The sequence below is a fragment of the Mobula hypostoma genome, chromosome 6 (assembly GCF_963921235.1).
Source record: "Mobula hypostoma chromosome 6, sMobHyp1.1, whole genome shotgun sequence".
Taxonomy (NCBI): Eukaryota; Metazoa; Chordata; class Chondrichthyes; order Myliobatiformes; family Myliobatidae; genus Mobula; species Mobula hypostoma.
In genome coordinates this window covers 86,557,075-86,678,970 of record NC_086102.1, presented here as the reverse complement: position 1 = coordinate 86,678,970, position 121,896 = coordinate 86,557,075, and the positions used below count along the sequence as shown (strand labels likewise).

At 42.3% G+C, this 121,896-nt stretch overlaps 1 protein-coding gene across 8 annotated transcripts; it reads right to left on the bottom strand.

Annotated features, from left to right (window-relative positions):
* Positions 1 to 1,682: 1,682 nt before the first annotated feature.
* On the bottom strand, positions 1,683 to 112,697 carry rubcnl (rubicon like autophagy enhancer). 8 transcript variants are annotated; one of them, XM_063051141.1, is made up of 17 exons: positions 112,660 to 112,697; positions 105,025 to 105,108; positions 50,126 to 50,169; positions 44,281 to 44,398; positions 32,415 to 32,870; positions 30,922 to 31,019; positions 27,174 to 27,366; positions 26,035 to 26,148; positions 24,320 to 24,368; positions 21,359 to 21,476; positions 19,609 to 19,754; positions 18,389 to 18,453; positions 16,602 to 16,840; positions 10,867 to 10,928; positions 8,042 to 8,195; positions 6,586 to 6,676; positions 1,683 to 3,571 (listed from the first exon to the last, which is right to left on the bottom strand). In XM_063051141.1, exons 2-17 carry the CDS (start codon positions 105,038 to 105,040, stop codon positions 3,462 to 3,464), a joined length of 2,073 nt encoding a protein of 690 aa, XP_062907211.1. In that variant the 5' UTR covers positions 105,041 to 105,108; positions 112,660 to 112,697; the 3' UTR covers positions 1,683 to 3,461. The 8 variants fall into 8 exon arrangements, with proteins under 8 accessions (XP_062907211.1, XP_062907214.1, XP_062907213.1 ...); XM_063051144.1 differs by having other exon boundaries at positions 26,089 to 26,148; XM_063051143.1 differs by lacking the exons at positions 105,025 to 105,108; positions 112,660 to 112,697 and adding an exon at positions 103,726 to 103,900.
* Positions 112,698 to 121,896: the final 9,199 nt, after the last annotated feature.

The following is a 121,896-nucleotide window of genomic DNA, read 5'->3' as shown; positions in this document are numbered from 1 at the left end:
TTTGTGGAACAATCTATGTTCCGTGCCTATTCTGGTATCTGTCCCCCACTTTTCCTTCGCTACATCGACGACTGCATTGGCGCTGCAGAGCTCGTTGACTTTATTAACTTTGCCTTCAACTTTCACCCTGCCCTCAAGTTTACCTGGTCCATTTCCGACACCTCCCTCCCCTTTCTACATCTTTCTGTCTCTGTCTCTGGAGCCAGCTTATCCACTGATGTCTACTATAAGCCTACTGACTCTCTCAACTATCTGGACTATTCCTCTTCTCACCCTGTCTCTTACAAAAACGCCATCCCCTTCTCGCAATTCCTCTGACTTCGCCGCATCTGCTCTCAGGATGAGGCTTTTCATTCTAGGACGAGGGAGATGTCCTCCTTTTTTAAAGAAAGGGGCTTCCCTTCCTCCACTATCAACTCTATTCTCAAACGCATCTCCCCCATTTCACATACATCTGCTCTCACTCCATCCTCCCGCCACCCCACTAGGAATAGGTTCCCCTGGTCCTCACCTACCACCCCACCAGCCTCCGGGTCCAACATATTATTCTCCATAACTTCCGCCACCTCCAACAGGATCCCAACACTAAGCACATCTTTCCCTCCCCCCCCCCCGCTTTCCGCAGGGATCGCTCCCTACGCAACTCCCTTGTCCATTCGTCCCCCCCATCCCTCCCCACCGATCTCCCTCCTGGCACTTATCCGTGTAAGCGGAACAAGTGCTACACATGCCCTTACACTTCCTCCCTTATCACCATTCAGGGCCCCAAACAGTCCTTCCAGGTGAGGCAACACTTCACCTGTGAGTCGGCTGGGGTGATATACTGCGTCCAGTGCTCCCGATGTGACCTTCTATATATTGGTGAGACCTGACGCAGACTGGGAGACTGCTTTGCTGAACACCTACGCTCCGTCTGCCAGGAGAAAGCAGGATCTCCCAGTGGCCACACATTTTAATTCCACATCCCATTCCGATATGTCTATCCACGGCCTCCTCTACTGTAAAGATGAAGCCACACTCAGGTTGGAGGAACAACACCTTATATTCCGTCTGGGTAGCCTCCAACCTGATGGCATGAACATCGACTTCTCTAACTTCCACTAATGCCCCACCTCCCCCTCGTACCCCATCTGTTATTTATTTTTATATACACATTCTTTCTCTCTCTCCTTTTTCTCCCTCTGAATATACCCCTTGCCCATCCTCTGGGTCCCCCCCACCCCGCCGTCTTTCTTCCCAGACCTCCTGTCCCATGATCCTCTCGTATCCCTTTTGCCAATCACCTGTCCAGCTCTTGGCTCCATCCCTCCCCCTCCTGTCTTCTCCTATCATTTTGGATCTCCCCCTCCAACTTTAAAATCTCTTACTCACTCTTTCTTCAGTTAGTCCTGACGAAGGGTCTCGGCCTGAAATGTCGACTGTACCTCTTCCTACAGATGCTGCCTGGCCTGCTGCGTTCACCAGCAACTTTGTGTTGCTTGAATTTCCAGCATCTGCAGAATTCCTGTTGTTTACACAGGCAACAGCTTCCTCTCCATACCACACTGCCCTGGCTTGTAGGATACAACATTCACAGTCAACCCCAACCAAAGGAGGGCCTCAGTAACTCTACATTTTCTCTGAACAAACATTTTTCAAACTGTTCGATGGATAAAGGAGGACAACAATTTGTAGAATGCGTAAGGAAGATTTAATATTCATCGGAAGAATAACAATATAGATTTTTCACTTACTTGGGCCATCATAACAGACACGAACCAGGGTGAAATTATGGCGTGGCACAGTCAAACTATACCGAAAACTCAATTATAAAATATATCCTTGAAATTATGCTGTGAGAATATTAATTTACAAACATTTAACATGGTTAAATAAAATTTCTCTATTCTGCCATTTTAAATTGGTTTAAGTCTATTTTAAATTATTTTCCCTCATTAAAATGGAGGACAAAGCGATTTCATAAATGTTTGTAGTTAAAGTTTACAAAGCAGAACATCAAGGTTGCTTTAAAAAGAATGGAGGGGATATTGTTCTTACAAGAGGTTCTCAGAATTACATGTCTTTAAATAAGGAAGCATTCAAGTAAGTAGTTGGCAAAACACATTCTTTACAACAATGCTGTTAAATAAGGCTGATCCTATACAACTTTCTCCAAAATTTAAGTGTACTAAACAACTTCACAAAATGACAAGCTTTTAAGAAAAATTAAAAGCCTTGGTCAGGCCCATGCAAGTGTCAAATCAATTAGCGCTTTTTTTTTAAACATTACCTGCTTTAAAAATTCTTGTAGACAATTGCACAAGCTCTTAGAACTATAAAATGCAATTGCATTTTATAGCATTTATGTAGGAGCTTCCTTAAAATAGTTTAAAAGGTTTAGTACACTTTTGAAAAAAATTAAATTTAAACAAGAATACAGAATAATACACATTTGCAAATGTAAGAGGCTGAAATTGTAGCTCCTTCACTAAATCTTTCTATAGTCCAAACAGAAAGAAAAGAATACATCCAATTGGAATTGAGGCCCATTCTGTTGAATGGAATAGGAAAAGCTTTGTGTTTTAACAATAGCTAGATGGCCCTGTCTTTTGAGGATAGTGCCAGATTTTGTTTGGCAAAATTACAGGGGGGAAAAAAAAGAGCATATCTAAGCTTCACATTTTTAAATCAATATGCCTAAAGACAAATTATGCAACAGAAATCATGCCCAAAACAATTTGGATAATTAACAAAATAGTGAAGTTACTAACCAATTTCTTTTCACATTAGTGTGGGAGAATTTAAGTGCTACTAATGTCTTTGGTACTGCTGGTGCCCAAGTAACACCTACTATATTTCAAATTCTGATGCCCAAGGTATGGACCAGACAAGTAAATAATGCAAAAAGGTGAAAAGCCAGCAATGTTGACAAAATGCCAACATTAGCATCCAGCAAAATCAAGGACAAACAAGTGTGAGAAGTTGGTTTGTGATATTTACCTTCTTCCCCCCAACTAAATACAGATGTTTTGTACATGACTGTTTTACTTTGCTGCAAACTGCCATACTAGTTGTTACATCCAAATTATACAAGTACTCCTATTCATAACCTGCATAAAAATGTGCTACACATGTCCCAAAGCTTCAGCACAAAGTAAAAGATATAAGATTAAGTCCTAATATTTGTAAGTTAGAAGGGCAAGTTCTTCAAATTGGGGTGGGGGGGGTGGTGAAAGAAAAATTTCAAGTTAATTCACATAGTCACTTAAAATGTCAAAGTAACCTCTCTTACTGAAGAATAACATGTATAGGAATTACCAAGTACAGTGAAAGTGCATCTGTTGGACAATTCAAAAATTTACAGCGGCGTTCCAGACGTCGTCACCTTATTCATTTTTTTTTTAAAAAGCATGGAGGTGGCAGCACAGAGTTTTTCTTTTAAACTGAAGTCCACACACTCCCTCAGGATTTCACTTCAATGCTCAGTCTGTCGTCTGTTGGAGAGCAAGCAGCTTCTTCCGTGCATTGATCCTTGTGCATTTGAGACATGGTTCTGTTCTGAAGCACTCTTTATGAAAGCAGGCCTTACATACTGGTGTTTGGGAAGAAAACAAAGGAGAGTCTATCATTTTAAAAGGACACTATTTACACGAGATCCAAATTTAATATTACAAGAGGCTTGGAAGAGGGAATTCAATTTGCTTCAAAGCACAAGTACATTAAATATCAGACAAAAATAATAAACGCATTGTAATGCAGATTTTTTTGCAGGTCTTTCAAGTGATGGGAAGAGACAAAAAAATTTACAGCTTAGTAAGGAGAAGGAGGGTCCAAGTTGGAAGACTTTGAGGAATACAAATTGTTTAAAAACAATTTTGCAAGAAGTCAGCTAAAAAGTGAATGGAAGAAGAAATAGTGGAGTAAAGGGAATTAGAGGCACAAAAGGAGCTGGCCAAAATTGAGGGAGAGAAAACACAGGCAGGGATGACAACAGAGCAGCAATGCCTGGAATTTCTGGAAGGAATTTGGAAGGCGCAGGATATATACATCTCACAGCAGAAGTATTCTAAAGGCAAGGTGACAACTGTGACTGATAAGAGAAGCAAACAACAGGAATTCTGCAGATGCTGGAAATTCAAGCAACACACATCAAAGTTGCTGGTGAACGCAGCAGGCCAGGCAGCATCTCTAGGAAGAGGTACAGTCGACGTTTCAGGCCGAGACCCTTTGTCAGGACTGGTGTGTATGCAGTAGGTTATGTCTAACCAATGTTGACCATCCCTAATCAGTCCTTGTCTATACAAACAGTTATTCTAAGGGACCAGATATACATCTTCCAATAACTTGCCCAATACGATACTCACCGGCTTATAATCTTCCGGTCTATTCTTGGAGCCCTTCTTAAACAGGGGAACAACATTAACTATCCTCCAGTCCTCCGGCTTCTCACCCTTGGCCAAGGACATTTTAAATGTCTCTGCAAGGGATTTAAATATCTCCTTGCAATTTCTGCACTGGCCCCCACAGGGTCCATGGGAACACCTCATCAGGCCCTGGAGATTTAACCATCCCAAGTTGCCTCAAGCCAGCAAATACCTCCTCTGTGGTCTGTATAGGATCATGACCTCACTGCCACTTGCCTCACTTCTATGAACTGTGTCCATGTCCCAAGTAAATAAAAATGCAAAGAAGGAAAAAATATCTATTTAAGACTCCTTCATCTCTTTTGGCTCCATGCATAGATGATACTGATCTTCCAGAGGAAGAATTTTGTCTCTTGCTATTCTCTTGCTCTTAATATTTATCTTTAAAAGCCCTCGAAATTCTCCTATCCTTATCTGCCAGAGCAACATCATACTTTCTTTTTAGCCCCCCTGATTTCTTTAAGTGTTCTCTTGCATTTCTTGTACTCGAGTAACTCATTTGCTCCTTCCTGCCTATACCTGCTATGCACCTCCTTTTTCTTAACCAAAACCTCAATATCCTGCAAAAATCAAGTTTCCTAGAACTATAATCTTTGCCTTTTGTTCTGCCAGGAACATACAAACTCTACACTCTCAAAACCTGAAGGCCTCCCACTTACCAAGCTCACCTTTGCCAGAGAACAACCTGTCCCAATCCACACTTGCCAGATTCTTTCTGATATCATCAAAATTGGCCTTTCTCCAATTTAGAATCTTAACCCAAGGACCGCTAGATGTAAAGTGTTGCCCTTCACAACTTCTGTCTGCTGTCCCATCACATTCCCCAATAGGAGATCTCATATCACACTCTTTAGTTGGGGCCTCTATGTATTAAGGAAACTTTCTTGAACATTTAACAAGCTCTTCCCCATACAGCTCTTCTACAGTGAGAGAGTCCCAGTCAGTATGTGGAAAGTTAAAATCATTTATCACAACTGTTTCTTGCCACAGTCTGATCCTCTCTACAAATTTACTCCTCTAAATCACAGACTGTTGGTGGTCTATAATATGGTCATCCATGTGGTCATCCCTTTCTTATTCCTCATTTCCACCCATATAGCCTCAGACAAGCTCTCCAGTCTGTCCTAGTCTGAACACAAGTGTGACATGGTCCCTGACTAGTAATGCCACTCCTCCCCTTTAATCCTTCCTGCTCTATCATGCCTAAAACAGGACTCTGAACAATTAAGCTGCCAGTCCTGCCCCTCCTGCAGCCAAGACTCTAATGGCTGCATTGAAATAGTTCTATGTGTTGCATCATGCCTTAAGGTCATCCATCTTTTCTACAATGATGCTTGCACTGAAATACACAATTCAGAACATCAGTCTCAGCCTTTTGATCCCGTGACTTTGTATGATGGCTTGACATCTTTCCCCAAAAACCACTCCACTACCTGTTCTTGCTCTCTGGTTCCCATCCCCCTGCAACACTAGTTTACCCCACCTCCTTCCACCATGCAGCACAGGCTAACCTTCCCAGAAGGATATTAGTACCCATCTAGTTAAGATGCAAACCATCTCATGTGTACAGCTCCCACCTTCCCTGGATGGAAGCCCAGTGAAGCCCTCTCTCCTGCAGTACAGGTGATATGATCTCCCCATTTCTGGCCTCACTAGCATGTAGCAATCCTGAGATCACAACCCTGGAGGTCCTGTCCTTTAACTTCGCACCCAAATCCCTGAACTCACTTTGCAGGTCCTCGTCACCCTTCCTATCCATGTGGACCACAACCACTCCCATGTAGGAATGCTGTGGACTTGATCAGAGATGTCCCTGACTTTGGCACCAAGGAGGCAACGTGCCATTTGGGTATTGCTGGAAGGACAACATGGATCAACATTTGATCCTTATCATTTTTCCAGCAAATGCAACTCCATAAGTAGTTTTCATCTGCTAGGAATCCACCATCAATACCTGTTACTACACTTTTTTTAACTCTCAGTCACATTAATATCAGTAAGCAGAGTAAAATATCAAAATGAAAACAGTCCCAACATCAATTACTGGAGAGGCATAATCAGTCTTTCAGCATTCCAGTGAGGAAAGCAATTTATTAGAACTTTGACTGCAAGCCAAGATCACATGAAAGTTTACTTATGATATGTTGTACATCAAAGCCAATAAATGCAAAACAGCACTCACCACAACATCGTTTGCATCGCTCGGCTTGAAAAGGGAAGAGAATTTCTCTACTCTTGCAAAACTCACAGATGAAGCCTTTGGCCATGCATATCTGGAGCAAAACAAACATGTCAAAGAAAGCAAACAGTTTATTAAGGAAGTCCGTGTTAAATTTACTTCATCTATTGATGAACAGCAGTAAGATTAGGAGGCAAATGACACATTTAAAATTTAGGAATGCTTACAATTCATTCTATAAATAGGTTGGCAAGTTTAATAACAGTTCCACTCTTTGCATTTAGCACTGGCATTATACGTCTCAAACTCGAGATCCAAAACACGTCACGAAAGATAGTGTGATGTCATTCAAGAACCCAAGAGTGAGCATTGGAATAATTCACTTCAGTCACTTCAAAATTATGTTTGTTAAAAAGCTTACATTCTTGTGGGGTAGCAATAATACGCCAAATCTTATGTTTAAGATCAAATGCTCACTGATTTGTCTCTGCACATTTTGAATGTTCAATGTTGATGCATAAACACTTTCAAACAAATGAACGGAAATGCTTTCCAATTCTTCGGCTGAAGTTTGTTGTTCCTCTCTCTGCTTATGGCACATCGGGCAGCAACCTTGCCGTTTCTTTGGCACTTGTATTTATTTATTTATTTTTTTAAAAAACACAAGGCCAAGTTGCTAGCTTGATGCTCAACCCAACAGAGATGGGAAGTGTGCAAGGAGCCAGCCGGATTTGAACCCTAGACCACTCGCCGAAGTCCAGTGCAGATGCCTCTACACCTGTGGCCAGCTTTCTGCAAAAGTATTCAAGCCAAATTATGGGGCATTTCCCTTATTTTAATTACTCCAAATAAAAGGCTTTCATTTATACAAACACCTCAGTTAATCTGAGGAAAAATCCAGTACTCATCATTCTTCTGTCTGTTTCTCCGATAGATGAAGTAAATTTGGTATGAACTTCCAAACAAGCAGAGCAACCAAATGACAGAATACAGATTTTCAAATAAGTGCAAGGGATCTTTACCATTTATTTAATCACCATACCTACCACCTTGATTCTGTAGAGCAGTTTTCACACAATTTAATTACTTCTCTGGAGCAGAGTTGGCAATAAATAAACTAGTAAACACAAAATAATCTGTAGATGCTGGGATCCAAGCAACACTCACGATACGCTGGAGGAACTCAGCAGGTCGGGCAGCATCTGTGAAAATGATGAGTCAACGTTTCAGGCCGGAACCCTTCGTCAGGTTCCGGCCTTCTGACAAAGGGTTCCAGCCCGAAACGTTGACTCATCATTTCCACGGATGCTGCCCGACCTGCTGAGTTCCTCCAGCATGTTGTGAGTGTTGAATAAATAAACTAGACTCAGTGATACCAACAAACAAGAGCTGGATAAGACTCAAAATTAAAATTTTTTTAAAAATCAAACTGATGAGATGACAGACCAGACAGGCTTACCTCACAACTTTCTACGTGAGAAAGGACAATTCTCAGAATATCTTTTAGGCCTGGAACCAGCAGGCCCCGTTTCACCATTACCAGATCATTCAACGAGTACAAATGCAGCTCCTCAGATAAATGGGACTGTAATTGCCAGAATTCAACCATCGCACTGTCAGAAAGGTCAAGACCAGGTGTCATCAGAATAGTGATAAAATGCAGAAAATTAATTAGTAATGGCAAGACATTGATAGATTACAGACAGGAAGCTATTCTGGAAATCAATGCATTTACACAAGCTGTAGGACCACTGGAAAGTTAACTTCACAAATTCTGTCCTTGACATCCTTCGTATTGTAGGTAAACTATTTTTTTTAAAGCCTTTGATTTAGAAACAGCTTTATCCTCTTGAGCTTTTAGTGATTTACTGTGATGAGATGGAGACAAAAGACCTTTCGGCCTTTTACATTACGCAGTCATGCAGATCTACCTGCCTTGGTTCCATAACGCACCCTTACAATCAGGAACTAGGTGGGAGAGAGAAAAAGGGAGATCCACATTAAGAACACAATAGACAGCTTGATAGTAGTAATAATCTTGGAACTATAGTCAATAGCCGTAACAAAGAAAGGGAGAGATTAAGCAACAAGGTTTTCAGCAAGATGGACTGGCTAATGTGAAACAGACCACAAGGCCATAAGATATAGGAGCAGAATTAGGCCATTTGGCCCATCGAGTCTGTTCTGCCATTTTGTCATGGCTGATCCAATTTTCCTCTCGGCCCCAATCTCCTACTTTCTCTCTGTATCCCTTCATGTCCCGACCAATCAAGAATCTATCAACCTCCACCTTAAATATACATAAAGACTTGGCCTCCACAGCTGCCTGTGGCAATACATTCCACAGTTTCACCACTGCTGAAAGAAATTTCTCCTTAACTCTGTTCTAAAGGACACCACTCTATTCTGAGTGTTCCCTGGTCTTAAGACTCCCCCATCATAGGAAACATCCTCTCCACATCCACTCTATCAAGGCCTTTCACCATTCGATAGTTTCAGTAAGGTCACCCCTCATTCTTCTGAATTCTAGTGAATACAGGCCCAGTGACATCAAACGCTTTGTATATGACAAGGTATTCAATTGTGGAATTATTTTTGTGAGCTTCCTTTGAACCCTCTCCAATTTTAGTACATCTTATCCAAGATGAGAGGCCCCAAACTTGTTCTAAGCCTCACCAGTGCTTTATAAAGTCTCAACATTAGTCTTGCTTTCATAGTCTAGTACTTTTGAAATGAATGCTAACATTGCATTTGCCTTCCTCACTAAAGACTCGGCCTGCAAATTGACCTTTAGGGAATCCTGCACAAGGATTCCCAAGTCCCTTTTTTGTATTTTCTCTCCATTTTGAAAATAGTCAACTCTTTCATTCCTTCTACCAGAGTGCATAACCATACACTTCCCAACACTGTATTCCATCTGCTATTTCATTGGCCATTCTCCTAATCTGTCCAAGTCCTCTGTAGCCTCTCTACTTCCTCAACACTACCTACCCCTCCACCCATCTTCATATCATCTGCAAACTTTGCATAACAGCCATCAATTCCATCATCTAAATCATTGATTTATAATGCAAAAAGAACTGGTCCCAACACAGACCCCTGTGAAACACTAGTCACCAGCAGCCAGCCAGAAAAGGCTCCTTCATTCCTGTTCTTTGCCTCCTGCCAATCAGCCACTGCTTTAACCCTGTTAGAATCTTCCCTGTATGTACCATGGCTCATAGCTTGTTAAGCAGTCTCATGTGTGGCATCTCAAAGGCCTTCTGAAAATCCCATGTACACAACATTAAGCAATTTTCCTTTCTCTCTCCTGCTTGTTATTTCTTCAAAGAATTACAACAGATTTGTCAGGCAAGATTTTCCCTTGAGGAAACCATGCTGACTACGGCCTATTTTATCATGTGCCTCCAAGTACCCTGAGACCTCATCCTTGATAATCGATTCTAACATCTTCCCAACCACTAAGGTCAGACTAACTGCCTTATAGTTTCCTTTCTTCTATCGCTCTCCCTTCTTGAAGGGTGGAGTGATATCTGAAAACAAAATTTCAAAACTCATCAACATTATTATGATTCTTGCACGAGAAGTCCCTAAAGTTGCAAGTTATGAGAAGGCTTTCACTAGCATGCCTTCATGCTTGAAATTTCATTTTGTCAATAGTTTTGCATGGCAATAGCACAACAAAATTAGGTGTATTTATTTGTAGAGAAGTGCATAGGGGTTGAGGGATTGTAGGATAATGTAACGCGTGGGCACATGGATAATTCACAGCCACTAACATCAATTTCTGGGGTTCTGATGTAACGACGAAGTTTTTTTTAAACCGCCCAGCTGTTCTGTTTTTGGAAGACAATAAAGGAGTTGTTACAGATTCCGTTAAACTTAAAACACCTCTGCCATTTTATTTGTGAAAACCTAAAGGGTCCTTTAGAAACGTAGACAAATATTGGCTTCTTGCAGAAACAAAAACTTGTTTTAAAATCTACTCTGAATTTAGTCACTTGCCAATTTGCTGACCGCTTAAAATGAATACATGTCCAAAATGAGTACACAAATCTCCCATAAACAGGTCGCGATAACTATTGTTAATGACCGCATCTAGTACTTTGTATGCTGGGTTTCAGTGTTTAACTAAAGCAAAACTCAATGCAGATTACTACTTCAGTGTTTAACTTAATCCAACATCCTGCTTTTAGATTTAACAGGACGGGAGTTCTGATAGCATCTGATGGTACTATTTTACATGGGGGAGTGTCATTTAAAACATTCAAGATAAACAGGTACCTTTTGGCCAGTCTACAGTTTCTCAGTAGAGTCTTGATACCAATCAACTGCTCTCGAAGTTCCTGATTAAAAAGAAGTGGTTTGTTTTACTGCACTGCCACCTAGTGATACAAATCATTCTCTGCAATTGAATCATTTCTATACAGTTACAATAGCAACCGAGAGTTCGACCCAGTTTCACCTCCCTAGTTCAATTCCTTCCTACCTACATCCGTGCCGCCATATGCTCTTGATCTTTTCAATGATTTCCCTGACCCGACATTTTTATTTTTCACTATGGATGTCCATCCCTATCCCCCACCAGGAAGGCCTCGAAGTTCTTTTTCTTTCTGAGCACCAGACCCAACTAACACCCCTCTAGTCCATCTGGTGGAAATTGTACTCTCTCAATAATTTCTCCTTTGGCTCCTCCCACTTCATCCCAAACAAAAAAGCGAAGCCATGGGCACTCACACGTGACCCAACTATGCCTGCCTTTTTGTCAGCTACGTGGAACAGTCTATATTCCAAGCCTACACTGGTGTTGCTCCCCAACTTTTCCTGCACTACAGCGGTTGCATTGGTCATGCTTCCCGCGCCCATGTTGAGCTCTTTGACTTCATCAACTTTGCCTCCAACTTCCACCCTGCCCTCAAATTTACCCGACTCCTCACTCCCCTTTCTCAATCTCTGTCTCCTTCTCTGGATGGAGTTTATTTGCTGATATCTATTATAAACCCACTGACTCTCTCAGCTACCTGGACTATACCTCTTCACACCCTGTTACTTGTATTTTTTAAAAAAATGCCACCCCCTTCTCTCAATTCCTCCATCTCCACCGCATCTGCTCCCAGGATGAGGTTTTTCATTCCTTAGTTAATGGGATGTCCTTCTTCAAAGAAAGGGGCTTCCTTTCCTCCACCAACGCTGCCCTCATCCGCATCGCTTCCATTTCGCGTACACCTGCCGCCACCCCACCAGGGGATAGGGCTCTTCTCGTCCTCACCAACACCCCACCAGCCTCCACGTCCAGCACACAATTCTCCATAACTTCCACCATCTCTGTGCTGATATGATGTGTAAAAACGTGATTGGAGAGAGTTCTGAGCATATGCGGGAATGATAGAAAGATCGAGAAACATGGTATTGTAAAAACGTTGTGGTTGTGGTTAAATAAACGTTCTATTTCTTCCAGAACATGGTTCTTTATTTGTAACCCACAAGTAAATGTTCTTGCAGAATCTGAGTTTAATGCATTAAAGCCAAGACCAGAGTTACATAAAACAAGTATAAAAGTGACTGGGTATTCAGGTGCAGACGTTCCAGTTAAAGGAACATGTGTGGCAAAAGTATCACACAAAAATATTGTGCACACGCTTTCATTTGTGAGGGTGCCAAAGAATGTACAGTCAATACTGGGTCTATCTGCCTGTGAGAGACTGAATTTGGTGAAAAGAGTCTTAGTGACAGTGACAGAGTCAGAATGCAGTGACTTGAAAGAGTGTGAAGACTTGTTCAAAGGGCTTGGTTGTCTTCCAGGAGAGGACACGATTAAAATTGACAACACAGTGCCACCTGTAGTACATCCATGTAGAAAAGTGCCTTTTGCATTACATCATCAACTGAAAACAGAGCTTAACAGAATGGAACGGCTGGGAGTCATAAAAATTTGATGAACCAACTGAATGGGTCAATTTGCTTGTCATTGTTGATAAGAAAAATGGAAAACTGAGGATTCATTTAGATCCAAGAGACTTGAATCGAGCCGTTAAAAGAGAGCATCGCAAATTGCCTACTCATGAAGAAATTATGTCACAGTTTGCTAATGCAAAGTACTTTAGTTAATTAGATGCATCCTCTCGATTCTGGCAACTTAAACTAGATGAAGCGAGTTCAAAGTTGTGTACCTTTAACACTCCTTTTGCCAGCTACCGTTTTCTTAGGCTTCCATTTGGAATTACATCAGCTCCTGAAGTGTACCATAAAACTATTCACATGCTATATGAGCACATTGAGGGCGTGGATACTTTCGTGGACGATATTATTGTTTGGGGATCATCTAAACAAGAGCATGATGCCAGACTTAGTCAAGTCTTAGAGGCAACACGCAAGGAAAACCTGAATTTGAAGAAAGACAAATGTCAGCCAGGAGTGACTGAACTTACCTCCGTGGGTGATATCATCAGCAAAGAGGGTGTGCGTTCTGATCCACTGAAGGTTTCTGCTATTGAGAACGTGCCAAGACCGCAATGTAAAAAGGATGTTCAAAGGTTTATGGGAATGGTCAACTACATGGGAAAGTTCATACCCAATCTTTTGGAACAGTTTGCTCCACTGGGGCAGCTAACAGAAAAGAAAAATGAATGGAGCTGGGACCATGAACAGGAGAAGGCATGGCAAAACCTCAAGAAAGTGCCCACCAAAGAACCTATGAAATTCTATGATGCTGAGAGACCCATCAAAATCTCATGTGATGCATCTCAAGCAGGCTTAGGGGCAGTATCACTCCAGAAACATGATCAGGAATGGCTACCAGTAGCACTTGCATCTCGTTCATTATCTGATCCAGAAACAATGTATGACCAAACCGAAAAAGGATTGCTCAGCATTATGTTTGCTTGTGAGAGATTTCATCAGTTTGTGTCAGGGCAATCTATTGATGTTGAAAGTGATCATAAGCCTTTGATTGCATCATTTAACAAACCTTCAAGCAACTGTCCTTTGCGAATTCAGCGACTGATGATCAGATTGCAAAGGTATGCATTGAATGTGTCATACACACCTGGAAAATTCATGTACACGGCTGACAGACTTTCCAGAGCTGTGGATTCAACAACAAAAGACGTTCACAGGGCTGCTGTTGATGTTCAGGCATTTGTTGATATGATCATAGAGACTGTACCTGTTGTTCCCGAAAAGTTGGAAATGCTGCGTCTTGAGACAGAGAAGAATAAAATTCTCAGTCAGGTAATACAAGTGGTGATGGACGGAGGGCCAGATAATAAGCATGATTGTACTTTAGAAGTACAAGAATATTGGAACCACAGATCAGAACTTTCTGTTGTGGATGGGATATTGTACAAAGGTAGCAGGATTGTGATTCCTAAAAGTCTCCAAAAAGAAATGCTTGGGAAAATTCATGAAGGCCACCTAGGTATTGAAAAGTGTAAGAGAAGGACGCGGGAAAATTTTGGCCCAGGATGAATCAAGAAATTGCAGAATTGGTGTTTTCTTGTCAAATATGCCTTAAATACCAACCTAGCAATGCTAAGGAACCACTGCATCCACATCATAGTCCTCAGAGACCTTATCAGAAGGTAGGCATTGATCTTTTTGTAACTGACAACAAGGATTATCTATTAATAACAGATTACTACTCATTGTATCCGGAAGTGTGTGGTCTGAGCAGAACAACTGCAGAGAATGTAATTACATGCATGAAATCAGTTTTTTTCCCAGACATGGTGTACCTGATGAAGTTTTCACAATGGTCCACAATTCAACGGTGAATGCATGAGACATTTTGCTCATGAATGGGGCTTTGTTCATACAACACCTAGTCCATTTTCCCCCCTCAGTCCAATGGATTCATTGAGAAGTCGGTGGGAATTATCAAGAAACTGATGCACAAAGCAGAAGATAGTGGATGTGATTTTTATAACACTTTGTTAGCCTATCGCAGTACTCCACTTGAATGTAGATTTTCACCTGCTCAGTTCTTGATGGGATACTGTTTGAGATCCAATCTGCCAATAGATGAGAGGGAGGTGAACAAGTGAAAAGATGGAAAGATGAACACAAAGCAAAGCAGAAAACAAACTTTGACAGATGTTCTTGTCCATTACCTGAACTTCACCAAGAAGATGAAGTAAGGATACAAGATAAAAGGAACACATGTACACAGAAAGCTACAGTACTTGAAGAAATACAACCCAGATCATACATGGTCCAAACAGAAGAAGGAGCAGTGTTAAGAAGAAATCGCAAAGACCTTAAGAAAGAGCCAACTTCAGAGTTTCAGTTAACTGATGCAGACCAGACAAAACATGGAAATAACAACGAAACACAAGAACTGTATGAACCACTTAAAAGGTCTACTCGTGTTGGTAAACCCACAGAGAGACTGATAGAGACATGTTAAATTATGCATTTGCTCTGGTCAGTGTTGCTGATTGTTAAGGAAAGAAAGATGTGGTGATATGACATGTAAGAATGTGATTGGAGAGAGTTCTGAGCATGCGCAGGAATGATAGAAAGATCGAGAAACATGGTATTGTAAAAACATTGTGGTTGTTGTTAAATAAAAGTTCTATCTCTTCCAGAACATGGTTCTTTATTAGTAACCCACAGCACATATGAATATAAAGAACACAACAACCTCCAGGTGGACCCCAACACCAAGCACATTTTTCACTCCCTCCCAGCACTTATCCTTGCAAGTGGAGCAAGTACTACCCTTGTCCCTACACCACCCCCCTCACTATCATTCAGGGCTCCAAACAGTTCCTTCAGCTTAGTAACACTTCATCTGTGAGTCTGTTGGGGTCACCTTCCGTGTCCGGTGCTCCTAGTGTGGCCTTCTGTATAATCGGAGAGAACCAACACAGATTGGGAGACCGCTTCACCGAGCACCTACGCTCCGTCCGCCAGAAAAAGCAGGATCTTCCAGTGGCCACCCATTTTATTTCCACTTCCCGTTCCCATTCAGCCATGTCAGTCCATGGCCTCCTCTACTGTCATGAGGCGGCCACACTCAGGTTGGAGGAGCAACACCTCATTTCATCCGGGCAGCCTCCAACCTGATGGCATGAACATCAATTTCTTGAATTTCTGGTAAGGCCCCCCACCCATCTCCTTCACCATTCACGCTTCCTTCCCTCACTTTACCTCCCATCACCTCCCTCTGATACCCCTCCTCACCTTTTCTTTCTTCCGTCTGTCCTCTCCTATCAGATTCCCCCTTCTCCAGCCCTGTATCTCTTTCAATCAACTTCCCAGCTCTCTACTTCACCACCCGCCCCCCTTGGTTTCACCTATCACCTTGTGTTTCTTCCTCCCTTCCCCCCCATTTTCTTACTGACAGCCTTCTTTCCTCCAGTCCTGATGAAGGGTCTCGGCCCGAAATGTCAACTGTTTACTCTTTTCCATAGATGGTGCCTGGCCTGCTGAGTTCCTCCAGAACTTTGTGTGTTACAGAAGCAACTTCCTTGTTGGAGACGCACAAACAAAATGTTTTGCTCATTTAAAGGTTAAGGTGCACAATTACAAATTTTGTGAACTGTTTATATTAGTAATGGAGCAGTGTATCCAAATGTGGTATCGGTACCCTAATCTGCAAAAGGATGGATAGTCTCCGAGATCACAAATCAGCCTACTTTGGAAGAGCATCCTTTCCGGAACATCCAACCACACTTCAGAAGTACCATCACACAGACTGAAGCAATGCAAACTATTTCTAACTGCAGTAAGAAATGGGCATCAAATGCTGGCCTTGCTGGTGAAACACAAACAATGCTGGTGAACGCAGCAGACCAGGCAGCATCTATCGGAAGAGGGACTGCACCTCTTCCTATAGATGCTGCCTGGCCTGCTGCGTTCACCAGCACTTTTTTTTTAAAATATGTGTGTTGCTTGAATTTCCAGCATCTGCAGATTTCCTCTTGCTTGGTGGTGATGCCCGCATCGCAAGAATGAAAATTAAGTGACAAACAGTGCAAATTAACCCAATCACTCCCCCTTCTGTGCTCTATTCCTACCTTCACTTTACTCAGCTCCTTGACTTTGCTGTAAAGTGAGTTGTTGATATACAATATGTTGAACAGTGGATCATTGCATATGCTTTCCAACAGCTGCTTGGAGAAGTGACTGACAGGATGTTTGCTGAAATCCCACTTCATTAGGATTCGGCCAGGGATCATAGATTCTTCACTGTGGTGGCAGCATTCACAGAAATATTTCCCCAAGTACTCACAGTAATGCAGCTTTTTGATGTATTCTACAGGGAAATAAAATATTTAGAAGAATTGTTCTGTTCCAGTCTCCAAAATGTTCCTTTTTGCAATGTTATAATGGAACACCTGTTTAATGTCAAGCTGCAGTGAGAGACTGCTCGTCACTCCCTTGTGTGGAATGCTTTGGATGGAGTCATGGTTTTATCACAGGATTCATTGTACACAAGGTGTAAAGCAGAGATAATGCCCCCGCAAATATCATCAAGAACAGAATGGACACCAAGAGGAGCAGCTTTTGGCTCTACGAAGATGTGCGAACAGACACTAATTCAAAATACTGCCACCTGGGGGGGGGGAGAATGGCAAATTATTAACAATGATTTAGCTACTATCTTTTAATACCCATTAAACTGCAGATTTCCCTTCTCCTTTCTACCTTTTCAACCAAGATTAACTTGGTTAATAATCAATTCAGTAAGTAGTTAATATCCAAGTAACTCATGGAAGTTTGATAAAAATGAGCAATAATATGTGTTATTGTAAATAAGGTGAATAATGATTTCACAACTTCCTTTGATTAGCCTAGTTTTGGAACATGCTGTTGCCCAAGGCAGTGACTGTTTAATCTGTTTGATCGTAGTTTTTGTTTCCATGCCATTTCATTATTCCTCCCCACTCCCAAGACCCTTCCATTTGATACTGCATTTCCAAACTGCACGGCTGGCAGGATATTTCCGCAAGGAAAATTGTATGTGTGTGTGCGTGTCTGTGTCTCTCCCCCTCCCTCTCTCCCTCCCTCTCCCCTTCATAAAATAGGAACACAAGGGGGGAGGGGAGGGTGGAAATAAATTGGAAGCCGCTTTGGCCAGTCCTAAAAAGTTGATCTCTAGATCCTGCCATCTGAAGCAATTTCAGCCCATTCCCTTGCACTTCTTTTCCAAATGGTCAAATCCTTCATGTCAGAAGCGAGAAGGAATACACCAATCAACTTCCCTTTCCCTTCCTCAAACGAATGAAGAATTTGGCGTAATTGCTATAAACCATTTGAGAGAGCAGAATGAGTGCATTACCACTTCACTCCCGGAATTGGTTCCTTATGTTTAAAAGGGGGAAGTTTAAATGAAGAGGGGAACCATTTCATATTGTAGACAACTTTAAAACAACACAAGTGAAAAGTGCCTTTTGCAATGATATAAAAATCTGATGTTTGCAGCTCAAATTTGAGAATATGGAAGCATATGAACCATAGGTTACAAATCTTAATTTCGTAGAAGGATGGCAGATGCCTCATCATTAAGCATTTTCAAGTGGAGTGTGCAATTTAGTGACAGTGAGGAAGGGGAAGGAAAGGAAGCTGGGACACAGACCCATGACTGGAACAAATTTGATTTTATAGAATCAGGCTCAGATCTTGCTAACTCTGAAGTTATTATTGCACTACCACCTGCATTAGTGTTGCACCGTACACCAATTCTAACAAATTTAGCAAGTCATTAGAAGAATGCAAGTGACATATTTCTATGACAAAATAAATATTCAGGAAGGCAGGCATGACAAAGTTGAGCTGCAAGGGGTCACGTTTTGCTACGTACTGGATTCAATTCGTGTCCCACAGCCAGCACACAGAAAATTCTGAGCAGCTACGACAACTTCTCTCCTGCAGGTGAAGAACAAGAATTGAAAGCACAACTCAGTTTAATAGAATTAAAGATTAACTTGATTTGAAAACACATTAAATGTCATCTCTCAGCTGTTCTCTGCTTAGCTAGTCTCACACTTCCATGCATACTCCAAGAATGAACAAAGCAACCATCTGGGCACATCAGCCTCCTGTGGGTGGGAAGAAGACACCATCACCCTCATCATCCGAAGTATGTCCGAGGACACAAAGGCTGGTGGGAGACAGGATAGAGGTGATCAAGATTGTGTGTCAGAAGGCGAACTGAAAGTTGAAAGGAGAGGGCTAGAGAGTTCTCGGGAAGAGCAAATATTATCAGCCTGGTGAGCCAGAAAATAAGGTCAGTTAGTAAAACAGAAAAGCTAGAGGTTCATCTTTGCATTCAAAGATGTCCTGGAATAAGCAGCAGCTTTGATAGAGGAGTTGGCAGTTCCAAATGGCCAAGACACTTGCAGCATCTTTTGACACCAGGATCGAAGGAGTGAAAGAGACCTGTGCTGGTTGTGGGGTTTGGGGGTTAGTGTCGGGACAGGAAGAGCAACCAGGGAATGACGTTTTTGCCTCAGGGATTAATAAAAATTGATTTCATGCTAAATGAGAGGTTAATAAAAGGGGATAGATGATGTGCACTCTACCCAAGCTCATAAATAAACACCTTTGGATCAGAAAGAAAGCATGGAAAAGATTCTTACTGTCATATGGATAAAGTCAAGGATTAAAATGAAGCAGGAACAGTACAAGTTAATCATTCTGAATGTTAGATATCAAAGAAATTTACAACCCAAAGCAGAAAAACTAAATAACAGCAAATTTCAACAAGTATATTTCAGAAAACTTGAATTCATTTGATACTTCCTCCACTACTTAGGGACAACTACTGTGGGTTCAGAATATTTCAATGAACAAGCAACTTAAGAGCTGATCACTTAAAGTGGAATTCAGAAGGTTAAAAAATAAAAATCACAAGTAATCAAGCATATAATAGTATTCTTCCCACATCCTCCCTCCCCCCCACCCCACACACACACAAATTACTAGCAAATCCAAGTTGACCAAACAATTTAAGAACGTTGCTTTATTTTAAAGTGTGCAAACAATGCTAGATTACTTCCGCTGGAAAGTGACTGTACATACTTCTGGGGCGGGTGGATGAAGAATAAAATCTGGAATCGAGGAGGAGCCCAGTCAGCTGTGCCCCTCAGTCGGGAGTTTACTTTGAAGTCTGCAGTCAGATCCACAGATTCTTCAGCACCAGGAAGAGTGTCCTTCAGAGGGAGAAACTGGATGGAAAGGGAAACATTAGGTCAGTGACTAAACAGAAAGATGGAATCTGGTAGGTCAGCGTAAAACACAGACCAGAGTGGAGACTGCCCGCAATATTAAACCACTTCCCAGCCATTCAGTGCCTATTCCAGATGCACTGCGCACCATCAGTATTTAGTCTACTCAATAACTGCGGCCTGCTGACATCAGCAATGATAAACAGCTGTTCATACATTTAAAAAAAATCAGCTACACGATCATGGTTTTGGTGCTACAGATAACTGGTCAATCTGCATCCAAATCTGGAGCAGGTTAGCCGAGGGGCCTGCTCGCATGATGTACCTTTTCTGTTCATTTCAAAAACGTGCCCCTGCAGGAAAGTTATCTGGACACTGCCACCAGCCATTCTTCCCAAGGTAGACTTGGCAAACCACATAGCAGAACAGTGGTGCTGGGAGAACTGATGAACATCCCAACAGAAGCTATACAAAATTTATTCCAACCAGTTACACGCTTATGTAGTTTATACGTTTCCTCCCAAGGCTGGACATTGAAAGGATCATTTTGGAGGAAGACCAAAGCTAGAGAAGGCCTTTTTGAAAAGGGGCATTATCCCTCATTCATTTCTATCCAGCCAGTCCAGTGATTATGTAACTGGTGACCTACTGCACTAAGCAGCTGGACATGTATGTACTGCACTGACTTGAGAATATCTCCACAAATTCTCTCTGGTTACACTTTCAGCAATAGTTTAATTAATAAAATCAGATCCCGCTCCCACATTGCCACTTGGGGATTTGCCCAGAAGAAATATTTACAGGCAGCAAAGGAACTTTGAGGCCTCTGATTCATTAGGGAAGCAATTTCAGTGTCTATTGGACCAAGGTAGGTAATTACTGTACCCGGTAGAGGGGAACAGACTGATGGTTAGGATTAGAGCCCAAAGGTTCTTCTGATATTTATCCACAGAGCTGCTCATATAAATGTAGGACTGAACAGATAAATGGACAAGGCCTTCAACATTAGAAGGAAAGGTGTTGACCCTGGTTACAACTTCAGAGTAACAAATGTGTTCAAATCTGGCTTCAATTAGCTAAAGAGAATTTAGCCCAGTGCGATACCATACATCAGAACGGCCACATTTCAAAAGAAAAAAAAATTATGAACCATTCTTTAGCCTCTGTTAGTCCTAAAGAGCTGCACATCTGTTCTGTCCTGTAGGCAGTGAAATTGCTGCAACTTTTCCAATGCATCAGAAGCCTCCAAGTTCCTTTCCTGCCTGTAAATATCTCCTCTCCGAGTAGACCCTCAAGTGTTGAACTAGCTCTCCCCTCAGATCAACATCATATAGCTCATCTGATGGAATTGCTTTCAGGAACCTTATTTTTGTACAAACCAACTTCTACATTTCCTCCTTCACAACAGCTATTGCAGAGTCACTCACGGCAGTGAAGTTAATTGGGCTTTTTCCAAATAGATGTTTCAAGTTAAAGGTTTTGTATTTTCACACAAAAAAAAGGTGCCAAACAGATGCTGTTCAGGTAAGGTAACTTAACCAATCCTGAATAGGGTGTTGCATTTCCTTCCCACCCCCCAACCAAGGAACATAGCAACTACACACTTTATGCAGCACCATTTCCACTGCTTCAAATTGATGTCTGTCAGTTTCCTGAGGTAACCACACAGTCCGAAATGATTTAAACAGCCGCCGAGCCAAATATTCAGCAGATAGACAGTGCCTGAAAAATAAAAGTTAAAGCAGATTATTCAGTCCCTGCAGAAAAGTTAGAGGGGGATAAAGAAACACTTTTACAAGCTATCTGCTTGGCTCACTCACTAAACAAATATAGATTGAAGGGCATTTTTGAAATATTTTCTGAAAAACACACAGACGGAGGACCTCAGCAGGTCCAGCAACGAGTTTTTTTTTTTGCAAGGTGAGCGGAAAAGTTAAGATGGCCGATTTGCATCACCGCTTGGAAGTAAAAGTTGCAAGAGGGCAAAATGCCCGAGGACCTCCAAGAAGCAGACATGTTGGAGCCTGCAACGAACATACTGTTGGAGGAGCTTGCCAGGTCTGGTGAGATTCGTGGAGGGGAAATGATCAGCTGACATTCCAGTTCATGACCCCCTTCACCTGGACTATTTCTTTTAAAAAAAAAGCGTGGGCGGAGGGAGTGCAGAAGTCTGAAGAAAGGGTCAACTCAATGTGTGAAATTAAATGGAGAATGAAGCCCCATTCAGAACAGGCACATTGCAAGATTTCCTCCTCCTCCACCAACAGCAGCCCTCCCCCCCCCAAACAACATCTACAAATCATTCATCCACCCCACTAACAGCTTTTGGACTCATTTTATTTGCACATTGGGTTTAAAATACAAACTAACTTTTTGATTTTTCTTTTGTAAGCAACTTTTTTTTGTTCCTGGGAGAAAAACACCACCAGCTGGACTTCACAAGACATAGACAATTTATAAAATTGTATGAGTGTGGGGTTTTGCTCACACTTCAGCAGATTTTTCCCCTTGCTCAACAAACTGGTGCAAATTAAATATTGCTCATTCATGAAAATCAAAAGTCCGCAGTCCTTCTTTCCTCTGCTGCATGGACTCATCCTGAAGGGAAAAAGATGGTGGAAGCCACTATTTTTCTTTTAAATAAACATTCACTCTCCCAGTCATTTCTTTATCCAGCATTTAAAGTTGCTGTGTCCCAAGGGAAAGCAAAATAAAACTAGACCACAAGTCAATAAGATATAGGAGCAGAATTAGGCCACTTGTCGCAGAGTCTGATCCACCATTTCATCATGGCTGATCCATTTTTCCTCAGCCCCAATCTCCTGCTTTCTACCCATATCCCTTCATGCCCTGACTAATCAAGAATCTATTAACCTCTGCCTTAAATATACCCAATGACAGCCTCCACAGCTGCCTGTGGCAATGAATTCTACAGATTCACCACTCCCTGGCTAAAAAAAATTACTCATCTCCATTCTAAAAGGTCACCCTCTATTCTGAGAAGGTGTCCTCTGGCCTTGGACTCTCCCACCACATCCTCCACATCCACTCTGTCAAGGCCTTTCAGCATTCAATAGGTTTCAATGAGGTCACCCCTCGTTCTTCTCAATTCCACTGATGTACAAGCCACCGCCTCCTCAAACTCTACTCACCACCCCCTACCTGCACCACTACTGATGGCTGGTGGAGGTGCGTAGGATTTGTGTTATCAGTCAAGACTGTCAACCAGAGTCAACATCAGCAGACCACAGTAGTGTGTGGGGGTCAGGGCACGAAGTGACTACATACAGACTGCATTATGCAGTGACTGCAGCCTGAAGGAGAGTGTGCAAATCTTTGGGGGTTCTATTGTGCAAGTCGTACGTGTGCTTTCACTTGGTTTTGGCAATGGAAGTTGTGGCCCTGTTCCACCCAAAAGGAAAACGTGGGTTCTAATTAACCGTGAACGGGATCTGGCTGCACAACTTTGGATTGTCTGTCACAGGTTAGGGAAACTTGGAATAAATTCAATCCTGACGAAGGCCCAAAACGTCGACTATGCTTCTTCCTATGGATGCTGTCCGGCCTGCTGCGTTCCATCAGCATTTTGTGTGTGTAGCTTGAATTTCCAGCATCTGCATATTTCCTCGTGTCTGGAGTCATTCAGATCAAAATTGTTCTGCCTTCCAGACAACTATCCCCAAATCTGAAGGGATTGTTATCCAGCAACAAATTTCAGTAATTTCCAAGAAACTGAAGAGGAAAAACCTGCCCTGCTCATATCCCTTAGGAATAGTGTAATGTCATGGATGACTCAGGAAGATACACAAATAACAACCCATTTCTTCAGCACCTCAAACCCAATCACAGTTCATTAATTCTTCACCTTTCATAATCTTATCCATTCAGTCTTCTGTAAACTACTTTCTGAAGAGCTCCAGGTTTCTTTTGTTGAAAAATGTGCTTTTCATCCCAATCTGCCAAGTCATTACTGCCTCGTTAGCTGCTCCATTATGGTCAAAAGTAGAATGGGACAAAGGCAGCAAAAATATGAACGTTTTAACTCAGTCAAAAGAACTGCTGAAGACGCCAGGATAATTGTATCAACAGCTAGAATTTTGGGTGAATAATGGATCAAACCTGTACTTCCTCAACCAACAATTAAAAAAAAACGGAAAAAAGTCAAATTAGATTCAAATATGATGCAGGGAACCAGGAAAACAAAGCAGGGAGAATAAAATAATTATTTGCAAAGTGTTTTTCTTCCCCTTTCATGTTAGTGAATTGTTAATACAAGCTTATAGTTGTTGCACAGCAATCTGATGACCAGAGTGCACAGCCAGATGGTCAAATTCAAACCCCACTGGACAACTGTGAGATTTAATTCTTTTAATAATCCATGTTTAAACCCTAATCTTTAGTGACCTTAAAACTACCAGGCTATTATAAAATATCATTGGCTCATGAGACCCCAATAACTCAAGTAACACTTTGCAGTCCCCATCACTGCACTTGTGTGAATGCAAAAATAAAAGGAGATGAGACAGGCCTGTGAATGAGATGGGAATGAATCAAGAAATCCTTACCTTTCTGACTTCAAGGGACCATCAGAACCAATAACAAGGTCATCAAATTCTGAAAGTGTAAAGAAAGTCCAAAGAATGAGAATGACAAAACAAAACAGCATTGATTTCTCTCTATCTCCAAGTAGAAGAGAAACTATCCTGTGGGAGCTTTTATGGAGTTTGTACATACATAGAGAGAAATTGTCCCACTGACGGACAGATCAAGGGCCGGAGGAAACTAGATTTAGTTTGGGAAAAAGACAAACAAAAGTGATGAAAGCTTCCTTGAAACCTTCTCCACCACTCTGGTACAAAGTAAAAAAGTAACACACAAAATGTTGGAAGAACTCAACAGGCCAGGCAGCATCTATGGAAAAGAGTAAATGGTCAATATTTTGGACCAAGATCCTTCATCAGGACCTGCAGAAGGGTCTCGGCCCAAAGCATCCACCGTTTACTCTTTTCTATAGATGCGGCCTGCTGAGTTCCTCTAGCATTTAGTGTGTATTACTTACATTTCCAGCATCTGCAGATTTTCTCTTGTTTGTGATTCAAAGGCAAAGTAGATAGGTACTTTGGATGCTGTTTTGCGGATTATTGGTCTAATGAGACTGACCATCTAGGAACTGGTACTGATATGAGGCATCAAATGTCTTCCTGTTCCATAGTTATAAATTATAAAACATGTCCTGTACTGTTAACACCCAGATTAGCAGAAAAATTCAAGTAAAAAGGGGAATTCCTCTGGGAACTTGACAAGTCTGCTTATATTTTATTCCATGGGTTTCGATGCTGTAATTGACAGAATTAGCAGTCTTCCACACAAAAAAAAACTCAATCCTCTGAAAACATTAACTACACTCCAGCATAAAGTCTCATCTGTGCATATGATTGAAGTCGAGATTTTCAAGACCAGTCTCATGAGGTTGCAATAAAAACCAGAAAGCCCCAAGGAACCAAAAGCAGGGCTAGTAATTATTCGACAAAGCCGCCAATGGTCACTTAAAAGATGTTTCCGGTGAAGTTAACTGAAAACTGAGACTGCCCTCAAACAACCAATCCCAGAAACTAGACTAATACCATTGTAACTTCATCATTATTTCAGCCTGATGTTACTGGTTATGCAAATGAAGGTATGGTAGCTGAGTTTGCTGATAAGAACTTGGGGCAGTTACAAAAGGGATAGCAGATAATTAGGACAGATAACAGTGTTATTGTTTATTATTGGGAGACTTGAATACAAGAGCACAGAGGTTATGCAGACCACCTGATGTACAGTAAATTGTTTCAATTCCTTCTTGAAGTTGTTAATACATAGGATGCCGTTTAGTTAAGGTTTACTAGCTTAATACCTAGAATGGATTTACTGCCTTAAAGTTGGACAGTGTGAAGGGGTGAGAAAGCTACATTCTCAGTAAATGGAAATCCAAAGAACTGCAGATGCTGAAAGTGGGAAATAAAAGAGAAAATACTTAAAAACTCAGTCAGTGAGCCAGTACTTATGAAAAGGGAAGCAGTCACTTTCAGGGTTGAACATACTCACTAGAGGTTGACCATGCAGCTGTGCATTTTCACTCAAGCTGAAGACCGCTTCGCAGACAAAGTGCACCACCCACAAAACCCTGGATATTTTGCAGGGATAAAAATCCACCACCAACCCCCCCCCCCCCCAGAGAAATGGGGACTGTCAGTAAAGAGTTTTTTTTAAAAAAACAATTCTATTCTGACACCTGTACCTATTATCACAAAATCATCATAATCATCGTCATCAGCACCAACAGCATCATCACCATTTTGACTGTCCTTGGAGTCAGCTTCAGATGAATCATCCAACCGTGTAGCAGAACTGCCTGTAAGATAAAGGCAGTACTAACAGAACCCAACCAACAAAGCAGCCATCAGGAAGCTAGACAAAATGATAATGTTACTTCAGGCATTAGCATCTAACATAATGAGAAGGACTCAGTAATACACTTGTCAACAAATACTTCTATTATACGGTGTTATCATTTTTTTAAAAAATGAATATATTCCAAGAATTCAAGACGCAGAAGCAGCTGACTATATAACAGGCTTCAAAGTAACTGGGAATCAAAGATGGAATTAAAGTCTCTGAGTAGAGTTCAAGATGGGCACAATTAGAGAAGCCCTGAAATATCAAGGCACACTGGCTCGATAGAAAGGTACAAGAATGAACTGTTTGTGCCAAGTGCTACAGTTTTCTCCACATCCAGGAGGTCTACCTGGTTGGCAAATAAGCTATTGCAAAGCATCCTTTAGCACAGCAAGCACCCAACGGAGAGGTGATGGGCACAGGAGAGAAATAATGCAGCAGGCCTGCGGGGAAACGACACGATTAGAATTGAACTCATTTATGAATCCCGTATCCTTCTTTGTAGGGAGACCCTTTCATAATCCCACAAAAGTAATAGTCAAATGTCTTATGGCTTTGTGAACTTCAGCTGTGAATGCTGTTTGCTTGCTTTTATTGTTTGCACGATGTGTTTTTCCCCCTCTCTCTACACACTGGGTGTTCAACAGTCTTTCGTTTCAATGGGTTCTATTGGTTTCTCTGTTGTCTCCTTGCAGGCAACCACAAATCTCACAGCTGTATAAAGTATACATACTTTAATAAATGTACTTTATTTTGCTCAGCCCAAGCTCCAAATTTATTCTGCAGTTCCTAATCTTGAAATATTGCAATGCCTTCCAAAAAGTACAATATTCTGACTTTATATTAAGTCAAAAAATAGCATTTGATTTCTTTATCCTGATCACTTAAGATGCTATGCATGTTACACACTGATTTTTACCAAGTTATAACCAAAATGTTTTGATATTTAATAAAGATCATGAAGACAGTTCAAATACTTACATTCAAACCCACTGTCCTCAGAGTTTACAGAGTCAGAATGTGATTCTTTCTTAATACAAGTCCTCAAAACTGATGTCTTAGTAACATTACTGTTATCCTCTTCTCCCAGTTTGGCTTGCTGATACAAGATGTTGCATTTCACATTCTCTAATGTGGCAATAACCAAGTCTGCAACAATGAAGTGTGTATCCTCCTACAAAACAGAATCATTGACATATTGAATTCATGCAAGCCCAAGCTGCAATGATAATAAAAGAACACACATGCTTCGAAGTGAAGAGTGCTGGAGAACAGAAGGGATTTCTGTTGCAGGGTGTGGGATGGAACAAGGTGCAATTGCTTTGCTACACTCCCAGCATGTCTGAACTTCAAACAAGCCAAAAGAGCTCCTTTAAACTCCTGGGTTCATTATGGCAAGGCCTATTCTACAAGGTGGTGATTCAGGAGTTATACAAGACCCCATCTGCTACTCTATAGAGTAAGATTTTGTTCTAGTGCAATTAGAAGTCTTAGCCAGAACCCTTATTCCAGAGAACAAAAGCCAAAAGGAAGCTTACACTTGTAATAGAGCTGAACCATGTTAGTACAGGACAAGGTGGTTGAAGTTTTCAAATAAATAAATAAATAAATAAATGTAGAATCAAAATCCTGGAACTCTTGCCAACAGTATTGTGGGTATACCTACACCGGAGGTCTTTGTCATTCAAAGCAGCAACTCACTGGGTAATTAAATGCTAGTAGAGCCTGCAAAACTCATTTCACATTCCTTGAATAAACAAAACAAAAAATGCTATTTAAAAGAATTTAGTAGCATTAATCGTTGCACAATATTAGATTCCATTCACCAATTCTCAGTAAGTGGAGTAGCCCTGCATGCAGTAAAAGCAGACAGCATTCAGTCATACAGTTGACAGATGGCAAGTAACCTTTGGGCCTCAAAAGTGCCGGACAATGATGATTTCCAACAAAAGAATCTAACTTTCCCAATGACATCGCTATCCATCGGTTTCCCTACCATCAATATCACTGTTGACCAGAGGCTCATCTGGACAAACCACAAGCTGTATATCGAGGCTACAGATACATTTCAGAGTTTGGGTGTCCTATGGCAGAGACTTGTCACCTAACACCAAGGTCTTTCTACCATGCACAAGTCAGAAGCAACACAGAGTTTGTCTCTTACTGGTGACAATATAGGCAGAACTCAGCATGGTTTCCTTAAAGGAAATTCGTGCCTGACAAACCTATTACAATTTTTTGAGGAAATTACAAGTAGGCTAGACAAGGGAGATGCAGTGGATGTGTGGCAGTGTGAAATGTGAGGAGGATGTTATGAGAATGCAGGGTGATTTGGACAGGCTGGGTGAGTGGGCAGATGCAGTTTAATGTGGATAAATGTGAGGTTATCCACTTTGGTGGCAAGAACGGGAAGGCAGATTATCTAAATTGAGTCAAGTTAGGAAAAGGGGAAGCACAACGAGATCTAGGTGTTGTTGTACATCAGTCACTGAAAGCAAGCATGCAGGTACAGCAGGCTGTGAAGAAAGCTAATGGCATGCTGGCCTTCATAACAAGGAGAATTGAGTACAAGAGCAAAGAGGTCCTTCTGCAGCTTTACAGGGCCCTGCTGAGACCACACCTGGAGTACTGTGTGCAGTTTTGGTCTCCAAATTTGAGGAAGAACATCCTTGCTATTGAGGGAATGCAGCGTAGGTTCACAAGGTTAATTCCCGGGATGGTGGGACTGTCACATGTCGAAAGATTGGAGCGACTGGGCATGTATATTCTGGAATTTAGAAGACTGAGAGGGGATCTTATTGAAACATAAGACTATTAAGGGATTGGACATGCTGGAGGCAGGAAGCATGTTCCCGCTGATGGGTGAATCCAGAACCAGAGGCCACAGTTTAAGAATAAGGGGTAGGCCATTTAGAACGGAGTTGAGGAAAACTTTTTCCACCCAGAGAGTGGTGGATATATGGAATGCTCTGCCCCAGAAGGCTGTGGAGGCCAAGTCTCTGGATGCTTTCAATGAAGTGATGGATAGAGCTCTTAAAGATAGCGGAATCAAAGGTTATGGGGATAAGGCAGGAACTGGATACTGATTGTGGATGATCAGCCATGATCACAGTGAATGGCGGTGCTGGCTCAAAGGGCCGAATGGCCTACTCCTGCACCTATTGTCTATTTGGATTTTCAGAAGGCCTTTGACAAGGTGCCACACATGAGGCTACTTAACAAGATAAGAGCCCATGGAATCACAGAAAAGTTACATACATGGATAGGGCATTGGCTGATTGGCAGGGAACAGAGAGTGGGAATAAAGGGATTCTATTCTGGTTGGCTGCCGGTTACCAGTGGTGTTCCACAGGGGTCCGCGTTGGGGCCGCTTCTTTTTACGTTGTACATCAACGATTTGGATTATGGAATAGAGGGCTTTGTGGCCAAGTTTGCTGACGATATGAAGATAGGTGGAGGGGCTGGTAGTGCTGAGGAAACAGAGAGTCTGCAGAAAGACTTGGATAGATTGGAAGAATGGGCAGAGAAGTGGCAAATGAAATACAATGTTGGAAAGTGTATGGTTATGCACTTTGGCAGAAGAAATAAACGGGCGGACTATTATTTAAATTGGGAGAGAATTCAAAGTTCTGAGATGCAACAGGACTTGGGAGTCCTCGTGCAGGATACCCTTAAGGTTAACCTCCAGGTTGAGTCGGTAGTGAAGAAGGCGAATGCAATGTTGGCATTCATTTCTAGAGGAATAGAGTACAGGAGTAGGGTATTGAGGCTCTATAATGCGCTGGTGAGACCTCACTTGGAGTACTGTGGGCAGTTTTGGTCTCCTTATTTAAGAAAGGATGTGCTGACGTTGGAGAGGGTGCAGAGAAGATTCACTAGAATGATTCCAGGAATGAGAGGGTTTACATATGAGGAACATTTGTCCGCTCTTGGACTGTATTCCTTGGAGTTTAGAAGAATGAGGGGAGACCTCATAGAAACATATTGAATGTTGAAAAGCATGGAATTGAAGTTGCCTGGTTCTGTAAAATAATGGAAACCCTGATGAACTACAAAACTTGTGATTCCATTTGCTTTGAGCTTTTCAATCCACTTTCAAAAGATCTAAATATCCATACACTTAATTTTCAGGTTAAATATCTGTTTTAAGGTGGAGTTACACTACATGTAATCAAGTTCTGGAACTAACCAAGTCCCCACTTTCCCTCCCCAGATAATAATCAGTTCTCTTCAGATCATACCATTCACCTACACTCTATATCAAAAAGAATGCAGAGCACCCAGAGGAGAATATACAAATTCCAGACAGCACCAGGGATCAGGATTGGGGCCATGAATATCATGAGGCAGCAGTTCCGCCAGCTGCAACACTGGCTGGAGTAATGCTTATGCTTCTTTTTATCAGTTTCTTCAAGTAATTTTCCACCCTCCTCCACAAAAAAAATCCCCAAACACTGGAGTACCAACTGATGGTTTACCACAGTTAATCTTCCTCAGCAGATGGCCGCATTTACAAATGGATCAAAAATATTGAATACACACATTCTATAGTCAGCTTTAAAACCATTTCATACTTCGGCAAAAAAAAATGTTAGGCATAGTTGGGGACAAAATTGACATTTTTCTTGCACTAATCCCAAATGTAACCAACCAAATTTCATCAAAAAGGTTTGAAAAGTGAAGAAGGGTGATTAGTAAGTGGAATCTTCATGAAGATGAAAGATCTTACCCTTTCCTGAGCTTTGCTGGCACTGAAGCTTGGATTAGAGAGATAACTTGTGTACATAATTGTCTCTGGTCTGTTTCTCTGACAATTCCGTGCTTTGTCTGTGGAAGACAAGGCTTCATATGAGACTACAAAGTAGGAATTAGGAAAATGTAAGAAGAAATTAAGCTGTTTGCTCCAAACAATGAGTACAGATTTTATCAATAGTATAATTTTAAACATTTGATTCCTGCTAAATTGCAAAAGTGAAATGTGGGAAGCACCCTCAGGTCAGGTCACATCTGCAAAATGAGAAACTGTTAGCATTTCTAATAACACAAACGAGGAAATCTGCAGATGCTGGAATTTCAAGCAACACACATAAAAGTTGCTGGTGAACGCAGCAGGCCAGACAGCAACTTTTATGTGTGTAGCATTTCTAAATGTGTTATTGATCTGTAATAACCTTAACTCTGTTTCCCTTCTTGCTGATGCTGCTAGACCTGATGAACATCTTCAATTTTTAATTTCAGACTTCCTGCATTTGCAACTTTTTTTTCTTTGCTTTCCAGTACATCAATTGACATTTTACAGATGGCCTCCCAACTGTGACTCACACTGCTAATAGCAAATCCATCACCCATTCATAAACTGCCAGCTTCTTGGTCTCTCCTGCCTCGTGTAGACTCTGAAAAGCTTCAATGACCACCCTCCTATTGTTGCTTGCAACAATAGGGACTTCAAACCTGGAGCTCAGATTGCAGTTGGTAACAATTCTCTCATTTCCTACTATAAACCTTTCCTAAAAGTTAGAGCTGCCTCAGGTTGCCTGAAAATTCAAGAAAGTGGCTTTGTTTAGCATCCCAGGAGTAACTAACTTCTGGGAATAAAAGACCGCACTGTGTTCCCTTGGTACTCAGCCGACAACAGGTGCCAGAAAGCCACCTAGAAACACAAGGCTTAGATGCAATAATTTGTTCAACGTTGGCAAGCCAGGATATTATTGCAACTGGTGCTCTAAAGAATTAACATTTTGCAGTTTGAATAGTAACACTGCCAGGACAACTGAAGACTTGACTTTCATAAATAGGCCCAGAATGTCAGGAAATCTTCAAGTGATTTATGAAGTCTGTGCTCATATTGACAACTACAATTGGGATACACAAAGATCAACAATCTATAGTCAGATAGTATCAAGTCACAATCTCCTGTGCAAAGCTAGGTTGGAACAAAATAACAATAGTTATTGGAAAATATACCACATACAATTATATTAAATCTACAGCACAGAAACTTAACTACTCTATGCCAGTCCTCACCATCCAACCTTAAGACACCCGTCTTCTTTCCGAACCACTTCTCCCCAAAATACATCAAGGAGCAGCCTAGTATGTGCGATTGGACACCATTTCCTATTCAGCCAGCCGATCTAGGGGCCTTTTAGATTGTCCAAGTTTTAGTGCCATCCCCATCAGCTCTAACCATCAACCTGATTCCATTCATACTCGTTACTTTACCCGGATAGTTGCTCCCATGAGGAGGTCGATTTCCAAGAGCAACCATCGATGGACTGCCATCAGTGAAGTCTGTGCAATTGGCAGCTGTTGACTGTACAGAAAGGAGGAGTTTATTGAAGGCGTTGGAAATTACATGACTTGAGGTCAGCTCAGGTGATGCTGACAATGAATTGTTACTACACGAATAATCTTTGGACGTTGTCATTGGAATCCCAACACTCTGCCGCTGTTCACCGTCTCTGCTCCAACTGTACCAAAGCTTTTTTGCACTTGTAGCCTGGAGTGAAGTCTGTGAAGAAAGCCTTGTATCAGGAGTACATTCTTCTGTAGATGGTTTGAAGCCATCATACGATTCCGACACAGATACCAGGATCTCTTTGATTGATGCTGCTTTGTTTGAGTATTGTCCTGAACTCAATGCAGACTGGCCCATGACCACTGGTCTGGAGTATTCATCTGAAACAAGAGACACAAGGGCAAGCTGAATACTGGTAGCACTTTAAATTAATAACCTGTCTTAAAAGGGATAGATAAGTGCCAAGATCATCTCAAATTTGTTCATTTGCTGTTTCCCAATACAAAAGCAATTTACAGATGTACAGTGGAGAGCGTTCTGACTGGCTGCATCACTGTCTAGTACAGGGGAGGGGATTACTGCACAGGATTGAAGTTACAGAGAGTTGTAAAGTTAGTCAGCTCCATCATGACTACTAGCCTCTGTAGTATCCAAGACTTCAAGGAGTGGTGCTAGAAAGGTGGCTTCCATCAAGGACCCCCACCACGCAGGACATTCCCTCTTCATATTGTTACCATCAGGAAGGCACACACTCAGCGATTCAGGAACAGCTTCTTCCCCTCGGCCATCCGATTCCTAAATAGACATTGAACCCATGAACACTACCTCACTACTTTTTTTTCCCACTATTTAATATATGCATGTATACTTAATACTGTAATTCAGTTTTTTCTATATTTATCATGTATTACATTGCACTGTTGCCACAAAATTAACAAATTTCATGACATATGCCAGTAATATTAAACCCAATTCTGATTTATAGGGGAAATCAGCTCTCTTGGATTCAAACCCACTATATTTGTTCATGCCTGGAACCTTAAAATTAGTATCTGCTACAGAAAAGATGCTGATGTTGGAATTAACACTGCCTTCTCAGCTTCCTACTCAGACCCCTGCTCCCCATTAAAAAGGAGGAACTGAAATTCAACATGAGCCCTCATGTTGGAGTGGAGTGATGGATCAATAGGGAAAATTAACATTCTTTTAAAAAAATCAGATAGAAGTTTATAAATCTGCATATAGTTCTATTGGGCAGTTCCAGACTTGCTATCTCCGCCATCTCACTGCTATCAGACCGCCTCTCACTCATTATAGTACCTCATCAAGATTTCAGTAGCACTGGGTCACATGAATTCTATAGCCACAGATTACCTCCAGATTAAGCCTAATTTTACCAGATTACTTGGTAAAATTAGGCTAAATGTGTTATCAAGTCAAGGAAAACGCAGTCTAATGGGTATAATGCAACTCACATTAAATTACCAGCTCAAGCAATATAGGTTCACACAATCCAGGGTCATACCAGAAAGCAATGGTCACCGAAAGCCCCTTCTCTCCATTAGCAACTTCTTTACCCGTTACTGATTCTGGGTGGACAACTATGCTACTCCAATGATTCAGCAAGGAATCAGCTCATTTGCTTTCCCCAGTGCCCACTGCTTCAGGTGGCTCAAAATCACCTTCTGAAGCTGGTCTTAAAGTACGTTTGTACTTCACGTCCTGTAGCAATGTCCTACAGTTTCACTTCATCCTTTTTTAAATCACCAACTGAAGAATTTGCACTCTTCCCTAAAACTGTAGCCCTCTCTTCCAGGATTCAAACCTACTGCACTTTTAAATACTTTCTCAAAGCCCACTTCACACCAAGCTCATAATAATTTCTAACATCTATATAGAGAAAATTTCTTTTCCTGCACCACCTTCACCCTCCACACCATAAAGTGGTTTTCCCAACATAGGAAACCACATACTGAGCACCAAATACAGTGAACTGGACTAGAAGAGTCAGGTTTAATATCACTAACACATGTGAAATTTATTGTCTTTGCAATTGCTGTACAATGCAATACATAAACAAAAAACAGAATTAAAGTATATATTAAATAGTTAAGTAAGTAGTGCAAAAATGAAGTTATGAGGTAGTGTTCATGGGTTCAATGTCCATTCAGGAATCAGGTAGCAGAGGGGAATAAGCTGTTCCTGAGTCATTACACGTGTGCCTTCAGGTTCCTGTACCTCCTTCCCGATGGAAGCAACAGAACAGAACATGCCCTGGGTAATGATGCTGCCTTTTTGAAGCATCCACAAGTCAATCACCACTTTATCTGAAAGGAGTGGTTGGGTTTGGGATGATGACAAGGGGTGAAAGGACAGTCATTGCACTCCCCACATTTGCAAGGCAAGTGGCTGATGAAGATGGAAGTGGAGATAATGGAGAAGCTGCTGAGGAAAGAATCCATTTAAAATACCGATAAGGAAAGACAAAGACATCTTTGGTAGCAGCAAGTTGAAGGTAGGAGATTCTGGAATATTGTGCATTAACCATATAATATAACCATATAACAATTACAGCCCAGAAACAGGCCATCTTGGCCCTTCTAGTCCATGCCGAACTCTTACTCTCACCTAGTCCCACCGACCTGCACTCAGCCCATAACCCTCCATTCTTTTCCTGTTCATTTATCTGTCCAGTTTTACTTTAAATGACATCAACCACTCAACCACTTCTGCTCAAAGCTCGTTCCACACATCTACCACTCTCTGAGTAAAGTTCCCCCTCATGTTACCCCTAAACTTTTGCCCTTTAACTCTCAACTTATGTCCTCTTGTTTGAATATCCCCTACTCTCAATGGAAAAAGCCTATCCACGTCAACTCTATCCATCCCCCTCATAATTTTAAATACCTCTATCAAGCCCCCCTCAACCTCTACACTCCAAAGAATAAAGATCCAATTTATTCAACCTTTCTCTGTAACTTAGGTGATGAAACCCAGGTAACATTCTAGTAAATCTTCTCTGTACTCTCTCTATTTTGTTGACATCTTTCCTATAATTCAGTAACCAAAACTGTACACAATACTCCAAATTTAGTCTTACCAATGCCTTGTACAATTTCAACATTACATCCCATGTCCTATACTCAATGCTCTGATTTATAAAGGCCAGCGTACCAAAACCTTTCTTCACCACCCTATCCACATGAGATTCCACCTTCAGGGAACTATGCACCATTATTCCTAGGTCCCTCTGTTCTACTGCATTCTTCAATGCCCTACCATTTACCATGCATGTCCTATTTTGGTTAGTCCTACCAAAATGTAGTACATCATATTTATCAGCATTAAACTCCATCTGCCATCTTTCAGCCCACTCTTCTAACTGGCCTAAATCTCTCTGCAAGCTTTGAAAACCTACTTCATTATCCACAACTCCACCTATCTTAGTATCATCTGCATACTTACTCATCCAATTTACCACCCCATCATCCAGATCATTAATGTATATAACAAACAACATTGGACCCAGTACAGATCCCTGAGGCAGACCACTAGTCACCGGCCTCCAATCTGACAAACAGTTATCCACCACTACTCACTGGCGTCTCCCATCCAGCCACTGCTGAATCCATTTTACTACTTCAATATTAATACCTAATGATTGAACCTTCCTAACTAACTTTCCATGTGGAATCTTGTCAAAGGCCTTACTGGTCCATATAGGCAATATCCACCACTTTACCCTCGTTAACTTTCCTAGTAACCTCTTCAAAAAATTCAATAAGATTTGTCAAACATGACTTTCCACGCACAAATCCATATTGACTGTTCCTAATCAGACCCTGTCTATCCAGATAATTATATATACCATCTCTAAGAATACTTTCCATTAATTTACCCACCACTGACATCAAACTCACAGGCCGACAATTGCTAGGTTTACTCTTAGAACCCTTTTTAAACATGAGCAAAACGCCAATCCTCCGGCACCATCCTTGTTTCTAATGGCATTTGAAATATTTCTGTCAGAGCCCCTGCTATTTCTACACTAACTTCCCTCAAGGTCCCAGGGAATATCCTGTCAGGACCCAGAGACTTATCCACTTTTATATTCCTTAAAAGCGCCAATACTTTCTCTTCTTTAATCATCATAGTTTCCATAACTTCCCTATCTGTTTCCCTTACCTTACACAATCCAATATCCTTCTCCTTAGTGAATACCGAAGAAAAAGAAATTGTTTTAAATCTCCCCAATCTCATTTGGCTCCACACATAGCTGTCCACTCTGATTCTCCTAGGGACCAATTTCATCCCTCACTATCCTTTTGCTATTTATATAACCTTTGGATTTATTTTCACCTTACTTGCCAAAGCAACCTCATATCTTCTTTTAGCTTTTCTAATTTCTTTCTTAAGATTCCTTTTACATGCTTTATATTCCTCGAGCACCTCATTTACTCCATGCTACCTATGTTTATTGTAGGTATCTCTCTTTTTCCGAACCAAGTTTCCAATATCCCTTGAAAACCATGGCTCTCTCAAACTTTTAACCTTTCCTTTCAACCTAACAGGAACATAAAGATTCTTTACCCTCAAAATTTCACCTTTAAATGACCTCCTTTTCTCTATTACATTCTTCCCATAAAACAAATTGTCCCAATCCACTCCTTCTAAATCCTTTCACATCTCCTTAAAGTTAGCCTTTGTCCAATCAAAAATCTCAACCCTGGGTCCAGACCTATCCTTCACCATAATTATACTGAAACTAATGGCATTGTGATCACTGGACCCAAAGTGCTCCCCAACACATACCTCCATCACCTGCCCTATCTCATTCCCTAACAGGAGATCCAACACTGCCCCTTCTCTAGTTGGTACCTCTATGTATTGCTGCAAAAAACTATCCTGCACACATTTTACAAACTCCAAACCATCCAGCCCTTTTACAGTATGGGCTTCCCAGTCTGTGTGTGGAAAATTAAAATCTCCCACAATCACAAGTTTGTGCTTACTACAAATATCTGCTATCTCCTTACAAATTTGCTCCTCCAATTCTCACTCCCATTAGGTGGTCTATGATACAACCCTAAGTGTTACTACACCTTTCCCATTCCTCAATTCCACCCAAATAGCCTCCCTAGACGAGCCCTCTAATCTATCCTGCCAGAGTACCGTTGTAATATTTTCTCGGACAATGCAACACCTCCCCCTCTTGTCCCTCTGATTTGATCACACCTGAAGCAATGAAATCCAGGAATATTTAGTTGCCAACCACACCCCTCCTGCAACCATGTTTCACTAATAGCTACAATATCATACTTCCAGGTATCAATCCATGCTCTAAGCTCATCCACCTTTCTTACAATGCTCCCAGCATTAAAATAAATGCATTTAAGAAATTTTCCACCTCTTACTCTCTGTTTATCACTAAAGGTGGGGGAGGGGAGAGAGAAACACAAGGTGACAGGTGAAACCTCATCTTACATTTCTCTTTCCTTTGCCACCTTTTTCAATCTACTCATCTTTTATCTTCAGTCCTGCCGAAGGGTCTCAGCCCGAAACATTGACTGTACTTCCCCCACCCTTATTGATGCTGCCTGGCCTTCCGAGTTCCTCCAGCATTTTGTGTGTGTCGCTTAGATCAATAGGTTAATGCATATGGGTTTGTAGGCAAATTCTCCTGTGATTAAGCTAGGGTTATAATCGGGGGCGGGGGGTGGGGTATTGCTGAGCAGCACAGCTCAGAGTCAGAAGGGCCAATTCCACACTGTTATCTCCTGGGTATGACTCTAAACTGCAACCAGTGATGAGGCTCTGATTGGGGACTTTCAGAGCTTTGGGAAAAGTGGAGTTACCCCTTAGTCATTCATTGCTCCCAGGGCTGCTCTGACTCAGAACAGTAGCACCTGCAAGGGTTCCTGCTCAGGATACAAGCAAAGGCCAACGGCAGATCCAGCTGGTTCAGTAACTGAACTTATGACGGAGAAGGCAGATGAGCTAGGACCTCAAATGTCAACAGCTATAATGCAGGCAGATGAACATTTGGGAAGAGAAATGGCGATTTCTTTAGTTCGCCCAATGGAAGGCAATAGCAAACCACCGTTGCTAGATACTAGGTTTCCTAGAATCTATTTGCTAAGAAAATCATGGCCAAACTCACAAAATGTATTGCACAACAACAGCGCCAAGAGGATCTTCAAGACAATTCAGAAGATGCTTCGCTCGGTAGGGTTGATTCTGGTCAGCAGGGGATTCCCGACCGTCATCAAGCTACTGCTCATAAAATTCAAGTAGCACAAAAGAAAATTATTGCCACTTGGAATGCAAGAACCCTATATCAAGCAGGAAGATTGGACAATGTGATAAATGAAATGGAAAGACTAAAGATTAACATCATAGGAATTAGTGAAGTTCATCGGATAGGTGCTGGAACAGGTCAGAATAGAAATAAAACACCAGTTTATTCTTGTGGAACATCCCATACTAATGGAGTAGGAACTCTTATGGATGAAAAGATGGCAAAAAGTGTTTTAGGACATTGGGCAATGTCAGAAAGAGTGCCCCTTGTTAGATTCAGAGGACAACCATATGATTTAGCAATTATACGGGTATATGCACCAACAACAGATGGAACAAATGAGGATATAGACAAATTCTATGAAGAGCTTGAACAAGCAAAGAATGGATGCAAATCTCAAGATACGGATATTGTTATTGTCATGGGAGATCCTAATGCTAAAGTAGGACAAGGTGCTGATGGAAATACCATAGGAAAATTTGGACTAGGGAAGAGAAATGAAAGAGGTGAGAAATGGGTAGAATGGTGCAAGATGAATAATCAGGTCATTATGAATACCTACTTTAAAACCATCCAAGACACTTGTGGACCTGGAAAAGTCCAGGTGGTAACACTAGAAATCAAATTGACTTTATTACTATGAACCAAAGATTTAGAAACCCAGTCACTCAATGCAAAAGATATCCAGATGCAGACTGTAATAGTGACCATAACCCAGTAGTATGTCATGTAAAAGTAAAACTTAAAAAACTAAAGCAAAAATCTGAACAATCCCTTGACTACTTGCGACTAATTAAAGAAGAAAACTGAAGACAAAAATTTACAATTGAAGTAAGAAATAGATTTCAAAGTCTAGAAATGGAATCTGTTGAAGATGATAGCAATCATGTAGAAATGAAATTTAACTCTCTAAAGGATGCCTTGGTAGAATCAAAGTCAGTGATTCCTAAAAAAGAAAAAAAGCGCAAAGAATAAATGGATGACAGATGAAATCAAAAATCTAATGGAAGAAAGGAGACAGAAGAAAGCAAATCCTATAGAATACAAGTCCTTAGATAAAGAAGTTAAAGGCTTATGTCAAAAAGCCAAAGAAGAATGGTTAAACCAGGAATGTGAGCAACAAGAAAGAATCCCTATTACTGATCCAAAAAGGTTACATCAACAAATCAAGAATACCACTGGTAAAAAGCTCCTCTGTTCTTCAGGTGGATGTTTGAAAGCAAAGGACGGTACCATTATCATGGAAAAAGATGAGATTATGAACAGATGGACTGAGTATATTCAGGAATTGTTTGAAGACGATTGAGGCAAAAAGAAACAGAAATTAAGAAAAACATTGAAGGTCCAAGTATTTTAAAATCTGAAGTTCGTAATGCAATAAATAAGATGAAGGAAAGGAAAGGAAGCAGGTCCTGATGAACTATTAATAGAACAAATTATCGCCCTTGAAGATTATGGAATTGAAAAACTTACTGATTTAATCAATGACATTTATGAGACTGGAATACCAGAAGAGATGAAAAAAAAAAGTATTTATCACTCTTCCTAAGGAACATGGAGCAATAGAATGTGAATTACATAGGACCATAAGTTTAATGAGTCATATCACCAAGATACTTCTAAGAATTTTGATGACAAGAGCTAAAAGTAAGATACAAGCTGAAATAGATAAAGAACAAAGTGGTTTTGTGAAAGACAAAGGTACAAGAAACACAATAATGATGTTAAGGATACTACCAGAATGAGCTATGCAAGTGCAAAAAGATTTGTTTGTTTGTTTTATCAACTACACAAAAGCACTGATAAAGTGAAGCAAAATAATTTATTTGAAATATTACAGGAAACTCTAGATCTAGATTCAAAAGACCTCCGCCTAATCAGAAATCTGTACTGGGAACAAACTGCCACTGTAAGAATAGATGGAGAAGTGAGTCAGTTTATGAAAATCAAGAGAGGCGTTAGACAAGGGTGTGTTTTCTCCCCTGATTTGTTTCATGTGTACAGTGAAACAATATTACAAAAAGTAAGAGACATCCTGGGAATCAAAGTTGGCGGTGAAAACATCAATAATTTTAGATATGCAGATGACACTGTGTTAATTGCAAGTACAGAGGAAGAACTACAAAACTTAATTGATATAATTGTTGAAGAAAGTGCAAAAATGGGTCTATCAATTGCAAAAAGACAAAATGTATGGTGATATCCAAAAAGGAGAATCCCCTACTTTAACTCATGTTTTGGTCTTGTATCAAGATAGATAATTTTTGGAAAGATGTCTTTAAAACTTTATCAAAGGTCTTTAATTTGGACTTACGAACTTATTTACAGCAATTTTTGGGATCATTCCAACAGAAGCAGGATATATTCCTGTTTCCGCTCAACGGATGATAGCTTTTACAACTTTATCAGCTAGGAGAGCCATTTTGCTTAAATGGAAGGATTCTAATCCACCTACTTTTTTTTAAAATTGGCTTTTCTCCATTATGTCCTGTCTAAGTTTAGAGAAAATAAGTCGGACATTTGATACATCCTTTAAATTTGAAGAAACCTGGCGACCTTTTATTCAATATTTTCATATTGTTTGATTTATTGCTCTTCCAGTTACTCTCTCGAAACTTTGAACTTGATCAGAAAGTTTCTCTTTCTTCTTGTTTTCAGTCTCAGTATGGGCTGCCCAGCCTCTTTTTATTTTCTACCTTTTGTTTTCATTTATAGAGAATAGTGGGGTTCTTTTTTAAAAAAATATTAAAAAATTATAAAAGTTTTTTTATCTTTTCTTTTTATGAAATGATAAGAGGAGAATTGATTATTTTATTTTTATTATATATTATTAGATTAATACTATGTATGATCTTGATAATGTTTATTTTACTTTTTTATGTATTGTTATCGATAATAGATATTTGAGATAATTCTCTTGTTTGTACTTTTTAAATTAATAAAAAGATTGATAAAGAAAGAAGAAAGGAGAATCCTTTCTGCAGGCTGAGAATAAATGGGGAAGACATAAAACAAGTACAGAACTTTTGCTACTTAGGAAGCTGGGTGACATCAGGTGGCAGGTGCGACATGGACATCAAAAGAAGAATAGGGATGGCAAAAGACACCTTTACGAGAATGAAGAGTATACTGACCAATACTAAACTAGGCATGACAACCCGCCTCAGAACACTGAAATGTTATGTTTATCCAATTATGTTATATGGCTCAGAATGTTGGACAATATCTAGTAACATGAGGAAATGAATTGTAGCAGCAGAGATGTGGCTTTTAAAGGAGGATTCAAAGAATGTCATGGATGAAATGAATATCTAACGAGGATGTCATGAACAGAGCAAACACAAAAACAGAAATAATGTGTGAGATCATGAAAAGGCAACGTAACTTCATTGGGCATGTGATTAGGAAAGAGGAGTTAGAATGCACTGTAATTATGGGAAAGATTGAAGGGAAGAAAGCAAGAGGAAGACAAAGACAAATGCTGATGGAGACAGCAGCCAGAGAACTGGAAATGAATACCAATGAATTGATCCACTTGACCCAAAACAGGAGTGTGTGGGCCATGGCAGTCAAAGCTCAAACTGGGCATGGCACCTGATGATGATGATGATGATGATGATGATCTCAATAAATGAACAAAGAAAACACCATAGAATCAGTGAAAAACTATACACAAAGACTGATAAGCAATGTGCAAAAAAATAATAAATAATATTGAGAACAGGTTGTAGAGTCCATAGATAGTGGATCAGTTCAGTGTGAGGGAGTGAAGTTATCCACACTGTTTCAGGAGCCTGAAGGGTTGAATGTTAATAACTGTTCCTGAACCTGGTGGTGTGGGACCCAAGGCTCTTGTACCCCTTTCCCACCTTCATTTTCTCTCAGCACACACACAAGATTCAACCATTTCGGATGAGGAACCTTACCAGTGTGATCAGAGCTGGCTAGTTCTGAAGAAAAAAATCAGCAGTTTGTAACATTCCTGTTTATTTCCTGCCTCTCCCCAGCCCTCAGCCTTCTGGGCACGGCCAACATTCTCTCATTTCATACTTATAATGGCCATGTTCTCCATTTTGGTTCCTGTATTTGGTTTTCTTGTCTCCTCAATCTTTAATTCACTCCAACCCCAACAGCTGCAATTAACATGCCACACTTCTTCAAACAGCACCAACACACTGTCAGTCAAGCTCTCAAAATCTCTACCCCATCACAGACTTCTCTTCTTCATCCCCCTCCTTTGCAATTTAAGACTTGTTCAAGCTCTAAACACTTTTCTTCATTTTCCCTTTCCACCTCCACAGCTGCAACTCCAATCTACTGAGCATTTCTGGCATCTATGCCTTTTCATGTAAAAGTTTTACCATTTTACCTGGAGAACGTCGAGATTTCCTTTCCCACAAATATCTAATGAAATACTCGAAAGATATCTCCACATACCAATTCTTGACACTTTTCACTTCGTAGCAAGACAGTCACTAGTCTCATAGGGCTCCTGCAGGTTATTATACACAGCACTGCAAACTCTAGACAATTAGGGGCGATTAGTCAAATGGTGAGCCTGATTCAGTCAACACCAAGTGAACCCATGTTTCTGCATTTGTTTAAGTAAGAGGAGTTCTGTGTGGAGCAGCCACACTCAATACAATGATCAATTAAACAAATAATACAGAAGATACCTATTTCCTAAAATAAAAACAACCTTCTGGCTAAGATCAAGTGTTAATACACACAAGAAGCCAAGTAGACTTAGTACTGAAGAGCATTGCCAATCAGTTACAAGAACTTTCAATCAGTTAAATACTCCACCCCAATATCACTCTGACATCCTACATGAGCAGAGATGCTGTAGAGAACAACAGCTGAATTTCTGACTAGCTATATTCCAGTCCTTCTAACATTAATATTTTGTCTGCTTATAGCCCTATCAGTACTTCTTTTTCAATGTATTCCCACTACAGTATAAGTTTTTAAAAACCTCAGCAATTTGGTTTGCACCCAATCACAGACACTCTCTTGCTCTCTCCTTCCTCCCACCCATCAGCTCTTTACAACTTCAGCCTCTAACTTCTCCAGTTCTAATGAAGGGTCTAATTCCATTTCTCTTTTTGCTGACTATCTCTGACAGACATGGTGCTTTTCAGCAACCTTGTTCAGGTTTAGTACATGTTTGACACCACAGTAACAGAATATAATAACTGGCTCATTAAAACAAGATCTAGACAGATTAGATAGGAAGTAGTCTCTACAAAATACAAACAAGAGAAAATCTGCAGATGCTGGAAATCTGAGCAACACACACAAAATGCTGGAGGAACTCAGCAGGTCAGGCAGCACCTACGAAAAAAGAGGGATTTCACCCAGAATAATTGACTGTACTCTTTTCCTAGATGCTGCCTAGCCTTCTGAGTTCCTGCCGCATTTTGTGTGTGTTTCTACAAAATACACTTCAATTTGTCATTCCACTAGATTGCTAAAAAGATTAAAACAATTACCTGCTAATACTGATGAGCCCAGCAACTGGGGCAAAGGACACAGGGTTTTCAGATGGAACCCTGAAATAGAGATATTCTCTGCCTCAGCTGCAGGAGATAGATTATTCTCTCTTCCCAGCTGTTAAAAATGCAGAGAATAAATTCAGATTTACACAAAGTGTGAATTATCCAGTAGTAATTAAATCAATGAAGCTCTAACGAGGTCTGGATTGGGGAAAGGAGAACTTCAACCAAACAATTTGATTGGTGTAAAACTGGGTGGAAAGAGGTTTCAATCAATCACATGATCATGACCAAACCTCCTTTAAAGGAACACCATTAACAGTCAATAACGATTTGATAAGTATTTTGTTCATTTAGTTCAGATTACCGAAATGTGTTTCTCCCAATCGCTTGGTTGAAGTAATTTTACAACTCTTATGGTTCTTCCCATTTCCAGATTTTCCAAACCTCATGTCAACAAAGACATTGCCCCTTTAAGATTGTTTAGGTTAGACATTTTAAATCAATTATCCTCTCCAATTTACTATTCCAATCAGCATTCTTCACTGAAAATTAAAGAGGTATGTTTAACTTTACTTCTGTATCTTTCTTTAAAGTTGTGAATAAACTATTTATATTAAATTCTAATTTCAAGATGGATATACTGCTGTGGCAGTAAAACATATCTGTTAACAATAACCAACTTTCAACTGAGGAAAAGTTAATGCAGTATTATATTAGTTTCAGTATTTCATTATCCATCAGAATGTATCTGCTCTATAGGATTTTCTGTTTTAATTTCAAAGTAATCCTTTGAGTTATTGTAATATGATCGCTAAAACTATTGCTTGCTTATATTTTTTTTCAGGCTTTTCACCCAGCATGTCCCCAAAGCTGAGCCATTTCTGTTCAAAAGGCTGGACAATGAAACAATTACCTACCCACTCATCACGAGAACAAATGGATTTTTATTATTTGTCAAAGCCACAGATAATCTCAACCAGCAAAACACCAACCCAGTCGATTCAGTGTTCAATCTCAATCTCAATCCATTTGAGACCAATTACTCACATTCAACAGGCTCTCACCACCAGTGGATTGCCACTGGTAAAATCTGTAACTTTTTCCAAATATGAATTTTGCACATAATCTCACAGACGAAGTAAGGAACTGGCATCCTCACCTTCAAATCAGAAACACACAACATCAAAACAGGCCCTTCCATCCATCAAGTCCGCCTTGATCATTAATGACCCATTTACACTATCTCTACATAAATCCGTATATTTTATTCTCCCCACATTTACATCAATTACCCCCAGAGGGCAATTGTCTACACATGAGAGGCAATTAAACTACCATCCTGCGAGTCTTTGGGAGGAAAGTGGAGCACCCAGAGGAAACCCATGTGTTTAGAGGGAGAATGCGTAAACACAGATAACAGGATTGAACCTGATACTGTGAGCCAGCAGGCTGTGCTGCCCTATGTTAGCCCCGCAGTAGCAGAAAGAAGAACTGGTAGCATAACAACTTCCGATTTTCCAGAGTGGTTGTTCAACACCTGATGACTTGGATAACTTTTAACCAAGAGACTGCCAGTGTAGAAATGAAATAGGCGCCATAACACCAGCCTCCCAAAGTATTCTAAAGATTGTCCTTTACTATGAACAAAGAACATTCTGCTTAACCAGAATTCTCCTCCCAGTCTATAAAAGGAAGACTTCAGCTGAAGTTCAGATTGGATAGAGAGTTTGGTGCAAATTACTTGGAAGTCCTTGTGCAGAACACCCTAAAAGTTAACTTGCAGGTTGAGTCAGTGGTGAGGAAGACAAATGTCATGTTAGCATTCATTTCAAGATGTCTTGAATACAGGAGCAAGGATGTGATGCTGAGGATTTATAAGACACTGGTGAGGCCTCACCTTGGGTATTGTGAACACCTTTGGGCCCCTCATCTTGGAAAAGATGTGCTGGCATTGGAGAGGGTCCAGAGGAGGTTCACAAGGATGATTTCAGGAATGAAAGGATTATCATACAAGGAACTTTTGATGGCTCTGGGTCTGTACTCGCTGGAATTTAGAAGGATGAAGGGTGACCTCATTGAAACCTTTCGAATGTTGAAAGGGCTAGAGAGAGTGGGTGTGGAAAGGATGCTTCCCAAGATGGGAGGGTCTAGGACAAGAGAGCACAGCCTCAGGATAGAGAGGCGTCCATTCAAAATAGAGATGCGGAGAAATTTCTTTAGCTAGAGGGTGGTGAATTTGTGGAATTTGTTGCCACGTGCAGCTGTGGAGGCCAGGTCGTTGGGTGTATTTAAGGCAGAGATTGATAGGTTCTTGATTGGACATGGCATCAATGGTTACGGGGAGAAGGCCGGGAACTGGGGGTGAGGAGGAGAAAAAATATCAGCCATGATGGAATGGTGGAGCAGACTCAATGGGCCAAATGACCTAATTCTGCTCCTACGTCTTGTGGTCTTATGGACGAGAGAACATCATCATTTCATAAAATAAACCTTTGTCAACCCATTCACAGACAAGAGAAAATCTGCAGATGCTGGAAATCCAAGCAACACACACAAAATGCTAGAGAAACTCAGCAGACCAGGGAGCATCAATGGAAAAAAAGTTCAGTCAATGTTTCAGGCTGAAACCCTTCAGAAGGACTGGAGAAAAAAAGATGAGTGGAGTTAAAAGGTGTGGGGAGGGTAGGGAGAAACACAAGGTGAGAGGTGAAACCGGGAGGGGTAGGGGTGAAGTAAAGAGTTGGGAAGTTGACTGGTGAAAGAGACACAGGGCTGGAGAAGGGGGAGTCTGATAGGAGAGGACAGAAGGCCATGGAAGAAAGAAAAGAGGGAGGTGATGGCCAGGCAAGGAGATAAGGCAAGAGAGGGAAAAGGGGATGGGGAATGGAGGGGGGTCATTACTGGAAGTTGAGAAATCGATGTTCATGTCATCAGGTTGGAGGCTACCCAGACAGAATATCAGGTGGATATTCATGGATAGACATATCTGAATGGGAATGGGAAGTGGAATTAAAACGGGGGGCCACTGGGAGATCTCACTTTTTCTGGTAGGTGCTCAGTGAAGTGGTCTCCCAATCTACGTCAGGTCTCACCGATATACAGGAGGCCACATTGGGAGCACAGGACCCAGTATATGACCCCCAACTGACTCACGGGTGGAGTGTCGTCTCACCTGGAAGGACTGTTTGGGTCCCTGAACGGTAGTGAGGGAGGAGGTGTAAGGGCAGGAGTGCCACTTGTTCTGCTTGCAAGAACCCATCACCACTCTTGACCTCTCCATAGAAAGCACTGTGTGCAGTTCTAATTGCCACACTCTAGAAAGCTTGTGATTACGCTGCTGTATGTGCAAAGGAGATTCACTGAGATGTTGCTTGGATTGGAGGACCTTAGCTATGACGGGAAGTTGGATAGGTTGGGCTTGTTTTACCTGAAGCAAAGGAGCTGAGGAATGATGTGATAGAAGCACAGTTAGGATAGACATCATTCCCAAATGTAATCATTCATTTGTCAAAGCCTCAGGTTCTGGTATCTTAAAACCAAAAATGCTCTTCAGTCCTCTCTCCACCTGTAAGGTACTTGTTAAAAGCTAACTCTTCATTCCTGTTTTTGTGCATTTCTTCATAATCACCTGAAGTTGTTTGATCCCTCGTGTGAAGCTCTGGATAAATGTTGCTATGCTACAGACGGTTTAAACTTGTTGTTTATCATTCACAACACTTATCAGTTAGACAGCTGGCTGAGAAAAGATTCGTTAAAGGAATAAATCTGATCACTAATTTTCTGAAATTTTTCTTCAAAAATGTGAATATATCCACCTGACACTGTACTGAAGCTTCAGTACTGATTACATTCTCAACATGGGGCTTGGCCTTTAACCCAGAGCACAAATACCACCAACCCAACAAGGCCGACACTTGCACCAATAAATTGTCTTATTTACGTCTGGAGTTTGATGACAAGAGAGCATCCCAGGTTTCATATTGGTGATATCCCTATTGGCAACAACACAACTTTGTTAATTCTTGGATGAAATGGACATAATCCCAGATGGTCAAGTCCAACTAAGAATGACATTTGACTTCTTACATCACCATAGACTTATAGGTCTAGTTTTTCTCAACAGTTATAAATGTACAACAGCATCTGCAAAAGGAAGGAACAGTCCTTTGCAATGAAAATGGAACATGATGTCTTCAAAAACCAGACCCAAAACTCATGTTCTCAAATCACAACTGCATCAAAGTGTTTTGTATGCTCCTGAGATCTGATAAAGGATTCATGTCCTTTTTAATACGAAGTCCTTATAGATTACTCCTTCCCTGCAGTCTTTTCTTGAACTTAGTCCCAAAAATAAATAAATCCTCAATATTTGTAAGAAAATGACATAAGAAGTGAAATGTGCAATTGTAGTTTATAATTTACTGTACAGTTCACTGTACAATACACTTTACATGGTGCTTGAAAAGGAAGAATATGCTGGACGATATGCAGGCTGGTGTAAATACTACACTCACCTTATTGATATATCCTTCAGTTCCACTCTTTCTTATAAGCTTATCTATAAAAGCCATCATTCCTTGGAAATTGTCTCAACATTTTCACTGTTAAGTTTCTCCAAACTTTGTTGCTGAGTTTATAGCTCAGTTCCTAGGCTCATTTATAGATGAAACCATTTCAAAGCTCTCCATGTTCAGGAGGGAAGTTGGGAGAGCATATACCAGTCCTCACTGAAGGGTCAACAATGGAAAGAAAGAGCAGTGTCAAGTTCCTGGGTATCAACATCTCAGAAGATCTACTCTGGGCCCAACACATCGAAGAATTACAGGGAAGACACCAGTAGCTCTACTTCATTAGGAGTTTGAGGAGATTTGGTATGTCAACAAACACTCTTACAAATTTCTATAGATACTGTATTCTGGGGAGCGTTCAGAATGGTTGCATCACAGTCTGGTATGAAGCTCCAATGCTCAGGGTCACAAGAGACTGCAAAGGTTTATAGAATTAGTCAGCTCCATTGCAAGCACACCCCTCGCCACCATCGATGACATCTTCAAAAGGTGCTGCCTCAAGATGGCAGCATCCATCATTAAGGATCCTCACCATCTGGGACACGCCCACCCTTTTCGTTACTACCGTCAAGGAGGTACACGAGCCTGAAGGCCCACACTCAGTGATTCAGGTACAACATTTTCCCCCTCCGTCATCGGGTGTCTGAACAGACTCTGAACCCTTGAACACTACCTCGAGGCTTCTCCTTCCCACCCTCCCCCACCTTCTTTACAGGGCCTCTGCCCCGTCCCCCATCCCACCCTCCCCCCACCTTCTTTACAGGGCCTCTGCCCCGTCCCACCCTCCCCCCACCTTCTTTACAGGGCCTCTGCCCCGTCCCACCCTCCCCCACCTTCTTTACAGGGCCTCTGCCCCGGCCCCCCGTCCCACCCTCCCCCCACCTTCTTTACAGGGCCTCTGCCCTGGCCCCCCGTCCCACCCTCCCCCCACCTTCTTTACAGGGCCTCTGCCCCGTCCTTCTTCAGTCCTGATGAAGGGTTCCGGCCCGAAACGTCGACTGATCGTTTCCACAGATGCTGCCTGACCTGCTGAGTTCCTCCAGCGTGTTGTGAGTATTCTTTTTTTCACTTTTTCTATTTTTGTAACTTTTCTATTTTTATGTCTGTGCACTGTAGTGCTGCCACAAAACAACATTACATGTCAGTGATAAAAATCTGATTCTGAATCCAGAGTTGGTTTAAATGAGTTTAGCTAATACATTTTCCAGAAGTAAATATCCCAGGCAAATGACATTCTGTTGTTAAACAGGGTAGAACTCTTAAAATGTTACCTTCGTTGATAGTCTAGGCATCTCCTCATCTTCATGCACGTATTCTGTGGAAATACAGTATAATTAATTCATTTTTAGAAATATGGTTGTTCATTAAATGGTACACATTTATGAGCATGACAATTTATTCAATAGAACTCTACCACTATTAGCAATAGCTGTTAGCAATAGCTGGCAAACACAACTGTAAATTCACAATGTATGGTGTGGTTATGGTGGCAAAACAGGGAGAGTTTGCCTATTACATCAGAACATAAAAATAAGAGGCTCCTCAGGTCTACTCCACTAGTCAATAAGATCATGGCTGATCTGATCTCAGCCTCAGCTCCAATTTCCTTCCTGGACTCCCTTCAAGCCAAAACAATATCTCTCTTGAAACACAGTCAACATTACCAAGGGTGGAGAATTTGAAATATTGAGAATCAAGTATATTATCACTCATCTAGATGATGTAAAGTTTGTTGTTTTGTGGTGGCAGTTCAGGGCAAAGGAATACAATTACTATAACTTACAAAGAGAGTGCAAACTATGTTAATATCAAAGGTCCTCTGATAGCAGAGGAGAAGCAGCTGTTTCTGAATCTTTGCGTGCGCCTCTTTAAACTCTTATACCTTCTTTCCAATGGTAGCAATGACAAGATGGCACGTCCTGGATAGTGACGGTCAGTAGTGATGATGCCCCCTTCTTGAGTTACCAACTCCCGCTGAGAGAATTTCCTCCTCATTGCTGCCTTAAATAGTCCACTTCATATTCTAAAGTTACGCCCCCATTCTAGAATTCCCCATTGGGGAAACCTCTTCCTCAAATTTCACAAGAAATCAACTTTAGAGGAAGGAATTGTGAGATTGTATGATCAGACATGGATGAGTAAAAAGAAGTTTTGGTGGATGATGCTAGCAGGGCAGCATCAGTTAACCCTGTGTCAACTAACTGGCTGGAATATTCAAGGACATCTTCAATCTCCCATTGCTGCGGTCTGAGATTCCCACTTGGTTCAAAAGGGCATCAATTATACTGGCCCCTATGAAGAGCAGGGTAAGTTGCCTCAGTGACTAGCGCCCAAAAGCACTGATATGTACTGTGGATAAGTGCTTTGGGAGGATGGTGATGGCTAGGTTTAACTCCTGCCTGAGCAAGGACCCGGACCCACCCCGAGACAGGTCTAAAATGAATGCAATCTCACCAGCTCCCCACTTGGCTTCGGACCATTTGCACAACAGTGATATCTACATTAGAGTGCTATTTACTGATTACAGCTCAGTGTTCAACACCTTCATCCTCTCAGTATTAACCAGCAAGCTTCAAGACCTGGCCTCTGTTCTCCCTATGTAACTTGATACTTAACTTCCTCATCCTCACTGACGTGGCCCCATTTCAGTGAGGTCTCACACACACACACACGCACACACACACACACACACACACACACACACACACACACACACACACACACGCACACACACACACACAATGCTGGAGGAACTCAACAGGCCAGGCAGCATCTATGAAAATAAACAGTCGATGTTTCAGGACCCCTGGCAGCTCGTTCCATGCTCTCACCACCCTCTGAGTGGAATGATGGCGGGTGCCAGACGGGGTGGTTTGAGTAACTCAGAAACTGCTGATCTCCAGGGATTTTCACGCCACAACAGTCTTCAGAGTTACAGAGAATGGTGCAAAAAATAAAAAGCATCCGGTGAGCGGCAATTCTTTGGGTGAAAACACCTTGTAAATGTGAGAGGGAGGTCAGAGGAGAATGGCCAGACTGTTTGGAGCTGACAGAAAGGAGATAGTAACTCAAATAATTACTCATTGCAACGGTGACGTGCAGAAGAGCATCTCTGAATGCATATTATGTCGAAACTTGAAGTAGGTGGGCTACAGTAGCAGAAGATCATGAACGTGCACTCAGTGGCCATCGAGTGTATCTGTAGAAGCCCTTGAATTCTCTTTCACCTTGTCTGCAGGTGCAATATCATGCATTCTTTTCGCCCTTCTGGTTTGCCTCTTAGGTGTTTTTTTTTTCATTTCTTATACTCCTCAAGTGTCTCATTTGTTCCTTGCTGCCTATACCTTATCCTTCTACTTAACTAGGTCCTCAATATCCCTCAGAAACAAAGATTCACCAAACTTATTAGCTTTGCCTTTTATTTGAATAGGAACATAAGACCATAAGACATAGAAACAAAATAAAGCCATTCAGCCCATCAAGTTTTCTCTGCCATGCCATCATTGCTAATTTATTATCCCTCTCAACTCCATTCATCTTATCTTTTCTCCATAATCTTTGATGTCCTTACTAATCAAGAACCTATCAATCTCTACTTTAAATATACCCAATGACTTAGCCTCCACTGCTGTCTATGGCAATGAATTCCACAGATTCACCACCCTCTGGCTAAAGAAATACCTGCTCAACTCTTTCTATTCACAGCCTGAGTAAAGAAAGATATTCTTCTATTCTCAGGCTGTGCCCTTTCATCCCAGACTCCCCACTATAGGAAACATCCTCTCCACATCCACTCTATCTAGGCCTTTCAATATTCGATAGGTCTCAATACGATCCCTCCTCATTCTTCTAAACTTCAGTGAGAATAGACCCAGAGCCATTAAACACTCCTCATATGTTAACCCTTTCATTCACAGGATCAGTCTCGTGAACCTCCTCTGGATCCACTCCAGTGTCAGCACATCCTTTCTTAGATAAGCGGCCCAAATCAGCAAACAACATTACATGTGTGGTCTGACCAATGTCTTATGAAGTCTCAGCATTACATCCTTGCTCTTACGTTCTTGTCCTCTTGAAATTAATGCTAACATTGCATTTGCATTGCACTGACTCAACCTGCAAGTTGGCCTTTATGGATCTTGCACAATGATCCCCAAATCCCTTGGCACCTCTGATTTTTGAATTTTCTCCCCGTTTAGAAAATAGTCTGTACGTTTGTCCCTTCTGCCAAAGTGCATGACCATGGAACATGGAACATCAGGAGCAGCGGGTTAGCTGCCGTGGGTCGTGCGTCCGGGGGCTGCGCCTTTCTGGGGCCGACTCTCCGGGCGCAGAGCTCAGAAAAAGTGATGTAATGGGCTTTAAACATCGTAAATCAGCAAGTTGTTTGTTACGTCTCCCCTCTCGCTGTGAAACCGGAACACCTCTTTTTCACCTTTAAGGAGAGAGAGAGCCTGTGGTTTGATGAATTACCAGGTGAAAGAGTAGTCTTTGGGGTACAGCAAGTCTGTGTCTTTATTGATGTACGTGTTCGGCACAGCAGTGTGGGCCGTAGGTTTTCTATGTTTCTATGATGCTTTGCTACACGCACGAGTGCTCGGTGGAGGGCGCTGATGCTTTTTTGCTGTGGGGGTGGGTTGGGGGGGGTTCGTTGCTTTGCTGCTGCTTGTGCGTGGGAAGGAGGAGCTGGGAGGGGACTTTGGGGTTCTAACATTCAACTGTCATTCATTCTTTGGGGCACTCCTCTGCTTTCATGGATGGTTGTGAAGAAAAAGAATTTCAGAATGTTCTTTGTATACATCTCTCTGACATTAAATGTACCGATTGAACCTATTGAACTCCTGTGTGGTTACCTTCCCTCAGCGAAGAAAGGTGGAAAGCCAAAGAGAGAAAAAGCCAAGACTTATCTTAACCCTTCTGAGCCTTTCGGGAAAAGATGACATGCAAAATGTGAAGAGGCATTTCAAATACTTAAAGTGTTACTGACTAAAGCAATTGTGTCTGCCTTTGCAAACCTTCGATTGCCATGTGTATTGCACACAGACACTAGCCGTGAAGGTTAGGTGGTGTTTGAAGAGAAGAGCTGAGACCTGTTGCTTTCATTAGCTGGAGTTTGTTGCCATCTGAACGAGACTAACCAGCTTACAAATCGGAGTTTCTAGCATCGAAATGGGCGGTAGCAGACAAACTCGATGACTACCTATGTGGAGCCAAATTCAAGGTGAGAACTGACAACAACCCGCCAACTTATATTCTGACGTCTGCAAAACCGGATAGCACAGGTCATTGCTGGCTGGCGATGTTGTCTGCCCATGATTTCAACCTTAAATATAGGCCAGGAAGTCAGAACATTGAAGCCAATGCCTTATCACAGCACTCTTAGGAGATGCTGGTGGGAGGACATCCCTGCCTCAGGTGTTAAAGCAATGTGCCAGTTTACCGTAGTTGGAAAATTAGAGCAAAGACTACGGCCTGATAGAGCTGTCGATCATTTGGAGCTTCTAGCCATGCCGTTCCAGAAGCATAATGCAACCTCACCATGCTGAACGTGAAGCCGTCGCCTGCCCTGAGCCCTTTTGAATTGTCAGTAGCACAGCAAGATGACCTTTGTATAGGTGAAATCTATTCGGCCATTTCTAAGAGAGAAATTTCAGAAGTTGTGAAGACAAAACACCCTACTATATCCCTACTGATGAGGGAATGGGACAAACTGGAGTTAAGGAACAAAGTTTTATACACAGATACATCTCCTCCAAATAGAACTTGATGTTCCCATTTGATTTTGCCTAAGTACAGGATGATTATACTGAGGTCAGTTTATGATGACTCGGGTCATGTGGGATTTTGGCAAGAGTTATTGATTAGACAGAGATCATTTCTATTGGCCATGAATGAAGTCTGAAGTTGAAGATTACTGTAAGTCTTGCATTCATTGTACTCAGAAGAAGGCACAACCAAAAAGAGTTGCTCCCTTGTCTCATATACAAAACACGGGACCGCTTGATTTAGAGTGTACGGATTTTCTCTCTATAGAGCCCAATTCAAGTAACACTGCAAGTGCCTTAGTCGTCACTGATCAGACACCAGACAGATATGCTCAAGACTTTCCCATAAAGAATCAGAAAGCATCCACAGTTGCCAAAGTGTTGTGGGAGAAATACTTTACTCATTATGACCTCCTGAGAAGGATGCACAGTGATCAGGGAAGGGATTTGGAGAGCTGTCTCATACATGAATTACTGAGTATGCTTGGAGTTGAGAAGTCAATGACCATGCCATATCATCGTCAAGGCAATCCTTAGCCTGAGGGATTCAAGAGGACATTGTTGGACATGCTAGGAACTCTTGGTGTCAGGGAAAAGAGCAAGTGGACTCAGCATATTCAACGTTTGGCACATGGATATAACTGTATTCAGAAGGAAGCCACTGACTACCTACCATACCATTTAATATTCGGAGGCAAAGCAAGGTTAACTGTGGACCTTTGTTTTGGAAACTTTAGTGAGGACTTGCCACAGAACACTTATCTCAGGCATGTGTCCAACGTGAAGAAAGATCTGCAAAAGGCTTATGAACTCGCAGTGGCTTCAGCTAGAAAACACAACTAAGAAAATAAGTGATACAAACAAAAGATTAAATTTCTCAACTAATACTTGGAGGTAGAGTTCTAATGAGAAACTTAGGACTTCAGAGGAAGCATAAGTTGGCTGACCACCTTATGTCGTGGAGAGTCAGATGTCAAGCTTGACATTTTTTCAGTTGAAAGCAGAAGATGGAAATGGTCCTATAAAAATTCCCCATCAGAAATATCTTTTACCTCTAGGGCAGGGAGTACGTATTGACCCAAAGTCTGATGTAGAACCTACACTTGGTAAAAGGACTCTGCAAATAAGAGTTTTAAAAAACAAGCTGAAGATAAGCCAGACAATAGTGTGGTTTCAGTGGAACCAGACCAATCCATTGAATACGGCACCATACTGACTCAGAAGATGAGGAAATTGGAATGTGATATGACTTGCCTTATGCAAATGCCCCAAGAGGAATTGATGAAGAGATGTCAGAGCCTTTCAGTCTGGACCTGCTATAGTGGGGAAGACAACCAGAAGTGATATTAGATACTGAAAGGGAACTGGACTCAAATATAATTGAAGGTGAAGCAGAATTTAGTCAGAGGGAAGGAGGAACTGAGTGCAGGAAGGAATAGGATGAGACATTTCAAAGTAAACACGAAAAGTCATAAGGAAAGATTGAAACTGAAGGTACTGAAACTGAGATAAGATCTCGGAGTCAGGAAACCTCCTGATAGGCTGGTATATGTTGCATCCGGAAATCGGAGTGTTGTTTCAGTTCCAATGGTGAAATATGTTACTTCCATTTACAAATGGATTGGAGGTCCTGTACTCATGCAATTCATTTGAATGCTATAAGACTGGGTATTAGGGTTTGAATTATTAATAATGGATTTGGTAAATTCCAAAAGTTTGCAAAGTCATGAGGACTTCCTATTTTGACAGGGGAAGGATGTAACACACTGACTTAGACCATGCTTTATTGTATTAATACAGTTATGCTGCTGGACATTTTATTTTCATTTCCTCAAAATGCAATGTTTTCCTTTAATTACATTGTACAATCGGGTGTTTCTTTTTTTCTCTGTTTCAAATAAACCTATTTCCCCTTAAAGGAACATTCAAATTTTTCTGTTTTGTATTGACCTGAATTATATTTACCCTAAACGTGTTTATTAATTAGAAATGGCCTTCTCATCGTTATTCCCCATACATTGTTGCTGTTAGCTTGTATTCACAGTAATAGATAACTCATTACGAGCCTTCAGTGAGAGGGTTACACACATTTAACATGGAAAGAATCAGCCCCAACACCAACTCCACTAGTCATCAGCAGCCAACCGGAAAAGGCTTCTTATATTCCCACTCCTTGGATCCTGCCAGTCAGCCAGTCTTCCATCCATACTAATACCATGGTCTCTTATCTTGTTAAGCAGCCTCATGCACGGTCCCTTGTCAAGGACCTTCTGAAAATCCAAGTAAACAACATCCACTCCTTTCTCTATTGTGCCTGTTATTTCCTCAAAGAATTCCAACAGTTTTGTATGGCAAAATTTTCCATGAAACCATAAGACAAAGAAGCAGAAGTCGGCCATTCGGCCCATCGAGTCTGCTGCACCATTCTATCATGAGCTGAACCTTTCTCCCATTTAATCCCACTCCCCCGCCTTCTCACCATAACCTTTGATGCCCTGGCTGCTCAGATACCTATCAATCTCTGCCTTAAATACACCCAATGACTTGGCCTCCACTGCTGCCCATGGCAACAAATTCCATAGATTCACCACCCTCTGACTAAAAAAATTTCTTCGCATTTCTGTTCTGAATGGGCGCCCTTCAATCCTTAAGTCATGCCCTCTCGTACTAGACTCCCCCATCATGGGAAACAACTTTGCCACATCCACTCTGTCCATGCCTTTCAACATTCGAAATGTTTCTATGAGGTCTCCCCTCATTCTTCTAAACAGTCCAAGAGCAGACAAAGGTTCCTCATATGTTAACCGTCTCATTCCCAGAATCATTTTAGTGAATCTTCTCTGTACCCTCTCCAACGTCAGCATATCCTTTCTTAAATAAGGAGATCAAAACTGCCCACAGTACTCCAAGTGTGGACTCACCAGCCCCTTATAGAGCCTCAACATCACATCCCTGCTCCTATACTCTATTCCTCTAGAAATGAATGCCAACATTGCATTCGCCTTCTTCACTACCGACTCAATCTGGAGGTTAACTTTAAGGGTATCCTGTACGAGGACTCCCAAGTCCCGTTGCATCTCCAAACTTTGAATTCTTTCCCAATTTAAATAGTAGTCTGCCCGTTTATTTTTTCTGCCAAAGTGCATAACCATACATTTTCCAACATTGTACTTCATTTCCCACTTCTCTGCCCATTCTTCCAATCTATCCAAGTCTCTCTGCAGACTCTCCGTTTCCTCAGCATTACCGGCCCCTCCACCTATCTTCATATCGTCAGCAAACTTAGCCACAAAGCCATCTATTCCATAATCCAAATCATTGATGTACAATGTAAAAAGAAGCGGCCCCAATACGGACCCCTGTGGAACACCACTTGTAACCGGCAGCCAACCAGAATAGGATCCCTTTATTCCCACTCTCTGTTTCCTGCCAATCAGCTGACACTCTACCCACATATGTAACTTTCCCGTAATTCCATGGGCTCTTATCTTGTTAAGTAGCCTCATGTGTGGCACCTTGTCAAAGGCCTTCTGAAAATCCAAATATACAACATCCACTGCATCTCCCTTGTCTAGCCTACTTGTAATTTCCTCAAAAAATTGTAATAGGTTTGTCAGGCAGGATTTTCCCTTAAGGAAACTATGCTGACTTCAGTCTATTTTATCATGTGCTCCAAGTACCCCAAAACCTCATTCTTAACAATGAATTCCAACATTTTCCCATCTACTGAAGTTAGGCTAACTGGCTTATAATTTCTTGTCTTTTCCCTCCTTCCCTTCTTAAAGAATGGAGTGGTATTTACAATTTTCCAGTTCTCTGGAACCATTCCAGAATCTAAAGATTCTTGAAAGATCATTACTAATGCCTCCACAATCTCTTCAGCTACCTCTTTCAGACCCTGGGGTGTAGTCCACCTGGTCCAGGTGACTTACCTACCTTCACACCTTTCAGATTCCCAAGTACCTTCTCCTTAGCAATAGCATCAACACTCACTTCTGCCTCCTGTCACTCTCAAATTTCTGGTGTACTGCTGGTGTCTTCCACAGTGAAGACTGACACAAAATACTTATTAAGTTTGTCCACCATTTTTTAGTCCCCCCCCCATACAAACTCTATACTCTCAGAATTTCACTTCTGAAGCTCTCCTACTTAGCAAACATCCCTTTGCCAGAAACAACCTATCTCAATCCACACTTACCATATCCTTTATAATGCCATCAAAATTGGCCTTTCTCCAACCCCTTGTTCAATCCCTTCCGACCTATGTTCGTGACATTTCTCACGCTCTTAAACTTTTCGATGATTTTAAGTTCCCTGGCCCCCACCGCTTTATTTTCACCATGGGTGTCCAGTCCTTATATACTTCCATCCCCCATCAGGAAGGTCTCAAAGCTCTACGCTTCTTTTTGGATTCCAGACCTAATCAGTTCCCCTCTACCACCACTCTGCTCCGTCTAGCGGAATTAGTCCTTACTCTTAATAATTTCTCCTTTGGCTCCTCCCACTTCCTCCAAACTAAAGGTGTAGCTATGGGCACCCGTATGGGTCCTAGCTATGCCTGCCTTTTTGTTGGCTTTGTGGAACAATCTATGTTCTGTGCCTATTCTGGTATCTGTCCCCCACTTTTCCTTCGCTATATCGACGACTGCATTGACACTGCTTCCTGCACGCATGCAGAACTTGTTGACTTTATTAACTTTGCCTCCAACTTTCACCCTGCCCTCAAGTTTACCTGGTCCATTTCCGACACCTCCCTCCCCCTTCTAGATCTTTCTGTCTCTGTCTCTGGAGACAGCTTATCCACTGATGTCTACTATAAGCCTACTGACTCTCACAGCTATCTGGACTATTCCTCTTCTCACCCTGTCTCTTGCAAAAACGCCATCCCCTTCTCGCTATTCCTCCGTCTCCGCCGCATCTGCTCTCAGGATAAGGCTTTTCATTCTAGGACGAGGGAGATGTCTTCCTTTTTTAAAGAAAGGGGCTTCCCTTCCTCCACTATCAACTCTGCTCTTAAACGCATCTCCCCCATTTCATGTACATCTGCTCTCACTCCATCCTCCCGCCACCCCACTAGGAATAGGGTTCCCCTGGTCCTCACCTACCACCCCACCAGCCTCCGGGTCCAACATATTATTCTCCGTAACTTCCGCCACCTCCAACAGGATCCCACCACTAAGCACATCTTTCCCTCCCCCCCCCCGCATTCCGCAGGGATCGCTCCCTACACAACTCCCTTGTCCACTCGTCCCCCTCATCCCCCCCCACTGATCTCCCTCCTGGCACTTATCCGTGTAAGCGGAACAAGTGCTACACATGCCCTTATACTTCCTCCCTTACCACCATTCAGGGCCCCAAACAGTCCTTCCAGGTGAGGCAATACTTCACCTGTGAATTGACTGGGGTGATATACTGCATCCGGTGCTCCCGATGTGGCCTTTTATATATTGGTGGGACCTGACGCAGACTGGGAGACTGCTTTGCTGAACATCTATGCTCTGTCCGCCAGAGAAAGCAGGATCTCCCAGTGGCCACACATTTTAATTCCACATCCCATTCCCATTCTGACATGTCTATCCACGGCCTCCTCTACTGTAAAGATGAAGCCACACTCAGGTTGGAGGAACAACACCTTATATTCCGTCTGGGTAGCCTCCAACCTGATGGCATGAACATCGACTTCTCTAACTTCCGCTAAGGCCCCACCTCCCCCTCGTACCCCATCTGTTACTTATTTTTATGCACACATTCTTTCTCTCACTCTCCTTTTTCTCCCTCTGTCCCTCTGAATATACCTCTTGCCCATCCTCTGGGTTCCCCCCCCCCTTGTCTTTCTTCCCGGACCTCCTGCCCCATAATCCTCTCGTATCCCCCTTTGCCTATCACCGGTCCAGCTCTTGGCTGTATCCCTCCCCCTCCTGTCTTCTCCTATCATTTTGGATCTCCCCCTCCCCCTCCAACTTTCAAATCCCTTACTCACTCTTCCTTCAGTTAGTCCTGACGAAGGGTCTCGGCCTGAAACATCGACTGCACCTCTTCCTACAGATGCTGCCTGGCCTGCTGCGTTCACCAGCAACTTTGATGTGTGTTGCTTGAATTTCCAGCATCTGCAGAATTCCTGTTGTTGGCCTTTCTCCAATCTACAATCTCAACTCAAGACCAGTGCTATCCTGCTCCATAATTATCTGAAACTAATGGAATTTTGATTATTAGATCCAAAGTCTTCATCTATGCTCACTTCTGTCACCTGTCCTGCTTATTGCCTAACAGGACATCTAGTATCACACTGTCTGTAGTCGGGACCTCTAGTTATTGATTAAGAAAACTTCACTAAACACGTATGACAAACTCTATCTCATCCAGTCCCAGTCAATATGTGGAAAGTTAATTTCAACTACTATCACAAACTTATTATTCTTCCCTGAAATGTCTCTACAAGTTTGCTCCTTTAAATTGCACTGAATATTGGGTGGTCCATAATATAATCCCACCAATGTAGTCATCCCTTTCTTATCCTCAGTCCCACCCATATAGCCACAGTAGATGAGTACTCCAACCTATCCTGTTTGAGCATTGCTGTGACATTTGCCCTGATAAGTAATGCCACCACTCCCCCTCTATCCGTCTAAAACAACAGAACCCTGGAACATTGAGTTGCCCCTCCTGCAATCAAGTCTCACTGTGGCTACAGTATCATAATCCTACATGCTGATCTGTGGCTCTAAGCTCATCTGCCTTACCTACAATGCTCCTTACATTGAAATAGACACAACTCAAAACATTCTTCTCATCATGGTCAACCTTTCAGTCCCTGTCTTTGTGTGTGGTCTTAACAACAACTTCCCCACAAACACTCCCTTACTTTCCCTGGCACTCTGGTCCCCAGCCCTCTCCAGCTCCAGCATAAACCCCCAACCCCTGAAGCAGCACCTGTAAACCTTCCCGTAAGTGTGTTGGCCACTCCTCCCACTCTAGTTCAGATGCAAACCATCCCATCTGTACAGGTATCTCCTTCCTTGGTAGAGAGCCCAATGCTACAAAATCTGAAACACTCCCTCCTGCGCCATCTCCTTAACCAGATTATTATCTTCCTAGCACTATTTTCCTCACTAGCACGTGGCACATATATCAATCCTGAGATCACATCCCTGAAGGTCCTGTCACTTAAGTTAGCAGGTAACTCCCTGACCTTGCTTTTCAGGATCTCACCACACTTCCTGTCTACATCATTGATACTGACATGTATCATAACCCCTGGCTCTCACCCTCCCCTCTTAAGAATGCTATAGTCTTGATTCAAAATGTTCCTGACCATGGCACCAAGGAGGCAACATACCATGCAGGAATCTTGTTCTCAGCCACAGAACCTTCTATCTGTTCCCCTAACCAACGAATCTCCAAATACTACTGCTCACCTCTTACCCCTTCCTTTCAAGAGCCACAGCGCCAGACCTGTCCAAAGACTTAGTGCCAAAGGCCTGACCGCTGTGGTATTCCTCTGCTAGGTCATTCCCAACAACAGTATCAAAGCTCATACTTGTTATTGAGGGACCAGCCACAGGGGTGCACTGCACTGGCTGCCTGTCCCCTTTCTCTCTCCTGTGTCCATCAGACCGTAAGAGATAGGAGCAGAAGTAGGCCACTTGGCCCATCGAGTCTGCTCCACCATTACTTCATGACTGACTTATTATCCTTCGTGACCCTATTCTCCTGCCTCTTCCCTGTAATCTTTGACACCCTTATTAATCAAGAACCGATCACCTTCCGCTTTAAATGTACTCAATGACTTGGCCTCCACAGCCATCTGTGGCAGTGAATTCCACAGACTCATCACCCTCTGGCTAAAGAAGTTCTTTCTTCTTTTTGTTCTAAATGGATGTCCCTCTATTCTGAGACCGTGCTCTCTGATCCAAGACTTACCCACTATAGGAAACTTCCTCTCCATATCCACATTGTCTAGACCTTTCAATATTCAGTAAGTTTCAATGAGATTCCCCCCTCATTCTTCTAAATTCCAGCGAATACAGGCACAGAGCCATCAAATGCTCCTCATACATTAACCTTTTCAGTCCCAGAATCATTCTTGTGAACCTCCTCTGTACCCTCTCCAATGCCAGCTCATCTTCTCTCAGATAAGAGGCTCAGTGAAATCCGTGTGGTCTAACCAGTGCTTCGTAAGTTCTCAGGATCACATCCTTGCTCTATACTCCTGCCGTTTTCTGTAGGGGGTTTGTACATATCTCCCCGTGACTGCATGGGTTTCCTGCAGATGCTACGGTTTCCATCCACAGTCCAACCGAGTACCGGTTGGAACATTAACTGGTCATTGTAAATTCTCCTGTATCAGGCTAAGGTTAAATCAGGTGTTGCTGGGTGGTACAGTTGGGAAGGCCAGAAGGGGTTATTCTGAACTGTATCCCAATAAATAAATAAATACCATTTACTAGTCCTCCAAAATGATTACTATCATTACATTTGCCTTTTTTAACCACCGATTCATCCTGTGAGTTAGCCTTTAGGAAATCCTGCACAAGAACTCCCAAGTTCCTTTGCACCTCTGATTTTCAAATTGTCTCTCCATTTAGAAAATAGTCTACACCTTTGTTCCTTCCACTAAGGTGCATGACTGTACACTTCCCTACACTATATTTCATCTGCCATTTATTTGCCCATTCTCCCAATCCAAGTCCTTCTGCAGACTTCCTGCTTCCTTAAAACTACCTGTCCCTCCACCTGTCTTCGTGCCGTCCACAAAGTTGGCCACAAAGCCATCAATTCTGTCATACAAATCGTTAACATATAACATGAAAAGAAGCAGTCCCAACAGAGATCCTTGCAGAACACGATTTGTCACCAGTAGCTGACCAGAAAAAGCCACCTTTATGCAGATTCCTTGCCTCCTGCCAATCATCCAATTTTCTATCCATGCTAGTGTCTTTCCTGTAACACCATGGTTTCTGACCTTGTTAAGCAGTCTCATCTATGGCACCTTGTCAAAGGCCTTATTGTACACAACATCAAGCGATTCTCCTTTGTCTACTCGGCTTGTTATTTCCCCAAAGAATTCCAATAGATCTGTCAGGCAAGATTTTCCCTTGAGGAAACCACGCTGATGTTGACGTACTTTATCATGTCCATCTGAGTACCCCGAAACCTCATCCTTAACAATAGACTCCGACATCTTCCTAACCAGTGAAGTCAGACTAACCAGCCTATAATTTATTTTCTTCTGTCTCCCTCACTTAAAGAGTGGAGAGACATTTGCAATTTTCAGTTCTCCAGAACCATTCCACAATCTAGTGATTCGTGAAAAATCCTTACTAATGCCCCCACAATCTCTTCAGCTACCTGTTCAGAACCCTGGGGTGTAGTCCATTTGGTCCAGGTGATTTATCTTCCTCAGTCCCTTCAGCGCCCCAAGTACCTTTTCCTTAGGGCGAATACACTCACATCTGCCCCCTAGCACTCTCAAACTTCTGGCATACTGCTGGTGTCTTCCACAGTGAAGACTGACACAAAATATTTATTAAATTCATCACCCATTTCTTTGTCACCGATTACTATCTCTCAAGCGTCATTTTCAAGTGGTCAATGTCAACTCTTGCCTCTCTTTTACTATTTATATATCTGAAAAAACTTCTGTTGGTTTTTAAAAGCTTCCCAATCCTCTAACTTCCTATTAACTCACTTTTATACTGTCTTTGACTTCCCTTGTCAGCCACAGTTGCCTCATCCTCCCTTTAGAATACTTTGGGATGCATCTTCCCTTCGCCTTCCAAATTGCTCCCAGAAACTCCAGCCATTGTTGCTCTGCCATCATCCCTGCTAGTGTTCCCTTCCAACCAACTTTGGCCAGCTCCTCTCGCATGCCTCTGCAATTCCCTTTACTCCACTGTAATACTGATACATCTGACTTTCTCTTCTCCCTCTCAAACTATAGGTGAATTCTATCACATTATGATCACTGCCTCCCTAATCAAGTCAAGTTCATTGCACAACACAACTTAAGGCAAATTAGGGTGGTTAAATCCCCAGGGCCCCTGCAAGTGCAGAATTTGTTGGGACCCTAGCAGAGATATTTAAATTATCCTTAGCGACTGGTGAGGTGCCAGGGAATTGGAGGATAGTTAAGAAAGGCTGTAAACATAAACCAGGAAATTATACATCAGTGAGTCCGACATCAGTTGTGGGAAAGGTATTGGAGCAGATATATAAGTACTTGGATAGACATGGACTGATTCGGGATAGTCAGCATGGTTTTGTGTGTGGTAGGTCATGTCTAACCAATCTTATAGAGTTTTCGAGGAAGTTAGCAGGAAAGTGGATGAGGGCAAGGCAGTGGATATTGTCTACATAGACCTTAGTAAGAGATTTCACAAGGTCCCGTATGGGATATTGGTCAGCGAGGTTCAGTCGCTCAGCATTCAGGATGAGGTAGTAAATTGGATTAGACATTTGCCTTGTGGGAGAAGCCAGAGGGTGGTAGTAGATGGTTGCCTCTCTGACTGGAAGCCTGTGACTAGTGGAGGGCCGCAGGGATCGGTGTTGAGTCTGTTGTTGTTTATCATCCAGATCATTGATATTGATGATAATGTGGTTAACTGGATCAGCAAATTTGCAGATGACACCAAGACTGAGGGTGTAGTGGACAGTGAGGAAGACTATCATGACTTGCAGTGGGATCTGGACCAGCTGGAAAAATCAGCTAAAAAATGGCAGATGGAATTTAATGCAGACATGTGCGAGGTTTTGCACTTCAGTAGGGTCTTACGCTGTGGGTGGCAGGGCACTGAGAAGTGTGGTAGAACAGAGGATCTGGGAATACAGGTCCATAATTCATTGAAAGTGACGTCACAGGTTGATGGGGTTGTAAAGAAAGCTTTTGGCACATTGTTCTTTCATAAATCTAAGTGTTGAGTACAGGAGATTGGATGTTCTGTTAAAATTCTATAAGACGTTTGTGAGGCCTAATTTGGAGTATTGTGAGCATTTTTGGTCACCTACCTACAGGGAGATGTAAATAAGGTTGAAAGAGTACAGAGAAAATTTACGAGGATGTTGCCAGGTCTGGAGGATCAGCAGTATAAGGAAAGATTGAATAGGTTTGGACTTTACTCCCTGGAATATAGGAGGGGATATTTGATAGAGGTATACAAAATTACGAGGGGTATAGATAGGGTAAATGCAAACAGGCTTTTCCCACTGAGGCTGGGTGGGACTACAACCAGAGGTCATGGGTTAAGGGTGAAACATTTAAGGAGAACATGAGGGGAAATTTCTTCACTCAGAGGGTCATGAGAGTGTGGAATGAGCTGCCAGCACAACTGGTGCATGCAAGCTTGATTTCAACATTTAAGAGAAGTTTGGTTAGATAAGTGGATGGTAGGGGTATGGAAGGCTTTGGTCCCGGTCAATGGGAGATGGCAGGTTAAAAGGTTTGGCACAGACTAGATGGGCTGGAGGGCCTGTTTCAGTGCTGTACTTCTCTATGACTCTAACATCCAATCCAGAATTGCCTTTCCCCAAGTGGGCCCAACCACCTAGTTGGTGTATTCTACAAGTTCCCTCTCTTGGGATCATGCATCAACCTGATTTTTTCAATCTGCTTGCATATTGAAATAACGTTGGATTGCGAGGTTGACGTTTGGCAGCCTCTTGCCTTGTTTAGCCGTCAGCTTCGCCCCTGCAAGCACAAGTACAGCTCATTTGAATGCAAGTTTCTCAGCCTGTACTTGGCTGTGCGGCATTTTCGTTTTCTCCTAGAGGGCCATCCATTTACGACTTTTGTGAATTATAAACCCCTTACATTCGCCATGTTTAAGGTCTCTGAACCTTGGTCTGCTCAACAGCAGTGCCATCTTTCTTTTACCATGAGTTCACCACGGACATCCAGCATGTTGCAGGGAAGCATAACCTCGTGGCTGAGTGCCTTACACAGCCTGTCACTGGTGTTGTCTATTTGGGCATGCACTACATTCAGATGGCAACAGGCCAGGTTTCGGGCCCAAGCACGCAGCCACTGCGTTTGGCGGACACAGGGTTGAAATTGGTGGGTATTGCTTTGGGTGACAGTGGCGTTTCACTACTGTGTGATGTTATGTACCCCTGGGGTTCATATTTTCTGTGGACTGTCACTTTAAAACGCCAGGAGAATGAGACTGACTTTTGGACACTGAGCTGTGTGTGTGTGTGTGAGAGTGTGTGTGTGTGTGTGTGTGTGTGTGTGTGTGTGTGTGTGAGAGAGAGAGAGATTGATTATTTGATGGACAATCGATGTTATGGTTTCTCTGCAGCTTGTTTTGAATATACAAGGACATTCAGACACACACAGTTACAGTCAAGATGGATTCGGTCAATGGAAGACACCAGTGAGTCAGTCGCTGGTTTAAACTTTCAGTAGCCCAAAAGGGGTGAGTTGAGATCAATCCTGAGTATTGATAAATGACTCTCATAAGTTTTCTGCAACTAGAACAAGTTTGCAGGAAGAGAAAAGAGGAGAGACAGGTTTGAAACAGAAGAAACCTATCTCTCTCTAAGTAGCCCATGAGGGTGAGTTTGTTTCCATTCAACTACAAAAGTGTGATTGTCACTTAGTTAATCCACAGGAGTGGGTTCTCTGGTGAGGGAAAACCTTTGTGATTACCACGTGTGCAATTACCCTTTGTCTGGGTGTGGTAGTTCACTGAAGAAAGGCACCCCTGTGTTAAATCACTGTTGGAGTTATTTGGTATGTCGTGGAACTGGATAAGTGGCTATCACGTTGTGTGTTTGAGGTAACCTTGAGGAATCTACCGGTGTGTCGACCGTTGCCTGGGTGGTGGTTCCCTTGAAGAGGGTCCCCTTAGTGATAAACTACTGTTGGTGATAATCCATACATGGATTCTGTTGGAGTATCCTGTGGCCACCACTTTGAGATGTCCCGTAGCAGAATTCGGGTGTGGTACCACTTGTGTTGAAAGGATATTCGTTGAAGATCATTGTCGGTGATATTTTGTGTGTGGAGTGGAACAACTTCGGAGATAAAACCTACTACTATTGTTATCTTGTATTGCTGCCGTGGAATCTGTGGAATATTGACGTAATTGCCTTCTCACAATATTCGCCTTTGGATTACAAACATTTCGCATTATCCAACCTGTGCATCTGAACAGAACTTTTTTTTTACATACCATCGTAAGACTGTATCAATTACCACCTAAGCTTGAAGCAGGTTAGGTTTATATTTCCACACCTATACATGCATAAACTTTGCTAACCTGTTCGATTTATATATTACAGATTTATATTACTGTATTGCGTAGTTACTAATAAAAATAGTGTTAGTAAACAGCAAAACAGACTCCAGGTGTGTTCGATTTCTGCTGGTTCTTTTAACCCGTTACGGGGTACATAACAGTGATGTGTTAACAGGGCGACCCAGGCCAGCTGTTCCAGCGAACTGGCGGCGGCGGGTTTTCAACGCAATCCACGGGCTTTCTCACCCGGGCTGGAGGGCATCGCAGGAGCTGGTGACAGAAAAGTTTCTGTGGCACAGGCTTAAGAAGGATGTCGGGGAGTGGGCTAGTGCTTGTTTGGTTTGCCAATGCACAAAGTAACGTCGACCCCCAAGGCTCCTTTGGCTCCTTTCACAGTCCTGAAGCGGTGTTTTGATCACATGAATATGGATCTAGTTGGCCCGTTTCCCTCTCCCGCAGGTTTACTCACCTCCTCACCATCATTGATAGGAGCACATGTTGGCCGGAGGCAGTGCCACGTCATTCATTTCAGCTGCAGAGGTGGCACGAGCATTCGTTTATCTCTTCAGACTGAGTGGCGCAGTTTACATCTGAGCTTTGGTGTGCAGCTACCCGTGATGTGGGGGTCAAATTGCACCGGACCACGGCTTATCACCCTCAGGCCAACGGTCTGTGTGAGCGGTTCCACTGTTCAATGAAGCCACTCTCTGTGCACACCTCAGTGACGGTTGTTTGGTGGACAGACTACTGTGGGTCATGTTGGGCCTGAGGTCGGACCCTAAGGTGGACCTTCAGTCCTTTTCTGTGGAGCCCATTTTTTGGGCAACCCCTGTGGCTGCCGGGAGAGTTTCTCCCAACATCCATGGTCCTATTGTCCGCTTCACAGCGGCAGTCTGCCTTTATGGGGAGCGCCAAAACGTTTGCCCCGGTGCCCACGAGGTAGCATAGCCTGCTGCGATTGCACCTGCTGTCAGGTCTGCGGGAGGCGAAATATGTGTTTGTGCATCACGACGGACATTGGGATCCCCTGCGGCCGCCTCACGACGGCCCGTTCCGCGTGTTGGGAGCGGGGGTTAAGTTTTTTTACGCTGAACTGTGGATCATCTCAAGCCTGCCCATTTGGAGCTGGACTCTCCAGTGGAAGTGGCGAACCCCGTGGAGGGGCCGGCCTCCCACCCTCCAGACCTCCTGACATTGACTGTTCTTCCCGCTCGGGAAGGCAGAGGTAGGTTCCGCCAAGCTTTGCAGGCCCCTGCTCGTTTGACTTGGTCTGCTATGGTGAATTCTGGGTGGGGGACGGGGTGGGGGGGGGGGCAGGGTGTGTATAGGGACTCCTTAATTTCATTAGGCAGAATTCACCCAGACTGTTAAGGGTTAAGTTCACCGTGTGTGTGTGTTACGTGTTGCATTGTATGTTATTACATTATGGGGGCAAAGTTTTCTCATAAGTGTATGAAGTCGCCATTTGTTTGCAGTGGGAATAAAGTGGACGTTAGAAGTAATTACACTCGTGTTGATTTTTGTCGACACTCCTAGAACTCCCTCTACCAGATCCTCAGCCACTCATTCATCTGCCCCATCATTCTATTCCTGTCCTGATTAGTATGTGGCATCGGGAGTAATCCAGAGATTACCACCTTGGTGGTTCTGCTCTTCAGAGTTTCCCCAGTTCCCTATACTCACAGTGCAGGACCTCTTCCCATTTCTACCTCTGTCATCGGTGCCAATGTGCACTGCGACCTCTGGCTGCTCACCCTCCCCCTTGAGAACCTTCTGCAGCCGCTCTGAGGCATCCTGGACTCTGGCACCTCAGAAGCAACACAGCTTCCTGGTTTCTCTTTCGTGGCCAAAAAATTTCCTGTCCATTCCACCTAACTATTGAGTCTCCTATCAGCACCTCTCTGCCAAACTTTACCCTTTCCTACTGAGCCCCAGAGCTGGTCTGGCTATTGCTGCTGTGTCCTGTTAGGTCATCCCCCTCAGCAGTATCCAAAGGAGTATACACATTGCTGAGTAGAAAGGCCACGGGGAACCCTGCAGCTTAGGTGTAACTACCTCCCTCAGTTGCCTGTCAATTTGCCTCCTTCGGCCTCTCAAATGATCTGGAGTTCTTCCAGCTCCAGCTCCGGGTCCTTGCATGGTCTGTAACAAACTGCAGCTGGATGCACTGCTTGCAGGGGTAGTTATCAGGGAGACTGGAGGTCTCCGTGTCTTCCCTCATCCTGCAAGACGAGCATTCCACTGCTCTGCCCGGCCTCCCCATTGCTCTAACTGTGCGATGAGAAGGAAAGGAGGAAGCTAGAGTATCTGGCCACGCTTTTGTGAGCTTGTAGGGGGTAAATTAGGGGGCTGAGATTCAAGATTGTTTAATGTCATTCCCTGTACGCAAGTGTAAGGAGAACGAAATAATTGTTACTCCAGATTTGAAGCAGCACAAAAAAAACACAAAAGATAAGGAGCACAATAATAGTAATTTGAAAACACACAATGAATATAAATACGTAAGAGCTTGGTCCTTTGGAAGATCAGAATGACAATCTATGCATGGAGCCAAAGTGACAGAGGAGATCTTAAATGGATGTTTTGCATCTGTATTTACACGGTCTATCGAAGTGAGTCAGTGAGGTTATGGACCCTATACAGAGGAGGAGATGTTTGCTGTCTTGAGGCAAATTGGAGTGGAGCCTGACAAGGTGTCCCCTGGATCCTGTGGGAGAAAACTGCAGAAGTTGCCGGGTCCTTACGGAGATATTTATATCATGAGGTACCGGAGGAACGGGGAATAGCTATTGCTGTTCCACAGTTTAAATACGGCTCTAAAAATAAACCAGCGAATTATAAACTGGTGAGCCTAACATCAGTAGTGGGAAGGTTATTGGAAGGTATTCTAAGGGACTGGATATATGAGTATTTGGATAGACGTGGCCTGATTAGGGATAGTCAGCATGGTTTTGTGCCTGGTAGGTCATGTCCACCAACCTTATAGAGTTTTTTGAGGAAGTTACCAGGTAAGTGAATGAGGCCAAGAACTTTAGCAAAACTTTTCACAAGGTCAGCATGGGAGGTTGGTCAGGATCAGTCGCTCAACATTCAAGATATGGTAGCAAAGTGGATTGGACATTGGCTTTATGAGAAAAGCCGAAGAGCGGTAGCAGAGGCTTGCCTCTGACTGGAGTGCCACAGGGTTTGGTGCCGGGTCCCATTGCTCTTTGTCATCTATCTCAGTGATCTGGATGATAATGTTTCGAAGCGTATTTATTATCAAAGAATGTTTAAATTATAGAACGAGATTTGTTTGGCCTAGATAGGCCAAAGGGCCTGTTTCTGTGCTGTATCTTGCTATGACTCTATAGCATAAATACATAGATTGATGGTGTGTCCATAAAGTGACACTAGGCTGTACATAAAGTGACTGACAGGAAATAATAAAGTAGTGGTGAGGTTAGTGGGTGGAGGTGCCACTCAGTTAGCCACTCCCACGTGGGAGCAGTTAACACACTGTACAAGTGTCATCAATAAAGTTCAGCTGCATGCCAGCTTCCAGGAGTGCTCTGCACTCTCCCTGAATATTGAACACAACTTGGTGTCAGAAGTGGTTTATCGTTGGTGAATTCAAGCTACAGATCAAAGGAGATCCCCAGGAAGAAAGAATTTACAGTAAGAATGTCCTTGTTCATATATGTCTATGGAAAATATCCACTTTATCAGCCTACACTGAGACCCGGCCATGAGCACTAGGCGACACCTTCAGGTTTCACCCAAAAGTGTAATCATCTGTAAGCCACTAGCTTGGGAAAGTGTACAGAGACATAGACACAGCAGAGAAGTCAGTCAAACTCTCAGGGAGAGGAAAAAATGTAACAGTCCAATTAAATAAAATACTAAACAAACAAACAGGAAAATAGTGCAAATACCTACAGCACCCAGGTATTAAAGCCCCTCCGAGACATTTGCTTTTTCTAAACCAGGGGACTTTCGGAGGTGGCTCCAATGCTTTGAGAGATTTAGGGTTGCAAGCAATTGCCCTCAGACTTAAGCATCAAGTAAGTACACTGATATACTGCATGGGTGACAAAGCAGATGATATCATGAGTGGATTAGGACTGACAGATGCTCAGGTAAAGGAGTACAAAACAGTGCAGGACAAATTCACAGGAAAGCAAAGTGTGATTATAAGAGGAAATAAGGTGCGGTCAGAAAGGCTACAGAAAGCAGTGACAGAAGAGTTCAGCTCAAACAAAACAGACAAATAAAAACAAAGAGCAGGTCAAGTGTTCAACTGCAGGAGATCTGGCAAATCTCTATTCCATGTAAAAGAGTTCAGTCCAGCAAAAGAATTAAAATGCCTCCAGTGCAATAGAGTTGGCCATTATAAAAGGCAGTGTCACTCAAAAACCATGAAAGAAGACCATGATCCAGACAAAGAGAGCTTTCCTTGGGTCTCTAGATTCAAATAGACAAGGCTGGTGTACTATGGTTCAGTTGCAAAGTGAGGCAGAGACGTTCAAAATGGACACCGGGACAGATGTCACAGTCATCCCCAAATGTCTGTTCACAAAACTGGTGAAGAAAACAGGCATTACGCTACACCGAACAAAGAGACTGCTCATGGGGTCAGGGAAACACGAGCTCAGTGTGACAGGAATGTTTAATACTTCCATCCATAAAAATGAGGAACAGTGAAAAGAGGTTGTCTCTGGTGTTCAGAATCTCTTCTCACCACTACTGGGATGGCATGCCATTGAAAAGCTAAACCTTGTTGCAAGGTTGGATTCACTAAAGAAGGTTCAGTGGCAGGAGAAATACTCGGGGTTGTTCACAGGCCTGGAGGAGAATGAAAGAAGAGTACTATCTAAACATGGCATGGAGTGAGGTCCTACTCTCTGACCACAGCGAGGCGTCTACCAGTCCCATTGATAAACAAAGTCAAAGCTGAACTTGAGAGAATGGGGGTGGTTGACACTATAACTGGAGTGAATGGACATACTGACTGGTGTGTGGGCATTGTTCCTGTTCCCAAACCAGGTGGCACAATGAGGATTTACGATGATCTAACAAAATTGAATAATGCAGTGAGGCAGGAGAAGTTTATTCTGGGTGGAGCAAACTTCTTCACCAAACTAGATGCAAACTCAGGGTTCTGGCAGATCTGTTTAGGTTTTCAGTCACAGAAGCTCACAACATTTATCACATCATATGGACACTCTGCCTTCAAGAGACTCCCTTTTGCCGTCTCATCAGCCCCTGAACTCTTTCAGGTGAGGATGAAGCAAATTTTGGAGGGACTGGAAGGAGAAGTCTGCCACATACTCGACTTTGGAGGCTCAAGTGAGGACTACGACAACAGAGTGGAAGCTATCTTGGAGAAACTGAAACAGGCTGGGATCTCCCTGAACAAAAGGAAACGTGAATTTGTAAAGTTGGAGATGAAGTTCTTAGGCCACCAGCTGTCCTCAGAGAGAGTGCAACCAGATTCAGACAGTCTGGCAGGAGTTCGGAACATGGAACAACCTACGAATGTATCAGAGATCAGCAGTTTCCCTGGTGCGGTAAACCAGCTGGAATGTTAATTCCAGATTTGGCAGAGAAAACAAAGCCACTATGTGACCTCGTCTCTCAGTGAAACATTTGGACCTGGGATGCACCACAGGAGAAGTTATTCTTATCACTTAAAACAGAGATTGTCCCCCTCCCAACATTGGCATTCTTCGATCCAAACAAAGCAACCAAGGTCTCAGCAAGCACCTCTTCCTTTGGTCTAGGGGAAGTACTCATGCAACACTGCAGTGGTGTTGGAAACCAGTGGCATTTGCTTCAAGAACACTGACTCCTACTGAACAGCTTTAAGCCCAAATCAAAAAGGAGATGTTGGCTTTTGTGTGGGCCTGTGAATGTTCCAGCTACCACTTGATAGGCACTAAATTCCTACTTGAAACAGACACCAAGCCACGTGTCAGCCTCCTCAGCTCGAAACACTTGGATGACTTAACTCCATGTCTGCAAAGATTCAGAATGAGGCTTTATGTGATACTGTTACGATATGGAACTTGTCCCTGGGAAATCTTTCACAACAGCTGACACACTTTCGAGGATGCCATGCAAAAGTGAATGGACGGAAGCTAACTCCACCCTCATGGAAGATACCAACATCTACTTAGCTCAGGAACATGAAAGCTTTCCTGCATCACAGAATTAACGACGAAATTCACTCTGATTTGAAAAAGGACCAAATCTCCAGCAATATACCATGAGCACGGATGGCCAGCTGTTCCAAAAGGAGCTCATGAACTCAGATTTTATTGGCTAGAAAGAGACACACTCACCATCCTTGATGGTTTGCTGCTAAAGGGCTATGATCTTGTCATTCCTACCTCTGTGCACACCCAAATCATCAGTCAAATCCACCAAGGACATCAAGGCAGCGAAGAATGTCACCTCAGAGCAAGGCAATTAGTGTGGTGGCCTGGTCTGAGCACACAGCTGGATTGTGTAAAGCACTGTGAAACATACATAAAACTTCACAAAACTCATGCTGAACCTTTCTATCCCACAGAATTCCCAGATTTTCCATATCAGCTGGCAGGCACAGACATTTCTGAGCTGAAAAAAGACAAATATCTTCTCACTGTGGATTACTACTCATGGAGTGTTTAGATGTCCAAGCCGTCCTCTCCATCCTCGGCAGCAGTTCTATTGCACCTGAAAGCTGTATTCACTCACCAAGGAATACCAGAGACACTTGTGTCAAACAATAGTCCACAAATGAGCTGCTCAGAATTCTAAACCTTTGCTTGGGACTCTGAGTTCAAACACCAGACAAGCAGTCCACAGGACCCACAGGCAAATGGAGAAGCGGAAAGAGCAGTGTGAACTGTTAAGAGTCACCCACTGAAGGCAAAAGACCCTTACACAGCACTGCTAGCGTATCGCTCCACACCTCTTGCAAATGGCTGCAGTCCATCAGAGCTGTCAATGGGTCAGAGACTGAGAACAGGCCTCCATGTTCTTCCTTCCCTTCTCCAACTTCACTTACTGAACTTAGAAAAAATGAGAAATTTTGAGACAACACAGCATGGGAAAATGTAGAGCGTGCATGATCTCAGACACAGAGCAAAATGTTTGTCAGGAGTGGTGAAGCTGTTTGTGTTTCAGACCATTTCACCACAGGAACAATAGACCAGCAGCAAGCACCACAATTGTTTGTGATCAGAACATCACCAGGTGAAATCAGGTGGACAGGCGTGCGCTCGTACGCCTTCAAAGTCCATGAAATGTAGAGAAAGAAATAGCATGGCCTGATCCTTACAATGAGGACCACTTACCTGAGGTGGACACACCTGTTCGAGAATCTCCACCTGCTCCAAGTTTTCCAGGAACCTGTACCAGAATGGGCCATTTATCTGTCGCACCACAGAGATACACTTTCGTAACTTAGGGCAAGTAATAAGCAGAATAATCCTCTCACCTTGCCAGAGAGTGAGAGACCATTAAAAACAAAGAGAAAGACAGTAATAATGTTGGCATTTCTTTTTTATGTTTATGTAAGGAGTATTAGTTATGTGGTATGGTAAAGTGAATGGAATCACTCAATTTCAGTAACTATAAATTCAATGCAGTTCTATGGACATGTGGCCAAGTAGTTAAGGTGTTCATCTAGTTTTTCGAAGGTCACTAGTTCGAGCCTCAGCTGTGGCAGCATGTTTGTCTCCTTGAGCAAGGCACTTAACCACATATTGCTCTAGTGTCTGTGTGAGGAGTGGCGCCCCACACAGACTTCCAATCTGCACCTTGTAAGGCATGAAAATGCCCGACGCAGGCCTCTCATGGTCTGAGTCGACGTTCCCTCCCTTCCCCTCTATGAACAAGTGCATACCTAGTTTTTCTTTTTTGAAAGATGCTGTGGTGGTTAATGGGTTGCTCCTACGTCACCCAGTTAGCCAGTGCCACGTGGGAGGAGTTCACAAGTGGGGTTATCAGTAAAATTGAGTTGGATATCCTGCAATGCTGGTGTCCTGGTGTGCTCTCGGCATATTGAACACAACAGGCAGGAGATGCTTAGTTCTAGAGGTGTAGAGTTCTTTGGTACAGGGGTGATGGTGGCTGATTTGAAGCATGTGGAGACAACAGCCTGGGTGAGTGAAGTGTTGAAGAGGACTGTGCAGAAGTCAGTGAGTTTGTGTACACACTCCAGAGGACACAGCCTGGGATGTTATCCGGCCTAGCCACCTTAAGGGGATTGACTCGGAAGAGTCCTTCTCACGTCTGCTGCTGTTACAGACAGCGGTTGCTCACCTGGGAGGGGCGTAGCCTGCATGACCAGCGTTGTGTTACATGCTGCAGCACAGTTGTTTAAAACATCAGGGAGCGAGGTGTCACTGGTACAATCGACACCGTTTTTCCTTGCCTAGTCAGTATTTCCCTTGATGCCCAGACACCTACACCGATGTTGAAGATAACCATGGTGAAGATGTTGCAAAGAGAGGTGTTGGATCCGAGGACTAGTATATCCAGGAAGGGTATGGTCCTTAGCAGTCAATACTGAATTCAACCATTTCAGATGACTGTAGTTCCTATCTGTATCAGTACTACCCAGTTCTGATGAAAATTTGTTCACCTGTAAAGAAACTCAGATTTTCTCCCTCCATAGATGCTTCCTGATCTTCTAGGTATTTCTTTGGGTTCACATTTCCAATAGCTGAAGTTCTCTGTCTCCTATAGTTTGAACATTGCTTTTATTTTCTCCTCTATTCTCATTCACCTCCTCCAATATGGCTAGCTGTGATTAACCAGCTGTAACCTTCATTCAGGGGCCATCACCGCTGCAAGTGTTGTTCAGTCTCTTTTTGTTCCACACGATCACAGTTATTCCCTTTCACAGATGGCCACGAGCTACTGCAGATGCTGGAAATCCAGAGCAATACACACAATGTACTGGAGGAGCTCAGCAGGTCAGGCAGCATCTATGGATGGGAATAAGCTGCTGATATTTTGTGCCAAAACTTTGTTCATTCCTATCCATAGATGCTGCCTGACCTGCTGAGCTCCTCCAGCACATGGTGTGTATTGCCCTTTCACAGATATTCCTGATCACAGATATTTCTCTCCCCTTCTTTGCAACTTAAAATATAACCCATTTCTATGTTCTGACGAATGATCTGTTTCGCCTTCTGCAGATTCTCCTAGACCTGCTGACCAGAGTCATACATCTTTCCAGTAGCTAGGAGACCTAAACTGTGCATGATACTCCAAATTAGGCCTCACCAATGTCTCATATATCTTCAACATAACATCCCATCTTCTGTAATCCATACACTGATTTATGAAGGCCAATGTGCCAAAAGCTTTCTTTATGACCCTATCTACCTGTGATGCCACTTTCAACGAATTACCTGTATACCCAGATCCCTTTGTTCTACCACACTCGTCAATGTTCTACTGTTCACTGTGTAAGACCTACCCTGGTTGATTCTACTGAAGTGTAAAACCTCGCATTTGTCTGCATTAAATTCCATCTGTCATTTTTCAGCCATTTTTCCATCTGGTCCAGAACCCACTATAAGCTCTGATAGTCTTCCTCGCTGTCCACTACACCCCCAATCTTGATGTCATGGACAAATTTGCGGATGCAGTTAATCATGTTATCTACCAGATCATTGATATAGATGACGAACAACAAGGGACCCAGCATTGATCCCTGCTGGACACCACTAGCCACAGGCCTGCAGTTAGAGAGGCAACCATCTACTACCGCTCTCTGGTTTGTCCCACAAAGCCAATGTCTAATCCAATTTACTACCTCATCTTGAATGCTGAGCAGCTGAACCTTCTCGACAAATCTCCCATGTGAAACTTTGACAGATGCCTTGCTAAAGTCCATGTAGTTAACATCCACTGCCTTGCCTCTTGAAAAACCATACGATTGGTTGGACATGACCAACTATGCACAAAACCATGCTGACTATCCTTAATCAGTCCATGTCTATCCAAATACTCATATATCTGGTCTCTCAGAATACCTGCCAATAACTTTCCCATAATAGATATTAGACTAACCAAACTATAATTTCCTGGTTTCTGTTTAGAGCCTTTTTTAAACAGCGAAACAACATTGGCTATCATCCAGTCCTCTGTTACTTCACCTGGCATTAAGGATGGTTTAAGTATCTCTGCTAAGGTCCCTGCAATTTCTTCCGCAGGGTCCGTGGGAACACCTTGTCAAGCCCTGGGGATTTATCCACCCTGATTTGCCTCAAGGCAGCAAACACCTCCTCCTCTGTAACCTGTATAGGGTTCATGAAGTTGATGCCATTTTGCCCCACTTCTATAGACACTGTGTCCATCTCCTGAGTAAGTGCAGATGAAAAAATCATTTAAGATCTCCCCCATCTCTTTTGGTTCCACACATTGCTCCATTCTGATCTTCCAGAGGACCAATTTTGTCCCTTGCCATCTTTTTGCTCTTATAACATATCTGTAGAATCCCTTAGGATTCTCCTTCACCTTGACTGCTAGGACAACCTCAAGCCTTGTTTTAGCTCTCCTGATTTCTTTCTTAATTGCTCTCTTGCATTTCTTATACTCAATAAGCACTTTATTTGTTCCTACCTGCCTATACCTGCTATGCACCTCCTTTTTTTCTTGGCCAGGGCCTCAATATCTCTTGAAAACCAAGGTTCCCTAAACCTGCTATCTTTACTTTTTATTCTGACAGGCATATGTACGTTCAAAATGTTAATTTTGAAGGCCTCCCACTTACCAATCACACCATTTCCAGGAAACAGCCTGCCCCAATCCACACTTGCCAGATCCTTTCTGATCCTATCAAAATTGGCCTTTCTCCAATTTTGAATCTCAATCCACTGACCAGACCTATCTTTTTCCATATTTACTTTGAAACTAATGGCATTATGATCACTAGGTGTAAAGTGTTCCCCTAAACAAATTTCTTTCACCTTCCCTGTCTCATTCCTTAATAGCAGATCAAGTTTCACACACTCTCTCATTGGGACTTCTATGTACTATTTAAGAAAGCTTTCTTGAACACATTTGACAAACTCTATCCCATCTAGTCCTTTTACAGTATGGAAGTTCCAGTTAATATGTGGAACATTAAAATCACCTACTATAACAACCTTATGTTTCTTACAACAGTCTGCGATCTCTATAAATATGTTCCTCTAAATCCCGCAGACTGTTGGGAGGTCTATGATATAGCCCCAGTAACATGGTCATACCTTTCTTATTCCTCAGTTTCACCCATAAAGCCTAACCAGATGAGCTCTCTAGACTGTCCTGACTGAGGGGGGCACTGCTGTGATATTTTCCCTGACTAGTAAGGCCACACCTTCTCCTTTAATCTGTCGCATCTAAAACAGAATCCCAGAATATTGAGCTGCCAGTCCTGCCCCTCCCACAACCATGTCTCACTAATGGCTACAACGTCATAATTCCAGGTGTTGATCCGTGCCCTGAGCTCATCTGCCTTTCCTACAATATTTCTTGGATTGAAATATACACAGCTCAGGACATTAGTTGCACCATATTCAACCTTTTGAATCCTCACTTTGTCTGAGGTCTTACCAACATCTGCCTGCACAACCTCTCCACTATCTGTTCTGGCATTCTGGTTCCCACACCCTGGAACTCTAGTTTAAACCCCACAGTACAGCATTAACAAACCTTCCCACTAGGATATTGAACCCCCTCCAGTTCAGGTGAAAATGTCTCTTCTGTATAGGTCCCACCTTTCTTGGAAGAGAACCCAATTATCCAAAGATCTGACACCTTCCTTTCTACACCATATCCTTAGCCACTTGTTAAACTGTATCATCTTCTTATTTCTGGCCTCACTAGTATGTGGGATGGGTAACAATCCTGAGATCACAACCCTGGAGGTCCTGCCCTTCAACTTAGCACCGAACTCCCTGAACTTACTTTGCAGAACCTCGTCATTCTTCCTACCTATGTCATTGGTACCTACATGGACCATGACTTCTGGCAACTCACCCTCCCACTTAAGAATGCTGAGCACTCAATCCAAGATGTCCCGGACCCTGTCCCAGGAGGCAACATACCATCTGGGAATCTCGTTCTCATCCATAGATCCTCCTTACGGTACTGCCAACCAATGAATTCCCTATCACCACAGCGTGCCTTTTCACCCCTTCCCTTCTAAATCACAGAGCCAGAGATCTGACCGCTGTGACTCATCCCTGCAACAGTATCCAAAGCGACATACCTGTTGTTGAGGAGATGGCCACAAAGGCTCCTTAGCCCCTTTCCCCTTCCCGACTGTCACCCAGTTTCCTGTGTCCTGCACTTTGGGTGTAACTACCTCTCTATCTGTCCTATCTGTCACCCCCTCAGCCTCCCGAATAATCCGGAGTTCGTCCAGTTCCAGCTCCAACTCCTTAGCGTGGAGTGTTAGAAGCTGTAGCTGGATGCACATCTCGGAAGTGAAGTTGTCAGGGATACTGGGGGTCTCCCTTCCTCCCCATATGCCTCAAGAGGAGCATTTCACTATCCTGCCTGGCATTCCTACTGGGCAAATATAAGGAAGGAAAGCAATAAATAAACTGAGGGGAAAATCTACCCACAGCTATTTCACCTTCTCTCACTCAAGCCTCAAAATCTCTGCTCTAACACTGTTCACTCCAATGATGGCCACCCCACTTGCCCCTACCTTATTTTAATTTGTTCTTGCCAATCAAACCCGATCACTGATAGGCCACAGCTCAAAAAACCAAACCACCCCAAATCGATGCCTTACATACTCACTGGATGAGGAGGAAGGCTTTTGATTTCAGGATGTTACAGGAATAGTAAAGTGCAATTTAAAATGCAGAAGTATAAGGTAATGCAACAAGGCAAGGGAAGAAACAAGAGGATATTGAGTAATGTGGAGGAACAGAGAGACCTTGGAGCTATTCTTACTTACACAGATCATTAAAGATAAAGGATAACAAGGTGGTTAAAAAGGCATATGGGATACTTTCCTTCATTAACCAAGAAAAACTATAAGAGCAGGGAGCTTATGCTATAATTGTAACAATGATAATTGGACCACAGCTTGAGTATCTCATTAAAAATATGATTGCACTGATGATGATGCAATGGAGGTTTATGATATTGCTGAGAACAGAAAATTGCAGTTATGAGGAAAGACTGGAAATATTTTTTGAAAAAAAAGGAGCTGCTTCAAAAGAGCAACAATCATACCAGTGCCCAAGAAGAGCAGGATGAGTAGCTTTATAGACTATCGGCCAGTAGCTCTCACATCTACTGTGATAAAGTGCTCCAAGAGGCTGGTCATGGCTAGAATCAACTCCTGCCTCAGCAAAGACTTAGACCCACTGCAATTTGCCTATTGCCACAATAGGTCTATGGTGGACACAAACTCATTGGCTCTCCACGCAGCCTTAGGTTACCTGAACATACAAATACCTATGTCAGAAAGCTGTTTATTGACTACAACTCAGCCTTTAACACCATCATTCCTACCGCTTTGAACAAAAAGCTTGAAAACCTGGGCCTCTGTACCTCCCTCTGTAACTGGGTCCTCACTGGAAGACCACAGTCTGTGTGGATCAGAAATAACATCTCCACCTCACTGATAATCAACACTGGTACAGCTCAGGGATGTGTGCTTAGCCCACTGCTCTACTCTCTCTACACCCATGATGGTGTGGCTAGGCACAGCTCAAATGCCATTTATAAATTTGTTGATGACACGATTATTGTTGGCAGAATTTCAGATGATGATAGGAAGGCATACACGAGCGAAATAGATCAGCTGGTTGAGAGGTGTCGCCGCAATAACTTTCCACTCAGCGTCAGCAAGACCAAAGAATTGATTGGGGACTTCAAAAAGGGCAAGGTGAAGCAACACACACCGGTCCTCATTGAGGGATCAGAAGTAGAAAGCCTGAGCAATTTCAGGTTCCGTGGTGATAACGTTGCTGAGGATCTATTCTGGGCCAGTATATTGATACAGTTACAAAGAAGGCATGACAGCAGCCATATTTCATTAGGATTTTGAGGTGATTTGGTATGTCAGTAAAGATTCTTGTAAATTTCTACAGATGTACCATGGGGAGCATTCTAACTAGTTGTATCACCATCTGGTGTGGGCAGGGCATGGGGCACTGCGCAGGATCAAAATAAGCTGCAGCAAGTTGTAAACGTATGGGTACTACCCTCCGTAGTATCCAGGACATCTTCAAGGCGCAATGCCTCAGAAGGGAAGGAATGGTAGGGTGATGAGGAAAGATCTTTTCACCCAAAATTTTCTATCATTCTGTAATTTTAATCAATGATTTAATTGAAAAATTAGATAATCCAGCACACTTGGGACTCAGAGAACTGGCTGATTTTCCAGACTATTGGATGTGATTAACTTATTTAGAGATACAATGTGGAATCGGCCATGCTGCCAAAACCCTCAAATTAACCTCAGCCTAATCATGGGATAATTTGCAATAATTGATTAACCTCCTAAGCAGTACATCATTGGACTGTGGGAGGAAACCGGAGCATCCGGAGAAATCCCACGCTTTCCGCAGAGAGGATGTACAAACTCCTTACAGAGCACGCTGGGGTTAAACTCTGAACACCGACACCCCGAGCTGCAATGGTGCCATGCTAATTACCACGCTACTGTGGCACCCATGGTAGAGTAACGATTTCTACGCGTAGCTCAACACTTTCTATTAATCCACTTTCTTTAGATGTTACAGTGTTGCAATAAGTTGTCCAGTGATCCTTTTGCTTAAAGGGAACATGGAAGCAGGATCCTGGTGAGTGGAAGGGGAGTGTGGTAACTGGAGCTCCAGTGACTTAGAAAGGAGTGAAGCAAACAAGTTAGATGCCGAACATGAGATTTTCCAAACCACTGGATAGAGAATTAACAGAGCTTAGCTGTAGGCTGAGTATAGATTTGAAGCTGTGAGTCGCTGTCAAGGAAGGCCAAACTCAGGTTGGAAGAGCAACACCTCATCTTCCACCTGAGTAACCTCTAACCTGATGGCATGAACACTGATTTCTCTAGCTTCCAGTAATTTCTTCCCACTCCCGTTATTTCTTTTACCATTCCCCATTCTGGTTTCCCTCTCACCTCTTTTCTTCTCTTCACCTGCATATCTCCCACCTCCTCCCTCTGGTGCCCGTCCTCCTTTCTTCCATGGTCCATTGTCCTCTCCTATTAGATTCCTTCTTCTTCAGCCCTTTACTTCTTCCACCTATCACCTTCCAGCTTTCTAGTTTATTTCCCCTCCAACACCTGTCACCTGCCAGCTTGGTACTCCTTCCCCCTCCCCCCACCTTTTTACGCTGGCTTCTTCCCCCTTCTTTTCCAGTCTTGACGAAGGGTCTCAGCCCAAAACATCAAGTTTATTCTCCTCTCTAGATGCAGCCCAACTTGTTGAGTTCCTCCAGCATTTTGTATGTGTTGCTCAAGAAATTTGAAGAAACCGCAAAGGATGGCAGATACCCAGAACAAGCAGCTTTGGTGTTTCTCTTCCAGATGACTTACAGAGCTTATCTCAAAGTGCCAAATACCTCAAGTTCCCTTTTCACTTCTCGCTCTTACTGATCCTATATTAATCTGCTAAGTCTGCCTGCTATGAAGAGATTGGTCTTATTTTTGCTGCCATCTTGAGGAATAAGCACTAAAATCAGGACACCAAGCTCTGTTCATAGTCAGAACCCACAAGGAAGGAAGCAAATGAAGAAACTGTCAATCCCATCACACTCTGGCCCTCCTGTACACCTCTCACCCCAGCAATGCTGAAACATGCCAAGAAAGAGACTGAGAACATAGGCAAAGCTCAGCATTATCATGGAAATTTCCTTCTCTCCAAGAAATAATCAGTTGTTGTCTTTCCAAAGAGCCGTGGGTGCACCATATGCCTGGAGGTAGCAGATCTCTCACAGGCCTTAGGAGGTGGCCTTCTACTCCCACCCACTTCCGTCCATTCCTCCCCTACATCTCTATCGAATGTGCTTTAGCCTCTATGGCCTCAACGTCAAAGCCTCTTATCTTTCACAATTGCTATGGCACACATCCCAAACCCACTGGAAATGTCTTCCCTCAGTGACTTCTCTCTTTCACCGGGAGATGTCTTATAGATGAAACCAGCTGCAGCATTTCTCTGCTACTGACATCCCTATCTCCCTCTCAAGCAACTATATCCAATTCCTTCAGCATTTAACAGACCTCAGCCCCTCTATACATTACATTCCTCTAAAGATAAATTGCCCTTGATACTCTTTGGAGCACAGTTAAACTATTCTACATGGATGAAGATTTGGATATTCCTCTGCCACTAATTCCAATTCAAATCAATATTGCAACTTTCTAGACATTTCTAGGCATCCTACATGCAATGATCTGACCATTTTCCGAGAGTCCATGCTCAATTGACTCTATTGCTTCTGGGAAGAGCTATGGATATAAAATAGGCTACAATCAAAGGAAAAATTATTAAACGATTATCCATCATTTAAACAATTCTGTTTATTAATTATTGCAGAGGTTAAATGTCTGTTTAACTAGATTACGCTATTAGGCAAAAGTCACATGATGAAGTTCTAGAAATAACTGGGGTTGAGTAGCCAAGGTCATAACCAAAGGAAGCCCAATTGCAGCATGACCCGGGCATCATTCAAGAATGGTCCTAATTGATGCCAGGTAACATTCACAGCACAGAAATACCAGACAATGACCATCTCCAATAGAGAGTCTAATCACCCAGGCTTCACATTCAGTGATAGTGACTTTGCCAAACTCCACCTCATCAACAGCCTGAGGCCATCAACGATCAGCAACTTAAATCAACTCAACCAGATAAATAAACACCGTGGCTACAAGAGGCTGGGTATTCTGCAGGGAGTAAAAGCATGACACTCTGAGGCCTTTCAACAGAGGGCACAATTTAGAATTGTGATGGAGTATCTCTATTTGCCTGGAGTGCAGCTCCACAAATTCCCAAGATGCTTAATATCAAACTGGACAAAACAGCCTGTTCATTCGGGATTCCACAGACCGCATTAAACGTTACCTCCACTACCAGCTCACCGTGCTGAGGTGAGGGTTCATCTACAACTCATGTTCTAAGTATTATTTATTTACTTTCCTTCATTTAGTATTGGCACGCTTTGTCCTCTTTTGCACATTGGAGATTTGTTGTTCTTTATTACATATGGTTTTTCATAAACTCTATTGTATTTATTTATTTTCCTGTAAATACCTGCAAATAATTAATCTTGATTGACATGGTGACATATACATGCTTTGATAATAAATTTATTTTCAACTTTGAAAAACCAATGTCATTAATCACCCAGGCCACTTCAAGTGCACCTCCTATCCTGAGCCATCCACCACCAAGAGGACTAGGTCACCACCGCCTTCAAGTTCTCAATCAAGTCACTCACCATCTTGACTTGGAATTATATTGCAAGTTCCTTTGTAGTCATCAGGTCAAAATCATGGAATCCTTTACCTCACAGCACTTGTAAGCGAGCCATTACCAGAAGAACTACAGTAGTTCAACAGTATCCGAGACAATGAGAGATGACCAATCAGAAACTCTGATGAGAATCAGAAATTCACTTGCACGTTTTTCAGTTTGATGTACTGCATTTGATTCTCATGATGTGGCCTTCTCCACACTGGAGAAGCAGGTGTAGATCCGATGATCCCTGCATCTACACAAAGCCCAGCATAAGCAAAGGAAACAGCATCTTATCTTCCACCTGAGCAGACAGCTGTGTTTGAGACTCAACACTGAATCCAGTGATTTCAGGTAACCAGCTTTTCCTCTGTGCTTCAGAAGTGGAAGCTATCCTGATAAGGAAGTCCAGCCAATGATTCGTTAACAAAGGAAAAGAAAGCTCTGGTTTATTTGGCTACTGCAGTCTAATCACAATGAGAGGTAGAGTACGTCAGAAGACAGCATTAAGAGTAATTTAAGTGAAAAATTGTGCAGACAAAGTTTGGCTGCAATTACTATGGCAGCTGCATTACTTTGCAGGGGGAGAGGGTTACAACTGATGTTGAGGAAATTCTATGATATACAGTATTATATTTATGCTTAGATATAGTTAAAGCAAAAGACAACAAAGTCTAAGCCTGGGAATTTTCTCTCAAGATGTTTGTACTTTGTTTTCCTCCTCAAGATACTCCTCTTGAGCCAAAGTCTGATTTTCTAATCCAGTATCTCCCTATATGACCCAATGTTGATTAAGCTCCTGTGAAACATTTTATTATGCATGCTAAACAATGCTTTCCACTGTAGCTCAGTGTGCTTGACAGTAAAACCAAATACTGTGCACCCAGTAAAACATTAGTATAAATTGTCAGCGTTGTCGCTGGCAACCAGTTCTTACCTTTTCACCAATGACCACTACCCAAGAACTATGTTTTTAAAATTTTGAGCAAAGGTTTCTTGACAAGACATATCAATCCATCATACAAGTTTATTTTCCAAATCCCCGAAAAGATACAAACATCTGCCGAGTGTACTTCAGCTAGTTTGTGTACTGCTTGTTATGAAAGCAAGCTGCTTAACTAAGGGAGGTACCAGGCATAAAACTAGTCTGTAAGTAACTGGCAAGTATCAAATGCATATTATTTAAGACAGAACTTACTGTCAACATAACAGTAAGTTAAAGGCATTCAGATTATCTAAATCAGAGATTCCCAACTCAGGGTCCATGGACCCCTTGCCTTGGTCCATGGCATAAAAAGGTTGGGAAACCCTGATCTAAAAGCATCAGCAGCTCCTGGTGAAGAGCAAGATGTGAAAGTTGTCATTCACTGGGGATTTATTAATATTAGGAGACATACTGATGAAGTGTTACATCATTGAGAGGGTTAGAAAATCAGTAATTTCATGTTTAGCTAACTTTACAATTCATCACTCTATATAGGCATGCATTGTAAATAGTTATTTGTATAATTTTATATCTTATTTAATAGCTAATTGTTAGGTTAGTTTACTGTGTATCGACCATTCATGTTAATAAGTTAGCTGTCTTTTAAGGAAGATATTGATTGTGTAAATGCCTTTAAGATCTATGTGTCTGGTATATGTAACATTTGATATTCTGTTATATTAATCTCAGAATCAGGTTTATTATCACCGGCCTGTGACGTGAAATTTGTTAACTTAGCAGCAGCAGTTCAATACAATATATAATATAGAAGAGAAAAAAATAATAATGAATAAATCAATCAATCACAGTATATGTATATTGAACACATTAAAAAATGTGCAATAAACAGAAATAATGTAAATTTTTTAAAAGTGAGGTAGTGTTCAAGGTTTCAATGTCCATTTAGGAATCGGATGGCAGAGGGGAAGAAGCTGTTCCTGAATCGCTGAGTGTGTGCCTTCTGGTTTCTGTATCTCCTACCTGATGGTAACAGTGAGAAAAGGGCATGTCCTGGGTGCTGAAGGGCCTTAATAATGGACGCTGCCTTTCTGAGACACCGCTCCCTAAAGATGTCCTGGGTATTTTGTAGGCTAGTACCCAAGATGGAGCTGACTAGATTTACAACCCTCTGCAGCTTCTTTCGGTCCTGTGCAGTAGCCCCTCCATACCAGACAATGATGCAGCCTGTCAGAATGCTGTCCACGGTACATCTATAGAAGTTTTGGAGTGTATTTGTTGACATGCCAAATCTCTTCAAACTCCTAATGAAGTATTGCTGCTGTCATGCCTTCTTTATAACTGCATCAATATGTTGGAACCAATTTAGATCTTCAGAGATCTTGATGCCCAGGACCTTGAAGCTGCTCACTCTCTCCGCTTCTGATCCCTCTATGAGGATTGGTATGTGTTCCTTCGTCTTACCCTTCCTGAAGTCCACAACCAGCTCTTTCGCCTTACTGACATTGAGTGCCAGGTTGTTGCTGTGACACCACTCCACTAGTTGGCATATCTCACTCCTGTACACCCTCTCGTCACCACCTGAGATCCTACTAACAACGGTTGTATCAACAGCAAATTTATAGATGGTATTTGAGCTGTGCCTAGCCTAGCCATACAGTCATGGGTATAGAGAGAGTAGAGCAATGGGCTAAGCAAACACCCCTGAGGTGCGCCAGTGTTGATCGTCAGCGAGGAGGAGATGTTATCACCAATCTGCACAGATTGTGGTCTTCCGGTTAGGAACTCGAGGATCCAGTTGCAGAGGGAGGTACAGAGGCCCAGGTTTTGCAACTTTTCAATCAGGATTATGGAAATGATGGTATTAAATGCTGAGCTATAGTCGATGAACGGCATCCTGACATAGGTGTTTGTGTTGTCCAGGTGGTCTAAAGCCATGTGGAGAGCCATTGAGATTGCATCTGCCGTTGACCTATCGTGGCGATAGGCAAACTGCAGTGGGTCCAGGTCCTTCCTGAGGCAGGAGTTCAGTCTAGTCACGACTAACCTCTCAAAGAATTTCATCACTGTCAATGTGAGTGCTACTGGCAATAGTCATTTAGGCAGCTCACATTATTCTTCTCAGGCACTGGTATAATCGTTGCCTTTTTTAAACAAGTGGGAACTTCCACCCATAGCAGTGAGAGGTTGAAAATGTGCTTGAATACACAGCCAGTTGGTCGGCACAGGTTTTCAGAGCCTTACCAGGTACTCCATCGGGACCTTCCGCCTTGCGAGGGTTCACCCTCTTTAAAGACAGCCTCACATCGACTTCTGAGACAGAGATCACAGGGTCATCAGGTGCAGCAGGGATCCTCACAGCTGTAGTTATGTTCTCCCTTTCAAAGCGTATATAGAAGGCTCTGAGTTCATCTGGTAGTGAAGCATCGCTGCCATTCATGCTATTGGGTTTCGCCTGGTAGGAAGTAATGTCTTGCAAACCCTGCCAGAGTTGCCGTGCATCCGATGTCACCTCCACTTTCATTCGAAATTGTCTCTTCACCCTTGAAATAGCCTTCCGCAAATCATGCCTAGTTTTCTGGTACAGGCCTGGATCGCCAGGCTTGAATGCCACAGATCTAGCCTTCAGCAGACGAGGTACATCCTGGTTCATCCACGGCACGGTAGGCATTCTTGATGGCGATGTAGCAATGGTCCAGTGTGTTGTTTCCTCGGGTATTGCAAGTGATCTGTTGATGGTAATTGCTTAGTGATTTTTTTCAGATTGTCCTGGTTAAAATCTCCCAAAACAATGTTGAAGGTGTTAAGGTGTGCTGATTCGTGCATGTTGATCCCATTGCTCAGATTATCTGAAACCCGATTGACATTGGCCTGAGGTGGAATGTAAACTGCTACCAAAATGACCCCAGAGAATTCCCATGGTAGGTAAAAAGGACGGCATAACTGCTAGATATTCCAGGTCTGGAGAGCAGAATTGGGACAGCACTGATATACAGTATTTGTGCACCAAGAAGAGTTGATCATGAGGCATACTCCTCCACCTCTGCTTTTGAGAGACTCTATAGATGTGTCCTGATGGTGTATAGTAAACTCGTCGATCTGAATCACTGCATCCGGAATGGAAGGGGTTAACCAGGATACCGTGAAACAAAGGAAACATGCGGTCCTAATGTCCCTCTGATTCAGCACCCTAGCTCCGAGATCATCGATTTTATTCACCAGAGACTGCACATTTGCCAGCAAGATAGTCAGTACAGGGAGTTTAAAACCCCTATATTAATATATATTATATATAATCTATATTAATCGTTAGCTGGGTACCAATAAGAGATGTTTGGTTTGAGCATCTATTCTTTTACTTGTATTTTGAAGAGAAACACGCTAACATTCCCATAATCCAGTACCCTTGGTACTTAGCAGATTTTACAGATGATCAGACATTATTCCTACTAATACCAAACATGTCTTCACTTTTCTTACCTGTTACATAATAATGTAATGAAGTGCCTCATGAACCTGGACAGGAAATGTACCAAACCCCAGCTGCATAATTACCCATGTCCCTGAGCCCTGCTAGTTCTGGATCCCAAGCTCAGCTCTGAACCATGGTCTGGGCTTTGGCCCCAAGCACACTCCTGAGCCCTGCCTCTGGCTGTACACCTACTTCTAAAATTCACATTCTGGACTGACAGCCAGACAAGCTGCCAAGCCATCAAGATTTCTGAACAATTGAGGACTTCCAGTAGCGCTCATGGAGTGAAGTCGCGTTCTTGACTCGCTCCATTACCTCTGAGTTTTTTTTCTCTATGGTCAGCTATACTTTAATTAACCATTAAGGCATCAACTCTTACAATACTTTGAATTAAACTGAATTCTCCAACAACTGGATGGAACTTAGATCTGCTATGTCTAAGAACGGGAAAAACGGCAAGGATGGTAAACCTCCGGTTAAACCGAAAGGTATGGATTTTCCTCCGACTGAATCACCGGTGACTTTGAAAGCGATATCGGAGTTAATTCAGAGGGAAATTTCAACCTCTGTTAGGGAGATGATTCGTACGGAAATTGCAGACTCTGTTAAAGACCTGATTCATACGGAAATCTCAATTAATCTCCAGAAAATTGCCGATTCAATTGATAAGATGCAAACATCTATTGCGGAACATCAGTCGGCTATATCTGATCTTCAAAAATTCGCGCAACAAAGTGAGCTTAAGATGGGGAAAATCGAAGAAACAATTAATGTAATGAAGAAGAAACTTGACTTTCTGACTTTTAAAAACTCTGACTTGGAATCTAGAATGCGACGGCAGAATTTACGAATGATTGGGGTGCGTGAAGCTGTTGAATCTAACAACCCCATGAAGTATTTTTCTCAACTTTTAAAAGATACATTCCCTACTGTATTTCCTGACCAACCACCGCTACTGGATCGTGTTCACAGAATCCCATCATACTCGTCTAGGTCAGATAGACCTAGGCATGTTATCTTACGTTTTCATTACTTTCAAGACAAGGAGAGACTGTTTCGATTCGCTCAATCTAAAGGTTTCATTGATTTTTCGGATCTTAAGTTCCGATTCGTGGAAGATTTCAGTAAACCAATCTGGGACCAACGGGTTCGCTACAGATCTGTGATGTCGGAATTCTATAAGATGGATTTAAGACCAGCGTTGCTGTACCCTGCACGTCTAAGGATTCGCATGTCAGATGGAGTCCTTCGTTTTTTTGATTCTCCATCGGATGCCCAGAGTTATCTGGATCAACTTTCACCTTCAACATCTTAATTGCTATTTTTTTTAATTATCTCCGTTGATCGGAGGCTGTGAATTGGTTGGTTTTAACTTTTTCGTGCCCTATTTGAGCAGAAAAGTTTATTTTTGATTTCTTAATATGGTTGCTAAACTTTCTTTTCAACTGGGTCATTTCTTTCTTTTCCCAGGGGATTCTGGGTGGTTACTTCCTTTTTGTCATCTTACGTATTTCCTGTGTGGCCTTAAATTTTGTAGTTTTTTTAAATTTTATTTTGTTTTGCTTTTTATAACTACTTTATGTCAATAATCTTATTTTTTCTTGTTGTTGTGTTTATTCATGGGTTTGGGGTTTATTGTGGTTTTTTTTAATATATATTTTCTGGCTTTTGTTCTCTTGTGTGTGTATTTTAATTGAGTTACCTTTTTTTTACTTTTTTACTGTTTTACAATTAGCTGATCTTTTTCATATTTATACCTTTTTTTTAGGGAGCGTATACCGGAAGTCATGGGGGTAGTTTTAGCACTTGCTTCTTTCGGGCGGGTCTGCTTTAGATTTTGCCTTGGGGTCTTGGGGCGGGGGGTGGTGGGAGGGGCTTCACGTTTTAGTTTTTTTCTCTTTGGGCTATATACATTATTGAAGTACTGGTTGCGTCCTTTTTCCCGGTATCTTTCGTATGTTCTGTTTCCTCTCCGGGTTCGTGGGTCGAGCCTATCGTCAATCCTCCTTGTTGTGGGTTGACTTTAGGATTTATGGAGTCTATTATTAATTTTGTCTCCTGGAATACTAACGATCTTAATCATCCTATTAAAAGGAAAAAAGTTTTTAAAGTGTTCCGGAGACTTAAAGCACAAATTTTATTTTTACAAGAGACCCATGTACGGAGGGGGGACAGACTACGTTTTTTTAAATTCTGGAAGGAACAACAATTTCATTCGAACTCCAATGCTAAGATTCAAGGCATCTCTATTTTTATAGATTCCTCAGTTACTTTTATACAACAGGATATTATTTCTGATCCGAATGGTAGATTTTTATTGGTTAGTGGTTTACTATTTAATAAAAAAGTAGTTTTGGTTAATGTTTATGCTCCTAATATGGATTGTCCGGAATTTTATAAATCATTGTTTAATCAGTTTCCGAATTTGAACGAGTTTTCATTGATCTGGGGCGGAGATCTTAATACCTGTTTGTCTCCAGCTTTGGACCGTTCGGCTCCTTTACGGACCTTACCTAATAAATCTGCAAATTTGATTAATTTTTTCCTTTCTGATTCTGGGTCGACGGACATTTGGCGTTTTCTGCATCCTCAGGAAAAAGATTTTTCCTTCTTTTCACATGTTCATCATTCCTATTCAAGAATTGATTATTTTTTTATTGATTCTCGTCTTATTCCTTCAGTGATTAAATGTGATTATGATTCTATAACCATTTCGGATCATGCTCCACTTAAGCTTTCTATTAAAATTATGGCCAATATACCAAATAATAGACAATGGCGTTTTAATTCGCTGTTGCTTCAGGACTCGGACTTTGTTAACTTTATGAATGAACAGATTGAGCTTTTTTTTACAATTAACCATACAGAGGATATTTCGGTTAACACTCTTTGGGACACTTTTAAAGCCTATATTCGGGGTCAGATTATTTCGTATTCTGCTGCTTTGAGGAAGAAACAGAAGCAGGAGGAGATGGCAATTGTGGACAAGATTAAAGAAATTGATAAGAAATATGTTATGGCTCCTTCTGAGGAGTTATACAAACAAAGAACTGAACTTCAAATGGAACACAGTTTACTACTCTCGTCCTCGATTGTAAACCAATTAAAGAAAACAAGAAGTGACTTTTATGTTCACAGTGACAAAATTGGCAAGCTGCTGGCTAATCAATTGAAATCTAATTATGTTAAATCTCAAATCAATCAGATTTATAACCAAAATGATCGATTGATACTGGATCATGTGGGGATTAATCAAACCTTTTGTGATTTTTATTCTTCTTTATATCAATCAGAGTCTCCTCGAGATTCTAAATATATGAATGATTTTTTAGATAAGTTAGACTTCCCTCAGATTTCACAGGATATGTCTTCTTTATTAGATACTTCCATTACAATGGATGAGATTAAGAATGTTATTTTTTCTATGAATCTGGGGAAAGCTCCTGGCCCGGATGGGTTTACCGTTGAATTTTATAAATATTTTGCTTCTTTATTGATCCCTTGGCTCTGTAGGGTTTTTGAGGCTTCTCTGAAACTTGGTAAACTTCCTGAATCTTTTAATAGAGCATCAATTTCTCTAATACTAAAGAAGGATAAAGACCCTGCTCTATGTGCATCTTATAGACCAATATCTTTATTAAATGTTGATTCTAAAGTTTTTTCTAAGTTATTAGCAAATAGACTAGAAAAAGTACTTCCTTCTATTATTTCGGAAGACCAAACGGGTTTTATTAAAGGTCGTTACTCTTTTTATAATATTCGTACATTGTTAAATATCGTTTATACTCCCTCACAAAATGTTCCTGAGTGTGTTATTTCTTTAGATGCCGAGAAAGCTTTTGATAGAGTAGAATGGCCTTATTTATTTAAGGTGCTTGAAATGTTTAATTTTAGCTTGAAATTTATATCCTGGATTAAACTGTTATATCATTTCCCTGTAGCCTCGGTTCGTACTAACTCTTTAAACTCACCTTTTTTTCCTCTCTTTCGAGGTACTCGACAAGGCTGTCCTCTTAGTCCCCTATTATTTGATATTGCATTAGAACCTCTTGCAATTGCTATTCGAGAATCTTCAAATATTACTGGGATAACTCGGGGATTAAAGTCCCATAAATTATCACTCTATGCTGATGATTTACTTTTATATATTTCTAATCCTGAGAAATCCATTCCTGCTGTTTTAAAGTTATTAGCACAATTTGGTTTTTTTTCAGGTTATAAATTAAATCTTAGTAAGAGTGAACTTTTTCCGATTAATAAACATCTTCCCTTATATTATAAATTTCCATTTAAATTGATTAATAATTATTTCTCATATCTTGGGATTAAAATTACTTGTAAATACAAAGATTTATTTAAGACTAACTTTTTACCATTAATAGACCATATTACTCAACTTTCATCTAAATGGTTTCCCTTATATTTAACTTTGATTGGTCGTATTAATGTAGTTAAGATGTTTTTTTTGCCAAAATTTTTATATGTGTTTCAGGCATTACCAATTTTTGTTCCAAAACCTTTCTTTGATAAAGTTGACTCTAAAATTTCTTCATTTATTTGGCAGAATAAGAATCCGAGACTGGGTAAAATACATTTACAGAAAGCTAAGAGAGATGGAGGTTTAGCATTACCTAACTTTAGATTCTATTATTGGCCTATTAATATTAGACATATGAAATTTTGGTTACTTGATCAGGATATATTATCTATTCCTAAATGGGTAGCATTGGAACTACAATCTGTTCAGGGTTATACACTTGGCTCTATTTTAGGCTCCTCTCTCCCTTTTGATTCGAAACGCCTTAAGCAGGTCTCTAACCCGATAGTTAAATATGCTTTGCGCATTTGGTTTCAATTCAGAAAATTTTTTGATCTTAATCAATTCGGGTTAGCGATTCCTATTTTAGGTAACATATTTTTTCCTCCCTCTTTTACGGATCGCGCTTTTCAAACTTGGAAGACTAAGAGTATTTTACAGTTTTTGGATTTATTTTTAGATGGTTCCCTTATGTCTTTTGAACAATTATCTAATAAATATAACTTATCAAGAATACATTTTTTTAGATATTTACAAGTTAGAAATTTCCTAAGTACTATACTTTCTTCCTTTCCAATGCTTCCTCCTACATATATTTTAGATTCGATAATTAACCTCAATCCATGTCAGAAAGGTGCATCGGCTATGATTTATAATATTATTATGAAACTTAGGAAAGCTCCATTTGATAAGATTAGGGTAGATTGGGAACAGGAATTGGGGCTTACCATTTCTGTGGATGATTGGGGGCAGATTTTACAATTAGTTAATACTTCCTCTATTTGTGCTAAACATTCCCTAATTCAATTTAAAGTGGTTCATAGAGCACATATGTCCAAAGATAAGTTAGCGCGTTTTTACTCGCATATTAATCCTTTCTGTGATAGATGTTCGGGGCAGATAGCCTCTTTAACTCATATGTTTTGGTCTTGCCCTACTTTGGAAACTTTTTGGAGAGATATTTTTAATATTATTTCTAAGGTATTAAATATAGATATCTCTCCTCACCCTATTACTGCTATCTTTGGACTACCTAAAATTTCTAGTAATCTTTCCCCTTCAGCCCGTAGAATGATTGCATTTCTTACTTTAATGGCGAAAAGATGTATTTTACAACATTGGAAAGAGCTTAATGCTCCAACTACCTTTTTTAGGTTTTCTCAGACGATTTTATGTTTGAATTTGGAGAAAATTAGAAGTAACCTTTATGATTCTTCATTTAAATTTGAACAGATTTGGGGACCTTTTATTCGATATTTTCATTTAATGTAATATTTACCCTTCTTGTTTTTTTTCACTGTTTTTAATGGAGGTCGGGATTGAGGACGTGATTTTAAGTTTAACTCTGTTTGGTTTCAAGTTAGCCCATTGCTTTGCTTTGCTTTTAGTTAGTTGCACAGTGGGGTTTTTTTTGGGGGGGTTTTTTTTCTTTTTTTTTCCATTGATATATATAAAATTTAGTATACTATTATGTTATCTTGGTTTCTTATGTTTAAATTACATTGTTTGTAGTATTTTTTTTTGTATTGATACCTTTTGGAATTTTATTATACTTTAACATTGTATTAATGTTTATATGGCTTACCTTTTTTGTATACTTATTCAATAAAAAGATTTAAAAAGAAAGAAGATTTCTGAACAATTATATGCCGGATTATCAACATTTTGCTCTAGCAAAATAAATGACAGATATAAGGTTTAAATGTGCTTCTTTAAGCAATTTTTATGAATAGGAAGTGTGTTCTGCACATGTAAAAGAAATACCAGTGAAGAAACATCCCTTTCTTTGTGACCCTGATTGTAAAGAGCACCGTGTGTACAAAGCAAATTAAGGAAGTGTGAGTCTTACAAAGGAAATGTGACCTTTACGGGCAACATGCACACAATGCCGGAGGAACATATCAGGCCAGGCATCATCTATGGAAAACAGACATTTCCGGCCCGAGACATTTCATCAGGACCGGAAAAAGTAATGAAAAGTCAGAGAGCTTGGTTTTACAGCAAGCTTTTGTAGGCTATGGTTTGCACTGTCAAGCTGTCAAGCTAATGTAGAAAGTTTCCATAAACAGCATAATTTTATTTTCAGGGAATTTGGTGGAGGGATAAAAAAAAATTACCAGAAATCCTTCAAAATAAAGATATACAATTTTTTAAAAATATTATTTTGACAGGCAAGAAAATGGTCAAAAAGGAAAGCATTTGAAAAAGAAATAAGCAAAGGAGGAAAAATAGCTTCAAGCAGCAGGTTAAATTTACAAAATTCAACAACATTTTTCTTTACTCTTCTGGACTTCACTTGCCTGGATGACAATATTTGCATAATTTATGCAAATCTTAATGCATCTGAGGATGCGGTAAAATGAAAGAAGAGCAAGCAATGTCGTTTACTTCCCCAATAATTCCTGTACGCTTACTTACCAGTCGGATTTCCTCATTTGTAATTGTCTGCCTACCCATTAAACAATCAAGCTTTCTTTCAGAAGATGTTACCAATTGTGTACCCTCTTAAATGGAGCTTTCCTGAGATTAATTATGTCAGTTATAAATTATCCACTTGTATCCAGCAAGGTATTAAATGATCAAGAAAGTAATAATAAATTACTCTCAAGCAGACCTGAAGGACTCCAATATGTCAATGCAAGTACAAAGTAGTCAAAGGCTCTTTTAACTAAAGAATCTCAGGAATAAGAGGGCATGGATAGCAAATTTGCTGCAAGGAGAATCTGTGTGGTCTCTTGTTCGTGGAGTCACCAGTATTAGATGAAAGAGGGTGACAACTTGTGGATAATACCTCGAAAAGTAGAAGAGCTGAAGTAAAGTAAGCTATGATGAGTTGAAAGGACAAAACTGTTGTGTATTTAATATTTTGATAATACTTGAGTAATCTTGTAAATATGTTGATTAAGCATTCTTGTTTGTTTAAATGATTCATTATGGGTTATATGTATAAATATGTGAATTGCAAATGTCTTGACGCTACCACATAATATGTGTGCGCCTCACTTAAAGTAAACACAAAGTTAGACACACATTTCAGACTCCCGTGGCCTCCTTTGAATTAATTTAATGTTACGAAGTTACAAAAGATAACAGTGGCGACGAGGTATTTTTAAAACGAACCCAAGACTGTTTCCGACCTGCTTAAGTCACAAAACATAAAGCGCAGCAAAATGTCCAAGTAAAAGAACAGCACACCAGAGCATGTGCAGAGACAGCTGAGTTTAAAAAAATGCAGTAATTGGAAGAATTAACGGGTATATAAAGAATGAATATCAGTTGATATTAATCATAAAAAAACAGAAATGGCTGGCAACATTGGAAAGATTGACAAGTTTGATTACACAACAGATAACTGAATTTTATATACTGAGAAAATAGAACAATATTTTGCATCAAATAAAATAGCCAATGAGAAAGAAATAGCAATTTTGCTGAGTGCATTGGGTTTAGAGGATTACAGTTGGCTTGGAAGTTTAACTGCTCCAACCAAACCAGCAAAAATTATCTTTGCTGATATTGAAAAAAGTAATGCAGGAACACTTAGAACTAAAGCCATTGCGGATTGCAGAGTGCTTTAGGTTTCATAAACAGAATCAAAAGGAAAGGGCATCCATTTCAATGTACGTGGCTGGAATTGAAGAGATTGAGCATTGTAGTTCGATAATGCAGTGAATGATGCACTGAGAAATTATTTCGTTTGTGGAATCTTACAAGAAAACATTCAAAAATGGCTCCTAACTGAAGCACAGCTTACATTTAGAAGAGCAGTTGAATCACTGTTTCAATAGAAACCGCAGACAGAGACACAATTGAGTTGCAGTCAGGAATGAAAATGACCGTGAACAAAATTGCAATGTCAAAACAGAAACCAGCCTGGCCAAACAAATTGTGTTACTGTTGTGACGGGGCCCATATGCACCAAACAAATCAGATTTAGAGGTGAAACTCACAAAAAATGCAACAAAATGGGACAAATACAAAGACCACGTTGGAGAGGCAAAAATAAATGGACTGCGCAGGGAAGATAAAAAAACAAAACATCACAAGTTGCAGCTTTCAAAAATCTGTATACTATTGGTGAAAAATCTGATCTCGATAAGAATGATACAGGACTGTGTAGAAACACACACAAAATGCTGGAGGAACTCAGCAGGCCAGGCAGCATCTATGGAAAAGAGTACAGTCGACTTTTCATGACCCTTCAGCATGCCTGGAGAAAAATAATATGAGTAGTCAGAGCTGGAAGGTGGAGGGAGAGGAGAACAAAACACAAGGTGATAGGTGAAACTGGGGTGGGAGAGAGAGATGTTGTAAAGAGTTGGGAAGTTGATTGGTGAAAGAGATACAGGACTGGAGAAGGGGGAATCTAATAGGGGAGGACAGAAGGCCATGGAAGAAAGAAAAAGGGGGAGGAGCACCAGAGGGAGGCAATAGGCAGGCAAGGAGATAAAGTGAGAGAGGGAAAGGGGGATGGGGAATAGGGATGGGGGGGGCCATTTCTGGAGATGCAAGAAATCAATGTTCATGCCATCAGGTTGGAGGCTACCCGGGCAGAACATAAGGTGTTGCTCCTCCAACCTGAGTGTGGCCTCATTGTAGCAGTAGAGGAGGCCATGGATGCAGATGTCAGAATGGGAATGGGAATGGGAATGGGAAGTGGAATTAAAATGGATGGCCACTGGGAGATCCAGCTTTTTCTGGTGTGTGGAGCATAGGTGCTTGCCGAAGCGGTCTCCCACTTCGTGGGGTCTCACTAATATATAAGAGGCCACACTGGGAGCTTGTTCCGCCTGCAAGGATAAGTACCGGGAGGGAGATCAGTGGGGAGGGACGAATGGACAAGGGAGTAGCATAGGGAGCAATCCCTGCGGAAAACAGAAAGTGTTGGTGGGGGGAGAGGGAAAGATGTGCTTGGTGGTGGGATCCTGTTGGAGATGGCAGAAGTTACGGAGAATTATGTGCTGGACATGCTGGCTGTTGAGGTGGTGGGTGAGGAACAAGTGCTACACCTGCCCCCTCACTACCACTCAGGGCCCTGAGCAGACCTTCCAGCTGAGGCAACACTTCACCTGGGGTCATATACTGTACCAGGTGCTCCAGGTGTGACCTCCTGTATATCGGTGAGACCCGACGTAGAATGGGAGACCACTTTGCTGAGTACCTACGCTCCATGTGCCAGAAAAAGTGTTGCCCTCCACCCATTTCAATTCCACTTTCCATTCCCATTCCGACATGTGCATCCATGACCTCCTCTACTGTCGCGATGAGGCCACACTCTAGTTGGAGGAGCAACATCTTATAGTCCGTCTAGGTAGCCTCCAACTTGATGGCATGAACTTTGATTTCTCGAACTTCTGGCAATGTCCTCACCCTTTCTCAATTCCCCATCCCCTATTCCCTCTCTCACCTCATCTCCTTGCCCCACCCCCCCATTGCCTTCCTCTGGGGCAACTCCCTCTTCCTTTCAACTGTGGTCTCTGTCCTCTCCTATTAGATTCCCCCTTCTCCAGCCCTGTATCTCTTTCACCAATTAACTTTCCAGCTCTTTACTTCACCCCCCCCACTCCGATCACCCTGTGTTTCTTACTTCCCTTCCCCCCCCTTCTTACTCTGACTCCACTTTTTATTCTCTCCATTCCTGCCGAAGGGTTTCGCCCCAAAACGTCAACTGTACTATTTTCCATAGACGCTGCCTGGCCTGCTGAGCTCCTCCAGCAGTTTGAGCGTGTTGCTTGGACTTGCTGCATCTGCAGATTTTCTCTTGTTTGTGACAGGACTGCATAGAATTACACAGAACATAGAAATCTACAGCACATTACAGGCCCTTTGGCCCACAATGTTGTGCCGACCATGTAACCTACTCTAAAAACTGCCTAGAATTTCCTTAGCGCATAGCCCTCTATTTTCCCAAGCTCCATGTATCTATCTAAGAGGCTCTTAAAAGATCCTATTGTATCCGCTTCCACTACTGCCACCGGCAACCCATTCCACACACCCACCGCTCTCTGAGTGAAAAACTTACCCCTGACATCCCCTCAGCACCTATTTCCAAGCACCTTCAAACTATGCCCTCTCGTGTTAGCCATTTCAGCCCTGGGAAAAAGCCTCTGACTATCCACATGATCAATGCCTCTCATTATCTTGTACACCTCTATCAGGTCTCCTCCCATCCTCCGTCACTCCAAGGAGAAAAGGCCAAGTTCACTCAACCTATTCTCATACGCCCTCCAATCCAGGCAACATCCTTGTAAATCTCCTCTGCACTCTGTCTATAGTATCCACTGAGATTTACAGTGTGAAAGCTGACAATGACTTACACCAGAAGTGCATGTTAAATTAATTAAAATGGAATTGGACACTGGCTCATCTGTTTCAATCATTCCACAAGGTGCATTTGAACGGCATTTAAAAGATACTAAACTGAAGACTGCAGATATCCATCTCAGAACTTCTACTGGAGAAAAGAGAACTCCTGTGGGAATGACATTCGTAACAGTGAAATACAACAACCAATATGACATATCGGGCTTGTACATGGTAAAAGCAGGAGGGCCAGCACTGTAAGGCCATCGTTGGCTGAGACAACTACAACTTGATTGGAGATCCATCCACCGTTTGCGTGCCACATCCCCTACAACAGAGTCAACTGAAAGCAAATTAGGAAAGGTTCTGAATGATGCCACAACAGTGTTCAAGGATGGCATTGGAAAACTCGAACATATCAAAGATAAAATAGTGTTAAATGAAAATGCCACACCTAACTTTTACAAAGCCCATCCAGTTCCTTTTTACCATCTGTGATAAAGTAGCCAGTGATCTAGATCACATGAGGCTAAAGGAATTCTTTCCAAGGATGAGTGGAGCCTGTGGGCAACACAAGTGGTCCCAGTAGCCAAGAAGAATAGATCTGTTAGGATTTGTGGTGATTTTAAAGTCACCATCAACCTAGTTCTGAAAATAGATAAAAACCCTCTGCCCAGAATAGAGGATATCCTTGCAAAGCTTTCTGGAGGGAAACACTTCAGCAAAGTGGGCAGCTGAGGCCCACCTACAGACGGAGATGGAAGAGGGGCCCAACGTATTTCTCACCATAAATACCTACAAAGGGCTTTATTGGATAATAGGCTTATTTTTGGAGTACCATCTGCACCTGCACTCTGCCAGAAAGCTATGGACCAGGTACTGCAAAGCTGCCCAGGCACTCAGTGTTACCTGGATGACATCATTGTTACTAGTAAGGATGACAGGGAACCTCTCCAAAATCTCAAGAAACTGTTAAAAAGATTAGAAGATTCTGGGCTCAGAACACAAAACAACAAGTGTGAATTCTTTAAACCAAGCATCACTTACTGTGGTCACAGTATTGATGCACAAGGATTACACAAGAGTGCTGAGAAAATGCAAGCAGTGGTGGATTCCCCCCAAGGCCAAGGTTCATGCCACAGCTGTCGTCCTTGTTAGGATTTGTCAATTACTATAGCAGGTTCTTGCCAAACCTGGCTACTGTGCTCTACTCATTAAACTCATTACTGCAGATCGGCGAGAAACGAAAATGGACACAGCAGTGTGAGGTGCCTTTCAAGAAGGTGAAGGAAGTGGTAACATCAGACATTGTACTCACATATTATAATCTACATTGTCCAGTGAAACACGCCTTGTGGCATAGCTGCAGACGTGTGACATGTTGTGAGTGATGGAAGTGAACGCCCCATAGCATTTGCATCACGTTTACTTAGCGCTGCAGAGAAAAGATATGCACAGATTGACAGAGAGACCTGTGCCTGGTTTGGGGTGTAAAACATTTCAACCAATACTTGTATGGGAGAGCGCTTACCCTCATTACTGATCATCAACCACTAGCATCCATTATCAATCCAGAAAAGTGTGTTCCGCTAACAGCAGCAGCATGAACACAGAGATGGGCTCTGTTCCTTGGAGGGCACAGTTACAAGATTAAATTCAAGAGGACGACTAATCCTGGAATTGCTGATTGATTGTTCCATTTATCTTTGGAAAAGGAATTACTAGAAAAAAATTACAAAAAAAAAGACACTCCTCTTGACGTATTCTCCCTAATGCAAATCAAAAGTCTCCCTGTTAAGGCAGAGATGATCCGAAGGGAAACCAGAAAAGACCCCACACTGTCTCAGATCTAATTGGCCACCCAAAATGGCTGAAATGGGCAGCAGAAACTCCAGCTGAACTTGTCCTTGACTAGGGGTTGAGAGTTGTTGTCACTATTCGAGCTAAGAGGTAAAATGTTGGAGAGCTGGGCATGGTCAAAATGAAAGCGTTGGCTCAAAGTTTTGTCTGGTGGCCTGAGATAGATCAGCAGATCGAGCAGCCTGCCATGCACTGTTCGGGATGCCAACACATCCAGAAGATGCCAAGAGCAGTGCCTCTCCATCCCTGGGAATAGCCTGCATTGCCCTGGCAAAGGATTCATGTAGATGTTGCTGGACCATTCATGGGCACATATTTCTTGGTAGTAGTAGAGACTACAGTCTTGTACACTGCTGATGTGTTGAGAAGCCTCCTTGCAAGGAATGATATTTTCAAACACTTAGTCAGTGACAATGGGCCACAGGTTGTTGGAGAACAGTTTCAGTCATTCCTAAAAATGAATGGAATAACTACTACTACTACTACTACTATGTCGACTCAGGCCTAGGGGGCCGGCATCGGGCACGATGACGGACTCTCCACTTCTCCCTCTCCCTCATCAGTGTGTTCAGTTCATCAACATTAGCTGCACCACTGTCTTCTAGGAGTGTGTTGACCATAGTCTTGGGATAGCGCCCAGGGTTCATCCTCCCGAGCTTGGCCTCCCATATGATGACTGGCTGGCAGGTAGCTCGGGGTGGCGTAGACAGTGCCCCACTAGTTGCAGTCTTCTCGCCTCGATTTTAGTGGTGATTTTAGTAGGTTGTTACCGAGCTCGATGTTCATCATGTGCTGTTGCCAACTCACGTCAAGAGCCGTCCGGAGCATTCGTGTATAGCAACCATCCAGAGACTTTCGCATAGTCTTGGTGAGTGTCCACGTCTCGCATCCATACGTGAGAATGGAATAAGACATATTACATCTGCACCATACCACCCAGCTTGGTGGAAAGGTTTGTCCAGTGTCTAAAGAATGCACTACGAGCAATGTCAGCGGAACACACAGCACTGACACTGAATTGGAAACTTGCCAATTTCCTCACTTGCATATTGCAATGCAGCACACTCCACAAACAACAACTCACCAGCTCTGCTGTTCCTGGTTTATAGCTAAGCAGGGCGGACTGTTGTGTGCTTAATATGTTGGTAATATTTGAGTAATATTGTAAATATGTTGATGAAGCATTCTTGTTCATTTAAATAATTCATTACGAGTTATATGTATAAATATGAGAATTGCAAACATCATCACACTGCCACATGTTACGAGCACACCTCGCTTAAAGTAAACACAAAGTTAGACTCACATTTCGGTCTCCCGTGTCTTCCTTTGAATTAGTTCCATGTTTTAAAGTTAAAAAACAACAAAAACTAAAAGGAATGGGCAAAAAAAAGCCAACGGCCTGGAGGAGAGAGGAGGGAGACAGCTTGGGTGGTCTGAACTGGAGAGAGAGAAGTTGTTGAGCTTTGTTAGATTGAAAAGGAGCCCCACCATTCCAAATTGTTTCAGAGCCAAAAACAACTTTCATTTATCTGTTGCAAAAGGAGTGGTGATTTATTCCGGACATATTTGAAAGTAGGCAAGATACAGTCTTAAGCAAGGCGGGGAGGAACACTTGTGGATGTCAAAACACAATTGAGCTGAAGTTGAACTGTTAACCCATGATGCCCAGAGGAAGAGCCTTTGAAGACTTAACAATAAATGTTATTAAAGGTCATTCAGAAGAAGGGTAATAAGGAAACCTATTATGTAAGAAGTGCTGAAGAAGCTTTAAGGAAAGAGTATTGTGAATGTTCTGACCAAGCTTGGCGATGCAATGCTGTACCAATACAATGGTACAGTCTCGGTTCCAGCAGAAATGTGATGATTGACTGGCAGACTTCACACTGAACGAAGGGTCTCGGCCCGAAACGTTGACTGTACCTCTTCCTAGAGATGCTGCCTGGACTGCTATGTTCACCAGCAACTTTTATGTGAGTTCTACGTTCTTTATCACTTCTAGGCAGTCAGTGACAGCACCTGTAGTTTGCCTCATTTGAATTATGTCTTAAAAGCAGAGCAGCAAATGGTTAACAGGGAGGAATGCACTTCCAATTCTTTCAACCTGCCTAACCTGAGGTGAGAACTTGGAATGAGCTGTCATTGGAGGAGATACTACTATCTTTGCAAAGTGCTCGGGCAAGTACTCGGGTTTGAAAGGAACCATGAGGTTGGATACAGGCCAAGAAGATTAGCATTGACAGACGTCAGTCAGCATGAAGAAGGGCCTGTCTCTGTGCTGGACATTTCTATGATCCGTAACCACCAATCACAATCGTAGACAGAGAACCAGGATCAACCAGACACATAAAGAGTGTTTATCAAGTCCCTTGCATGGCGCAGAATGGGCTATAAATCTGATTGGTTCACACTGGTGTTTATATTCCATTTGAACCTCTTCCCATCTTTCTCTTCTAAGTCTTGTCTGTGGTTTTCTCCCACAGGCACTCCCTTTTAAAGACCCCTGAAAGACTTGCGAGCTAAGTGTTAGATTTTCTGATCATGCCAAGGGAATCGATTTGCTATCATGAATGGGAATTTTTAAAAAAGCATTTTCTATACTCACCCACAGGCCCCTGCATATCACCAGTACTCCAGTGTGCTGCCTCCACGTGCAAGCTGGTCACGGCACCACATCAAGGAGCACTGCCTGGATGAGAGAAAGTAAAGCAAGCGGCAATGATTCAGCAAAACTTTTAGAGTAAATAGATCAACTAAATCCAGATTGAACGTGTTCGGAGTTATCACAGAGTGTTCACAAGCTATCAAGTGTGATTGGCAAGTTTTTCACACAGAGGGTGCTGCTTACCTAGAATTAGCTTCACTCCAGGTGAAGAGGCAGATACAATTAGAGTGCTTAAAAGGCATTTGGCAGGTACTTCAGAAACAGTATAAAAATTCACTGCCAAATGTCATGAAATTTGCTGACTTTGTGGCAGCAGTACAATGCGATACATAATAATAGAAAAAAACTGTGAATTACAATAGTATATATATACTAAATAGATAAATTAAGTAAGTAGTGCAAAATTAGTAATAAAAAAAAAGTGAGGTAGTTAATGAGTAGAGTTTGGTCATTCTGTTTCCATTGTACCATGAGGAGTTCACCCACCTCGATTCACTGGATGGCGAAGCCGTCACTTCCGACTTCAGGCCGATTTATACTTGTGCGTACCAGCTTATGCCGTAACCTACACGAGTGGCCTACACGTGTTGTGAGCATTTAGACTTGTGCGTTGGTGTGTCTGCGTCGCTCTGCAATTCGCGCATGTACACGCATGCGCACACACCTGCCCGTGCAAGGCTTCATGGTCATGGTGGTCTTTCTCGGGGTAAACAAGTTTAAAGCAAGCGTCTTTTTTCGTAAAAGCAAAATGTGTCCTCCATAATTTCAGAGGTCTGTAAAGCTTTTTGGAGTTCCTTCCCTGCCCTTCAGCCGCCCAATGGGAAGCTTTTGCAACGTAGGAGGAAATGCGATGCTACCAACCGGACCAATCACAGTTGTTGTGGTCTGCGTTGCCGCAACGCGTAGTTATGTTTTGGGAGAGGTGCGCATCAGGCTATGGCGTAGGGATCCGCCTAGGCACTGCATAGGGTTCGCGGCTACACCGTACCTACAGCGTCGATTTGATGCACAGATATAAATCAACCTTTAGTTATTTCTACCTTCCTTACCACTTTCCAGTCAGTTCTGAATTGGCTGCCATTATTCTACTCTATGTAAAGATTACATCATTCAAAATTCTAGGCATCCGTTAGTCTTGTGAGACCAAGGATTTGCACCTTGGAAGGTTTCCAGGGCGCAGGCCTGGGCTAGGTTGTATGGAAGGCCATTCAAAAACCTACGTCCTAATTCTCATTATCACTCCCTGCGCTCACCGGTTTATTTGGATTCTTGGATAAGCAACACCTTGCTGCCCTGTTATTTAAACTTCTGTAATGGCCTCATTCCTCTTATATAAACCTTTCCAGACCTAGAAACCTCCAGGATATCTGTAGTCCTTTAATTCCAGATTCTTGCTTCAGCTACTCAACCATGGTCTGAAATTCTCAGAGGAAGTTTGTTTCCTTCTCTAGCTATCATTTAAAACTCCTTAAAAGTTACCTTAGTATCCAGGCTTCTTTCTTTCTTTTTCAATCTTTTTATTAGTTTCAACATCAAACACATTACAAAAAGTAAGTACATAGTAATTGAGATTATGTTAATTGATAATAATTATTAAAGTTTACAGTCAGGTAACACATAGTTAGGAACATCCCAAAATCACACAGATTAGCAACAAAATATATAAGGAGTATACATAAAATATAAAATATCATTTTAAAAAAACAGAAAAAAGAAAAAAAATCCATTAAAAAAAAACTAATCTACCCAAACTAAAGAAAACTAAGGAAAAAAAGAAAAGAAGGGGCTATTCTGATACCTCAGGTAGAACCAATAGTGTTGCCACTTCCACTCCTCTCCCCATACATTGAAATCACAAAATAGATTTGGCAAGGGTTCCAGGCTTCTGTACTGTCATCTCATGTGCTTCAAAAAGTTCAATGGCTTTCTTCTTCATGGGTGGGGTATAAATGAAAGCTGGTGTTATCATACTATTAATCTCTTCTCTGGGTGAGATAACCAAAGTCATGGATGAACCCAGGTCCATACAAGAAAATCAGGTTTGACATGTGGAGGGTTACTTCAAAGTGAAGAAACAATTCTGTGCGAGGTTGGAGGCGACATCAGATACTATACACGTCAACTCTGGCAGGGCCTGCAAGTCATTACCTCCTGCAAAGCGAAACTCAATAGCGTGAATGGCAGCGATGCTTCACTATCAGATGAGCTCAGTGCCTTCTATGCCCCCTTTGGAAGGCAGAATATAACTACAGCTGTGAATTCCAAGCAGCACCCGGTGACCCTGTGATCTCTGTCTCGGGGTATATTGTCAGGCTGTCTTTCAGGAGGGTGAACCCTCACAAGGCAGCAGGCCCCAATGGAGTACCTGGTAAGGCTCCGAAAACTTGTGCCAACCAAATGGCAGGAGTATTCAAGGACATTTTCAACCTCTCACTGCTATGGTCAGAAGTTCCCACTTGCTTCAAAAGGGCAACAATCATACCAGTGATTAAGAAAAATAGTGTGAGCTGCCTTAATGACTATGGACTAGTAGCACTCACATCAACAGTGATGAAATGCTTTGAGAGGTCGGTCATGGCTAGAATCAACTCCTGTCTCAGCAAGGACCTGGACCCACTGCATTTTGCCTATCGCCACAATAGGTCAACGGCAGACACAATCTCAACGGCTTTTCACACAGCCTTAGATCACCTGAACAATACAAACACCTACGTCAGGATGCTGTTCATTGACTATAGCTCTGCATTTAACACCTTCATTCCCACAGTTCTGATCAATAAGTTACAGAACCTGGGCCTCTGTATCTCCCTCTGTAATTGGATCCTCAAATGCCTAACCTGAAGACCACAATCTGTGCGGATTGGTGTTAATATCTCCTCCTCGCTGATGATCAACAATGGCACACCTCAGGGATGTGTGCTTAGCCCACTGCTCTACTCTCTCTAGACTCATTACTGTGTAGCTAGACATAGCTCTAATGCCATCTATAAATTTGCTGATGATGCAACCATTGTTGTCAGAATCTCAGACAGAGACGAGAGGGTGTTCAGGAGCAAGATGTACCAGCTAGTTGAGTGGTGTCACAGCAACAACCTTGCAATGTTAGTAAGACCAAAAAGCTGATTGTGGACTTCAGGAAGTGCAAGATGAGGGAACATGAAATAATCCTCGTAGAGGGATCAGAAGTGGAGAGAGTGAGCAATTTCAACTTCCTGGGTGTCAAGATCTCTGAGGACCTAACCAGATCCCAATGTATTGATGCAGCTATAAAGAAGGCAAGACAGCAGCTATATTTTGAGTGTTTTAGGTTTTGAGAAGATTTGATTTGTCACCGAAAACTCTTGAAAACATCTACAGATGTACCGTGGAGAGCATTCTGACTGGCCTATTGCACAGGATCGAAAGAAGCTACAGAAAGTTGTAAAATTAGTCAGCTCCATCATGGGTACTAGCCTCTGTAATATCCAAGATCTTCAAGGAGCGATGTCTCAGAAAGGCGGCGTCCATTATTAAGGATCCCAATCACCCAGGACATGCTCTCTTCTCATTGTTACCATTTGGAAGGAGGTACACACTCAGCGACTCAGGAACAGCTTCTTCCCCTCTGCCATCCGAGTCCTAAATGGACATTGAACCCCTGTACATCACCTCATTACTTTTCTCATTTCTGTTTTTCCACTATTTTTAATCTAACTATTTAATATACATACATACTTAGAATCAGAATCTGTAATCATTTACTGATTTTGTTCTATATGATGTATTACATTGAACTGCTGCTGCTAAGTTAACAAATTTCACGACACATGCCGGTGATAATAAACCTGATTCTGATTCTGTCTAAGAACCTGTGTGGTTCTTAATTGACACGATGGGAACACCACTGACAATGTCATCAAATATAGTCCATCCAAAACTAAGGAGGTGCATCTGGAGTCACATTTAGACCCAGAATAGGATAAGACTTCTTAACAGAGAGGCCACAGTCAGTCTGTGTGGACAGTCGGGTCTCTCGTCCCATTTTGCTGAGCACCGGTGCTCTCCAAGGCTGTGTGCTCAGCCCGCTGGTTTTCACACCACTGACACGTGACTGTCACAGGATTCAGCTCAAACCGAGTCATCAAGTTTGCCTTATCAAGAATGATGACAAGACAGAGTACAGAGAGGAAGTGATGCGGCTGGTGGACTGGTGTGAGAAGAAAAACCTAAGCCTGAAAGTGGAGAAGACCAAGGAAATCATTGTGGATTTCAGGAAGGTGCAGACGGAAAATCCCCCTCTGTGAATACTTGGCTCCTCCATAGAAGAGTCAAGTGCACCAAGTTTCTGGGAATTCACATCACAGATGACCTTACCTGGACCCTTAATATCAGGTCCCTGAACAAGAAGGCAAAGCAGTGCCTCCACTTCCTAAAAAGACTGAAGCAAGCAAGGTCTCCTTCCCCCCACCACCACCATCTTAACTGCGTTTTACAGGAGCACCACTGAGAAAGTCCTGACAAGTTGCACCTCCATCTGGTATGGGAGCAGTCGAGCATCAGACCGTAAGTCTCTACAAAGGACTATGAGAACAGCTGAGAGGATCATAGGGGTCTCCCTACCGTCCATCGGGGACATTTATCAGGAGCGCTGCATACGCAGAGCCCTTAGTGTTATTAAGTATCCCACCCATCCATCCAGCATCCTCTTTGACTTTCTACCATCAGGCAGGAGACTCTGATGCATAAAAACAAGAACAGTCAGGATGGGAAACATTTTCTTCCCCCAGACCATTAGGCTTCTGAACTCCCTACCGCATCATATTCAAAGTGTCACTGGTTTTTCTGTTCCGTACCTTACAATATTTAATATTAATGCACTTTAGTTTGTTATTGATGTGTGTTTCATCTGTAGCTTTTATCCTTGCCTTCATAAGTTACTGGGCATTATGTGTACTACTGTGCTTTACGCCCTGGTTTGGAGAAACATTGTTTCATTTCTGTATACATTATATGGTTATATACATTATATACATGTATAAACTTGACTTGACTTGAGAGACTGGACATTATGAAGCCAAAAGAGATGAAGGAGATCTTAAATGTATTTTTGCATCTGTATTTGCTTGGGAGACGGACACAGGGTGTACAGGAGAGAGGCAAAGCACCAGCGAGGTCATGGACTGTGTCTGGATTACAGTAGGGCAGTGGAGAGTGCAGTAGAAGAGAGGTTTCTGGGAATATGGATTCATAAGTCCTTGAAAGTAGCATCATAGGTAAATAGAGCCCTAAAGAGAGCTGGAAAAATGGGCGTGGACTACCATGTCTCAATGCCATGACCCAGAAGGAGTCGTACCCACTGCCCTGGATTGATTATCCTGCCCTGGACTGTATCGAGGGTTCAACCTGGTTCAGCTCTCTCGATGTCCACAGTGGCTACTGGCAGGTCGAACTGGCCCAAGATGGCCTTCACCATTGGTCAAGGCCACTTCCTTGTAATGCTGTTTGGCCTGTGTAACGCCCCAGCCACCTTCGAGAGACTAACGGAGAGGGTTCTGGCTCACACCTCACAGAGTCGCTGTGCCATCTAATCGGATGACCTTCTGGTGCACACAGCCATTGTCGATGATGCCTGTGGAACTTGGAAGGGGTCCGCCACCATCCGCCAGGCGAACCTGCGCCTCAGCCCTGCAAAATGCTGCCTGCTGGGCCACAGACGGAGTTCCTGGGGCATTGGTGATTGTGGAAGGAGTGTTGATGGACGCTGAGAGGGTGGTGGCAGTTAGGGAGTGGCCCACCACCCCACGATGTCTCTGAGCTTCGCAGCTTTCTGGAGCCGGCATCACACTACCGTCAGTTTATTAAGGACTTCGCCACCATCGTCAGTCCCCTACACCGGCTCACCGAGAGTGGGAGACACTTCGCCCGGACTGGCAATTGAACTGCCGCCTTGGATCAGCTCCGAGCTGCGCTCACCCAGGCCCCAGAGCAGGCCTACCCCGATCCAGCACGCCCCTTCATTGTTGACACAGACACCAGCAACATGGGGCTCAGTGCAGTGCTGTCGCAGGAGGGGGACCGAGGAGAACGCGCTGTGGCGTTTTTCAGCTGCACCCTGAGCCGCCCTGAACGGAACTATTGTGTCACCCGTCTGGAGCTCTTGGCCGTGGTCCAGGCCCTCCGACACTTCCACCCCTACATGGTGGAATCTTCAAGTTCATTTATTGTTACAGATTAGCTTGGGTTACACTGTAATTCGTTTGCGTGTTTGTGAGTCACCCTGACTGTAACCGGGTGTGTGATAATCACCTCCCCTGTCTGTATGAGACAGAAAGGGTTCTCTCCCTGGGTCATGGCACACGGTCCATTTTCATGCTTATTCCAATAAAAACAGCATTTGAGCTAAACCAGCTTTTCTCATCCGTCATCATGAACCGAATTCTCGCCACAATATGAATATAATTTCCCCAAATGCCCTCGAGGATATGAACTCATGTCGCCCAATCAGTGATTTGTTGCCAGTCTATTAGCGCAAGTGCTGGAGATAAGTTTTTTGAGAATCTGCAGTACGTGCCTCTGACAATTACAGTATCTGTACTGCCGAGAGGCGGTCACACAGCCCGAACGTATCTGCTACTAATCATCCCCTCACTGTTGCTTGTTTCCTCTAGGTTACTGACAAAGATGTCCTGCATCCTGGGGTAGGCCTGGGACCTCCCCATTCTCAAGCAGCACTACTGGATGGGTTGGGGTGTCCCACCCAGGGTGGGTTGGAGATTCCTTTGTGCTGTGGTACAGTCAGCACAAGTGGACAAAGGTGGTAGAGCAGGGGTTTATGCCATGGATCAATACGATTACACAAGGGGTCCAGTGACCTGAGTTCGGGAACCCCTGGTGATAGCGGCAGGTTAAAAATCCTAGAAGCAATATCCTTGCTCAACGTAGTGCCCTGGGATCTTTTACATCTAACTGAGAAAGCCAACAGTGATTTGGATTATCATCTCAGCTGAAAAATAGCATAATTGACAGCACAGTGTTCCCTCGTTGCTAACAGTACCGCAATCCCATGACCAAAAAAAAAGCATACCAGCACCTTTTCTTCCTCAGGAGGACAAATAAAATCAGTGTGACCCTGTTGAGGGTTCTAGCATTCCCTATGGTGGGTCTGATTACAGCTTGCTGTGCCAACTGCTCTACCAAAGACCACAAGTACCTGCGGAGAGTTGTGGGTACAGCTCTGCACATCATGAAACCCAGCTCTCTTCCACAGACTTTGTCTACGCTTCTTGGTCCCTCAGTAAAGCAGCCAATATAATCAAGGACCACTCCCACTCCAGACATTCTCTCTTTCTCACCCCCCTCATCAGAAGATACAAAAGCCTGAAAGCATGTACCAAAGTACCAACAGGCTCAAGGACAGCTTCTGTCCACTGTGGTAAGACTACTGAACAGGCCTCTAGTATGATAAGATGGATGCTCGGATTCACAATCTAGCCGTCAATGGGATTGCTCCCTATTCACTCCACTTCCTCTGTAACCATAACACTCCATTCTGCATTCTGTTCTTGCTTCTCCCTCGTACTACCTCCATTCACTTACCTCCTAGCACAGTCCATATTTTCTCCTTTAGTGTCGATAGAGTGAAGCAGAGTGAATTGGGAAACAGTGGGTTGGGTTTATGCATTGGTGGGTGGAGTTTTCAGTTAAACCTGTATTTCCTGAAGCTCAGTTCCCCATTATGCGCAGTGGATAAATTGAATATTCATGTTTGCTTGTGCCATAGAAGCTCCTTCACAATTTCACAGTTAGAACTTTTGATCTCAAGACACAAACGCATTTTCAGCATCACCAGATTTTCTCTTGTTTCAGAAACACATGCATATTATTTCAGGAAACAGGAGAAATTCTGCAGGTGCTGGAAAATCAGAGCAATATGCTTCCTTTTAAAATTTTAAGAAAACAATTTACGTATTTAGGAGTAACAATTACTAAGAATTATAAAGATTTATTTAAGGAAAATTTTTTAACTTTAATGAATTATGTTAAAAAAACACTTTCTAATTGGTCGCCTCTCTCTTTATCTCTGATCGGCTGACTTAATTCTATTAAAATGAATATCTTACCTAAATTTATATATCTTTTTCAAGCTGTGCCTGTTTTTATTCCTAAATCTTATTTTGACTCTTTGGATTCAATTCTTTCTTCCTATTTATGGAAGAATAAAAAACCTCGAATAAATAAAGCTCACCTTCAAAAAACCAAACAGAATGGAGGCTTTGCCTTACCCAATTTTAGGTTATATTATTGGACAGTTAATATACGAAATATTACATTCTGGATATATTACATTAACCATGAGAATTGCCCTATGGGTTTCTTTGGAAGTCAACTCTGTTGTGAAATTTTCCATTATTTCTTTACTTGGATCCTCGCTTCCTTTGTCTTTAAATAAACTAACTGACAATGTGGTGGTCAAACATACTTTGAGGATTTGGTTACAGTTTAGAAAACATTTTGGTTTATTGAGATTCTCCCTCTTGAGTCCCATCTTTTCTAATTGTTTTCTTAAACCATCTATAATTGACTTATCTTTTAAATAATGGGATAGATTGGGTATTAAACGATTTCAGGATTTGTTTGATGGAGGGAATCTCTTTTCTTTTGTGCAACTTTCAACTAAATTTAACCTTTCCAATACCCACTTCTTTCTATACTTACAGATCAGAGATTTTTCAAGATCTCATTTACATACATTTCCTACAAGTCCAGATAAGAATATAATAGATACAATTTTTAATCTGAAACCCTTTGACAATGGTTCAATATCTTAGATTTATGGTCTGCTGTTGGGACTGAAAAGGCCTCTTTAGATAAAATTAAAGGAGACTGGGAAAAGGATTTACAGATTTTCATATCTGAAGAGAGCTGGAAGATTATTTTTAAATTGAATAATTCTTCATCATTATGTGCTTGTCATTCTTTATTACGATTCAAAGTGGTACATGGAGTTCATATGTCTAAAGACAAGCACTCCCATTTCTACGCAGATATTTCCCTTTACTGTGATAGATGTACTAATGGAGTGGCCACACTAATTCATATGTTTTGGACATGTCCAAGCCTTGAAAAATTTTGGAAAGATGTATTTCAAACTTTTTCTGTACTTTTCAATGTTAGTTTTAAGCCCAATCCCTTGACTGCCGTGTTTGGTATTGTTGAGGATAGTGCTACAAAACTGAAGCCATCTAATTTGCGGGTTTTGGCCTTTATGTCTCTTATGGCCAGGAGGGCAATCTTGATCAAGTGGAAGGAGGCTGCCCCACCCACTCATGCTCAATGGCTATCTGACGTTATGTTGTGCCTTGATCCAGAGAAGATCTAGGGATTCTCTGTTCAATTTCTGATTCTAAACATGATTTTCTCATGTTGTGGGGACCCTTTCTGAGTTATTTTCATGAACTTTGAACTGTTATTGAAGTATGGATCTGAGCCATTATTATTATAATATTATATGGTAAGGTATTTTTTTCTTCTTTTTTTTACCAACCAGCTCATTTTGGTAGTGGGGGTAGATTTTTTTAAATGAAATATAATTATTTTATTGTATTTCATTTCATAATTCAAATTTTTTTTCTACATGATTGATTTGGAATATGGGATACTATGATCATATTACTGTGATTTAAATGTAATGTAATTCGTATGACATACTTGTACCCTTATGAATTTTGTATTTGTATTCATGCAATTTATATAATACTAATAAAAATATTGAAAGAGAAAAAATAGTGCACTATCATTTATTTCAGATCAAAGTTCAAATTAAATTTATTATCAAATTACAAATATGTCACTATATAGAACCTTGAGATTCATTTTTTTGCAGTCATACTCAATAAATTCATAGAATAATAACTATATTATTGGCAATTGTAGGGGTGATTGAAGGGATGACTTGCAGCAGACTGAAAAGCTTGAGCATGTAGATATTAAGGAAGAGGATATGTTGGAGCTTTTAGAAAGCATTATGTTGGATAAGTCACCGGGACCGGACAAGATGTACCCTAGGGTACTGTGGGAAGCAAGGGAGGATTTTGATGAGCCTCTGGCAATGATATTTGCGAGATCATCAGGATCTTTATGAGCCTGATTGAGTTTTTTGAGGAAGTGACTAAACACATTGATGAAGGTAGAGCCGTAGATGTAGTGTATATGGATTTCAGCAAAGCATTTGACAAGGTACCCCATGCAAGGCTAATTAAGAAAGTAAGGAGGCATGAGATCCAAGGAGACATTGCTTTGTGGATCCAGAACTGGCTTGCCCACAGAAGGCAAAGAGTGGTTGTAGATGGGTCATATTCTGCATGGAGGTCGGTGACCAGTGGTGTGTCTCAGGGTTCTGTTCTGGGATCCCTACTCTTCGTGTTTTTATAAATGACCTGGATAAAGAAGTGGAGGGATGGGTTCATAAATTTGCTGATGACACAAAGGCTGGGGGTGTTGGGGATAGTGTGGAGGGCTGTCAGAGGTTACAGCAGGACATTGATAGGATGCAAACTGGGCTGAGAAGTGGCAGATGAAGTTCAACCCAGATAAGTGTGAGGTGGTTCATTTTGGTAGGTCAAATATGATGGCAGAATATAGTATTAATGGTAAGACTCTTGGCAGTGTGGAGGATCAGAGAGATCTTGAGGTCTGAGTCCATAGGACACTCAAAGCTGCTAAGCAGGTTGACTCTGTGGTTAAGAAGGCATACGGTGCATTGGCCTTCATCAATCGTGGGATTGAGTTTAACATCCAAGAGGTAATGTTGCAGCTATATAGGACCTTGGTCAGACCCCACTTGGAGTACTGTGCTCAATTCTGGTCACCTCACTACAGGAAGGACATGGAAACCATAGAAAAGGTGCAGGGGAGATTTACAAGGATATTGCCTGGATTGGGGAGCATGCCTTATGAGAATAGGTTGAGTGAACTCGGCCTTTTCTCCTTGAAGCAACGGAGGATGAGAGGTGACTTGATAGAGTTGTACAAGGCAATGAGAGGTATTGATCGTGTGGATAGTCAGAGGCTTTTTCCTAGGGCTGAAATGGCTAACAGGAAGGGGGAACAGTTTTAAGTTGCTTGGAAGTAGGTTCAGAGGAGATGTCAGGAGTAAGTTTTTTATGCAGAGAGTGGTGAGTGTGTGGAATGGGCTGCCAGCGGCAGTGGTGGAGGTGGATACGATAGGGTGCTTTATGAGACTCCTGGATAGGTACATGGAGCTTAGTAAAATAGAGGGCTATAGGTAAGCCTAGGTAGTTGTAGGGCAAGGGACATGTTCGGCACAGCTTTGTGGGCCGAAGGGCCTGTATTGTGCTGTAGGTTTTCTATGCTTCTATATTTCTATAACAGAATCAATGAAAGACTTTTAAAAACTTAGCCGCTCAACTAGTGTACAAAAGATAACAAACTGTGCAAATAGAAAAAGAAATAATAATAAATATATCAGTACTAAATATCGAGAACATCAGATGAAGAGTCCTTGAAAGTGAGTCTGTAGGTTGTGGGAACATTTCAATGATGGAGCAAGTGAAGTTGGGTGAAGTTATCTCTTTTGGTTCAAGAACCTGATGATTGAGGGATAATAATGTTCCTGAACCTGTGAGTCCTCAGACTCCTGTACCTTCTTCCCAATAGCAGCAGCAGAAAGAGGAGATCCCTGATGATGGAAACAACAGGAATTCTGCAGATGCTGGAAATTCAAGCAACACACATCAAAGTTGCTGGTGAACGCAGCAGGCCAAGCAGCATCTGTAGGAAGAGGTGCAGTCGACGTTTCAGGCCGAGACCCTTCGTCAGGACTAACTGAAGGAAACATAGAAACATAGAAACATAGAAAATAGGTGCAGGAGTAGGCCATTCGGCCCTTTGAGCCTGCACCGCCATTTATTATGATCATGGCTGATCATCCAACTCAGAACCCCGCCCCAGCCTTCCCTCCATACCCCCTGATCCCCATAGCCACAAGGGCCATATCTAACTCCCTCTTAAATATAGCCAATGAACTGGCCTCAACAGTTTCCTGTGGCAGAGAATTCCACAGATTCACCACTCTCTGTGTGAAGAAGTTTTTCCTAATCTCGGTCCTAAAAGGCTTCCCCTCTATCCTCAAACTGTGGCCCCTCATTCTGGACTTCCCCAACATAGGGAACAATCTTCCTGCATCTAGCCTGTCCAATCCCTTTAGGATCTTATACGTTTCAATCAGATCCCCCCTCAATCTTCTAAATTCCAACGAGTACAAGCCCAGTTCATCCAGTCTTTCTTCATATGAAAGTCCTGCCATCCCAAGAATCAATCTGGTGAACCTTCTTTGTACTCCCTCTATGGCAAGGATGTCTTTTCTCAGATTAGGGGACCAAAACTGCACACAATACTCCAGGTGTGGTCTCACCAAGGCCTTGTACAACTGCAGTAGTACCTCCCTGCTCCTGTACTCAAATCCTCTCGCTATAAATGCCAGCATACCATTCGCCTTTTTCACTGCCTGCTGTACCTGCATGCCCACTTTCAATGACTGGTGTATAATGACACCCAGGTCTCGTTGCACCTCCCCTTTTCCTAATCGGCCACCATTCAGATAATAATCTGTTTTCCTATTTTTGCCACCAAAGTGGATAACTTCACATTTATCCACATTAAATTGCATCTGCCATGAATTTGCCCACTCACCCAACCTATCCAAGTCACCCTGCATCCTCTTAGCATCCTCCTCACTGCTAACACTGCCACCCAGCTTCGTGTCATTCGCAAACTTGGAGATGCTGCATTTAATTCCCTCATCCAAGTCATTAATATATATTGTAAACAACTGGGGTCCCAGCACTGAGCCTTGCGGTACCCCACTAGTCACCGCCTGCCATTCTGAAAAGGTCCCATTTATTCCCACTCTTTGCTTCCTGTCTGCTAACCAATTCTCCACCCACACCAATACCGTGTGCTTTAAGTTTGCACACTAATCTCCTGTGTGGGACCTTGTCAAAAGCCTTTTGAAAATCCAAATATACCACATCAACTGGTTCTCCCCTATCCACTCTACTAGTTACATCCTCAAAAAATTCTATGAGATTCGTCAGACATGATTTTCCTTTCACAAATCCATGCTGACTTTGTCCGATCATTTCACCGCTTTCCAAATGTGCTGTTATCACATCCTTGATAACTGACTCCAGCAGTTTCCCCACCACCGACGTTAGGCTAACCCGTCTATAATTCCCCGGTTTCTCTCTCCCTCCTTTTTTAAAAAGTGGGGTTACATTAGCCACCCTCCAATCCTCAGGAACTAGTCCAGAATCTAACGAGTTTTGAAAAATTATCACTAATGCATCCACTATTTCTTGGGCTACTTCCTTAAGCACTCTAGGATGCAGACCATCTGGCCCTGGGGATTTATCTGCCTTCAATCCCTTCAATTTACCTAACACCACTTCCCTACTAACATGTATTTCGCTCAGTTCCTCCATCTCACTGGACCCTCTGTCCCTTACTATTTCTGGAAGATTATTTATGTCCTCCTTAGTGAAGACAGAACCAAAGTAATTATTCAATTGGTCTGCCATGTCCTTGCTCCCCATAATCAATTCACCTGTTTCTGTCTGCAGGGGACCGACATTTGTCTTTACCAGTCTTTTCCTTTTTACATACCTATAAAGGCTTTTACAGTCCGCTTTTATGTTCCCTGCCAGTTTTCTCTCATAATCTTTTTTCCCCTTCCTAATTAAGCCCTTTGTCCTCCTCTGCTGAACTCTGAATTTCTCCCAGTCCTCAGGTGAGCCACTTTCTCTGGCTAATTTGTATGCTTCTTCTTTGGAATTGATACTATCCCTAATTTCTCTTGTCAGCCACGGGTGCACCACCTTCCTTGATTTATTCTTTTGCCAAACTGGGATGAACAATTGTTGTAGTTCATCCATGCAACCTTTAAATGCTTGCCATTGCATATCCACCGTCAATCCTTTAAGTGTCATTTGCCAGTCTATCTTAGCTAATTCACGTCTCATACCTTCAAAGTTACCCCTCTTTAAGTTCAGAACCTTTGTTTCTGAATTAACTATGTCACTCTCCATCTTAATGAAGAATTCCACCATATTATGGTCACTCTTACCCAAGGGGCCTCTCACGACAAGATCGCTAATTAACCCTTCCTCATTGCTCAAAACCCCGTCCAGAATAGCCTGCTCTCTAGTTGGTTCCTCGACATGTTGGTTCAAAAAACCATCCCGCATACATTCCAAGAAATCCTCTTCCTCAGCACCTTTACCAATTTGGTTCACCCAGTCTACATGTAGATTGAAGTCACCCATTATAACTGCTGTTCCTTTATTGCACACATTTCTAATTTCCTGTTTAATACCATCTCTGACCTCACTACTACTGTTAGGTGGCCTGTACACAACTCCCACCAGCGTCTTTTGCCCCTTAGTGTTACGCAGCTCTACCCATATCGATTCCACATCTTCCGGGTTTATGTCCTTCCTTTCTATTGCGTTAATCTCTTCTTTAACCAGCAACGCCACCCCACCTCCCCTTCCTTCACGTCTATCCCTCCTGAATATTGAATATCCCTGAACGTTGAGCTCCCATCCCTGGTCACCCTGGAGCCATGTCTCTGTGATCCCAACTATATCATAATCATTAATAACAATCTGCACTTTCAATTCATCCACCTTATTACGAATGCTCCTTGCATTGACACATAAAGCCTTCAGGCGCTCTTTTACAACTCTCTTAGCCCTTATACAATTATGTTGAAAAGTGGCCCTTTTTAATGCTTGCCCTGGATTTGTCGGCCTGCCACTTTTACTTTTCTCCTTTGTACTTTTTGCTTCTACCCTCCCTTTACACCCCTCTGTCTCTCTGCACTGGTTCCCATCCCTCTGTTGTGAACTAACCTCCTCACGCCCAGCCTCTTTAATTTGATTCCCACCCCCCAACCATTCTAGTTTAAAGTCACCTCAGTAGCCCTCGCTAATCTCCTTGCCAGGATATTGGTCCCCCTAGGATTCAAGTGTAACCTGTCCTTTTTGTACAGGTCACGCCTGCGCCAAAAGAGGTCCCAATGATCCAAAAACTTGAATCCCTGCCCCCTGCTCCAATCCCTCAGCCACGCATTTATCCTCCACCTCATCGCATTCCTACTCTCACTGTCGCGTGGCACAGGCAGTAATCCCGAGATTACTACCTTTGCGGTCCTTTTTCTCAACTCCCTTCCTAGCTCCCTATATTCTCCTTTCAGGACCTCATCCCTTTTCCTACCTATGTCATTGGTACCTATATGTACCACGACCTCTGGCTCCTCACCCTCCCACTTCAGGATATCTTGGACACGATCAGAAATATCCCGGACCCTGGCACCAGGGAGACAAACTACCATCCGGGTCTCTGGACTGCGTCCACAGAATCGCCTATCTGACCCCCTTACTATCGAGTCCCCTATCACAACTGCCCTCCTCTTCCTTGCCCTACCCTTCTGAGCTACAGGGCCAGACTCTGTGCCGGAGGCACGGCCACTGTCGCTTCCCCCGGGTAAGCTGTCCCCCCCCAACAGTACTCAAACAGGAATACCTGTTGTTAAGGGGCACAGCCACCGGGGTACTCCCCATCACCTGACTTTTCCCCTTCCCCCTCCTAACCGTGACCCACTTGTCTGCCTCCTGTGGCCCCGGCGTGACCACCTGCCTTCCACTCCTCTCTATCACCTCCTCACTCTCCCTGACCAGACGAAGGTCATCGAGCTGCAGCTCCAGTTCTGTAACGCGGTCCCTTAGGAGCTGCATCTCGATGCACTTGGCGCAGATGTAGACGTCCGGGAGGCTTGGAGACTCCAGGGCCTCCCACATCCGACACCGAGAACAGCAAACTGCCCTCACACTCATAATGCCCCTCTCCTCAAGTAACAGCAGAAAATGAATGTCAAACCTTCCTCGCCTCGCCCGCTTCCGCCTAAGCCCGTTGAGCCGAAGCCCTTAAGTCTTCACTCTGCTCCCGGCTCACTCTGCAGCCCAAAAACTACGCTGCCCGCTCTATGAGGCTTTGTTCCTTTTAAATCTGCCGCGCTGCACAGCCCGACATCACACGCCTGTGCAGTCCCGCCTCTCAGAACGTCGTTGGAGAAAAAAAAATAACGAAAATTTCAAAAATGTCTTTCTCGGCACTCCCACTCAGACTCTCAGACTCCTTCTTCGAATCAAACCCGAAGCAGGATGTCTGCCCTTTTAAATCTGCCGCGCTGCACTGCCCGACGTCAGGAAGAGTGAGTAAGGGATTTGAAAGTTGGAGGGGGAGGGGGAGATCCAAAATGATAGGAGAAGACAGGAGGGGGAGGGATGGAGCCGAGAGCTGGACAGGTGATAGGCAAAAGGGGATACGAGAGGATCATGGGACAGGAGGCCTGGGGAGAAAGACAAGGGGCGGGGGGACCCAGAGGATGGGCAAGAGGTATATTCAGAGGGACAGAGGGAGAAAAAGGAGAGTGAGAGAAAGAATGTGTGCATAAAAATAAGTAACAGATGGGGTACGAGGGGGAGGTGGGGCCTAGGCGGAAGTTAGAGAAGTCGATGTTCATGCCATCAGGTTGGAGGCTACCCAGACGGAATATAAGGTGTTGTTCCTCCATTCTGACATGTCTATCCACGGCCTCCTCTACTGTAAAGATGAAGCTACACTCAGGTTGGAGGAACAACACCTTATATTCCGTCTGGGTCGCCTCCAACCTGATGGCATGAACATCGACTTCTCTAACTTCCGCTAATGCCCCACCTCCCCCTCGTACCCCATCTGTTACTTATTTTTATA

Excerpts from the sequence above, each read along its gene's own strand:
- rubcnl (XM_063051141.1), bottom strand. Across the intron at positions 31,020-32,414 it reads TCATGGGAGCAACTATCCGG|ACAAAGCACGGAATTGTCAG; the intron begins GTAAAGTAACGA and ends TGTCTTCCACAG. Across the intron at positions 16,841-18,388 it reads TGGGACACGAATTGAATCCA|AATACATCAAAAAGCTGCAT; the intron begins GTACGTAGCAAA and ends ATTTCCCTGTAG.